Source organism: Trachurus japonicus, chromosome 8, assembly GCF_045865225.1.
Source record: "Trachurus japonicus isolate A0001 chromosome 8, Traja_1.0".
In the NCBI taxonomy this organism is placed as follows: domain Eukaryota; kingdom Metazoa; phylum Chordata; class Actinopteri; order Carangiformes; family Carangidae; genus Trachurus; species Trachurus japonicus.
Window position 1 is genome coordinate 10511474 of NC_140914.1, and position 140769 is coordinate 10652242.

Sequence of the window (140769 nt, forward strand, 5' to 3'; positions counted from 1 at the left end):
CTCTGCATTTACCTCTAAAACAACTCTGTCTGGTAACGTTCTGTTATTATCTCATAGCGTAGTGAATGTGCAGGTCACAACTTGTCCACCAGAGCATTTTGGAGTTGTTGGATTGTGTATTTGATGAGTTTGATGAGGGAAACCTAGAAATCCCATTAGCCTCCGTAGCGTAGCTCTGAGCAGCTCACGGCTCTGCTCCACCGTTCTAAAAATAGCTTGCACCGACAATTAAAGGTAACGAACCTACTGCTAAAACTATAGGGATTATGGCAATGGGCCAATTTGCCAAAATGTTGAACTGTCCCTTTAAAAGCTTTGTCACAATGGAGCATTTGGGATAAATACACTACTGAGGCTAGAAAGGCTGCAGAGTAGCTATAAAAGTGGACTCTGTCTCAATTAACAGGGTTTGAAGAGCATTTCAGTGCCTTCATCCTCAGCTTCATCGCAGCTGGCCTCCAGCAGGCAGGTAAAGGAGGATGCTGTTATAATGGAGCAGTCACGGCACAATGCTTTCTATCAGGACCACAGTTAAGGCATTATTAGACAGAGATGACATGTGCGTGTGTGTGTGTGAGAGGAGCAGCGATGACAGAATCAAATTGACAGGGGAAATTTTCCGCTTCAGGTGTCGCCTACTTGTTTATCAAAGTGTCTGTAATCAAGCTGCCGCTGTCTGTGACTCCTGATCACACTCTCACACTCTGTCTGTCTGCGCAGCCAATTTAGCTTCTGGAGAGTCTTTGCATTTTTTTGTCCTCCAGGTTTTTTCGGTGACAGAAACCTCCTCCTCCTCCTCGTCCTCCTCCTGCTGCTGAAAGACAGCCCATGACCTACTGTCACTGCGAGGCCCCCGTGGATCTCACCATAGGCGTCAAGGGCCGATCACATTGATGGGAAACATATATAACGCTCACTCTGCTAACATTTCCAGGTGTCTAGATGAAAAGACCTTCCTCTGCGCTTTTGGCCTCGTCTCGTCTCGTCGTCTGACATTTCTGCCGGGCGTCCTGTAAAAAGCCGTCTCCTCCTCACGACGTTGTGTTTTTCAGCATTTAAACAGCAGTCAGTCTGTCAGCTCCAGACATGAGGCTGAATAATTATTACTGCATGGAATATTTTCTGGACCAGCAGCTCATGAAGCAGATTAATTGGTCAGTGAGCATGACTCACATGTCGTAAACTAAGAGACAAGCAATTGAAAATCAAGGTGCTTAATCAATACTTTTAGGAGAATGTTTTCAGTTTGTCTTGTTGCAGCCTCAGGCATCTTTCAAAGTTTCTGTTTTAGCACCATATCAGAAATATCCTTTGCCTATTCTAGCATATCACATGAACATGAATTAAAGCAGAAGTAAGTGGTCCGGTCGTTTTCGCTAATGCTGCGTTCCAGGCAGGCTTTTGAAATCGTAAATTACAGCTTCAAGTCACAACTTACGACTTTGTAGCGTTTCAGGCAACCCACTCGTGTTTTTCCGACCTGTTTTACCGGTGAAAGTCACTATAACGGCCACTCGTAACTTCCGACCGGTGAACTCGTACCAGATCGAACTGGTACGACTTCACGGTCGGAAAAATACGAGTTTCCTTGAACGCACCATAACAGTCCTCGTCCCTACGTCGCCACATTCACGGCGTCCCTTGGCTGCACACACAGCCCTGCATGCCGTTCTCTCTCCTCATTGGATAAAAACTGTAGGATACGATAAATGTTTTCTCCTCGGCTCAGAGCAGAGCAGAGTGACTGACAGACCCGTGTTTCAGACCAAACACTCTATGTAAGTGATTGCTGTCGGAAGATATAACTATTTAAGACTTATATTAACACAAATATATCACTTACTTCTGCTTTAACGTGTTTCACCTTATGGTTTATGGCAGTTGCTCCATTAAAAGATCCTCGTCCTTACCCTTGCGTGCAGCATGTAACCACTAAAATACCGGCACCTTGGCTGTTGCTGTGCATTTTTCTACTTTTGAATTAACACAAATTAGCACTGAATAAATGAGATTGTGGTGTAAGATCATTCCTGAACAGCAGATTCATCTACGGTAGTTAACCCTTTGAATTCTGGGTTTACCCTCATCAGCAGTGTTGGGCAACTTAGTTACTCATTACTCAGTAACTATTGAGGCACTTTTTCATTAAATGCTCAGATACGTCAAATTACTTGGACCCTCCCCCACTGACATGTGGGCACAAGCTGTGTGTTACATACACATTTTTTCCATTTACCTCAACGAAAAAATAATAATGCTTGAACTCCCAGTTTGATAAAGCTATCCTTGAACTCGTTTAACTCACCGCCCTCGCTGTAACTCCTCCTGATACTGAGGTGTATTTCCTGCTGAGCTTGTGAGCTTGTGAACAAATACCCACGCTACTATGCCTCTGATTTGTTTATAATGAAACTTTACTTTACCTAAGCCAATCATCATATTTTCCATACTTCCCCCTCACTAACCAAGAAAAAAAAACGTAAGATCTCCCATCGCTGAGAGAGAGCCTGCTTGGGTGAAAGCCGCTAGTAGCCAAGTAATAGCACATTTATTGTCAGTAGCCTAACAGTAATAGCATTATAACGGGGTAACTTTTTTTGATTACTCCTGAAAAAAGTAGTGCCGTTAGTTACACTGTTTATTTATAACGCTGTTATCCCCATCACTGCTCATCTTGCTCGATTAAAACTAGCTACTAGTATCTGCGTTTGGTCTGATTGCCCCAGCTGGACGCAGACACCCTGGGGTTCATTTTAACTGAGGTGAGATTTTGCCAGAATCCACATGCCAGCTAATGCTTGAGCAAAACAGTTAAGGCCTGATAATTTGTGTTAAACCGGCCCTCATGCTGAAAGGAGACCCTCTGAGTCTATTACACGCTGGTCGTCCTGTCTCTGTTCCAGGGTTAGGAACATGCCAAGCCTCTCACTAAATGTTTCACAGATCTAACCTCCATGAACTTCCACTTTTCTTTTCTTTTTTTCTTTGCGCCATCCGGGAGGACGATGCTGCTCTGTGATGACCACTTACTGCAACATAACATCCATGATTAACAACAGTTTTGTTTTGTTTTTTCTGCTGCTGCTGCTGCTGCTGCTGCTGCATCTTCCATCCAGTGTCGCCATGATTCATCATCCCACCGCCACGCCTGACAGCGAGCCAGTTCGTTTACGAGTTCAAGATGAAAATTAGCAATTAGCTGGTGTGATCTGCCTCGACACCTTCTGCTGTTTGTGATTCACGTCCAAAAAAGTTGGCGGACCCTCCAAACAAATTAACAAGACACTTCCAGATTCCAGCTGTTTCCCCAGTTTTGTTTCCAGACAAAATCCCTCAGTTTTGCGTGTGTGGAGCTGCAGAGAGTTAACCAACACACACACACTCACACGCTCACAGAGAGAGAGAGAGAGTTGGCTGAGGAGCCCGGGGCATCTGGGACTTGGATTAGAAGCCATGCTAGGGAGATGGAGGAGGGATTACGCTGGCTGCCTTGTTTCAGCTTTTCCTGCCTCAGTTTGTTTGCATGAGCAAGAAAGAAAGAGGGGAAAAAGATTCAGAGTGACGGAGGGTGTTGGCCTGAACGTTTGCTCCATTATTGGAAAACAGCAAAAGAGACAAACCCTGATTGAAGCTGAGTTGACAGCGCAGTTCAAACAGTTTCAAACCAGACATTACTGAAGATGATGATGATCCATCAGAGAAACAACGCCATGCAACGCTCTCCAGATCCACTGACTGCTGATCAGCAGCGACGCCATGGAAACCACACAAAGGATTGTGGAAGAAGAGAGAGAAGCAAGAACTGAGAGCCAGAATCAGTTCTTTGTAAATGCTTTTCAAGTATTAATGGGTTCATTAGATAAAGCTACTCTTGTGACTGATTACTGTAGCTATGTGCGTAGGATAAAGCCACACAGAGATTGCAAACCTTAGAGTAGGCTACTCAACACTGACATTTTTTATTCCTGAGAGCTGTTATTCCTTTATGTTATCTTTTTTTTCACATATCTGAACATGGCAGAACTAGTGCTAACTCTGCAGCAATAGCAACATTTCCTTTAGCTAGTTTAATAATAAACAAATATTTAGATGCTAAAACTAAACTAAAACGATAGCCTATCCACTGAGCAGCTGCTGGCATGTTAGCATTGCCATTGAGCATGTTAGCAGCGTGATTGTAAATTCTGAGTCTAGATGATTTGAAAAAGAAATGTAAAATATGTTGACTAATTATTTTCTCATTGATCTCATGAATTGCTGATGATGAAATAGGCTAATTGATCAGAATGTAGCCTACATTTGTAATCAACCAAATTTGATTATTTGACAACAAAATGTTGACTATTAGCCTTACTTTGTCCGGCTTTGCTGACAGAACTTTGCATGTAAAAATACTGATATTGATATTTTTAGCCAATCACTAATTTAACTAGTGCTGAGCACATAATGCAATTTTCGTTATACATGATTGAAGTTAAACTAAATTATTATGGATCAGAAGTGTAGAAGTAGCCTAGTCATAAATCATCAATGTTAAGCTATAGTAGAAATCTGTTTGTTTGTTTTGTTTTTTGTTTTTTTGAAGAGTCTTTGTTATACAACTAAAATTAATTTCTTCCCTATTCTGTGAATAATGACAGCTAAAGCATTAAATTAGGCTGCGAGTCAACATTTAATTACTTCCAATATGGTGGATGAATATTTTTGCCAAGCTCGTTTTGTCTGCAGGGCATGAGCGGCTGAGGATTTGTGGGATTTTATCTTTCCTGATTAGAAGAGCCATTACCTTTTAATAACTATCCTCAGTGTCAGAGTCGTCATTATCGAGCAGCAACTTTAAGACGATGGAGAGATACCAAAACACTCTGGACCACGAGACTGACCAGGGTGTCCCCATGTCCTGATGGCACTGAACACAACAGACCTGCAGGATCAACGCATCTTTTTGATATATATTTTCAAAATGGCTGTCATTAATACATCCAAAACAAAAGATATGACACAAAATTCACTGATAACACAATGGGTTAAAACACAGAGTCCTTGATGCATTTACTGAAAGCCCCAAAGTTGCCAAAGGTTGTTCCTTTTTTAACCAAAAGTGAATGAATCAATTCTTCTTCTTTTTTTCCTCCTCCTGATACTGAGGTTTCTCATCAGTTGTTTTATGTTTTCAATGTGCATATTTTATTGCTCCTTTTGGTGAGCATCAGTATGCATGGAAGTGCAGGGAGATACTTTGAAAAATGCCTTCAGAAGCTCGTCTAAATCCCAGACTCCGTGAATTCAGACAATAAAGAGCCGCAGCTCTGCACCTGATGAATAATGAAATCAGAGCAGGATATTGATGTCCGTGCAGAGTCGACTGATTCTGCGGAGCCCCTCGCTAACTTCATGGAGTCGTGATCGATGGGGAGTCGGTTGAAACACGCGAGAAGTAGTGAGTGATTATTTATTAATGACTCTCATGTACAAAATGAAGTTGATTAGACATCTGAATTACAATGGAAAACCTGATGAAACATCTACAGGTAAATATTTAGGGCTATAATTTATTGCAGGCTGTTTGGATTTACCTCCTGTATGTAGGCTACTACAGCTGTGACACATTCAAACCACATCTGTAGATCTACAAAAGAGCGTTCATCACTATGGCTCCATTTAGCATTTTCTTTCATGCAGTGTTTCATATTTTCCGTGACCCGTCCTGTCCTCCAACAGCAACCTTCACTGTATCCTGTCATAATTTATTGCGATCTGAGCGTCACTGTCACAGGCGGTCTCCAAAGTTACAGTCCTCTGTAAGTTTCCTTGGCGCTGACACACATTCAATCAGGCTTTATAATCCTTGAATTATATTTACAACCCATTATTTGGCTCAGTTTTGACTGAATATGGTTCTTCTTCAGTTTATAGATCTGGCAAAATAGTCTGATTCTTTTTCTTCCATGTCCCCTTTCAGTTATGTTCGATATTTCTTTGTAAAGACAGTGCAAGGCCACATGTTATTCTCACATTAGTTTGTATTGGCTTTGCACTGTTGCAGCTACAGTGCCTACGTAGGACGAGACGCCTATTAAGTTGTGGGCTTTCACAATACAACTTTTTTGTCTTCGTAAAAACTTGCTCTCTGTTTGTTGCCATATTATTATCCGACATTGAATCTTGGGGATAGGTCAGGCCACGAAACCCAAGGAAAAGAGGGATATGTCTCTCAGCAGCATTTGAAGGAGGCTCCAAAATGGGGGCAGCCACGTCTCGCTGTACTGTGATGCAATCGGTCATCAAATGCAGCCTCCGCGGGAAACAGCCCCTGGGACGCACGCAGCTCCAGTGTCTTTGAGCTCACAGCACTACATCAGTGGCATCACAGAGGGATAAGCTTCAGTCTGGCTTCTCTTCACTTGGAAAGTTTGGAAGGTGGAATATATCGTTATCCAAAATTTATCATCTCAATATTGCATTGTATAACATGATATTAAAAGTGAGGAAAGAGGGACAGGGGGTAAAAGTTCAGGGAGGTGCAGGGTGTAATAAATAACCAGCTAAACCAGCTGTTTAGCAACATCCAGTTACAGTACATTTATGCAGGTTTTCAGTGCTGCAGATTACATCTTTTTTTTGACCATCACTTCAATTAAACTTTGTCTGAGTTCATGATTTAACTAAACATAAAGGTTGGGTTGGAGATCTTATTCTGGATCTTTTTTTTTTACTAATCTGCTAGATTGCAGTGTCTTCAGTGTCTTCACCCATGTCCACGGAAAGGTGAAGGCGTGGCTTAAGATAGAAGTCTGAGGAAAGAGGCTGGGACTTTTGACTTGTGTATTTTCAAAATGTGGCCTGATAGAACCGATTTTCCAGGATCTCCAACCCTACCTTTAATGTTTAAAGGCCTTACGATATGAAAGATGTATTTTCCCAGTTTTAATCCTGTTTCCTCGTGTAAATTCTTCATTCATCTTCTGTCTCTCTATGACATGTCAGAAAAATATTATAGGCGTATAGAGTATTTTTACATCAGTGTATTTTCTCTTCTCTCTAAAATGATTTCAAATGTTTAATGACTCTACTGCACTCGAGGCCATTCTTAATAATCCGTCTGATTAAAATTGTTTCTTACATTTTTTATGTCCTTTCACAAACTATAAATCGTGTCAGTCAGCGTCACAACCTCCGTGCTATACCTACAAACTAGTTTTTCACTGTGTGAGCCTTAAAGTTTGTGTGTGTTGGTAGATGAACTCAAGCTGACCCTGAGTTTGCTGCACTATAAGAGAACACTCAAGAGTCAAGACACAAGCATATTCAGGGGGAAAAAAGTAGAGGGAGTAAAAAAAAAAGGGATGAACCAGACTGGGATAGACTTGTTATTCATTGCTTTAAAGGGATACTTCACCCAAAATCAATAATTCGCCAATTTTCTACTCACCGTCATGCCAAGGAAGGGTTTGGAGAACTTTTGAAGTTATCAAAACACTTCTGGAGTTCCAGGGGGATACTGCTCATCCGTACTTACCCAAGTGTCAGAGTCAGTCAAAGTTCTCCGAACCCTTCCTTGGCATGATGGTGGGTAGAAATTTGGTGAATTATCGATTTTGGGTGAAGTATCCCTTTAAACAAGTCAGTGTCACTTCCATTGTTGGACCAGATTTCTGAATTTGCTTGTACAGTATCTTGTCTTTTTGCAGGTGTTTTGTTAAGGTGCCGTTCATTTAGCTCTCAGGGTCGTCGTCGTCGTCTTTGTTGCAGCTCTGATACTTTACAAGCTTCCTTTAAACCTTTCTCCCTCATCAGACCTCTCAGACATTTACCAGATGATTAATTCATTGACAGACTGAGATGTGTTTGACTGAACTGTGGCTTGTTCAGATGCAGGTCTTTTTTTATATATATAGCCTACTTTTCTTTAAAATCTTGAAATGTTCAGTTTGCCAAACAAAAAGAATAAGAAACAGTATCAGAGATAGTAGCATAGCCTTTATTGTCATTGCAAAACAACAAAATGCAACGAAATTTGCATTTGCTTCGTCTATTTCAGTGTTAAAAAAAAGGGACATCATCAAAGAACACAAAAGATAGTTTCCTAACCAGACTTCTTGCTCTCAGTTTGGCTCTAATCTGGCGGCACATCCCTGAGCGGAGACGTCACCCCCGAGAGGCTGTGGAGCAGCAGTCGCTCTGCAAACAGTTTGTAAAGTGTCTTCCAACTGCATGCAGATTAAGATCTGGAAATTAAGAGGGGGGAGGAGGGGAGCAGCTCGTCACATCCTCTCCTCAGGAGTGCTGCAGATTTACCCGCTTATTTTAATGGAGTTATAAAAAAAAAAAGCAGCATCCTCCTCAAACTGTCCAACTCTCTCCATCAGTTTGAAACCACCTCTCACTGTAGGGATTAAACAGGAGAGAGAATCGACAGGAAGTGAGTCAAGACGTCTACGCAGAAGAGACAGAAACAACACAGGACCAGGTGGCAGGTGCTTTTTTTTTTTTTTTACTCTCGCAGCTCTGACTTTAATTGATTTATGTAAGACGTTTCTCAAATTGAACCTTTCAGAAACCAAGTATATTAGGAAAAATGTGCCTGTATCAACTTTTACATCCCCCTGTACACTGAGGATTACATTTACAGCAGCTGACAAATCAACTTCGAGAGCAATGTTCCCCCCGCAAGAGTTTATGAAAGTTCACTCTCGTCTTTCACTTGGCGTGTTTTTTCTTTTTTTTCTCTCTTTCTGTCATGCCACAAGCTGTGAGGAAAAAGCTCACCATCAAGCTGTGGCTAATAACAATCTGTTTATTTTATCTGCTCTGTGAGGGTACATCACCGGGGAAAAATGATGCAATCAGCCTGGTTTCAGCCAGTCAGCTGAGCACAGGTATAAGACGCAGAGCACCAGAGTGTTTGCACCATGAGATGTATGAATATGTGAAGAGGAGAAACACATTTACATGTGATTTTATTCAACTTTGGGGAATACTATACCCAACATTTCAGAATCAAAGATGTTTTTGACCAAGAAACGTTGTGTGGATCTGAGTGTGTCGCTTTCAAATGACCCAAACTGTCCCTAGATTCATTGCACAGCAGTAATGAAAATAATATGACAGTAAACAACGCCAACAGAGACCCTAAAAATTACACTTCAGCTCTGTTCAACAAGTTAAAACCAACATCATAAAACCACAAGTCATACATGCACACACCATAGGCCAGACCACCTCACTTATGGGCCAGGCTTTGGTAGACTGTTGAATTATTGTGAATTATCTGCAAATCACATGTATAACATCCAAAACTTCTGAATGCCTAATGTGTTAAAGGTTAAGGTTAAACTTTATTCATTTGTTTGTCACAGCAGCATAAAAGAGAAAACAGGACATTTGACTACTAAATAGATATAAATATCATAACTTTAAAGCAGAAGTAAGTGGTCCGGTCGTTTTCGCTAATGCTGCGTTCCAGGCAGGCTTTTGAAATCGTAAATTACAGATCAAGTCACAACTTACGACTTTGTAGCGTTCCAGGCAACCCACTCGTGTTTTTCCGACCTGTTTTACCGGTGAAAGTCACTATAACGGCCACTCGTAACTTCCGACCCGTGAACTTGTACCAGATCGAACTGGTACGACTTCACGGTCGGAAAAATACGAGTTTCCTTGAACGCACCATAACCGTCCTCGTCCCTACGTCGCCACATTCACGGCGTCCCTTGGCTGCACACACAGCCCTGCATGCCGTTCTCTCTCCTCATTGGATAAAAACTGTAGGATACGATAAATGTTTTCTCCTCGGCTCAGAGCAGAGCAGAGGGACTGACAGACCCGTGTTTCAGACCAAACACTCTATGTAAGTGATTGCTGTCGGAAGATATAACTATTTAAGACTTATATTAACACAAATATATCACTTACTTCTGCTTTAATTAAAGAAGACTAAATGCCACTCAAGAAACATGAAATATCTAAAATCAACCGTCAACATGTGCGATGCTGTTTCTACAGATGTTTTCCTTTGTGACGACTGAACTGTCGACCCCGGCTCCGCTCAGTTCACTGACAAACCGACTGTACAGTGAATCAGCTGATGAATACAACATGAGCGCAGGTGGTGGGAAGAAAAACTCACACCCAGGACTCACTTTCACGCCATAATTCATCGTCACACTGAGTTATTGGTTTGCCTCACTTGACCAGTTCATGAGTGGATTCACTGGCTGCGGCGGCTCTTTTACCGTCGTCCTCCCCCCCCTCACATTTCTGCGTCACAGCGGCAGATCAATAACACATTTCATGCTTTCTGGTGTGAGTGCTGCACTGGTGCTGCTGCTACGACACAGGAACCACTGGAACCACTCCGCTTTAAGAAACTTTCACATCTGGTATCTTTGATCGTCGCTGCTGATAAAATCTGTTTATCTGACGGAAGCTGATTAAACTCAACTTCTTTCTGCTTTCACAGCCTCGTGTCCTTTTTGTCCCAAGTCTCTGTGATGATGCTGTTAACACACACTGACCTCCGACCCTTCATCTGCACGCCAGGCACGTCATGTCATCGTTTGTCACAGGTCTGCACCAATCAGAGGAGGTTATTGATTTCACAGCCCATCACTCAAGGCCTCTTGATCCAGAGGTCAAAGGAAGGTGTGACCTTCCTCTTCATCCAGCTCTCCACCTTACATGAACCACTGACCGGACAGTAAACTAGACTCTGAACAACAGTCTATCAATTTATATTATTTTCAAAATATATTACTCCTCCTTACCACTGCCAATAACCAAACTCACACAGAGATCAATATTTAAAAAGCAAGTTAAAAAAAAACATCTCGGAATTTCATACATGTGAGATTTCTAAAATTTCTCCAAAAAAAAATGGTAAAAATTCTCAAACAAAATCTTGAAAAAATGGTAACAATTTCTCTCTCAAAAAAAAGATAAACAACAAGTGGTTTCTCCAAGAAAAAAATGTTAAAAATTCCAGAAAAAATTGGTAAAATTTCTCAAAAAAAAAAAAGTGGTAAAATTTCTCAAAAAAGTGGTACCAGGACTTGGCATGGCATCAGATTTAACTTGTGGATAATGGCTTATTTTTAATATATATATATTTTTTTTAATTTACTAGAAATATTCCCTGCAAAAATTAGCCACTGTATAAATGTCTTGGAGATATCTTGATTTACAAAGTATTCAAAACACATGTAGTTAGTTACTGTCCACCACACTCTGTCATTTTAATCCTCAGGGAGTCATTTTGCCACAGTGTCATTAATGTCACATTAATTTAATGGTATTAGACTATTGTAACAGTCCATATCCTACGTTGCATATAATTTGCCTGTAAAGTCTTGTGGTGGGTGTGACTGTGACCTCGTCGTGTCACCCTGCTTCACCTCCTCCTCTTCCTCCTCTCTCAGATCTGTCCCTCATCCTGTCCTGCAGTGAGTCAGAATTGAGAGCAGTGACAGATTACACACAGTATGTTACAGTATATGGGATTACTGATGTTTCTCTCAGTGGCTCTGATGTAATACAAACTGGGTCAACGCTCAGAGACCCACATACACTCGAGTTTGGGTTGAGGAGTTTTTCCTTTTTTCTTTTTTTTTTTTTTCTTCTATTTTTTTTTGCCAACAGTTTTGAATCAAATTATGTTTCATGGTCACAGATCTGGAGCCTCAGCAGTTTATAGGCCACAATATCCACAGATTTAAAGCATTTTACTTTTTCTATGATATTTCCACCAGAGCCTGAACTCATATGTACTGTAGGACTTTGAGGCTTTGTGTGCAAAAAGACACAAAACAAGATCTTCTGTCTGAACCTAAACAGGATTATTCAGTGTTGACTGTCAATACAAAGGTGTAAAAAGTTTTTTCAGGTTGACAATATATATTATTGTTGGTGTATAATTATTTGGTAACACTTTATTTGATGCCTATCTCTATAACGCATTATAACCATACTTATAATGAGTTATAATGCAGTTATAGCACTGTATAACTATAGTTATAAACACTCATAAATGATCATAATGCTTTATAACAATAATCATAACACATTATAAAGCATTTTATCATGACTTATAAGGTCAGGTATTATAATACATTATAATTGTTAATAACTCACTGACAATGCCCACATCGATCGATGCATTATGAATATAATGTGTTTGGCTTATAAAGGTGTATAACCATCATTATACTCATAAATTATCATAAGGCTTTCTAACAATAAGGGTTAGGTTAACACATTATAGAGCGTTATAACTCTATTATACTCTATACTTGACCTTATAAGTCATTATAAAATGCTCTATGATGTGTAGAGTAACCCTAAACTCCAGACTGAATTTGTCACTTTCACTCTTCACCTTAAACTTTGGCTACAGTGATAGGTTAACACATCATGGTGCTTACCTTTTTTTTCTATTTTACTCATTTCTTTTTTGAGAGTTATTGTTTACAACATATGGAAGTCCTGTCATACTCTGGATCTTATCAACTGCACGGTTGTACAGCTGTTATTCTTTGACTTTTTTTACTCAGCACCTGCCCTTTCTAGGTGTGATGTGCGTGTCACGTGTCCACAAAGGTTTTTTCTTTAATACAAAAGTGTACTCATCACCACAACAACTTCACACTGTAGTGATCCAATCCAAGCAGCACATTGTTTCCAGTTTTATCAACCTTCAATGTGCTGATAAACACAGGAGGAAAGTTTATACACCATACATGTTCTTGACAATTATTCTTGCCTTTTTAGACATTTTTAATAAGTTAAAGGAAATGTTTGCATGTTTAATTGTTGGCATTTTTCATATACAGCAATAAAAATCTACCAAAATAAGGTGAATATTTAATTGTGTTCATGTTAAATCCGTCATGTGATTAACTTTGTGTTGTGACCATTACATTAAGTGTGTAGCTGCTGCCTCTACTGGTCAGCCCACTGCAGGTGCCTGAAATAGACTGAACATAATAAGTGGTCAATTAGAGAACAGAAGCGCTACAAACACGCTGCTGAGTGCTTTTTACCGTTTCTTTGATGTAAACATGGGACCACAGCGCTGTGAGCAGCTTCATACACCCTGACCTTGATGTTCAGACACACTGACGTTGTTCATCATCTTCCGCTCCTCTCGGTCCCGATCAATGTAAACTTGTTTTTGAAGCAACAACGACTGAAATGATGAATTGATGCCAAAGCTGATTTTATTTAGAACGTAGGAAAAGCAGCAGTAAACCATAACCCCAAACCAGCATGCAAAGGAAACTTTACATTTCCACACCTACTTTAACTAGAATAAAGTTCCCAAGGGTCACCAAAGAGATAATACTAGTAAGGAATCCCTCTTTATCAAACAACACTGTTCATTTACTGTCTATAATTTTCTTTGCACGTCCAAATTCTCAGTATTATCATTATAGAGCCCTGAAAATGCCATTTACTTTTCTCTCTAAACTATTATGTGTCTTTTATAAAGGGTAGGAGTGAATGAATAAAGGATGGTGTGCGTTTAGAGACTGCATGTAATTAATCAAAAGTTTGATTGAATTTAATTAATTAGAAAAGACTGTTAAATAATGTGCATGTTGTTTAGTAAACAGCACACACTGATTTTTCAGCCGTGCACATGAATTATTGACCTGTGTATGCAAATCTTCCTGCATGAGCTCATGTGTGAAGGAAAGATTAGTCCACATCTGCAAACTCATGTTGATGACTTATCACATTTTACGGCTAATTGAACGTTTCAGTCACGGTTCACAAATTCCTTTGTGCAGTTTGTCACTTGGTGGCGTGATTAATAATAACCAATAAGAAAAGGCCCCTGACAGGGTAGACTTACAAACTCAGAGGTGAAGAGCTCATGTAAGATGATAATAGTGAATAAAAGAGGATTAGCTTCAGACTGTCAGCACTGTCAGATGAGACAGAGACACGGGAGCGAGACATGAACAGAAGCTCGTAATTAGACGATTAGGCGGAGACGGTGGCCTTCTTCTTCAGCACCCTCCTCGTGCCCTGTCTGGGGACACCAGCGCCACCAGGAGTTTGAGCCGGGCCGGCGCTGGCGGCGTTGGCACGGCTGGCCTTGACCTCATCGATGAACGTTTCGATGGCGGTGAACTTCTCGGTCAGGTCGCCCAGGTGAGATTTGAGGGCGTTGAACTCTTTGTAGAGGTCGTCCAAAGCCTCGGACAGCGGCTGAATCCTAAACAGGGAGAGTCAGAGGAGATCTGGTGTTGATCATGATTGATTGATTGATTGATTGCTACTTTATCGATCCAATTGTTGGGAAATTCAGTTTGTAAGAAATACAGAATAACATACATCAGTGGTCGGTCTGCTCCCAGTTATGTAACCTCACTACTGGAACAAGGTGAAGGAAGTGAAATGTACAATGTGATGACACCTAAATGGTGCTGACTTTGGATTGGGAGGATTGGGGGTTTGAATATCTGCCTGGTTCAACAAGATTTGCATAAGAAGAGCTTGCTTTCTTATAATGAATAGATGTGAAAACTAAGTGTTTGCTGTAATCGGTAGCAGAACATTTCAGTTAATAAGTACACTGCAAAAACTCAAAATCTTACCAAGAATATTTGTCTTATTTCTAGTCAAAATGTCATTTCTAGTCAAAACAAATCTCATTACTTTTACTAAAAGACACTTTTTACTTCTTTCAAGCATATTTTCACTTGGAATAAGTAGAAAAATAGTGGATCAAGCTTTTCTTTCTTATTACAAGCACAAAAATCTTGCTTTCACTGGCAGATTTTTCTACTTATTTCAAGTGAAAATGTGTTTGAGACAAATGAAAATTATCTAAAAACAAGTTCATTTTTTAGGTGACGAATCCTATTTTAAGTGAAAAGAGTTTAGTTTGGACTAGAAATTAGACATTTTGACAAGAAATTAGACAAATATTCTTGGAAAGATTTTGAGTTTTTGCAGTGTATAATCAGGAGGCGTAATGTAAGATAATAGCGTTGTGGACCTGAGGGCTCAACACAACCAGCTGGATAGCTCAGTGGGTAATGTCACTTACTGTGACTTTGGACCGGGAGGCTTGAGGTTTAAATGTGTCTTACTGTTTCAGAAGAACAACTTGTTGTCTTATAGTGAATAGACATGAAAAGTATTTGCGGCAATCATAATGAATCGTGTTCTGTGTCATTATTAGTAAGTATTATGAGAAAGTGTGATGTAAGATAACAGATTGGTGGAGCTGAGGGTTTGACACATTGAGGTTTTTGGGCAATGGGCTTCAAATCCTGCTGCTGAAGAAGAAGCCTCCCTCCGAGAGCACTGAGTGTGGCCTTGGGCTGAATCAATACAGGACGCTCACTCCACTATAACACTACACTACATTTTCACATGCCTGGTATGACATTAGAAACAAGAAAAACAAAAATTTAATGAGACATAGTGGAGAAATATTAAATCAAAATGACAGTCAAGTCGTCTGTTACCGTTGCCCTGGTTGAAATACATTATAAAAACGATAAAACAGTCAATGAAAAAAGTGGCGATGAGAAGTCAGGGGGCCAAGAATTACTAGCAACGGCCCTGGATGTGGACAATATAGAAAGTAAACCAATCAGGTATGTGTAAAAGCAACTGCACAACAACATACACAAATCCTTTCAAGTTATCACCAGTGATGTAAGAATCTCCAGTAGCTAGATGTTTCAGCCCCAATGGAAGCAAGTGAAGGTCGTGTTTCTGAAAAGAGGCTCCATAGAAACTGTCTGAAGCTTGAAACACCAAAAAATTAGAAAAAGAAAACTATAAATAATTTAAAAACATAACATAACTTTGCAGGATATATCCAGATACAGAGAGGATCATGTTCCTGTAGCAACCTGGAAGAATCAATAAGTATGGTTCAACCACATGTACTTTATCCACCATTTCACACTTTCCCTGTGTTTAATCTTAATCGTTGAGCCACAAAAAAGTATATGATATATAATTTTTTTAAAAGACATTAATATCCACCCGCTTGTACGATGGGAGCCTTTTATTCTGTGTGACTGTAGGAGGCAGACTGTTGCTTCTCAAAGTTTTGGTTTTGGAAGTTTTCTGACTCTTCTGGTTAGAAGATCAGTTTCAGTTTATTTTGGCAGAGACGTTGCTGAAAAACAAACCTAAAACAGACGATGTTATGGATGTAAGAACAACTGAAACATTGATCAGTTCTACAGACAAATTAACCTGTCTGTTTAGTAACCACAGTACAATAATTATAAACTTCACATCAGTAAAATATACGATGTGGCTAAATTTTTCAATTTGATCAATCTTTTTTGTTTTGACTCAGACTAAATTGTGGAATAACAAATTAAAAATGTATCAGGGTGAAATCTGAAGACCAAACAGTGAAGAAGCACAGAAGAAGAGTTATGGTTGAAGGGATAAATAAATAAGAGAGCGATACATTAGACATGTCTACTTCTGTACTGTTTATTTAACTTCATGACTGTTAGGATGTCTGAACCTCTAAACTGTGGCGAGGAACAGGAAACACCAGATTTCCTTATGGAAAATTCTGCACAGCAGCTCATTTCTATTTTGGCTTTTAAATTGCAGTTTCAGCTGCAGGTTCTTCTGACGACAGCAGCCGCAGAGTGGACCCATCAGACTCCTGATTTTATTTTCAGCCCGAAGCGTAAACCAAATTCCTGTGGCGACGCTCTGCTTCCAGACTGTTTAATTTCATTCATGTGGAATATTCTGCTCATTCAAAACACACAGGAGCTGCAGAGACACTGCATGTCTACGCTGTGATTTGTGGACAGAGTTAAAGATCTTTGAGATGATTTACACTAAACTCAGCTACCTTCCTCGCCACAGTGAGCTTTACCTCACATTCCTCCATCCTACGGTCTTTATACTGTTCATCTTTCACCAGGGGAACGAAGAAAACCAGGAGAATATTAATAACTGAAAAATCCTTCAAATCAAAGACCAAATAATACTAGCTACTGAATAAGCAAAACTGAAATCCTTCATTTTGAAAAACCATCTGTCTGAAGTTTTACAAGATGATACATACTGTGACCAGATTTGAAGGATTTCTTCTTCAAAGATCACAAGGGCAGATATTGTACCTCCAGATATTTAAGATTCAGTTTAGTAAAAACTTTAACACCCTCTCTGACTCTGAATTTGTCCATTTGAATTTTAAATTTGAGAACTTGCAGCAAAAAGATAAAACTAGAAATCTCAACAAGGGGAAACTCAGACCACCACATATATTCTGATAGATTTGTTTTGGTTTTTAGTAAAAATATTAAGTGCAAAATTCAATACAAGAGCCTGCAAAACTGGCTTATGTGCTGGTTAATAGTCCAGTGAGTAACTCCCCAGTGGTTTTCACACTTTGGTTTTTATTAAAATAAATAAGCTGTTATTGCAGATTGTGTGACGGAGGCTGTTTCAAGTCTTAACGCTAAGCTAACAGATAAACTGCAGCTGCTTTATTCACTCCTCCAGAAATGTACAGTATGTTCCTTTAAAGACAACGTCCTGGTATTAAGTTGGATCAACATCTGTGTAAAAAGCATGACGGGACAGACGCCGATGGTGCCTCTGCTGTCTGAGATCGCTCTCTGGGGAGGTGTCACGGCAGATTGCTTGGTTCAGTGTAACTAGACAAGCAGAGGCAGCACGATGACGATGAGGGGATTTCTCAGCGGTAGTCTAATACCTGGCGTAGTCGGGCAGCAGAGACTGGTGGTCGTTCTGCAGGAGTCCTTTCATCTGGTTCAGGATGTCGAACCTCCAGTTGTCCAGGATCTGAGTCAGGTTGGCCACGCCGCGCATGTTCACCCTGTCAGCTGGGACGGAAAGACACAATTTTACATGTTTGTTATGGCACAAATCACATCACATCTTGGCAAAGGTGGATTTTTCTTTTTGCTCTTTCAATCCCCGCCCTGTTCCTAAATCCTAAATCCTAAATCCTAAAAGTTTAAGACAAAAACAAACGATGAATCATCACATGTACAGACAGGTTTGCTCTGAACGGCGAGGTTGCAGCGTGAACTTTCACCTCTAGCTTTGACATCATCACCATGATGTGCCCTGAACTTGACCTTTGAGCCAGAGTAAACAGAGAGTAATCTGGGAGCTCACAGCCATCCCTGAAGTTCCACTCATCGGTCGCCGTCGACGTCGACGTGGGGCGCCGCCTCTGGGCCAGCACCGTGGCGACGGCCAGCAGCAGCAGCAGCACGCTCAGTTTGGAGGTCATGATCACACCAGCACCTTTTTTAAACGACAAAAGAGAAACATATCACCAAGTTCTGCTCAGAGTGTTTTAGCCTCTTTCAGCTCGTTTTGGTTTTACATCCGTCAACAAAGTCACAACCAAAAGCTTAATTGGCTCAAATGTTGGGCAAGTTACTTTAAAAAAGTAATTAGTTATAGTTACTAGTTACTATCCTTAAAAAGTAACTGAATTAGTAACTGAATTACTACATTAGAAAAGTAATTAATTACCAGGAAAAGTAACTGTTGCGTTGCTCAAATATGTCAAATTACTTCGACTCGTAAAGTGTACGTTTTTTTCAGTCCATTAACTAGTCGGGAAAAAAGCGTTTATCTGGAACTAACCAATTCACTCAGTATTCTTGAAAATGTACACGTATATAACGTACACTTTAAAGGGTGCATTATTTTGTGACGGGACTTCTTGAGTCAAGTAACAGTGCATTTTTGGTAATGGCGTTATAACAGGGAAACCGTAACTTTTTTGATTGCTCATTACTGAAGAAAATAACGCTGTTCATTTATAACGCCGTTATTCCCGTCACTGATTGGCCCTAATTGACCAGTCTAATTTTCAGCAGCTGTTTTCATCAATTAAGTGCTGATAAACCCACTATTCACCACCTGCTCAGCACCAAACAGCAGACAGACTGTCAGAGAGCAGCTGGTAAACACAGTGAAGCATTTAGGAGCTAAAGAGCCAGATATTTCCCTCTGGAGCCGGTGGAGACCAAACACAGAGATAAAAGAGAAGGAATACTGGTCCAGGATTCATCACAGGGACACGCAAACAGTAGTTTTGTGTTTGATACTTGCTGCATTAGCCTCAAGTGTTCAAAAAATCAATATGGGTTTTAGGTTAGGTGAAATCAATATGTTAAAGATTTTTTTGGAACAGAAAAATAATATTACAAGTAGTGTTATGTAGAAAACGATCTTTTTAGAAAGAGCCACAGGATAACCTGTGGTTCACGGCTCCACACTCGGCCCATGAATCATCTGAACACTCCATATAAACCTTTATAATTATCCAGATACAATGATTCCTATAGTTAAAGTTCTTGTTTTTAAAGCCTAAAACTTTTACTGTTTTACACTGCATCTTAAACTATTCCCTCAAAACATCTCAGGTAGTGTAACTTAATATTCTGGATTTAGTTTTAACTTAAACTAACTTTGCAATGTGAAAATTATGGTTCGATGAAGACTGAGCCTAAACAAGGGACTGGACTGTATGAATTTGATCAAACTTGTAAACAAAGAGTTCAGCAGGTCCTTCATATACATCTTCATCAGACTCAAATGACTCTGTATGTTTGGTTATTTTCACATTGGTATCATAGTTAAGTGTTCATAAAGTCCAGGAGATTGTCTCCTGTCTCCTCCTCCCTTCCTGGGGTACACGATATCCTCTGAGTACCGAGTGCCAGTCTCTATTTTAGTCTTAAAATATGAGGGAACAAGCCACATAGATTACACTGTTCCTCAGCACTGTGTAAAACCTTGTATGGCTTTGCTCCCACTGTGGCTATCAATCCTAATAACACAGAGAAAAAAGGAAATCTAACTTTTTCTGAGCACAAACTTCTAATTCTTCCAGGCGTGTCAGGGAATGGAAAAGAGAAAGAAGCCCCGGGGCAAAAAACTCTGCTCCTGCAGTCAGCTCACATTAAGGAATGAGTCCAAGCTTTAGTCAGAGCTGATACACAAAAGTGAACCGACAGAGGCACTCGGAAAACTCGGAGGAGAGCTGCAGAGACATGCAGAGTGCAAACTACCTCAGCAACTTCATATTGTTTCAGTGATACACACACCTGCAATAATACACAGAGGCTGTGGTAGACTACACAGTTGGTCAGACATGTGTTGACCTGCTGGTCGGCTCGAACAGGGAAATTATTGTGATGAGATACAAGACATGTAAAGAAATTCAGTGGCTGTAAAAGTTTGACAATGACAAGGAGGCAAGAAACTTTTCAAACTTTTCTAAAACAAAAATTTATAGCAGCAGTCTATACTTTTCTCTCCATGCTCTATATATTTTAGAAGATCTTATCAGCAACTTTTCCATGGTGCAGTGCTGCAGTTTGCTGGTTTTAAGGAGTTTGTGTGAAACGACTGGACAGATGCTGCACTAATCTTTTGTTTCGTCAACAAAATGTCAGGTGTCAAGTGTCAGGTGTTGGGCTTCTCATCTGCCAGTTCAGTATTTGGTTTTAGGGCTGTCAACTTTTTTAGTCCACGCTCCCTCTCTCTCTCTCTGTCTCTCTCTTCTTGTTGTCATCACTTCCTGCCACCACAGTTGTTTTCTGATAAAGCCACGTACTGTCCACGACCTGCTCAGTGGTGGTTTGTGAGTCCATGACTAGAGCTACAATGTGGTTGCACCTTCATCTAGACATAAACATACCCACATCAACCACTACAATACACATGATGATCATAAATGACAGGTTGTATAATCAAAATTGCAAACTTTATATTACTTAATCATCAGTCTCTAGTTGTTATTATTAAAACAGCATATGCTGAAGGTTTGCATGAACATGTGGAAGATCCCTGGTGTCTATGAAATTATTTCTTAATGCAAAATTAACCATCTCCCAAGAAAATACACAGACACCAATGTGTCCTTTATGCACACACACACAACAACACACAAAGTACACACAGGCAACCACACTGAGCCCTCACACGTGTCCTTGCCCAGGTTTTCTCCAAAGGTAAAACTGTTTTTTTTAAGCGATCAAAATCTCATCACCTCTAACCACTCTCAATCTGGCAACCATGACACAAGTTTGGCCCCGTGGTGAAAGAAAATTTCCCCGAGTCATTCACATTTTAAACGGCAGATGCCTTATTCAAATTCATGCTCAACATTAATAAAAAGTCCCATTCAGTTTCATCTCAGGCACGTATTACACTTCAAGTGCTCATGCTTTTTATGCAGCATGAATGCAGGCACATTTTCTTTCAAAGCAGCAGCACCTTTCAGGAAAAAAATATTTTACACTGTAGTTACATGATCGTTTACTTCATGCAGATTTTTAAAAATGTTTTTGTTTTATTAGGTTGTATAAATCAAGGCAAGAAGTGAAGTAGCTCAATTTAGTCTTAATATCACAGGTACAGTAAGCAGACGCCCTTTTACTTTTGTTAGCTCTACTTTCGTTTTCTTAATGATTTAAATCTCAAAGAAAATGTTAGTAGTCCCAATACTTAATTATCAATAGTTAAATATAATCCTGCTCTCTGCACATACCTGTGTAACAGTGGTACACCTGATGTCCTGCAGCTCCTCTACAGCAAAAGTTCCCCGCAGTCCCAACAGAAGGCAGTGATATGCATGCAAAACTGCAGAGAGAGTGAGAGAGAAAGGGAGAGAGGAAACACACACACACACACCTAACAAAAGCATGCATGCACATGCATTTATATAAAAAAAAACTCACACTCTTAGTTTCGAACATTCACATGCAGAAACACATGCATAGCATCTACTCTTCCCCCCATCATTACAGAGGCCCTGTGGTCAGCACAGTGTGGTTTAGGTTTGAGGCAAAGCTCCAGCACCATGGTCGGTTTCATCTGTTTTGACCGCTATTTGTGTGAGTTCTTCTTTTCTGTGACCCTTGGATGAAGTCACATCCTGGATCCTTCAAATATGAAATCACTGGTCAGATTTTACCAGACTGTGCTTGTGCTCTGCACTCTGAAAGACTGTTTTCAGAGCAATTGCTTCTGACCTAATGGTACTTAAGGATATCTCAATGTTAAATGACAAAAAATTCAATCTTTCTGAATGGATTTCTTTGTTATCTGTCAGACTGGCTCCATAGACTTATACAGGGAACTAAGTACTATGATCCAAAAAGCACACTGTGACCATCACTTTCCAGTTGTTTTGACTTAACAATGTTCTTGTGATTTATATTACAATGTCTCAGCCCATTCAGAAGAAAATATAGTGTCTTGACTCACAGATGGGACTTTTATTTTTTTTTTATCATGATTCAACTCTGATATAATATAATGATAATATTTGATAAAATAAGAAAGAAAGAAAGAAAGAAAGAAAGAAAGAAAGAAAGAAAGAAAGAAAGAAAGAAAGAAAGAAAGAAAGAAAGAAAGAAAGAAAGAAAGAACCATTCATCATCGTTTTCTGTCCATGTTTAACTGTTAAATAAAGGTTGGGAAGAAAAAAAGTAAAGTTCCTGCTTTCTGATTGGCTCTTACGCACGTCTGTCAAATGTTCCACTTCCGGTGTGGTCCGTTGCTAAGTTACATCTACTCTCTGCTCGTATGCTAAACAGAAGCTAGACTGATGTTACATCTAATAAGTGTTTTGGGGAAAATACAACGTTTCCAATAATTTGTAGATGTTGAAACTGCTCCGGTGAAGCCATGGCAGCTATAAAAGACGGAGAATACACGGCTACCATCTACAAACTGGTGAGGAAACTGTTTTAGTCGAGTTTAGCTGCTTAGCTCAGTGTTAAAGTATCGTCGATAGATCCACTAAAAAATCATGAATTGTATTTTCTTGCGTATTGAAACATGTACACAGGATTAATAACACTTTGTCCGAAATGGTGATGGACCTTTGGTAAATTCAGCATCCATGTAACACATAAAGCAACCGCTAATTTAATCCATTAATAAAACAAAATGTAAGCAGATCCTGCAATCAGGGGAAACATGACACTGGTGCTGAGTTGAATTAATCGATGAAGGTAAATGTAGCTTAACATATAGCCTCATCTAAACTGCATGTTTACAATAGCTAAGATAAGATAAGATAAGATATGCCTTTATTTATCCCATAATGGGGCCAGCAGCAGTACACACATACACATACAATGTCATAAAAAAGTGCAGGTGTATGAAAGATATATAAAAATGTAAAATGTACAAGAAAAAAACGGTGCAAATATAAATATGAATAAATACAAATATGGAGAATAAAAAGAAATAGCTTTGAGTTTTCCATGTTAGTGCTGATAATTTGTGATCGAGGAAGAAATCCTGTATAGGTCCATCTCACTTCATTCTCATCTGTCTTTTAGATTAAAGACAGCCAGTATGTCGAGGCAATTCACATCCTAAACAGTCAGCTGCAAAAGCACACAAAGGTAAGTGTGGGATTTCTCTGTTCATTTATGAAATATCATGCATGGAGCATAATAGAAACAAACTGTCACCACTTAGAAAATAAGTCATGCCTACAGGTCTAGTGTTTTAATCACTTCTTTAACTGATTTATGCTTTGAAGACATAGATAGTAGTGTAATATTTTGTGCTGTTGTAACTGCAGACCTATCTGTTTATATTTCATAGTTGTTGTGTCTTTTATACTGAACTACTGTCAGTGTAACAGCCTCTTTCCCCGTGTCCCAGTCCAGGGCAGCACTGTCTCTGCTCGGTTACTGCTACTATCACATCCAGGACTTCACCAACGCTGCAGAGTGCTACGAGCAGCTCACACAGCTGCACCCAGAGGTGGAGGAGTACAAGTTGTACTATGCACAGTCCCTTTACAAATCTGGTGCTTATCCTGAGGCCACCAAGGCTTCCTTTGTCCTAGACAACCCCAGCAGTCACACCAAGGTACAGCGCACACACAAACACACAACACCCCCATTTTTCAGCAGCTTTCCTTGGTATTCATTTGTCTTATGTTTGTCCAGGTGTTCAATCACAGCTTCAGATTTGCAGGGTTAGAATAACTCCACCTTATTTACGCTCAGATCTTTCACTTTGTTCTCTCCATCTGCTGTATATTTTTCATCACACAGAGAGCATTTGTTCAACATAAGTGGTCTAACAAATGGATATTGACTAGAGAGACACACAACAAATAAATAAATAGTGCCACAACAGGAAGCAGATTTTTACTACCAGAAAGTCAAAATAACTTGATATTGAGTTTGAATAAACGTGTTACTATGATAAATGTTTTAGTTTCTTGTAGTAAAACAGGTTCCAGGCTGTGCGACAATTTGGATCACAGTCAGAAGTTGATGTTTGTGCTTAATTTTTTTTTGTCCCAAGTCAATCCAGCACTTGGCTCAACACATCACGTCCCTGTTTTACCTTTGCTTTCTCCCCCCCCCCCTCTCTCTCTGTGGTACAGATGGTCAAGCTGCAAGCCAGTATCAAATACTGTGAGGAAGATTACTCCGCTGCCAAGGTGACAAGCTCTCACATCTGTTTATACACACAATCCACCATTCCACATCAATACAGATGCAGTTTGGATGGTTATTATCTGCAGGCAATAAAAGTCTGTGCATGTGTGTGTGTCTGTGTGTGTGTTTGTGTTTGTGCAGTCTTTGTTGGAGCAGCTGCCCCAGGACGATTCAGACTACATCTACAACATGGGCTGTCTCCTCTACCAGGATGGAAAGTATGAGGAGGCCTGTAAAAAGTTCACGAATGCCATGCAAGTGCTGGGATACGTGCCAGGTAGTGTTTTTTCCTAAGACACACACATGAATACGTCATTTTATACAACAGTACAGCACACAGCACAGGAATTAAGAACACCCCGAAGGCATCGTTTTGGAGGAAGTCTTAAGAAGAAGTGTAAAAACAACACATACCATCATCTAGTACGTAAACCAATCAGAAGATGTCACATTGCATGATCTAATTCAGCTAAGATGACAACGATTGATGATGGATTGATGGATTTATTCTTTGATTTTGCTTTTGGGAAAAATTAAACCATCAGTTTCAGTTTTATTGAACATGTCAAGAATAAAACAAAAACTGAAATACATAAATAAAAGCATATAAACAATACTAAAATGTTAAAAACAAACAAATAAAGAAACAATAAACCAAAATCCTCTGTAGCAGCTCAGTCACTCATATTAATAGGAGGACGTGTGAGGACAAACTCTGCACGAGGCGAAGCTGATAACCAACAGCTGCACGTGTAATAGTCAGGAAAGTCTGACTGAGTTGAAGTTGGCTTGAAGTGCAGTTTTGATTGGGTGGACTCAGCTGGCTAACGACCATCACCTGACTAACCTGCATCAGTACAGCAGGTCTGGTTGGCATCACTGAGTCTGTTAATTCAAATGAGAGCAGCTCTGTCTGCTGCTCTAAAACATCCCATGAATCCACCATCTGTCACACACACACACACACACAGGGAGAACACGACCTGGCTTTATAAATGCGACTACACCAGCTGAAAACAAATGAACCGTGTTTACAGTTTCATGTAATATCCGCATATATAAAATGTTTTGATATTTGTATATTTGTACAGTGAAAAAGTTTAAGCATCTCGTAATGTTGTTGACGTCCGCTTCTGTCTTTCTGCTGTTCCTCTGTCTCAGCGTTGTCCTACAACATCGCCCTGTCTTACTACAGCCAGAAAAACTACGCTCAGGCCCTCAAATACATCGGAGAGATCATCGAACGAGGAATCAGGGAACATCCAGGTAAAAACAAATCCGAGCCAAACTGCCATCATCTCGCCTGCGTTGATTAGAATTAATATGAGCAATCTGTTGTGATTATTTGATTGTCTAATAACGATCTGTTGTCTGCCAGAGCTGAGCGTGGGGATGACGACCGAAGGCCTCGACGTCCACAGTGTGGGCAACACCCTGGTGTTGCAGCAGACAGCTCTGATTGAAGCCTTCAACCTTAAAGCCGCCATCGAATACCAGCTGAAGAACCGTAAGGCAGTGTCTCTGAAACATGGCATAATGGCACCTAGAACAAGCAGTATGAAGAGAGAGATGAGAAAGACACCTGTCAGGCAGAGAGCTTGACTTTCACAGAGTAAAACCACCAATTATTGAAGTAATACTTTCTCATAGAAATAACTGTTAGACCTCTCTCTCTCTCTTTCACCTCTAATACATCACAATATCTAGTAGGTCTTAAATCATTCTTAAAGGCTGTGTGTCCAGCAAGGTATCACAGCAGCATTGGTCATTAGTGTAGGATGTGTTAACCTTGGTTATTCTTATTCAACCACAGGTTGTATAATTCAACCTAAATCAGGTCACTTTTGCAGAACTGAAAAGCTTGTAAATGCAGCCGCAGACAGACACTTACACAGAGATGAAAATCACCTAGAGAAGAATCTGTAAAGCTTCCTTTTTATCTTCAAAAGCAGCGCTCTGCTCCCTCCTCTCCTCCACCCTCTGACACATTATCAGAACAAAGCTTCAACAACTGTGATCAGAGGATGATGAGCAGGAAGGAGGATGTCTGAAGCACCACATCAAACATCTCCTCTGTCAAAAGGAACAGGGCGCTACATCACTGGCTGTACGTCCTCTCTGAGACAAGACAAGGTGCTCAAGGCCAGAGCTGAACCCAGGCTGTGGGGACAAACTCATATTTTCATAATCATACTCAGAAGATAAAGAAATTCAAGATTGACTCGTCTTGGTAGCTGAGCAGTTCAGGGACAAAACCGCAACAACATCCCCTGTTCAATTACTCTCTGTGTTTCTGTCACTGTCTATTAAAGGCAAAGTCGTGCTGCAAGTTTCAGGCATTAAACAGTAAAAGATCTTTTTACACCCAGAGGCAGAGTAGCAAAGTTTTACCACATAATGTCCCCAAATTACCACATTAGTGGTAAAACTAGAAAGTAAAAAAAGTTCATAGATAACTCCTTTCTCAAAGTAAAATGTAACTCTGCCAGTTTGTTTCAAAATGAATTAGTGAATTTATTTTCCTTACATCTGAAAAAGTGTCAAAGCTATTTGCAAATTTCATGATTTTATATTGGAAAATTTCCATTCTTATTATCATTAAATCAATAAATGTCGCATGAGGAATAAAATCCACTCAATACTCACAGTGAGAAACAGCAGATAAAAACTTTTTATTTGTTTACAAGGCTTCTGTACAGTAAGTGCTGATTATTCACTAACTTACTGTTTAATTTGAATCTGGTTGGTAAAGTTCATTCTGCAGAGAAGCTGTGATACCGACTCAAACCAACTGTTTTCTATTATGTTTGACTTTCATGTGGATTCCTGAAGTGAAAGGAGCTCAGGAGGCTTTGACAGACATGCCCCCCAGATCAGAAGAGGTAAGAGGAAGTGCATGTGTGTGTGTGTGTTTGTGTGTACTCTCCACACTCCTCGGATGTGTGTGATGAAAGCTGCCCAGACCTGTCCCGCCAGCAGCCTGGAGTGAAGAGAGATTAATAGGAAATCAGAACAGAGACGTAGGTGTGAAGGCTTACATGACGGTAATGATGACCGTGTTATTGTCCTGAAAATACCTCATTAAGATGAATGTACAGATGGGACGCCGTCCTTGGTCCAGTGTGTCACTGCCACTGTGTCAGGACCGTTGTTTTTAACTTGGGAGAAGTTTGGGACAAGTAGTGCACAGCTAGTGCCCCCTAGTGGAATTAAGTGTTACATGTTGGTGTCAATGTAGAAACACAAATACCATTGAAGGGGGGCACTACTGAATAGGGTAAAAGTTTTAACTTAAGCTATTGCCATGAAACTTCTAAGTTTATCACTAACATTAAGACAAATGTTTTTTTGTATTACAAGTTTTGTCAAATGTTATGTTTAAATATGTAAATGAAGCAATATCTAATGAAATATGCGCTAATTTGCATACATTTCCAGAACTGAAATCTGAACAAAATAAAATTCTTGTTTTATTTAGTTGACATATTAGAGTCAGAAGTTTTTTACATGGAGGATTTTGGGCATCTCTTTTTATCACTCTGTAAATGAGAAAATATAGTCACCAGCCCTAAAAAAAAATTTAATTTCACCATGTTTTTAGGAATAAAATGTTGTATAAATCAGGCTTTGAATTATGTATCAACAATCCCCTCGGTAAAAACCTTCAGAATACAGACAGGAATAAAACTGGAAGGTGGTGGATGTAAGTGCTGCTGAAGTGGAGATTTCGGACTCAGAGTCTGAGGAAAAACACAATTTGAGAAAACAGCCTTTAAAGACTAAAATTCCATAGATTGTTAATGTAAATCATACTGTTACGATTGGTTGCGGATACGGAGGAAATTACCATTTTTGGAGCCTACATTATTGTTCAGGAGAGAGAGAGAGCTTTACAATGATACCTGACATGACATGGGTCAGACAACAGGCACAGCACAGTATGTCAGTATGTCAGTAGCATGCTAACTTTTGGTGAATTTAGGAGAAATCTACTGACGAAAGAGACAAAATGAAGTAAAATATCCACCTTTATGTGGATTTTCTACCATTTATTTCCGCTTGTCTGAAAGAATACATGTTAAGGAAGAAAAATAGCCCAAAATATAATGATGTGTGTTTGTGTTTTGTCAGGAACTGGACCCAGTGACACTCCACAACCAGGCTCTGGTGAACATGGACACGAAGCCGTCGGAAGGTTTTGAGAAGCTGGCCTTCCTGCTGCAGCAGCCGTCCTTCCCTCCCGTCACCTTTGGAAACCTGCTGCTGCTCTACTGCAAACATGAGGTACGCAGCAGAGATCGATCACCAGCAGGAGCCGCAATGACACAATGACTTCACCCAACCCCTCATGATAGATGAACCTGAGACTGTGTTTTCTCTTTGCTCCCTGTGCTTATGTAGCTTTTAACTGAGCTTTAACTGCCTTGTATTTCTGTTAACTGGCACCGTTAACTGAGTTAAGTCACTGCTGATGCAAACTGAATTTTCTTGCTGCTGCAGCTTCTTTTTCAACGTGTTACAGTGGCAAACAAGCAAGAGGCTTTTATTGTGAAAAAGCAATAGAAACTGCAGTTAACAAGTTAGTGATACTTTGTGCTGTATACTCTGCCATTTCTGCTCAGTGGAAAACCACAGAGCAGTGCCAGTACAACTTAGAAAGTCACAGTATGCCCAGTTTCACTGGGTTTTTGCCTAGTTTGGTTTTTTACACTGTGTTTCCACAGTGATGATGTACGTTTGGCCCTTTTTGAGGTTGAGCTCTTACACGGCTCACTGAACACAAGACAACCATTTTACAGTCACGCTCAGCTGCCGTTTGATCAAGAGCTCAGAAGACGTAGTTAGAAGATGTTGTGGAAATTTCCTTTAATTTGTGAGAGAGAAAAACATAAGTCCAGCAAAAAGAGGTTTCACTCAAAGTACTTTATTCATTTATTCATTAGGATTAATGAAAGAGTAAGTAAGAACAGGTGCGATTCCCCTTGTGGTTTCGGGCACGGAGACGACCACTTTTCTTAAGCGTGACTATAACAAGAGTGCAAAGGTGGAACTTGCCCTTTTTCCCCGAAGTTCATCTAAACATCGTAAACCTAAGATCTTCGAAGTTCATCCAAAGGTCGACAGGCAGATTTTCTGCTGACCTCCTTGTTCACAGGACCAGAATCACAAAACATCAATATACAGCAAAACATACCTCAGTGCAAGTTTTACCTGATTCAACACAATTAGTTGTCACCATGTTTCTCTGTGCGTAATGATGCACAAACAGTTTTACATATTGTTTTTCCTCTGTTTTTAAACTTTCATCTCCCTAAGTAGTTAACCATCAGCTCCTCATAATAACCTTGTTTGTACCTTGTTTACTACGAGAGATGAGATCGTACAGGTCTTCATCACAGCTTAGTTCCTGTGGAGTCATTTGCTTCACAAGGGACAGTGTCAGCATTTTCCACCACACTTTTACACCAGTGAGGGTCTCTGCAGGGAGCAGCAAATGTTTTTAGGAGGATTTGGATTCATGGTGTGAGTCTTAGTGGAAAGAGCTGAAAGCGCTGAGAGCCGTGGGGGTTTTCATTAAAACGGTATTAATGTCTCTGCTGGATTCAACCTCTCTCTCACTCAGTACTTCGACCTGGCGGCGGACGTCCTGGCAGAAAACGCCCACCTCACCTACAAGTTCCTCTCCCCGGTGAGTTACACTCTGCGTTCTGCATTATTTTTAGCGTTGTTATTGTTTTGAACACCATGAAATGTCTTCCATCGTTAAATCCACGTCACAGCTAACATGTTTGTTTTCTCCTTTTCCAGTACATGTATGAGTTTCTCGATGCCTTGTTGACCTGCCAGACAGCACCAGAGGAGGTACAGAGCAGATAACACATTTTTTTTCAGTGTTTTCAACATTGTACGTAAGAAATGTCACTTCAGAGTCATGCAAACGTCTTTCTTAGCTGCAGCTTTTAAACTCAAGAGTTCAGTGTTGTATGTTAACTTAAATCAAGTTGTGTTCATGGATTTACGCTTTTGTGTGTTTAATTTGTCTGTTTCTCTCACAGGCCTTTAGGAAGTTTGATGAGATGAACGGCAAACTGACTGAGCAGCTACGAAAACTGGCCAAGCAGGTTGGTTGTTCACCTCTCCTCCTCTTCCTCCTCTCCTGCTCTGCATCTTCATAGAACTTACACTACGTGCTACGTACATTCAGAATCACAGTAACTGCAGGAACCTGACACAGCCATAGATAAAAACATACAAGTGGTGATCTCAGGAACAGAAAAAATGAAATACCATAATAAAAAAATTGGATGTCAAGATGTAATTGGCTGAATTTGTTGTTTTGTCTTTCTTCTCTAAGGTGCAGGAAGCCAGGATGGCTCGAGATGATGAAGCACAGAAGAAAGCTCTGCAGGACTACGACCTGATGCAGGAGAAGTGAGACGGACACACACACACATACACACAGATACTGTATGAAAATAGGAAAATTAGTTAAATTTCAAAACTCTAGTCAGCTGTTTTTTTTTCTTTTAATTCCTCTGCTTTAATGGGATATTTCAACATTTTGGCAAATTGGCCCATTACCATAATCCTTATAGTCATAGGTTCGTTACATTTAATTGTCGGTGTAAGCTATTTTTAGAACGGCAGAGCAGAGAAGTGAGCTGTTCATGGGATTTCTCGGTTTCCCTCATCAAACTCATCAAATACACAATCCAACAACTCCAAAACGCTCTGGTGGACAAGTTGTGACCTGCACATTCACCATGCTATGAGATAATAATGAAACGTTACGAGACCGAGTCCAAGAAAGGGACCAAGAAATCCCATGAGCCTCCGTAGCGTAGCTCTGAGTACTTCTATAGGGATTATGACTGTGACTATAGGGATTATGGCAATGGGCCAATTTGCCAAAATGTTGAAATATCCCTTTAAGATGACACACTGAAAATCGAATTCACAGAGGCAAAAACATACATTCAACTCGCACAAATCCTGGGATTTTATTTCCCTCTCCATCCTGCCTGGTTCTCCGTCTCACCACAGGTACATCGTGGTGTTGATGGCTCAGGCGAAGATCTACTGGAACCGGGAGAACTTCCAGATGGTGGAGAAGATTTTCCGCAAATCGGTGGAGGTTTGTAACGAGGACGACACCTGGAAGCTGAACGTCGCCCACGTGCTCTTCATGCAGAACAAGTACAAGGAGGCCATCGGCTTCTACGAGCCCATCGTCAAAAAGCACTACGATAACGTGAGTAGTTTCATGGCGGCTGCCGGTCGGTCTCGTTCATGAAGATGAAGATGTGTGGAGAGAGAACTCAGAGTATCGTTCCCCTCTCAGCACCACTGACAGTCTGCAGTCAGGATTAAACACTGACAGTTTCACTTCTTGTCCAGGTGGAGCAGTGTAACATTCAGGAGTGTCCCTGCAAGTGCAAACCTTCGGTAAAGATAGAGGCCAGACAGCTGTTTTTATCTCCTCTGCAGTGTCCTCACATCTGTGCATGACATCTGTTTGAATGACTTTCTGATATTGCAGTGTTTGTGTGGGATTTTGTTATTTGTTTGTTTGTTTGCAGTCGTGTTTCTCCAACATCTCTGCCAATTGAAAATATGGACATTTAAATCACCATAAATTTGAGCCAAAAGTCCTGACGTTTTTTTTTGTTTTTGGAACAAGAAATGAGGAATGACTAATTTTATCAGAGCAGCTTTGTGTTACAGCGTTTTTTCACATCATGAAATAATTTAAATGCTTTAAGTTATGTTACAGGATTGTAGCAATTTATGTTACTAATCTGGTATCAAGTATCATCTAAAATATCCACAGCTGCTTTGATTGCATTGACAAAAACGTTATGTCTATGAATATTACCAAAAGAGAACCATACCGTTCAAGTCTAAAATTACTTTTTCCAATCTTGCTCACATCTAAACTGGAAAATCGTCCGTGAAATAAACCATTAAAAGACTCTGAGGAGCAGCTCAGATTCAGAAGTTATAAATAAATAAATAATATTTTAGGTGATGATGAAGAACTGTGTGTGTGTGTGTGTGTGTGTGTGTGTGTCTGTTGTAGATCCTGAACGTCAGCGCTGTGGTCCTGGCCAACCTGTGTGTGTCCTACATCATGACCAGCCAGAATGAGGAGGTAATGTACAGAGGTTAATGATGCTGTGTTTGTTTTATCCGTAAATGTTGTCTCTGTGTGTGGCTCTGTATTAATTCACATTCTTTAAACAGTCTTTGTAAACAGACTCCTTTCTCCTCTGCTTCCTCTTCATGTCACTGTGGCTCAACAGGCCGAGGAGTTGATGCGGAAAATCGAGAAAGAGGAGGAGCAGATTTCCTATGACGACCCCGACAAAAAGGTCTTTCACCTCTGTATCGTCAACCTGGTGATCGGGTGAGTTCCTCCTGTTGCTGTTGCTGCTGCCTTTTGTATTTCTATGTTTCTTGTTTTGTTTTTTTGTCTCCACAAGAGTTAAGAATTTCAAAATAAGAGAATTCAAGTCAGTCAACACTCAGTCACTCTGTGTATCCATCACATTATTCAATTCAATTCAGTCCTGTCATAAAGTTGTGTTTATCTTCCAGGACGTTGTACTGTGCCAAGGGGAACTACGACTTTGGTATCTCTCGTGTCATCAAGAGCCTGGAGCCATACAACAAGAAGGTTAGCCATTTTATGGGCTGTTGTTTTTTTTGTAGCAATCAGATACAGAAAATGACACCCACACCCCACAGCAGTGACTTTTATATCACAGAATATCTCGTTCTTTAACCGGGAGCAGTTTTTTCTAGAGCAACGGGAAGTATTTACTTTGATTTAAAGGAGACATATTATGTCCCCTTTCCACTAATTAAAATAGTTCCCAGGTGTCTTAAAGACATGTCTGTGACATGCTGTGGTCAAAATACCCCAAGGATCAAACATCACAGCTCTTTTCATCCTCTCAAAACAGCCCTGTTCAGAACGGCTGGTTTCAGTGCCTGTCCCTTGCCCCGCCCCTTCTACCGGTCCCAGGTAGGGGTGGTATCATGCAAATTCGAATCCTAGTTACATCACTGTAACAGACAACTGAGGGAACAGCTCGTAAAACCACATTGGATTTCAACCTAGGCAGCCTGCACATTACAGATTTTTTTTGTTAATTCTCACATTTTGGGGGCCAGAAGGCAAGACAAACACCCAAATATATGTTAAAGAGCCTTCAAAAAGTGATATTTCTATAATATGTCCCCTTTAAAGGCTGAGTGATGGACATAAGATCAAAACTATAAAAATCTGGTATTTTTGAGACAAATATCAGTCAGCGTTGAGTCCTGCAGGACTATCTGGCCGAGTGTCTTCTCTGAGGCTGAGCTGCTTTTTGCGACCTTTGATCCGGTCCAGTCACAACACCAGACTCTGGCCGCAGCTGAGTCCACTAAACTCCAGCTGAGAACACAAGCCGTCATCCTGAGTGTCTCCCCTCTCGTCCTCACAACAATCACCACCTCAGAGTCACATTCACAGGGGAAGCAGAGAGGAGCTCAGGAATGTGAAGCCACAGTCACGCCAACGTTTCACAACCATCATCACCAATTCTGTTTTTTTTTGTTTTTTTTTCACTCACTGTCATGCAACATCACATGGTGTTAAACCAGGACTGTAAGGATTTGAGGAAAACATACACCAGCAGGACTTATTGCGATCAAAATTGTGACAAATGCATGTCAATAACAAGGTATTGTTTCTGTGTTTGTGTGTATTTTGTGTGTGTGTAGCTGGGGACGGACACGTGGTTCTACGCCAAGCGCTGTTTCCTCTCTCTGCTGGAGAACATGTCCAAACACATGGTCATGCTGAGGGACACTGTGGTACAGGAGTGTATTCAGTTCCTGGAGCACTGTGAGGGTGAGCAGCGGTCACACACACACACACACACACACACACACACACACACACACACTTTGAAAAATGTTGGACCACTACACCGTCAGTGTGACGACAGGATAAACTCCAAAAAAGCATTTTCATATCCTGTGTCTTACTGGACAGATTGAGGATCTCATGAGTCCTGAATCCTGATGATGATGAACTCAGTGATCCCCGGAGCTTCTTGGATCAAAATGTCCCCTTGACGATCAACATCTTGTCCAAACTAAAGTGTGTCAAATTTCCGTCAGTAGAATTTCATGATATATTTGACATAGAAGAATACATAGTATTTCATTGAAAACAATTATATATGGAAGAAACTCCAACAGCTCCTGTTTTTAATTAGACTTCTCTGTTTTCAATTCATCTTTGTCATTTTTACTTTCTGGTATTTCGGACATGCTTATGTATGTTTCAAATGTTTTGTGTCGGCTATATTGTAAATTAAGTTAAGTTAAGTTAAGTTTATTTAGGATAGCCCCTTGAGATGCAGCATCTCGTTTTCGAGGGGGTCCCTATACAGAAACAATGCAAACAATACACAAACAAGACATACTATTACAATGATACAAAACACACAGAGACACAAAGCACAGCACACTGCTCACCCACTTCACCAAATGAGTTTGATCCTCAATATACAGTATTTCCGAGTTTAAATAAAGTTTCTAATAATAATAATCTAGTAATAATAATCAAATGAATTGACTAAACTTATGTATCGTGTAATGGGTACAGTGACAGTGTGGGAATAAAGGCTGAATTTAATTTATACAAACGGTCACAACATTACTTTTTATCATACTGACGTAAATTTGCTTGGACATACTTTAGTTTAATTTGACATCCTCCCTTGAACCCTTTATATTCTTATTACACCATGACCTTCCCCTTCCCACCACCTTTGAGTCGTCCATCCAACACATTAAAATGAGACTATGTAAATCCTGTCGCTTTTCCTCTGTTTTGCTAACCCTCCTCCTGGCCATGTGCATTTGTTTACAATGAAGCTGGCGAGAAATCAATCAATAGAGTGGTACATATACGCTGTTACCATCTGTATACAGTATTTGTGGAGTCTTATGTCATAACCAAGAGATGACGGATTACGGGGTGCATTTGTGTCGTTGTGGCGCAGAGACGAGAGCTGGGACACCGGGGCGATCTTGCAAAGTTGTTTTTCAGCCAAGAGATGATACGTGGAAGGCAGAGAGCCTCCATTGTCCCTCGTAACAAGTTATATGGCATTTATTAAACCATCACAATTAAAAAGCAAAGCTGTTTAATCAAGGTGAAAAGGTAGCATAGTTAAGCTAAAATTCCTGTATAGTTCCTCTTATGACAATAATGAACGCTGCAGCTTCGAGGAGACAGTCGTGAGTCTTTACGCATCCTGTCTCGTTCTGGTCGAGTCTGGTCTCTCATAATATTTCTTCTGTCTTGTTTGTAGTTTATGGCAAAGAGGTTCCAGCGATCATCGAGCAGCCTCTGGAGGAGGTCCGCATTCACATCGGCAAGAACACCGTCACCTACGAGGCTCGGCTGCTCAAGGCGCTGTTCTACGAGGTCATTGGCTGGAACAAGTGACATCATCATCACAGACTACAACCCGACGGCATTAAGTGAACGTCTCCAACTCAAAGTATAATTGATATCAACCCAGAGACACTCAGTGCACAAACACAAACACAACACCCCAGGGGGAGTTTTTATTTTGAGTTTGAGTTGAGCTGGGAGACTTTCGGCAGGAGGGTAAAATCCCAGAGCTCCAACAGATGTTACATAATCAGTTTGTGTGTTTTTTCTCTTGTTGTAACTGTTGGAGGAGCAGCAGGAGGCCTGTTCTCCATGTTATAAAGTCTTACAGCCAGTTACATGGAGAGAGAGACGATCTGCATTTATAATCAGTGCTACTCGGTGTGTAAAGCAACAAAAAAGTTTGTAGACGCAGAGACGATTTTCAGGCTTTGTTTTATTAGCTGTGTTTATTCTACTAACATATAATACACGATGACTGTTTATATGCCCATCTACATACATTCATGATTCATGCTCATATTTTCTTTGGTGAGTGCTGGTTTTACAGCCGAATTCACATTCCAGACATATTCTGTGTTTTATATTCAGAAGATAAAATGTATGTGAAAAGCTATAACATAATTTAAAGACAATAAAGATTATTATTTTTGGAGAGAAATAAGTGCCCTGTAAAGTAATAATGTGTTTTAATTTACAGCTACAGTAAATATTTCTTGGCCTTTGAAACTGGGATGATCTAATCAGGCTTTTAATAGCTGATATTGATAACCGATTGTTTTCCGCTCTTAAAGGGATAGTTAAACATTTTGACAAATTGGCCCATTGCCATAATCCCTATAGTCTTTGCTCCGCCGTTCTAAAAGTAGCTTGCACCGACAATTAAAGGTAACAAACCTACTGCTGAGCCACGAGCTGCTCAGAGCTACGCTACGGAGGCTCATGGGAGGCTCATGGGATTTCTTGGTTTCCCTCATCAAACTCCTCAAATACACAATCCAACAACTCCAAAACGCTCTTGTGGACAAGTTGTGACCTGCACATTCACCACGCTATAAGTTAATAGCGGAACGTTACGAGTTGTTTTCGAGGTAAATTCATGCAAAACCGCTGATGCACGTTCCCGTTAGGGGCAGTTTTTCAGCAGGCAGTCTATGTATTTACCTCTAAAATCCGATTCGCCTCCGTAGTGTCGCTCTGAGCAGCTCACGGCTCTGCTCCGCCGTTCTAAAAATAGCTTGCACCAACAATTAAAGGTAACGAACCTACTGCTACGACTATAGTGATTATGGCAATGGGCCAATTTGCCAAAATGTTGAACTATCCCTTTAAGCATTTTTGCAGAAACTCAGAATCACCATATTGTCTGATGAGTCTCAGTATTCAGCACCTGAGACTTCAAACCCATGGACCTCCAGACCCCCACAGCTTTTCACCGCATCCTTCCATCCAACTTTCTGAAAACCAAGTGTTTGATACGCACCCACGTTCTGCTCTGCCTGGTCGCCTTTGAGAAGGCAGGAAAATAGGTGAACCTCTTTCTTTATTCATACTTCACACAAGTATAGTTGCTTTTATTTCCCTTGAACAACTCTGACAGCTGTCATCTCTTTCTTCAAACTCTTTCTCTGGATGATCACAGAGCATCCTGAAATGTTAAACAGGAGACGAGAGCGCTCTTCCTGTCATCGTTGTTGTCTCTAGCTGTGTCCTGACTCAGGGGCCACGTCATCAAACAGAGGATGGAGGTTTTTCTAAAAGGACTTTCTCATCAGGAAATGTTCCCAGTATGTGAACGGGAGAACAAAAGGCCAAACCATAATGAGTCGGTCTGGTATCCGGAGGATTTTTTTTGCCTTGCGTCACCAGCTGTGTGCCCGTCCATACCGCGGCTCCTGTCACGTAGCAACCATGAAAACACATAACTTCTTTTTAAAAAAAGAACTTGGACATTTCGAGGCCATTGGTTTTAACAGCAGTACCGTTAACTGAAAGGTGCTGAAAAACCCACTACCTACATTTTACAAGTGTGATCCACTGGCTCTCATTTGCGCTATGTTTGCTTCCATTAAAGGAGACATATTATGCCCCTTTTCCACAAATTAAAACAGTTCCCAGGTCTCTTAAAGACATATCTGTGACATGCTGTGGTCAAAGGATCAAAGGATCAAATATTTCAGCTATTTTCATACTCTCAAAACAGCCCTGTTCAGAACGGCTGGAAGGCAAGACAAACACCCAAATATACGTTAAAGAGTCTTCAAAAAGTGATATCTCCATAATATGTCTCCTTTAAGAAAAATCCCACATTCGTAAGCGGTATTTGCCTTGTCGGCCTAGTCGCGCTGCTGTGACATAATCAGTCTTCAAATGCAGCCTTCGGAGGATGAAGCCTTTGACAGCTATTACATACATATCCCTTTTACTTTAAATCACAAAAATGATAAAGTATCTTTGTAGCAAGAAGCAAAATCTGATTTGGTTTTGCTGTACCCAGCAATCAGCAGACAGCAGCCTGAAGACGCTGCCCGTCCAGGAGCTGCCTCAGACACTGTTTGATGAAGATCAGACATCCATGATGAGCACTTTTCAATCACTCAGGCTATTTGTAATCAGTATGGGCCAAATCATCATCAGCACTTTCTAAAGGCTTCTTGTTTAAGGTTAATCACATATTTAGGAAGGAGACAGTGAATAGGAACTAAACATCTTCCTCATTATAATCACAGAATACAGTGTGAAAAAAAAAACATATTTCACCAAGTGTTTCATCATCTTACCGCTGCGCGTTCATAAAGCAACATATTGTGTCGGAGCTCAGTCTCTACCTGATGATCTACGATGTGAACACACACACACACACATACACACAACCCCATGTACGGCTGTAGGGATGCGTTCAGGAGAGCGGCCTCTTCGTTATGTCCTGTTCTGTCAGGTAATAGTTCAGGTATCCTCCCAGAGCACCGACAGCCACCGCGGTCATGTGACTGGAGCAGCCGTCTGTGAAATAAAACACACAGAGAAGAGGATGAGGTCTCAACCTGTGGTGAGAAACCATATGATCCAGATGTTTCACAAGGATAAGCTGATGTGTTGCCATCTTAATGCATCAACGACAACCCCTTAAACTGACCTGGAAGTATCTTCTCCCTCCTCTTCACTCTCCTGTGAGGCTGCAGCTGCTCCAACAGTTCGTCTCCAATGATCTGGGAGATGATGCTCCCTAAGGAGAGAGTCAGCAGAGAAAATCAATCTATCCATCCATGCATCCCTCTCTTGCATGTAGCAGCTCAAGTAAGTTCTTGCTCTTACGTAATTTACTCCTCCTATAAAATATTATATTTTTGGTACTACTGATAAAAACAAATCTCATATTGTTGATGTGTCATGTAACTCATTTGTGTTAAACACATGTAAACAGAATTAGAGCTAAACAGACAGAAAATACTTTAATCCACTGGCTTGAACTTCAGACCTGTGCATCAGAGTAAACACAGTCTGAGTGAAGAGGCAGAGCAAGTCCATTACAAGTAATTAACATTTAAGTCAGATCTTGGTATAAATGTTCAACATTTTGAGGAGAAATACAAAGATATAGCTTTGAAATTAAAGGGGAACTAACCCTGCTAACCCTCCCCCAGCCATGTGCGTTCATTTTCAAGGAAGCCGCAGAGAAAGCAGTCAATAGAGTGGTAGCAAACATACGACGTTGTGTCGTCTTATCCATCATAGACAAGAGATTACGTGTCACGGTGCTGCTGAGAAGAGAGCTGGGACACCGGATCGGCGGCACTGATCTTGCAAGGTTGGTTTTCGGCCAAGAGACGCTACGTGGAAGGCAGAGAGTCTCCATTCTCCCCGTAACAAGTTACAAGTCATTTATTGTAACCATCACAATTACTCTGAAGCTGGTTAATTAAGATAAAAATCCTGCATAGTTCCTCTTTAAATTTGAAATGATGAGATTCACTCACTGTCCCTCCCGAAGCAGCCGAGCTCTTCGTCCTGCAGCCTGAGGATGTGCTGCAGCCACTCGGCTTTGTAGAAGTCAGAGAAACCAGCCAGTCCACAGATCAGGACTGTGAACAAAGAGAACAAATCAATTTCTTTTAACCTGGTTCATGGTTCTGCTGAATCTCAAAAGCGGAAGTGGTTTGAAATGATACTTTTCCAGAGACGACACTCACTGTTCTCGATGAAGATGTCGACCGTCTGCTCGGTCAGGCCGTCTCTGATGATGTCCTGGTTGGTCTTCATCATGTTGGAGCAGAAGATCCTCTCGTAGTGTCGTTCGGTCATGTTGGCTCTGGACGCTCGCGTGTCACCCTTCAGCAGGTTGGTGCAGCCTTTCTGAGGGGGAAACACAGCCGGTCAGAGTCTCACCTGGAGTCCAGGTAATAAACACGATGATGAGTGAATTATGGGTAATTCTCTAATTTTATCTTCACATACGCATGTTCTTTTCTGTCTGGTTTCATATTAAGAGATTATGTGTGTCAGGTAATAACAGACAGAAGGAAACATATTAGGAACTTTTTCCAGCAGCAAATTAATCCCCATTTACCACACAGGTGATTAGATGCTTACTGAAACAGGACCAGGTGTGTATGGGATATTAGCAGTATATTTGGTAACCCTTTAATTTACAGGCCGTAAATTACATGATAATGTCAAGAAATAGCCAAGAAATAACAAGTAATTGCATAGCAACGTCAAGAAAAAGCTTACAATTTCATAGTAATGTCATGTTTTTCAAAAGATTACACATGCTTTTCAAGTTTTTAATTTTTTGGGAAAGGCCAAACCTTTTCTCCACCAAGTCCTCACAATTGACCGTTATTTCCAGACATTATGACGCAATTATAATTAACGGCCTGTAAATTAAAGGGTTACTGTATATTTATCAAAAAAAGTGCTCAAATGAACTTAGAGGCTCATATGTACTGGGAATGCAATGATGTGAGGCTTTTTTGGGGTGAGGTCTGTACTATTTTATCTACTGTACTGGATGTCACTGTACCATGTTCTCCCACTGTGCTACTCTTGCATGATACCACCCCACTAAAGATGACAAAAAACATACACTCTTAACAGGCATCACTGCTGCCAAAAAGATGCTGGCTTTACGCTGGAAACCTCCATATACAATTACTAAACCCCAATGGATTAACACATACATTGACATAACAAATATGGAGCTGTCAGTGCCAAGAGCGCACGGTGCTGGAGCTGATATTATTCTAGCATATTGGCAAACAAAGGCAGATAAGATTAAGGCGTTGCTGTAATCACTACTTCTATTTGCAATTTTTGTTAAAACGTGATCTCTCATGTCTTGTAGGACTTTTATAAAGATCCAGGGTTGAAGGGGTGAGGGGTCACCACTAGGTCTTTCTCTCTCTTTTCTTTTCTTTTTATTTATTTCTGATTGCAATGTTCATGTAATGTTGTCTGACTTGTTTACATTTAGAAATAATAAAAAAGTTGTTTACCAAAAAATAAATAAATAATTTAAAGGATAGTTCAACATTTTGGCAAATTGGCCCATTGCCATAATCCCTATTATAGTCATAGCAGTAGGTTCGTTACCTTTAATTGTCGGTGCAAGCTATTTTTAGAGCGGCGGAGCAGAGCCACGAGCTGCTCAGAGCTACGCTACGGAGGCTAATGGGATTTCTTGGTTTCCCTCATCAAACTCATCAAATACACAATCCAACAACTCCAAAACGCTCTGGTGGACAAGTTGTGACCTGCACATTCACCACGCTATGATAACAATAACAGAACGTTATGAGACAGAGTTGTTTTAGAGGTAAATTCATGCAAAACCGCTGATGCGCGTTCCCGTCGAGGACAGTTTTTCAGCAAGCAGTCTCTGCATTTGCCTCTAAAACAACTCTGTCTGGTAACGTTCTGTTATTATCTCATAGCGTGGTGAATGTGCAGGTCACAACTTGTCCACCAGAGCATTTTGGAGTTTTTGGATTGTGTATTTGATGAGGGGAAACCAAGAAATCTCATGAGCCTCCGTAGCGTAGCTCTGAGCAGCTCACGGCTCTGCTCGGCCGTTCTAAAAAAATAGCTTGCACCGACAAATAAAGGTAACGAACCTACTGCTAAGACTAATAGGGATTATGGCAATGGGCCAATTTGCCAAAATGTTGAACTATCCCTTTAACGGTGCTTGTATATTTCAGATCATTTCTCACCATTTTTCCGATCATGAAATAAAGCAGCTGGTGGGATAGAGAGTAGTGTGGGCAACCAAACTGAGTCATGGTGTCCCGACACGGTTTGGTGACAATACAGGGCGTCCCGTTCATCTTCCTGAAAAACAGAAAAACAGAAAAGCAGCAGCAGCAACTCTTAACTTCTGAGGATCTGAAACCAGCGCATATTTGACCTTTTAATGAAATATATACAGACTCTGGTGGTTAGAGATCCCTCATGCATACTGTGGTGTTGTTGTTGCTGTTGTTGCTGTTGTTGATGTTGTTGTTGTTGTAGTTTCAGCTGGTGTTTGTTCATACCAGGTTCCCAGCAGCAGGGTCAGACACTTGTCGCTGAGCTGCTCGTCGTAGCACTCGGTGGTCATGGTGGACGAGTAGACCAGGCTGGGGTCCGTGGTGCTCCAGCCCAGAGGAACCGACCAGAAGCTCCACGTCAGCAGCGGCTCAAACTCTGCACGACACACACACACACACACACACACACACACACACACACACACACACACGACAGGAGAGAGAGGATGAAAGAAGGTCTGGATTGGATCAAGTGAAGCTCTTCTCTTATTTGTGTACTTTTTTTCCCCCACCACCCACCCACAGCTGACATCACACCACAGGAGGATTTCTGGGAAGGACGAAGGGAAAGAAGGAAGGACGAAGGGAAAGAAGGAAGGAAGGAAGGACCAAGGGAAAGAAGGAAGGAAGGAAGGAAGGATGAAGGGAAAGAAGAAAGGAAGGAAGGCAGGAAGAACGAAGGAAGGAAGGAAGGAAGGAAGGAAGGAAGGAAGGGAAAAGGATTGTGGAAAGAAGGAAGGGAAAAGGGATGGAGGGAGGCAACAGATTGGGCCAATTAGATCAAAGGAGGAAGGAAGGACCAAGGGAAAGAAGGAAGGAAGGAAGGATGAAGGGAAAGAAGGAAGGAAGGCAGAAAGGACGAAGGGAAAGAAGAAAGGAAGGAAGGCAGGAAGAAGGAAGGAAGGAAGGAAGGAAGGAAGGAAGGAAGGAAGGAAGGACCAAGGGAAAGAAGGAAGGAAGGAAGGAAGGATGAAGGGAAAGAAGGAAGGAAGGCAGAAAGGACGAAGGGAAAGAAGAAAGGAAGGAAGGCAGGAAGAAGGAAGGAAGGAAGGAAGGAAGGAAGGAAGGAAGGAAGGAAGGAAGGAAGGAAGGGAAAAAGGATTGTGGAAAGAAGGAAGGGAAAAGGGATGGAGGGAGGCAACAGATTGGGCCAATTAGATCAAAGGAGGAAGGAAGAAGTAAGGACGAAGGGAACGAAGGAAGGAAGGAAGGGAAAAAGGAAGGAAAGAAACATGGAGGGAAGGAACAGGAAGGAAGGAAGGAAGGAAAGCACGAAGGAAGGAAGGAAGGAAAGAAACATGGAGGGAAGGAACAGGAAGGAAGGAAGGACCAAGGGAAAAAAGGAAGGAAGGAAGGACCAAGGGAAAAAAGGAAGGAAGGCAGGAAGCACGAAGGAAGGAAGGAAGGAAGGAAGGAAGGAAAGAAACATGGAGGGAAGGAACAGGAAGGAAGGAAGGACCAAGGGAAAAAAGGAAGGAAGGCAGGAAGCACGAAGGAAGGAAGGAAGGAAGGAAAAAAGGATTGTGGAAAGAAGGAAGGGAAAAGGGATGGAGGGAGGCAACAGATTGGGCCAATTAGATCAAAGGAGGAAGGAAGAAGTACGGACGAAGGAAGGAAGGAAGGAAGGGAAAAAGGAAGGAAAGAAACATGGAGGGAGGGAACAGATTAGGTCAAGGAAGGAAGGACGAAGGGAAGGAAGGAAGGAAGGAAGGGAAAAGGGATGGAGGGAGGCAACAGACACACAGACACACGACAGGAGAGAGAGGATGAAAGAAGGTCTGGATTGGATCAAGTGAAGCTCTTCTCTTATTTGTGTACTTTTTTTTCCCCCACCACCCACAGCTGACATCACACCACAGGAGGATTTCTGGGAAGGACGAAGGGAAAGAAGGAAGGACGAAGGGAAAAAAGGAAAGGAGGAAGGATGGATGAAGGGAAAGAAGGAAGGAAGGCAGAAAGGACGAAGGGAAAGAAGAAAGGAAGGAAGGCAGGAAGAAGGAAGGAAGGATTGTGGAAAGAAGGAAGGGAAAAGGGATGGAGGGAGGCAACAGATTGGGCCAATTAGATCAAAGGAGGAAGGAAGGAAGGAAGGACCAAGGGAAAGAAGGAAGGAAGGGAAAAAGGAAGGAAAGAAACATGGAGGGAAGGAACAGGAAGGAAGGAAGGACCAAGGGAAAAAAAGGAAGGAAGGCAGGAAGCACGAAGGAAGGAAGGGAGGGAAAAAGGATTGTGGAAAGAAGGAAGGGAAAAGGGATGGAGGGAGGCAACAGATTGGGCCAATTAGATCAAAGGAGGAAGGAAGAAGTAAGGACGAAGGAAGGAAGGAAGGGAAAAAGGAAGGAAAGAAACATGGAGGGAAGGAACAGATTAGTTCAAGGAAGGAAGGACGAAGGGAAGGAAGGAAGGAAGGAAGGAAGGAAGGAGGCAACAGATTGGGTCAGTTTGCCCCAGAAGGACGACAGCAGGGTTGAAAGTGCTGCTGCAGCTGTGAGTGAGCCTCACCTCTGTAGTATTTGGGGTCGTTCTGCTGCAGGGCGGCGATGGCTTTGTCGAAGCTCTGGTCCAGACGTCTGACCAGCGCCACGGCCGAGGTTCTCTGAGCCCAGCTGACCGGGTCGGTGTGAGGCCACGTCCGCACCGCTTCCTTCAGTTCAGCTGGGACACAGTTCAGAAAGCACAGAAGGAGAATCAGGAGCACATATTGTCATGATGAAAATGGCAGTTGCTTAACATTTGGCAGTGGCACACATGAACAATCGTCATCAAAACGTTTTATTGAGCAACAATGTTTTTTCTTCAGATTGAGCAACAATGTCACATATTTTGTTTCTAAATTCTCATGTTTGAGAATTTGTAGCTTTTCTGTGTCAAACACAACAGTAAACTCAGTTTCTAAACTGTCAGGCTCATGGCTTGTTGGAAATGAATGGACACTTATTATAATTTACTGGCATTTTATTGATAAAACGTGTAAAAAATAAATAAATAAATAAATAAATAACCGTTAATAATGGCTGCAGTTCTAATTCATTATGTTTTTAACGAGTTTAACTTTGGCTAAAGGCTCATTACAAACTGAAAAACATAATTCAATCAAGGCTTATTCACATTTTTAACTGCAGACTTTATTGGAGGTTGGGGGGGTCCAAACAATGGAATTTAAAAAAGTGTCCTGCCAGAGGGGGATTTTCCGTAACTTGGCAACCCAACTGCTGTCGTTATTAGGGGCCTGTAACTAATCTGTTCATCATTAGTAAGATTTAATAATGTCATTAATTATAGTTTACAGACGTTTTAGAGATGGTATCATATCCCAATGTGTGCTAATATGGAGAGAAACTAAATTAAACCATGGTCCCACTCCAGCTGAAGCCCGCGGACAAACAAACTGCAGATACTTTCCAGCTGTTTCATGCAGCTGTGACCCCTCGTCCTAGTCCTAGTCCTGTCAGAGTTGCCTCAACGTCCTTCGGTTGCAGCAGAGTTAATGTTTATTATACCTTAACCTTACCCTGCAGCACGAGGAACCCGACCACGCCGTCCAGGTTGATGTGCTCGTGTTGCCGCTCCAGGAAGGATGCGCCCCTGGAGAGGCTGCTCAGCACGTCATCGATCATCTCCGCCCGAGTCCCGGACACTGCGGCAAACAGAGCCAGCGCCGCGGCCAGCTGGAGCCTCGCTGCGGCCCGCATCATCCCACTCACCCACTCGGATAGATCCAGTCTGAATGAAGGGCTGCGGGACAGTGTTCTCCGTCAGGAAACAGAGAGGAGAGGAGGAGGAGGAGTGGGGAGGACAGACTGTTTCTCCTCTAAAACTGTGGGGAGGAAAAGTGAGGAGGCAGGGGGGGGGGGGGGGGGGGACAAGATGTGACGTCAGAGGGGCTCTAATTACGACATCCAAACTTGAGTATGAAGTTCAAGGCTGTAGCCTATTGATCAACGCACATGATGCCAGAAATGCCACAGAATATAAACTGAATAGGCACACATAACACAACCCCAAAAATAATAGATAATTCCCCAAAACATCAAAATATATTATAGGCCTAATATATGATTAATAATTTATATTAAAAAAAAAAAAAATCTTTAGGCCTATTTAAAGCAGAAGTAAGTGGTCCGGTCGTTTTCGCTAATGCTGCGTTCCAGGCAGGCTTTTGAAATCGTAAATTACAGCTTCAAGTCACAACTTACGACTTTGTAGCGTTTCAGGCAACCCACTCGTGTTTTTCCGACCTGTTTTACCGATGAAAGTCACTATAACGGCCACTCGTAACTTCCGACCGGTGAACTCGTACCAGATCGACCTGGTACCACTTCACGGTCGGAAAAATACGAGTTTCCTTGAACGCACCATAACAGTCCTCGTCCCTACGTCACCACATTCACGGCGTCCCTTGGCTGCACACACAGCCCTGCATGCCGTTCTCTCTCCTCATTGGATAAAAACTGTAGGATACGATAAATGTTTTCTCTTCGTCTCAGAGCAGAGCAGAGGGACGGACAGACCCGTGTTTCAGACCAAACACTCTATGTAAGTGATTGCTGTCGGAAGATATAACTATTTAAGACTTATATTAACACAAATATATCACTTACTTCTGCTTTAAGACTCAGGGTCCATAGGCAGGACGAACAATAGCCTACAAACATTTCTAGAAAGAGACCACTGTCTCCAGTGTCTCCAGTAGCCTACCTGATGGGCAAACTATTGATTATATGATTTTCTGAGGCATAAATGCCGACACATAAATCTATAAATTAGGTTAATATTAAAAAATGATGGCGGCAGTTTTTACTTTGATGAATAGGCTACTCCTTGACCAGGGGAGAAAACAACTTGCACACTTCAAAACATTACTAGGCTACATAGCATAAGTGCACTTCCTGAGGACAAAAAAAAAAAAAGATATGAAATTTCTTCATTTTGTAAATTGACGCTGAGGAAAGTAGAGAATATTCGCATTTTAGAAGCTGGAAAAGGTACATTTGGGGTGTTTTTTGTCTAATATAGGCTACTGATCAAACGGATCAATTGTCATTTCGGCTCGAGAGTGCCGATAAAATAGTGGTGCGATAATGTTCAATAGGGGTCAGTATGGGCTGTAGGAAACGATACTTTTCCATCTGCTCGGTCCTGAACGCATCGTGAAGTCTGCGGGCCTGTCCCTTTAAATCTGAAGCCCCGCCCCCCTCCGCTGCGCCACGTCATCAGGAAGTACAAACAAACATGGCGTCGCACGGCCGCGGCGCCGCTTTCCTGGCGTTTATCTTCGCATTAATTGCGCTTTTAGCTGCGTTTTGTGTTGTCAACACGTCCAAGTCGTCGTGGTCGCTGGTGTGTCTGGCTGTCGTGGCCGTGCTGGCGTCGCTGTGGCTGTGGGGGCTCCGGCGGTGGGACGCGGGGACCGAGCGGCGGGTGTGTGTGCTGGTGCTGGGGGACATCGGTCGCAGTCCTCGGATGCAGTATCACGCCTTGTCCCTCAGCAAACACGGGTTTAATGTCACTTTTGTCGGGTTTTTAGGTGAGAAAGACTGTTTCAAACCATGTCAACCATTCATAAAACTGTGTTTCTTTTTTTATTATTGTTGTCATTTACAGTTGACAGACAGGTGGAAGCTAAGTAGCCTATGTGTATGTACAAGGAGGTGAGGGGATTACAGCTCAAAGTAGAGTGATGCCAGGAGATTGAACAGGTTACATATTCATAATATGCAGGAGAAGAAAACAAAATATATTTAAAGTAGGCCAACACGAAAAACATGGCAACAAAGAGTCCTTGTGGCTGTCTTGTTTTCAGATTGACTTGTTTGATTTCCTTTTCGAAACGGCAAAAACATGATGTTTGATTAGTGAATTTGGGGTTATGAGTAAGTTAATTATATATTATTGATGTAATTGGGGGGATGGGACTGAAAAGAAACCAAACGATACATTTTGGTGATCTAGATTCATTCATTCATTCATTCATTCATTCATTCATAAAACTAAACTGTAGACTAGTGTTGTGTGTTAACACACAGGTGACTAGTGTGTTTTTTTGTATTTTTTTTAAAAACACAAATGTCTCACTGTTACTCACTCACTTTGATTTATGCAGGCTAATGTGAATTGATGACTTTACGATCATTAAAACTGTTCTACCATCATTTATTGTGTGACCATCTGGAAAACTTGGTTGCACCAGTTTCAAAGGTGCAAAATACTTTATCAGGTTCTGTGCTGCTGTGTTATTCTGTTCAATCCAAACTTTGTTTCAATTATATGGTATAGATTTTGTATTAAATTATCTTTTCCTTTTAGCTGAGGAATAATGTAGGCTAAATATCAAGCAACATGATTATTATGAGTACTGGTACTGAATCCAGTAATGGTCTTGAAAATGGTCTCACATTGGTTTGGTCTCTGTCTTGGACTCAGTCTTGCCCCCCCTTGGCCCTTGGTCTTGTCTTGGTCTTGCTAGGCTCAGGTCTTGGTCTTGACTCAGTCTCGGGTTAGGTGGTCTTGACTACAACAACAAACAGCTGACATCGTTGTCGTTTCAGACACCAAACCTCACCAGGACGTGCTGAGACAGGAGAACATCAGTATCGTCCCCATCGAGGAGGTGAAAGGCGTTCGAGGTCAGTACCGTCACGTTGTCCGTGGTTCAGACTCTCAGTGTGTGGATTTAACCTACAGTTTTCACAGAGCGTTGTTTTCCCACAGTGGGCCCTAAACTCCTCACCTATGTGACCAAGGTGATCATCCAGTGTCTGCAGCTGCTGTTTGTGCTGCTCAGGATGGAGCTACAGTCTCATCTGCTAATGCAGGTGTGTTACAGGATGAACATCTGGATTAAATGTTGTGACTGCTTTTATTTTTATAGTAAAATAACTAGCTAAACTTATAGGATATTATACGTTGATATGGATATTTATGTATATGTTTTTATTTGTATAGATGTAGTATATATGGATATTTATGTAGTAGATAGATAGATAGATAGATAGATAGATAGATAGATAGATAGATAGATAGATAGATAGATAGATAAATATACTGTATATAAATCATGACAAGTAGAAAGGAGTGGGAATTTAAAAAAGTGCATACTTCATCCAACTCCTTTTTCGAATTTGTGCATATTATGTTTTGATTTGATTCTTGTATTTGTATTTTATTTATTTATTTATTTTCATTTTAGAGACGTTCGTTCGAAATAAAATGCATTCATTCATTCATTCATTCATTCATTCATATAGTGTACTTTAACTCATGTTCATTGTCTTGTGTTCATATCCCAGAATCCTCCTGGTCTGCCCACTATCGCAATGGCCTGGTTTGTGTGCGTCCTCCGTGGCAGCAGATTGGTCATCGACTGGCACAACTACGGCTACACCATCATGGCCCTGAGTCACGGCGAGAGACACCCGGTGGTCCGACTGGCCAAGTGGTCAGTGCTGAGTGGCTGGTGGTGCTTCACTGTCTGACCACACACAAGTCAACCTTGTCTAATGCTCAGGCTTTGATGTTTATATGTTTTTTCTGATTCCTGTATTTGTAATGTGTTTATAAATTTGGCCTATTCCAGGTATGAGCACTTCTTCGGCCCCCTGGCGACTCACAACCTCTGCGTCACTAATGCGATGAAGGACGACTTACAGAAAGACTGGGGCATCAAGTATGATTTGTTTTATACTAACCACATGTGTAAAAGTGCAGTTACATAGTTTTTTTGGCACAGCTACACTGATAATGAAGCCAAAAATGTCAAATTTTGCCGTCATTGATGAAATCATTGATTTACATCTTGTGGAGACCATAAATAAATACTGCTAATGTCTTTATTGCATAATGTCCCTGCAAAAAATAAAATAAAATCCACTTTTTTCTCCAAATACTACATAATAAACAAGGTGTGGACACACTGCTGACCTTCTGACCTTTGCAGGGCGACGACTCTGTACGACAGACCACCCTCCATCTTCAGAGAGACTCCACTGAAGCTGCAGCACGAGCTCTTCATGAGACTGGCCGACACTTACCCTCAGTTCCAGCACAGACGGTGAGAGGCTGAAGGAAAGATATTGAACAGCACAAAACCACCGTGCAGGGTTTTTGTCACGGGAGAACTGTTCAGATACAAGCTGCTCTTTTAAAAAGCAACATTTAAAGCTTTATTTACAATATTTGTCCAGAACAAAAAGTTCCCAGAGACTGATGATGACTGTGATTTTATCGACACACAGTGAGAGGAAACATCTTGTCGTCTTGTTTCTTTAAGTTAATTCACTCTGTCTTTGAGCTGTAGTTCCAGGTTTGTTTGCCCTGCAGTAAAAGTGCTGCCTTTGACTGAGTTGTTTTGTGTCTTCAGGTCTGGGAAAGAAGAGACCGAGGTGGCGAGGACGAGCTTCACAGTTCGTGACCCCATTGATGACTCTGTGACCTTGGTGACGGGGCGACCAGCGCTGCTGATCAGCAGCACCAGCTGGACAGGTCAGAGGAAGAACTGAATCGGTCTGAACATGTATTTTCTATAAATCATTCAGAGTTTTAGATTTTTTGAAATCTAAGATGATACCTAAATGTATATTGTGATAACTTATTCTATAACTTATTCTATAACGTATGGTTTATCTTTTGGTAACTAAACAATATAACTGTAGATTCATTTTACTTTGATTATAAACCATCCATGTTTAAGATTATTACATGTTAAAAAGTATTCAGATAGAGTATGTTTAACTCCCTGACTTTAAACGGATCCATAAACTGTATTTAGTTGTTTATAATCAGAAACGTTTACTTTGTTTCCACAGAGGATGAAGATTTCTCCATCCTCCTGGAGGCTCTCAAAGAGTACGAAGGTTTTGTTAAAGGTGGAGCTTCGTTACCACATCTGGTCTGTGCCATCACAGGTAAAACTGCTGCACCGCCTCACTCTCTGTTCAGGTGTGTGATGTAGAATAGTTTTCAGGTTTTTATTTTCATGTGTGTGTGTGTGTGTGTGTGTGCAGGTAAAGGACCTCAGAAAGAATACTACAAGAAGCTGATTGACTCTCTGAAGCTGGAGCATGTGGAGATCTGTACTCCGTGGCTGGAGGCAGAAGATTATCCTGTTTTACTGGGTAAGAGGCGACTGATACCAACAAACAAACGACACACGATACATCCTGTGTTTGTGTTCAATCCTCGTCACAACATCTACAGTCAACTAGTGTGTTAACCTAAGACAGTTGTCTTGCTGCTGTCCTGTCCTCCAGGTTCAGCAGACCTGGGTGTGTGTCTCCACAAGTCCTCCAGTGGTCTGGATCTGCCCATGAAGGTGGTGGACATGTTCGGCTGCTGTCTGCCCGTCTGTGCCATCCACTTTAACTGGTGAGCGCCACACAGTGAGGGGTCAACGGTAGGGGTGGGGCTATGCAAATTGAGTCCTAGTTACATCACTGGAAGACAACTGAGTAGGGGTGTAACGGTACACAAAAGTCACGGTTCGGTACATACCTCGGTTCAGGGGTCACGGTTCGGTACGGTTTCGGTACAACAGACACTAATTGAATGTAAAACTAAAATCTGTCTTGTGTTATAAAAGTTAAAAGAAAAAAGAATACAAAATAAAACAAGTGCATTAGGAGTGTTATAATGCCATTCATTAATTCTAGAGGAAAAAAAACGTGCACTTGACAACTGGCAACTATTATTCGAATTATTAAATTATTATTATTAAAAACATATTATTAAAAAAACAAAACAATAAACTGACATCAATGTTGGTTTACACAGTTAAATTAGACTAGCAGTTACTTTGGTGATGTTTCTGGTCCTGCCTGTGTTCATAAAACATATTAGGCAGCTACACGCACATCCCAAAAAAAACTGAAGACTAGGTGCTGGACCACCAAGAAAGACACAGGTAAGGAAAAAAGGAGACCGCACACTAGTTAAAAGCTCCCGTGACAGTTTAATGTCACTCACACGTTTCGGGCGTCAGCCCTTCATCAGACAAAATGTGTCTGATTATATATAGTGTGCGGTCTCCTTTTCTCCTCACCTGTCTGTGTTCATGTCAAGAGGCTTAAAAGCTGCGGGATCATCGGGATAAGTTGTTGCACACAACTTGTCTTTTTACTTGCACCAGTGATTGACATATCGGGTTGAACATGTGCTACGTGTTTGATGCGTTTCTAGCGACACACCGCGCATCCGTGAAACATCGCCGACGGACTTTGAACTATCCTACGTAGATTATCCCAGACACATTGGTTTGGTTTGGTTTCTCTTCCTGGCTTGTTTGATAAATGTACAGGAAAAAATTAATCAGTCAATGAATTTATTAGGTTTGAGAGAAATCAGTTCATTTCCTCCAGAAAACAAAGGGACTTGTATCCTGTCAGATTATTAATATCAAAGCGTTGAAATGTTTTTAAGGTCTCAAATTATGTTACACCTGAATTGTTAAATTTGTTTCTCTGCACTACTGAGGCCAAATAACAACTCCATCACACAACTGCTGTCATGCACTTAGAAAAGAAGAAGAGAAAGAATCAAGGATTTTATTGTTGACATCTTTATTCTTAGTATATTATGAATTTATGGAGTCAAGAAGTCGACAATGAACCAAAAGCATCAGACAAACAGTTAGACTCTGTCTCTGCTCAGAGACGGATCAATGTTGCTGCAGGCTAAATATTTTCAGGTCAGATTCTCACATAAATCCTCGCTGACTCACTGAATAAACTGGGAACCAGAGTAAAAACTTGAATGTCTGATGAAGCATCTGACTCGTTAGTTTACAGGAGCTGGTGAAGCCCGAGGAGAACGGTCTGATCTTCAGGGACTCCAAGGAGCTCGCTGAGCAGCTCAAGGTGATTTGAGCATTTTATTCTATTTTATTAAATTTTTATTGGTTTTTATATTTTATTGTGTTTTTATCTTTTACTATTGCTATATTTTATTGTTGTTTTTAAGTGCATTAGTCTCCACATCATTCTTCTTGTTTCACTTCTTATATACTGTATATACTTTTTTAGTCAAAATGTAAAGCATTTTGAACGGCATTTATTGCTTTGAAAGGTGCTATATAAATAAAATTTGATTGATTGAGAAGTCGTCATCTCAGTGAACTATGATTTTAATAAAGTGTATCTGACAGTGAAAATGTGACGTTAAAGATTCAGCTCCCACCTCAACCTTAGTATTTAATTCCTCTGATGATTAAATTCATCCTCTTCATGAATTTATCTAATTGATACACATTTGTTTTGGTCTTTGTGTGTTTCCAGTCTCTCCTGTCAGAGTTCCCCGGTTCAGAGGGCAGACTGGGTTTGTTCAGGACGAACCTCCGCACCAGCAGAGGGCAGCGCTGGGACGACAACTGGGACCAGAACGTCCTGCCGCTCATCACCGCTCCAAGATAAATTTTTAAAAAAAAGGTCACATTTTTATAAGAACCCAAGAAAAAATGAATTCCATTCTACTTCAGAGAACTTGAATGTAAAATAGACTTTGATACGATGTACATTTGTAAATAAAAACTTTATTGTGCTACAGTGGAGTCGTGTACAGTTTGATCATCTCTATGGACGAGAGTCGGTTGTAAGGAAACACTTGGCTGACGGGTCCTGAGATCACGTGATGGCTGATTCCTGCGTTTCCTGCCACAACAAACACAATCATTATGTTTAGTTTAATTCTTTTAAAAGGCTTTTCAGTCTGTTTAGCTGATTTGTTCATAAAAAAAATTACATTTTAGATATTGTAGACTTCTGACAGATGTTTGTGCAGCTGGACCCTGAAAGAACAAACCCTCTCTCACCGAGCTGCTGCTTGAAGCCGCTGTAAGTCTCTGGGTTTCTTATGGTGGAGCAGATGAGGACCTCGGGGGCAGAGGAACACCTCAGGACCTTCGACAGCAGCTTCACCAGACTTCCCACAACGTCAGGGTCATACACCACATCTGGAATACAGATTTAACATCTGGAATTAGCTTGTTTTGGATGTGCATGATTCATATTAGGGCTGGGACGGTATGCTTTTCTCCCAATTCGATTCTTCTACGATTTTTTGGATGCCGATTCGATTTAAATTGCGATTCTACGATATCGCCGATTCTCGATTTTTAGTCTGCATTTTTAACACCAGTGAAACAGTTGAATGATTATGATTGTCTACAGACTATTCCAGGAACCATATTTCCCCAAAAGATTTATTCAGCAGCAATATACTATATGTTAACTCTCTTTTCAAAAGCCTGGACTGCATAAAAGAGGCAAAAATAAAAGAGTATAGAAAAAACAGGCTTCTGAAACCTTTCTGACAAAATGGGACATAGACTGAGGTAAACTGCTACATTTTAACATTTATCTGCACACAAATACTGTAGGAAAAAACCTGGACTCTCTGTATATAAAAAAGGCGAACAAATGCACATTACACAATATAAATTTAAAAAAAAAAGATTTTTGAAAAAACTAATCGATTTAAAAATCGTCAAAAAAAATATTGCGATACTTATGTGAATTGATTTTTTTCTCCCACCCCTAATTCATATAATAATAATAATAGTTATTTTATTTGTACAGCACATTTCATACAATTAGTGCAGCTCAAAGTGCTTCACAATAAAAGAAGGAACATTAAAAGAACATTTAAAAAGAAACGTGACAAAAAAAGAAGAGATAAAACAACAATAAAAGAAAGAAAATATTGTCTTGCCCTAGCATTGATATGGTAGTATGTATCACACAGACCAGTGCTGCTGCTTCATCTCTTCACACAACTCTGACCTGCAGCGATGACGGTGTCGGCCCCGATCTGTTTTATCTGCTCCTCCGTCACCTGTGTCCAGTCCAGCTCCTCCACTCTGACCGCGGGAGACGTCTGCTCGCTCAGCCCGTTCAGCTGGACGTTGGCTCGCAGTTTCTGTAAAACGCTGGGGTGACAGTCGCTGAAGAAGAACCTGTCCGGGCTGCAGGAGCGACAGATGGTGATACCGGTCAAGCCCACGCCGCTGCCCAGCTCCAGAACCGTCCTGCAGAAAGGGAGAGCGTGAATGTGTGGAAGAGGAATTTGGATCTGGTGCATTTTCTATTCAAAACTGAAGCCTAGAATACAACATGACTTTGTTTTTGTGCTTGTTTTCTAAATGTATACATGTGTTTGTGTGGTGATACCTGCCGGTGAAGGCCTGCTGATGGTCCAGCGCCCACTCCGCCAGGTGGAGAGCGGCCTCCCAGGTCACCAGACCGGTCGTTCCCTCTGAGATCAGAGCCACATTTTCCAGCAGGCTGACGGCATCACCACCGGGCTGCAGGACACAAAGCCAGATGTTGTGGTAACTATGATGTTGATTCTTTATATATAGGGCTGGGTTTAAAAAATCATTTTTTTTACAATTCATATCGATCTTCATTTGAAAGATCCAATGTCAGTTCATAATATCCTCCAAATCTTCCTGTTTGTTGGAGATCTGTGTGAATGTGTGCATTTCCATTCACTTCTTAATTGTACACATTGATTGATTACTTGGATTATCACCTAAGACTGTACTGAAGAGTTGCACTGTTCACTGTGGGGGTCATGTGCGTTAATGTAACTGTTTTTGAGTAAATTTCTAATGTTAACATTAATATTTTCAATAATTCACCAGGTTAGAGAGTTTCATCTGGAGCAGTAGTTTGGTGAAAATGTCTTTCATAATAAAAACTGGTGTTAAAACTGAAATATCTCTAAATGAATCAATATTGAATCAAATCGTAAAAATCGAATTGAATCCTTGTGAATCAGACTTGATTCAGTAAATCAGTAGTGACACCCAGCCCTACCTATATATAAATCGTTTTAAAAACATTAGAGAGTGACAGGACAGAGTGTGTTTGGTACCAGTAAGTAGCTCTTGTAGCACTCTGTCGTGTCTTCAGCTCCCACCACCTCGGCCAGGGCGTCATACAGCTCGTCCAGAGGCTCACAGCCTGCAGCCTCCTGCTGTGGAGCGACCACACACATCACTCAGGAGGAGAATCTAATTTCTCTTTTGAATGCTTGGGAAATCAACTGTGATATAAAGTTAAATTGTAAACTTTATATGCAGCGATAAGAGTGACCAACCCGTTTGATGAGCTCAGAGAGGAACAACCTCCTGTATCTGACTGACGGAGGAAACTTTTGGCACAGAGAGTGAAGACACGTCTGGAAAACACATGAAGAGATGCCACTGTTGGTTTCACCGATAACTGGGAATTGTTTTACAGAGGTTGAGTGCAGGCAGCTCACCTGTTTCAGGATATCTGATATCAATTCTGATGATTTATTGCTTTTAAGGTCTTCTTCTAGAAACTGAGACAGAGGAAACGATCGGTCATGAATAACAAGGTGGTTGCGAGTCTTCTTAATATGTCTGTTATGTTAAACTGTATTACATAGGCTACTCAGTTCACTCAATATGCAAGACACACAATACAAAAACAGACAACACAATACATATAATATGAGATGATGAAAGCTAAAGGTTCATATTTAATAAGATTCATAAAATATAAATTACTAAAAGGATAGAAAAAAAGGCATCTGGACCTATTCTTAGGGCACCATTTAATACAATCAGGTGTCTAATTTATTCGACCCGCAGGCCATTAAAATAATATATTTTATGGTTTCATGTACAAGACCGTGCATTAGCCTACGTGTAAGAGTAAAGTAATCTTCATTGCATGTATTTTTCATCCTTGCATTAAATTTAGGACAGGTTATTAAATATAGGCTACCACCACGCATTATAGGAAGCACATATCAATACGTTAATAATGTAACAGATTATTGGGAAAAACCTGTGCCAAATGCACATGCCCCTTAATTTTAAAGCCTGGGCCTGGATTTGTTCACTGATTTGTAAAATGATGTCGATCATATTCAGTCAGTGATCAAACCGGCCAAACAGCGACACATTAAACCGCGTTTGCATCGTCGTACTCACGGTCCAGGGAAATGAAGGCAGTCTGCTCATGGAGAAAAAATACGACTGGAAATCTTTTAAAATTTCTGTCTTTTTGACTCTAATCTCGTCTGAGGTTTCCTCTGAGTGCCCCATCTTCAACGTGGGTCTGTTTACTTCCTGTTTACCCAGAATCCACCGCGAAAAATCTCACTAAAGCTACTGGGTAGTGAAGTCTTTGTTCCTTCAACGGTTGTTTGTTTGTTACACCAATAAAATACATGGCAAAACATTATAAACAAGTCAATATAATAACAAATAAGGCACTATAAAGCATTTTATGAGATAAAACTATTCATCTATAAACAAAGATTATAGCTACATAGTTTTGCTGAAAACACCTATACTATGTGAATTTACCACCTTGTGTGTTATGTTATCATGGGATTATTTTTGAAATAGTAGGCTGAAAATCATAGGAATGTAAAGTTATGTGTGGACAAATGTAAAGTTATGATTTTCTTTTCTAACTTTAGTCAGTATCTGATCCCTGCTAAAATCTTCCTTCTTGTTATGATGGTGATTTTCTTTTTGTACTTGCAGCCTGAAAATCACAGACACATAATAAAGATAACTATAACATTTAAATCCCCAAATTCTAACAGCACGATACACAAGCAAGAGACGGTGTCATTTTAAAAAATGTCCATAAGTAGCCCATCTGTTTGTGTTTTGGATGACTAGATAGTCATAATATTTTTTCTATTTTCGGTCTGTTGGTTTTTCATCCCGCTCTTTTCTTGCTGTGTCACTGCATGAAGAGATAAACCTCTTAACAGTTGGGCCAACTCCTCATTCACCCACAACTCACTGCGCCAGCATTACTGGTGAGTAACAAGAAGGTTATTATGATGTGTGTCTTTATATTCTTCTTTTTTTGTCTTTGTTAATCGGCTATGATAATTAGAGCAAAAGTATCTTTCATTTGAAAATGAAACAAACAAGTGATGGATCAGATAACTGTTGCCTAACTAACTCAAATACTAAACCAAAGGCCAGAAAGTTTGGTCCACAAAAACTTGAATACAGTACAATATCACCACTAATAATTACATTATTTAAAATTAGTAGAGTTACATCAGATCATGTCCTTTAACCATAACTGAACACATGGTTTGGAAAGGTTTAGTGTGTTTTTTTTGTTGGTCTTCATATTGCTGTGTGTTGTTATGCAGCAACAGGCTATATGAATGAATAGAGAGTAAAATATGAAATGTGAACTTTTGTGTTATTTCTCTATTGACCCTACACTGCCCTGTAGAAAAACTGAAATATTTGTATCAATAGGCACCAACGGTCAAAAATAAATAAAATATTATAAGGAATATATTTACGTTTTTTTTCCCCTAATTGGTCTTATCAGAGCTTGAATCGTGTATATTTAAATTACAAATCAACGGAGCGGACGTTTTGATAGAAGGAACTTAATAAGGGATCGTTTGTTTCTTACCGGAGCTTTTAACGCTCTGGACTGTCAACAAACAAAATGGCGGCGGTTTGCTCAGAGCTCAACTGAACTCGACGGAGCCGATGGGAGGTGAAAACTTATAACGAAGGTAAATTATATCCGTTTTAACCCGATGTCTTACATCAATGTCGCCTTTATATATAGTCTGCTGTCTGTTACATCCTTAGTGAGATAATTAGATTACATTTTTAACGTTTTTCGTTAGAGGAGTCTGGTGAACTTGAAGCAGGATTTTCCTCCACATTTTTTTGTTTTTTCGACGGCTGCTGACTCTGCTGTTAACCTACTTTCTTGTTCTGGCCTAGTTAATCAACACTGATGCTGCTGCTTGTCAGTGAAATCGATGCTAATCCTGCCCGGGGCTTTGTACGTTGCCAGGACAACAGGCTTCAAACTCAATATTTGAAGGGCGATAAAAGGACGAAGCTCTGTCACATCCTCACTGTTCCCCCTGAAGTGCCTTCAAAAAACTGTAAATTTAGTACGGTATTTTAATCTGTCGTTGCGCTTCTCTGTAAACACACTTTATAAATAGGATTATTAAGTATGATTCCAGATTTCACTTTATTGTCATTTTTATGTAAACTGTGCTTAAAAACGAGATACTGTGCAGCGATCAAAAACAAAACAGAGAAATAGTGCAACAATAAAAATCTCAAATTGTCAAAAAGATCAAATAAGTGAGTGCAGCATTAAGGAAGTGAATCAATATTAAATACTAAATAGTTAATAATAAATACAAAATGCTCAAATAAATATGCTAAAAATGGTAGGGGGATAGACAGCCAGGGCTTATTGTGTGTTCAGTATTTGGAGCATAAACTCACTCACAGCTCATCAATTTATTTATTTTATGTCTTTGTAGGATTCATTTTATATAGTATATCTCTACAGTTTAGCTTCTCATATGGGGCAGTTCCTCTAAGTAATTTCTAACTGAAACAGTTATGCAAAGCAAGTAAACTCGTTTCATGTTACTAATCCTGAGTTCTGACACATATATTTCCATTAAAAGGGAAATAAAAGGGAATTTTTATATCTTAGTACATTATCATTCACTATTGGCATGGAGTAGCAGCTGTTTATTAATCTGTTGTTATGTCTTCGATTTCAGCTGACAGCTGGCTCCTCTGTCATTTACTCTGTTTTGCACCTTAAATTGATTTCATTTGCTGATAAGAAATTAAAATGTCATGTGAACTGTCTTCTATTTCAACTGGGATCATAAAGTTTTAAGCTGTATCCACCCAAAATTGAACTGAGGTGGAGAACAAGGATTTATATCCTTCCCCTCTTTCTTGTTGTGTTTTTTTATCTTTATGAGAGGATTTAATTAAAGCAAATCCTGATACATTTCTGATCTCTCCCAGGTCGTCAGAGCTGCTGGAGGCTGGACACTGAGCAGCGGTGAAATCATGGTGCTGAAGATCTTCTTTCCACAGTGCTGTAACCGGGCGGACAGCGGGCTGCTGGTGGGCCGCTGGATCAAAGGCCATGACTCGGCCGTGGTGCTGGCGGTCATTCACTACCCGTTCATCCCCGGGCAGGTCAAACAGTACGTCCAACAGGTCAGTACAGCTCTGGACCGCCCATTGTGTTGTATCGGGTGAAACTCACTGATTTATATCCACATTTTAACACATGCACTTTTATTAGTAAATCCAACAAAGATGATAATTAACACATGAATCAAAATTTAAAATGCTACAAAAATTAAATATACTACTCCACCCATTTTCTCCCAGATGCAGGCTCAGAGCGGGGTGGAGCTGTCGGTGCTCGGCTCCTGGAGTTTACCCAAAGAGGGTCAGGAGGGCATGGAGAGCTTCCTCCGAGACCTCAGCACCATCTTCCCCCAGAAGCGCTGGCTCCAGGTCAGCCGTGAGATCGGCAAGATGGGCTTCACCTGCGATGTTCTCAACCGGGATCAGAGTAAGACCGTCATCATCGATGTTCGTTGGGTTTCTGAAGTAGTTTAGGACAGAAAGGAATATCAAGGCTTTTAAATGCTCCAGTCCAGTGGTTCTCAAACTTTTTTATATTAAGGACCCCTAAACTGACACAAATTAGACCACAGACCCTCTCATTGGACAACATTTTAAAACAAACACCAGAAATTCACAAATATCTGTTCTGAGACTGAATAACGTTGCTTTTTTTAGTCAATGTACGTTCAAATTACTGTCAATGGCATGAATCTTTTGGAAAAAAATCTAGAATTTTCTGGACCAAAATGTGGTAAAATTTTGAGAAAAGGTTGGGGGGACCCCCTTGAACCCGCCCAAGGACCCCTGGGAGTCCCCGGACCCCACTTTGAGAACCACTGCTCTAGTCTATATAGTTAAAGGTTAAGTCCAAGATGTTTTAATAATTTGCTGTGTTTTGAGTACTTTCTAACATGAAAACTGTCCAAACTTTAATATCCATCAAGCGTATTTATTTCAAAGGCACTAAGAATGCTGTTTTTAAAGGGACAACGAGGAGTTTCTCCATTGGCAGAACGAAAAATTCTGTTACAATAAAAAAAAGTCTCATATTAATGTGGATGAATCTACGTTACCCACACTTGTTAATGGGCCCATTTTCGATAAATATATCGTTTTGTCTTTATCGTTATTTTGTTATTATTAGTGGTGGCGGAAATGCTGGGTGAGCCGACCAGCGTTTCCTTACTTTCGGTTTCGTGGCGAGTCATGAGAATAACGCCGCCGAATCATCGTTTATGGTCGGAACTACGACGGTATCTGATCGTCTTTGAACCTCTGACTTTAATTCTTGATGAATGAAAACATGAGTCCATCTTGCGCCGGTCAAAGAATTTCACGGTGCCCGCGGAGGCTCAAAAATGTAGTGTGAAAACGCTTTGCTTTTCCAAAATTCCTCGTTGTCCCTTTAATTTACAAAAAAATATTTGTTAAAAATGAGTTGATCTTTGTGGTGGCCAGGTGGAGGAGCTGCCCCGCTGAAGGTAAAAAAGAAGAAGGATGAGGAGGAGAAGAAGAGTGATGGTGAGAGCAGAGTTAAAGCAGAAGAGGGGGAAGAGGAGGAGAAGGAGAAGGAGGAGGGGGAGGAGGAGGAGGAGAAGGTGATCTTCGTCCACTACGAGCAGAGGAAGGTGATGCTGTCACAGCTTCACCCCATCGAGAATGGAGTTCCTGACCCCAAAACTGAGCCGCCGTCCGAGCTGCGACAGGTACGAGACAGAGACAAAGTAGTCGTCTAATTCCTTCCCAGTTGATTGTTGCGTCTCGTGTTTAACTTTCTCTGCTCGGCTGAGAAAACCCAAGGTCACGTCCCCACAGTATGTAGAGAGTAAAGTGTGACTGTGGCTCAGGGAGCAGGTTGATTAAAGCTCCTCCTCCTCTGCTCCAGATGTTCCACACGGTGGCCAACAACCAGCCTCTGTTCTTCATGGACAAATACGACGACGGGCCGCTGAAGTCGACGCACTGGCAGTCTGAAGGTCGCGAGGCGAGCATCATCGTGGAGCTGCTCAAACAGGCGTCCGTCCCGCTCTGTCTGCTCCTCAGCTGGCTGCTGTCCATATGGACATGGATCTGTAACATGCGGTACGAGGAGGGAAACCAGATTAGTAGATGAAAAGAAAAACAATAAGCAACCATTTTTTATAGTTGATGACAGTCATTGTTTTGTCCCGAGATCCTGAGTTTACAAATTGAATACCTGTCTGTGGTGACGATTTTCACAATTTTTAACAAACAGTTGATAACTCTTCAAGGAAATGTCACACTTTCTGAATCTTAAAGGGATAGTTCAACATTTTGGCAAATTGGCCCATTGCCATAATCCCTATAGTCATAGCAGTAGGTTCGTTACCTTTAATTGCCGGTGTAAGCTATTTTTAGAACAGCGAAGCAGAGCCGCGAGCTGCTCAGAGCTACGCTACGGTGGCTCATGGGATTTCTTGGTTTCCCTCATCAAACTCATCAAATACACAATCCAACAACTCCAAAACGCTCTGGTGGACAAGTTGTGACCTGCACATTCACCACGCTATGAGATAATAACGGAACATTATGAGACAGAGTTGTTTTCGAGGTAAATGCAGCGGCTGCTTGCCGAAAAACTGCCCCCGAAAGGAACCCGCATCAGCGGTTTTGCATGAATTTGCCTCGAAAACAACTCTGTCTCGTAATATTCCGTTATTATCTCATAGCGTGGTGAATGTGCAGGTCACAACTTATCCATGAGAGCGTTTTGGAGTTGTTGGATTGTGTATTTAATAAGTTTGATGAGGGAAACCAAGAAATCCCATGAGCCTCCGTAGCGTAGCTCTGAGCAGCTAGCGGCTCTGCTCCGCCGTTCTAAAAATAGCTTGCACCGACAATTAAAGGTAACAAACCCTTTAAGTCTCAAGATGAAAGATGCGAGTGAGAAGAGAAGATGAGATGAGAGTATCTCTGACGCTGTAACACTTCACACTTTCGCGGTCATTATCATCACTGTTATATTTCACCTGCAGGATTTTCAGTCTGTTCCCGCTCCGGTTCCTGTCCAGTAAACTGTCCACCTGCGTTCAGCTGAGCTACAGAACCGAACACATGAGGACGCTCAGTTCACCCAAACCTGCTGCTGGTCACACACAGTTCATGAGGTGAGTTTCTGCTATTTGTCTGTGTGCACTTTTCGCCTGATGGTGCAGTTATATGAAAGGTCATAAGGTCACAAATTTGACCAGGCGCCTCTCCTCCTCTCTCCGTCTGTAGAAAAGCCAACATCCTGGTGTCGTTCCTGGTCGACGTGGCTCTCGGCATGTTGCTCATCACGTGGCTCTACAGAGACAACCACATCACCATGTTGGCAAATACACTGGTGCCTGCAGCAGATGTAAGTGTCTGACTACAATGTATTTTGGTGTTTTGAGGCGGTCACTGTGTCAGGTTAAATGACCACTGGCCCCTAAGATGATGAACCTACTGTTTTCAAGAAAATGGTGACTCTCAAAATCTAAATTAGTGCCAAAAAAACACACTCATTTATTATGTAAAAGAACAAGATTTGTGTCACCGATGTGTAGTAGTAGTAGTAGTAGTAGTTGTAGTAGTTTGTTTATTCGATCTTGTGCAAAAATTGTTTACAGTCGAGCATCAATCACAATCAGTTAACCTTCCATAATACCGTCCTTAGTTCAACTAGTTCATAAATAGATTGTGTAGGCTGAAACTACCCTTTAATTCATTATTTCAGTAAAACCATTAAAGCTCTTCATGGTTTCAGAAAGAAGCAAGTATCTAATAATTAACAAATGAAGCCAAAAAATTAAATAAATAAATAAGTAAACAGCATTACAGCTGCAATCAAAACTCAATTGATCAATCCTTTTTATAGCTTTCTATCATACTATGTTTTAACCGTGAACCGTCCAGACACAGTTGAAGACTAATACTCTTCCTTTGCTCTTCCTTTACACCTCTGTGTGTGTTTTTTCTAGCATGTGGCTAAAGAGCTGGACCAGCTGCTGCAGTGGCTGATGGGAGCTCCTGCTGGGCTGAAGATGAACCGGGCCCTGGACCAGGTTCTGGGACGCTTCTTCCTCTACCACATCCACCTGTGGATCAGTGAGTCACACCAGGAAAAAAACACACACACACACACACACACACACACACAAAGCCAAGCTCCCACTCAGGGTTTATTTGTTTCTCTATTAGTTTATTTGTACATGTATCCCCATTAATCGTCACCTTCATGAGGTCTGAAGACCAACAACTTCAAATCAAAAGACACTCAAAATAGTCAAACAATTAAGTCAAACTACAAAAATATACATTATCAACAACAATCCATTATAATTAGTACAACAAATAGGATAAAAGCCTTTAAAATTGCCTAATATGTTCCTCAAAATATGTTTTCTTAATGTATGACACTTTTCTTGAGTGTCTTTTTGAATTTTGATTTATTATCAGTACCAATAAGATAAAGAAGGAGTCTGTTCCAATATGATATAGTATATGTACATAATTGACATTCACACTGACATAAAACAGGAAACTGGACTAAACACCTTGCCAACACCAACTCAAGGCCTCACAGCTTCACCTTCGTATGTATCTGTCCGTCCAGGCTACATCCACCTGATGTCTCCCTTCATCGAGGGGATCCTCTGGTACGGAGGCCTGTCCGCCTGCCTGGGCCTGACCTTCGCCCTCTCGCTGCTCTCCGACATGGTGGCGCTGCTCACCTTCCACATCTACTGCTTCTATGTCTACGGGGCCAGGTGAGACCACAACACATGTTTCATGTTTAGTTCTTTTACTGCTATGAAACAAAAGAGCAAGGGGTTGTACTGAAAACACGAGGAACACGTGAGGCTTTATTTTGAGACTTGTATGTTTTTAGTTTATGGTCCATGTGGATTTAAAAGTAAAATAAAGTCAATCTTTAATGTCCTGAAACGGGCAGATAGTGTTATAGCATGTTGCTTGACATTTAAAGACACAACAGACACTAAGGTAAGAGAGAGGAAGAGACAAAGAGACAAAACAGCACTGATGTACAATGGTGACACAGGCAGAACAACAAATCATAAGAAAAAGGAAAGTCCGCACACCAACAACAATAATTTATTATCACCGAAACAAGGGAGTAACGTTTCGGGTCAGAAACCCTTCCTCAAACTTAAGACAGGTGAGAATGCAAGCCTCTAATTATACCCTAATGGGTTACCTGATTGATCATGTGACAAAATGTCTATGTAGGTGTACAATATTATTATTATATATTTCTATTTTTTCATGACTTAGGCAGAACAACAAAGCCACAATCTATACAAAAGACTCTAGAGGAAGACTCTTGTGGCAACAGTTTTTTTTCCATCTCCACAGATGAGAAAGAATCAAATTTATAAATACATGAACATAGTGAAGGAATAAATAAATAAATACATGAAACCTGAAGTTGAACCATCCTTCGTGTAGCTGCTGCTAATTCTTAATCAAGGCAAAGAGCTGAGATGTTTAATCACTTCAAGCTTTTTAAAAGTGTGTCACTTCGTATGCACCGGAGAGTTATTAAACAGCCAGGTTCAGTCTGTGTCTACCTGACGAGCTAGAAGTAAATCTGCTCAGCAGCTCTGGAACAAATGATTTGCACAAAAAAAAAAAACCACCATATCACAGGTGGAGGCAGCATCTAATAAACAACACAGTCGAAAAGAGCTCAACAACAATGTGTGCTATTGAACAGCAACACATCTCTTGATTTCAGTGAGATATTGATGTTGTTTCACCAGTAGGGGGCAGTTTTCACAAAGTTTTGCCTATATCAGAGCTTCTTATTGACCCCTTTCTAAATGTGAATATTTCAATGACCTCCATCTGTGCCTGGAGCGTGAATGTGCTAAATAGAAAATGATCTGTCTGCTTTAAGAGTCAGGTCTTTTTTCTTTTTTTTTTCTGTACACACATTAAAGGGATAGTTCACCCTAGAATGATATTTCGCTCATTATCTACTCACCCTCATGTTGACTAAGGGCTGGAAGAAGTTTCAGAGTCCACCGTCCCTTCTCTGAGTTACAGGGGGTCTTGGCGTAGCAGTGCATGTCCATATAACGGCTGCAAAGGGACACCAGAGCTCTTCGTAAAAAAACACACACAAAAAAACATCCAAATACCTCCATGATGCTCGTATGTAATGTCCGTCTTGTGCTGAAGCCCCAAATTGCGTAATTGTCCCGAAAAAAATTTAAAAAAGTCTATATTTTAAGCTTGTTTGTAGCGGAAGCTTCTCGAAGCTCCTCTTCCTGGTCCGTCCAAATCTCGCGTGATTTGCGCCGGCGTCAGTGCGGTTACTGCGAATCACGCGAGATTTGGACGGACCAGGAAGAGGAGCTTCGAGAAGCTTCCGCTACAAACAAGCTTAAAATATAGACTTTTTTAATTTTTTTCGGGACAATTACGCAATTTGGGGCTTCAGCACAAGACGGACATTACATACGAGCATCATGGAGGTATTTGGATGTTTTTTTATGTGTGTTTTTTTACGAAGAGCTCTGGTGTCCCTTTGCAACCGTTATATGGACATGCACTGCTACGCCAAGACCCCCTGTAACTCAGAGAAGGGACGGTGGACTCTGAGACTTCTTCCAGCCCTTAGTCAACATGAGGGTGAGTAGATAATGAGCGAAATATCATTCTAGGGTGAACTATCCCTTTAATATTTTTCAGCTGATTTTGCTGTTTGACAAAAAGCTCAGGAGGTCATCAGACACAGTTGGAGCCATCTTCTTCTAGTGATAATGACAAATAATTAGAGATAATTATCCATCGTGAATTTCACAGCAACTTGAAATATGGTTTTTCAGGTTCCTAATCACAGACGAACGTCCTGATTTTACCAGCTTCCTGCTTCTAACAGAGAGTATTAATCATTTCATAAATTATTACAACAGCATGTGAGTTTATTTAGATTTTTGCAGTCTGAAAACAGATTGTTGTAGCTTCAGACCTGCTCAGGTTAAGAAACTTTGTCTCCGCGTGAACAACAAAACACAGATGTGAGTTTAGATGAAGTACTGCATCCACACGGACTCAAACACACATGGAGTCGTGCATACCGGTACTTGAAAGTACCTGCGTTGTTTATGAACAGAGTCGGTACAGAAAAGCTTTTGTTATGATCCCCTTAATTCAAACCGGTGCTACAACATATAAATCACCTGGATCCGACTGTGAGAACAGGATGTTTTGTCAGACGTCAGTGTTACATAACACAGATGTTTGCAAAAAAAAATGATTTAGTTGTCTCTTCCTTCGTTGTGCCTCAGCTGGTCGACACACGGCTGCTCTTTAGGAGAGGAAGATCAGGTTGATATCAGAGGTTTGGGGTGAAATATCTCAGCAACTGTTGGATGTATTGTCACGAGACTTTGTTCCCCGTCAGGAAATGTTGTAATAATGTTTGATCCTCCTTTAACTTCTCACTCATCACCACCAAGTCTAAATGTTTATGTCTTTGTGACCAAACACCTGCAGAGCTAACGACATTCTCATAAGCTTCAGTTTTCAGTAAAGCGGCTTTTGCTTCGTGAAAGAATTTAAAATTCAGAAATATTCGGGTGCATCAGAGGACTGAGAAAAACCTAAGAATAGCCGCCGGATCGTTAAGTTGTCGGCTTAATGGTTTAAAATAATATTATATGTTAATCTTCTGTCATTTGCTGACATGTGGGGATGCACGAAGCCAAAGTCCCAACATGTCATCTCAGGAAAAAAGTCCTGTTTGGTGGGATTAAAGGATAACGGAGCCGAATGGCTTTTTTTAATTTATTAAATTATTTATCACGAGCCTGGCGATTTTCTTAAATCTTAAAATGTTTCAAACGTGGATGTTAAGTCGTCGTTCAGGTGCACTCATCGTCGTTTGATTTTCCACTCGGCTCAGTTTGAACCTGGCCTCGTCCCGGCTGTGTATCTGTGTGGTGTGATGGAAGTCTTGAGCGCTGTGATAATAGTCCTGCATGCTGGAGGAGAGAGGAGCGACTAAATTATGCATTTGCTCTAAAGATAGGTCGGCTGCCTCGCCCATGGTGCATAATGAAATATTACCCACTTTCCTTGTTACATATTTATGCTCCAACAGCTCTTTGGTTGTGGGCGAGTGTGTGTGTTAGATTCAGTCAGAGACCCTTTGTCAGAGTCACTTATTAAATCTGTATGCCTGCACCTAAAAATATCTCCTACTGTGATCCCAATGCAACGGTCAACAATGGAGAAACTCGACTGAAGCTTTCTCTGATAATAATGGGAGTGTGATTAACAGATGGTTCTGAAATCTGATGCAGACATTTGTTTTCAGGCCACAGCGGATGGATCCGCCAATTTTAGGTTGTATTTATTTATTTGTCCACAGTTTCTAGCACCAGCACCTAAAAAGTAAAGCGACTCCACAGACAAGACATTACATCAAACACAGTTATGCAACTAATTCACATTGCAAATTATCAGTCAGCTCTGTGCACATAGAGTAGTTCTGTGTGTTTTTTTCATTTCCTCTTTTTATTCGCACTGTTGTGGTTTAGCGAGATAACTTCCTGTTTTATGCGCGATTGCGATACTGTGTCTTAAATGTATTGATGGGGATTTTATTGACTTTTATTTTATTGACTGAGTCCTGCATCAGATATGAGTCCTTTATCGGATCTCACTGGGTTCTGCCACGCTGCAACACTTCAAGTATATAGCTGAAGGCTAAAATAACTACAAAAAGACATCTGATCAACTTTGATTCGCTGAGAATCAGAGATACTGCCACGCTACTTTTTAATCTTCACTGCCTGAAAATGCACCGAGTAGCTGGAGATATGAAATGTTGATTAAAGGTATCTGACATCTGTAGCCGGATGCACTTAACCAGTCACTTACTGACAACTGACAACGCCTGATTGACGGCTATTAGGTGGATCAGAAAACAACGATCTGATCGGAATAGCAGCTGTGTGTTGAGTGCACACTTAAACACAAAGACACTTCAGACCGTTAACATGAATGAGCTGCAGCTGATGCCGTCTGCTGACATCATCATTTTAGCCAGTGTCAGTAACGATCGATGCAAACGACAGAGGTTTGAGAAATCCAGCTCTTCCGATGACAAGGATCTGGATCCAGTTTATCAGAATATATTTAAAGGGATAGTTCAACATTTTGGCAAATTGGCCCATTGCCATGATCCCTATAGTCATAGCAGTAGGTTCGTTACCTTTAATTGTCCGTGCAAGCTGTTTTTAGAACGGTGGAGCAGAGCCGTGAGCTGCTCAGAGCTACGCTACGGAGGCTAATGGGATTTCTTGGTTTCCCTCATCAAACTCATCAAATACACAATCCAACAACTCCAAAACGCTCTGGTGGACAAGTTGTGACCTGCACATTCACCACGCTATGAGATAATAACGGGACGTTATGAGACAGAGCTGTTTTAGAGGTAAATTCATGCAAAACCACTGATGCGCGTTCCTGTCGGAGACAGTTTTTCGGCAAGCAGTCTGTGCAAAATGGCTAAAGTGGGAAGAGCTGACTGGTCCAGTTCTCCCAGTAGATACTTAGACTCTGTTATTCAAATACACCACAACCCATCTCTGTCAGTCTCTCACCTCTGAGTCCTGTCTCCATTTGGTCCATTCGGACCCGGAGGAGCAGGGTAACTGGTATTTAACGTGTGTGTTGTTTTTCCATGAGGATATCATTAGCTGTGTGTGTGTGTGTGTGTCTGTCTGTGTGTGTCCCTGTCAGGCTTTACTGTATGAAGATCTACGGCCTCTCGTCTCTCTGGAGGCTCTTCAGAGGGAAGAAGTGGAACGTCCTGCGCCAGAGAGTTGACTCCTGCTCCTACGATCTGGACCAGGTAACACACACACACACACACACACACACACACACACACACACACACACACACACACACACAAACACACACAAACAAACCAAGTATTATAATCATCATTTTCTCAGAGATTTAGATGTTTACTCTGAGTGTTCCTGTGTTTGTGATGCTCCAGCTTTTCATCGGGACTCTTCTGTTCACCATCCTGCTGTTCCTGTTCCCCACCACAGCTCTCTACTACCTGGTCTTCACTCTGGTAAGATCACTCCACAAGTGAAGAAACTAGTTATTTCACAGCTTTCATTTGAGATATTTGAATTGCTGATCCTTATTTGTGGTTGTAAGAACCATAAACCATCTCAGTGTAGTTTTTACATCTCCTCTCTCAGCTTGATTGGTGTCGGCAAATCACAAGAGAGGAGGCTCTGAGTCTCTCTTTTTTGATTGGCTGACTGTTTGCTGAATGATTGACTAAACATAGAGCAGATTTCAGGTAAATACTCAGGGGAAACTAAATCCTGCAGAGTTAGATGGTGGGCGGGGCTTTGTAACTGATCTGTTGTGACATCACAAAGTTATAGAAGTCCTAATGGCTCTTTTTATGGCTCATTTCCTGACTACATGTTGTGTGCCTTTCTCTGTGAATTGAAGCTTTGATACTTTCACAGTATATAAATATAGAGACTAGAACTGCTTTATAATCAAACTACACATGGGCTTCTACCTTTATACAACATGGGGCCTTTAAAACTTCTTATTAAACTCCTTCCTCCTACGTGTGGGTCTGTACAGGCTGGATGTAAACTCAATGCTTTGCAGAGGCATTTAAGTGCAAGGTGGCGGCTCTAGTTGATAATAAAGATAATTGTTAGTTGCCACTCTAGATTCAGGGCAGCACAAGTGGCATGTGCAGTAATGCCCAACCACAAACCTGCCAAGCACAGACAGAGACTGTGCCAGGCAGGTTTTTGGAGTGCGTCTGCTGACGGCTTGTTTTTCAGACTGGAAGAAACACGGTGTCAGTCAGAGCTCAGTCGACGGGATCGGTCTGCCGCTGCAGAGCCAGAAAAACTGACAGAAAAATAACCAAAAAATTCTCTTTCCTCTCTCATGTCTTCGGATATCTTTTTACCCACTGTTCACCTTGACAACGTGTCACTATTGGAATCACAGCCCTCATCACAACAACATAAATCCAAGCTGACAACAGCTGCTGTCTCCTGCCACTCACAAACTCCACGGCCTTTTTTTTAAAATATACACACCGGGTGTGTTGTTTGAAAGTTATAAATAGATCCATGGGGGAGTTTCACATCACATCATGAAATAAATGTTTGATGTTTACTTGATGTAATTGGCCCCGCGCTCTGAGGTGTCACCTGGGGATAAATGCAAATAGCAGATTTCAGCATTGTTTTAAATCCACAAGTCTAACTAAGTAGTCCAGAGCCAGTTTTTATCCAAACATCTCACATACAACAACCCCGACCATTTTCAGGGGGATATGTTCGTTTTTTGTTTTGTTTTTTTACCCGTGTGTGTCCCTTTTGTCGTGCAGTTGCGGCTGGTGGTGGTGCTTTTCCAAGGTGTCCTGCACCTCAGTGTGGATTTCATCAACTCCTTCCCTCTGTTCGCCATGAGCCTCCGCATCTGTCGGCCCTACAGACTGGCAGGTACTTGAAGCTTATCAGCAATTCAGTTTGTTTGTGTGACACTGCATCAAACTTCAATACAATTATATATATTATTTGTGTATACAGTACGTGGATGGACAAGTGGTGCTTTTCAAGTACACAGTGTAATAATTGTTGTTGTGTGTTACAGAGGGGGTTAAGTTCAGGGTGCTGTGCGAGGAACCGGGGACGGCCCTTCACCTGCTGATGGAGGTAAGACGTTTAAAGCGTCCACATGTTCAAATCAAAGTTTGTTGGTGTCGTTGAACTGTTTTCCTCCAGCTGAGGACAGTTTGAAAGCGAGTTCCTCCTTTCATCCCAATCATCTGGAGAAAATTACCCTTTCATTTCCCGACCCTGTGGCCATTACAAACCTTTCACTAGTTAGTATTGATCAGTTTTCAGTGGCCTGTCCAATCCACCAAGTGAAGTGAAGTAAAGCGAAGCAAGACACTTAAGCTCATGTAACTTATGTTAGAGTGTGTGCCTTGTGCATTAACAGTAAAAGGGACATTGCAATTATGATTTCCTGTATTTATTTTCTTACTCTCAGCAGTTTCGGTGAAAGTTTGAGGAAGTACCTCTACAAGATTCAATTGTACAGTTTCGTCCAAATAACATCATGTATGATGCCGTTGCAATATTATGAAAAATATCACACACAGCAGGAAAGGTCATCAAACTGTTATTTTTCTCTATTAATCAATTTATGGTTTAGTCTATGGTATGGTCTATCTACAGTATTATTGTATAGTCTATTTACACCATTGTTTTGTCTGAACCAACTAACCAAGGTTCAAAAATATTTAGTTTACTGACAGAGAAGAACGTCTGCACATTGATAACGTTTGTTTTTTTGCATCTTTCCTTTAAAAAAGTTATCTGATCCTTTCAGCTGTGAGACGGTTTGCAAAACATTGATTATTTTTTCCTCCAGATCCACTTCAAGTGCATCATGGAGCACTTCTCCAATTGTGTTTTTATTTAAGTAACGCTATCAAGTACTTGAGCATTTTGTCTTTATCAGGCCGTTGTGTGTCTTTCTCCTCAGATCAACCCTCTGAAGTGCAGCACAGTGGTTCAGAACTACCGCACTCCCACTTACAGCTGCTACCCTAAAGACTCGTGGGCGGCGCTGGTCAAGAAACTGTTTGTCGGGGAGCTGATTTATCCCTGGAGACACAAAACCACCAAGGCTGACTGAGAAACACCAGCCAGAAAAGTGACAGAGAGTGAGGTAAAGAGAGCGAGTCGAGAGAGGAGGAGGAGGAGGGATGAAGGGAAGGAGGAAAGGGAAGAGACTGAATAAATAATGAGATTGAAACAGACAGATGGAGGCACAGAGAGGAAATGGGAAGCATGGGTGAAACTGGTACAAAGACCTCCGAGTTGAGCCGCTTTTATGTTTGATGGGAAGAACGTCAGGAAGAGCGAAGCGAAGCTGCCAAGTCGACAACACACTCACAACAGCCACAAACTAAAAAAACAAGCAAACAAGTCATGTGATGCTGTGATCGTAAAATAACCCTCAGTGCATGGTCAAGATACTTTATTATTTATAAAAACATTCCCAGGTTTTTTTTTAGTTTTTGTCCACATGTGAAATCCTGCTCCATAATTAGATACGAGCAGCTTTAAGCCGAAGTGAGCAGCACTTTTCTGTCCCTTAGGACATGGGTGTATAGTGCCAAACACCAAGGGACCAAAACAACTCCGTAATATTTTTTGAATATGAGATGATTAATGATAAAAACGAGCTGAACTTCAACTTGTGCAGATAAAATGTGAACGTATCTTTTACACTGTAAACGATTGTTGACCCTATTTCTCCTGTTAATGTCAGAGTAAACTCAACCAGCAAACAAACAACACTCCACAGACGCTTTGTGTTTTGGTATGTGTATCGTCGTCGTCTCCGGAGGTTAATCCCCGCTGTATTTGTGGACCCCGTGTTCTTTTCTGTCGTGTCACCATGTGGTCAAGCTATTCTGGGTGGTCTGTCACTGTTGGTTCATGTTATGCTGCTGTCATCCCCCCCTGGCTTATGGCATTTGTAAACCATGTGTCATGAGCTGGTGCAGATTATAATATGCAGATGCTACGTGTGTGTGTATATGTGTGTGTGTGTGTGTGTGTGTGTGTGTGACTACAGCGTTGCTCATCACGCCTGGCAGATATCACTGTTGCTTTACTGTCACATGCAGATTCTAGGTGATACGACACTGATGTCACTGCTGGTCATCTGACATATGGCTCCTTTTGTTCCACTGGTTGAACCCGTTCTTGTGTGAGCAACACCACACGCTGGTGACATCTCTAAATAACCAGTGGTGTATAATAGACATGTGCCATGAGATGAGCAGTGATGCACTAAGGTTTTAAAGGGATAGTGCAACATTTTGGCAAATTGGCCCATTGCCATAATCCCTATAGTCATAGCAGTAGATTCGTTGCCTTTCACTGTCGGTGCAAGCTATTTTTAGAGCGGCGGAGCAGAGCTGCGAGCTGCTCAGAGCTACGCTACGGAGGCTAGTGGGATTTCTTGGTTTCCTTCATCAAACTCATCTAATACACAATCCAACAACTCCAAGACGCTCTGGTGGACAAGTTGTGACCTGCACATTCACCACGCTGAGATAAAAACAGAACAATATGAGATGGAGTTGTTTTCGAGGTAAATTCATGCAAAACCACTGATGTGTGTTCCCGTCGGGGGCAGTTTTTCGGTAAGCAGTCTCTGCATTTGCCTCGAAAACAACTACATCTCATAACGTTCTGTTATTATCTCATAGCATGGTGAATGTGCAGGTCACAACTTGTCCACCACAGCATCTTAGAGTATTTGGATTATGTATTAGATGAGTTTGATGAGGGAAACCAAGAAATCCCATTAGCCTCCGTAACGTAGCTCTGAGCAGCTCGCAGCTCTGCTCCGCCGTTCTCAAAATAGCTTGCACTGAGAATTAAAGATAATGAACCTACTGCTAAGACTATAGGGATTATGGCTTGGGCCAATTTGCCAAAATGTTGAACTATCCCTTTAAGGTCCTGGGAAAAAAATGCTGTTACATGAGGATGATTTCAGGAATAATTACTATCATATAAAGTGCAGAAAACAAAGAACACAAATCAGATCGTGGTTTAAACCAGCGCTGGTCCTGCTTTATAAAGTTCACCTGCTCTTCAAGTACTTTGGTTGTTCCAGCATCTTGGAGAACCTGCCACATGTTCCTCTGTTTCTTTATGGAGGAAAAACTTTTGCACACCGGTTGACAGAAATGTGCGTCGGAGGAGGAGAACAACGTGGGCTTGGTGAAGAAACTCCTGCAGACTTTTTTCTTACTTGCAATATTATTCATTGTTAAAAGGTCGACGTTTCACAACCGAAAGGTTAAACAACTGAAAACGTTGGCCTTTTAACAATAAATAATATTGCAAGTAAGAAGAAAGAAAGTGTGCAGGAGTCTCTTCGCCAAGTCCCCTCTGTTTCTTTATGAATTTAAAGGCCGACTCCATGATGCTGAGATCAGGGCTCTGTGGAGGATGAGGGTCGAAGCGCCAGAAGCCTTTAAAACGGCAGCAGCAGCGTAGTGAAAACCAGCAGTGGCGTGCTACAAAGGTTCAGCACCAGAACAACGAAGATTGACACTCCCCCTTTTTAAACACTCCTATAACACACTCCTTTAGGACAAAATGACAACTTTTGAACAAAGACATTTTGTCATCTAAAAAGTACAAAGGCATTCATGTTTTATTACTAGAGCCTGTTTTATTTTAAAGACGCAGTGACCTTCCCTTCTGCACCACCCACACTTCACACTCTTCGCTCCTCTATACCTGAATATGCTAAATGCTAAAGCAGCAACTTGATGATTCAAAGTGTTGTCCGTTAAACATCTTAAAGTATCCCAACAGAAGCTACTGGTTGTACCACACTGAGCACTGTAGCAGAAAAAAAACAAAACAAAACTGTGTGTTTATTGAGGGTGGTTTTTACTATTCATGTCTGTTACTTTTTTTCTTTTTTAACAATTTGTTAAAGAAAATATGTCTTATGTCCTCTTCCAAAAGTTTCATAGTCTTGCTTTAAACTTTAATCAGTCTGACCTCATTCGCTATAACAGAGTTGAGAGGGAACTGCGAGTTGTTAAACAGTTGCAGCGCTTGAAACAAACGTTAGTAGATGAGACAGTATTTTCATGTATGGATGAATTGTTCCCATGAAGCCTCTAACAAATGGACAGAATCCCACTTAGAAAGTATTTATGTATTAACGGCACTGACTGTGTAGGTAGTTAAATCCTTTAGATTTTATATGATTAAATGTTAAAATTGAGCCTAATTCAAATGATAATAACTGGATAAGCTGTTTTCTTTTTTTTCAATACAATTTTTTAATCTTTATGAGTATAAATTAAATGATTTATGATTTATGTTTATTTGTTGCCATATTTCCTTCCACTGGAACTATTTTACTCAGGCAGGTGTGCCACAGAGTGAGTTACTGATAGAGATGACTAATATTGATGGGGTTTTTTTCTATTTATGTGCCTAATCATGTGTTTTTTGTTTATCTGTTGCCCTTGAATTCTTTAGAACAATCAACCTGAACCAGCTCTCATTAAGAAAAACAATCCTCTTCTTGTCTGTCTGTAGCATAAAAGAGCTTTGGAGCTGGTGGGAGGTTATTTAGACTAATCATGTAACACATCCCCAGACCTATCTCCAGTTACGCAGAGATGAAACTGATACTAATCTTCTTATCAGACTCTGGAGTAGGTTTCATTATTTTTCTTTCAATGGGAATTATTGCTGTTTAATTTAGCGTCCTTAACACCCAATGCATCATTTGTAACAGTTGATTATTATTTTTTTTGTTCTTTCTTTCTTTTAAATCGAATCCTCTGTTGGTCTGCTCTAAATTGTCTTACTGTTGTGTAATAAAATGTATTCGTATTTAATATTCTGACATCCATTCTTTTCTATGTGAGGCTTCTCGGTTCATAAACAGCTAATGAATGACGCAGAGTAGAAAACATGACAGTCTTCCGTGATTAATCTCATCTGCAGTGTCAATAAGACACAAAACACAGAGCTGCTCCATCAATGATTAATCCGAAGCAGAATTAATGCCTACTTAGAATTAATTGGATTTATTTTAGCAGCATAAAGTGTGCAATCGCTGTACTGCAGCAATGAACGTGTATCAGTCTTCTGTGGTGCTGTTGTTGGTCTTTTATATTCACTGTAGTATTATAAACCTAAACAGATCTGCCCTCGACCCCGGTGGATTAGACCATGATGATAAAAAGACTGTATTGTAATTTTTTAAATGGATCTGTATGTGATTTTGTCTGTGAGGTTATATCTTTAGACCTGGGTTAATGCCTGTGTGCATGCAGATAAAAGTTTAAGGTTTTAAGCTTTTTAGGGTCCAGATGTCCCAGCATGCCTCTGGAGACTGGCTCCATGTGGCCCACTGCCATTAAGACTCCTCCTCATTAATGAGCAGGGAAGCAATTAAGGGGAAAAACACTATCCTTTAAGAAGCTTGTCAGAATATAAAAGCAGTCAGCTTGAAGGGAAAAAAGGAAGGCACAGAAACACTGGAGTATCTATCTATCTATCTATCTATCTATCTATCTATCTATCTATCTATCTATCTATCTATCTATCTATCTATCTATCTATCTATCTATCTATCTATCTATCTATCTATCTATCTATCTATCTATCTATCTATCTATCTATCTATCTATCTATCTATCTATCTGTCTATCTATCTATCTATCTATCTATCTATCTATCTATCTGTCTATCTATCTATCTATCTGTCTATCTATCTGTCTATCTATCTGTCTATCTATCTGTCTATCTACTGTATCTATCCAGGATTTTGGATTTGGAACAAGATCTGTGGAAGAAGAGCATGTTTTCTTATAATGAATAGACATGAAAAGTATCTGTAATCACAAGGAATTATTAGTGAGTGTTAGTAAAGTGTGATGTAAGATAACAGAAATGTGGAGGTGAGGTGAAAACATCCAGCTCGATGTGCAGATCCCATATGGTCTGTGAGAGAGGCAAAGGGCAGTTTTCTTCTTGCGACCATCCGGCAATAAGAAACAATAATGTATGGAGCTCCGAATGCATTAAACGATAAAATAGAAATTATATTTCAAAACTGTTAGCACTCTAAAGGCACTTTACTCGTTATATGACTCCATTCAAGCTGTTATCTGTACACTTATTCAGTGTGTGTGTGTGTGTGTATGTGCGTGTGTGGGTGTTCATCCTCAGCTGACAGCAGAGGTGAGTCATGATGTTACAAAAACCCATCTGACACAGATAAAAACACACACATTCCTTCATACTGTAAAACACATTTCATAATATTATTCAGAATGATTTTATATCAATTCAAATGATTGCACAGCTTTTCCTGTTTTTATTTAACTTTTACTTAATGTGACTGAACTCATGCTTGTTGCCCAAACCTTTTATCTTTTAGCGCTGAGACACTTTCAGTTTCGACTGTATTTTTTTTTTTTTTACAGTTGACAATCATACATGTTTTATTTCCTTGCCTTGTGTAAAGCACTTTGCAATGTGGGTGTAGAAAGGTGCTCTTGAAATAAGCATTTCCATTATCACAGGGCAGTTACGCAATATTCAACCTGCAATGTTATGTTATGTCATTATATTCTGACAATGTGTTAACAAAGAAAACTGAACCCAGTCTGTTTTTTCTAAGTGTTTCCTCTTACCTTAAACTGAACTTAAACTTCACCCTTTCTCATACAGTATAGTCAAGTCTTATGATGCCCACAACAACAGCCTTTACTGTAACCAGTTATCTCTGATCACTCACACAAAGCTTAGGAATCCAGTTGTTTACCAAAATCCGTCCGTACCAGTTCAGCTTCACTGAGATATAAATCACTTTTGTTATCCACTTTTTTCCCCATGGATGTATTTCTTTTTGTTTTTTCCTGCTTTATGGACAACAACACAGGAGCACAGGAGTATACACACACGAATGAATACAAACAAGGATAAGTGTATACAACATTAATACACAAACATACAATCATAAACACGCAGGGGGTTAAGGGTGACAGCAAGACAAAGAGAGAAAACAAACCCGAAACTTATTCAATTAATATTTTGTAAAGCTTACAAAGATCATATGTTTAAACTGCTTTTTTATTTCCATAATCACATACAGAAGAGATAAATTGTTTAACATACCAGAAAATATGGCTTCTTTCCTGAAAATTTGGTTTCTTATCAAATTCAGTGTAGCCAAACAGTATGAAAAAGTAAAATAATAAAGCAAAAACAAATAAATAGATGCAAGATTACATATTTAATGTCATATTACATATTTAATTTAATGTCTTTAATTAAAGACATTAAACACAGTACATGTTGGTAGTTTTAACAGCTTTTTTGTTTTGTAGACAGGAGAGAGTTGAGATTATACTGTTCAAACTCTGACTTAAACACCAAGAAATGTGTGTTTTTACATTGTGTATGTGGGATTTGGCATGAAGTTAAATTACATTTATTAGAAAATATGCATTATTGTCCTTATTTTGGTGTTCATAAAAGCCAATTATGACATCCCTGTAGAGTAAAGTAAAATCTGAGAAAATATTTTCTTATCTGATACATAACATAACAAAACCATGGATGTTGTTTCTCTTCACTCACCATCTGCGTGTTGTTGACAGCAACTTTGACGGACGTGTCGCTCGACCAATCAGAGCCACGTTGTTCGTCGCCGGCGTCCAATCGCTAGAGAGGAAGGGGGCGGGGCCTGGAGTAGAGTGGGCGGAGACAAATCAACGGCAGAGTTGTGCCGATCTGTCAGCAGCAGCAGCGCAGCAGCGGAGCAGCTTCAGTCAGTGTTGTTGTGTTGTGTCGCGGTTACAGGACAGATTCAACCCGTTGAATATGATTCAATATAATGGAGAAAGATGGAAAAACCACCACGGACCGAGGGTTGTGAGTACACCTACAGAGATTTGGACTGGACGTAACGTCGCCACAGCCTTTTAACGCCACTCAACTGCGAAGAAGAGGGCGGAATTTTCTGGATATTTAACGCAGTGAGGTGAAGTTACAGAAATCTTTGTCCCGGACTGAAGAAAGGACGAGCGGGGCCTGAAATCACACAGACGTCGGGGCAGAAGAAGTTGAGCTACGCTGGCTAAGTTAGCATTTAGCTTGCAGTTAAAATACCGAGTGTTTTTTTTGTTGTTTTTATCCGTCTGGGAAGCAGTAATATAAAGTGGTGTCACGGTCACAGCACCGTGCGCAGTGTCTTTGAACGGATAGCAGTTTATTTATAACGTCTCTTTGGTAACGCTAGCAGCAGCAGTGATACGAGCTAAGCTAAGCTAACTGGCTAGCTCTCCCTCTCTCTCTGGCAGACAGGCAGCTTCACTTGAATAGGAACAAAAAGATCAACACAATCCAGTTTTTGTTGTTGTTGTTGCTGTTTTTTATTTTGCAGACTAAAAAATAATCATAACATCATAATTTTTTTTACATTACAAACACCTGGTATGGTGACAATAAGCATGTTCTTCTTCTTTCCCGCAAGAGTCCTCCCGTCCGGATAGTGCTGCTTGAGTTACTTTGATTATCTATGCTTTTATCACTTACTCATAGGATTACCTTTGGTTTTTCTTGGCTTGAGTTGTGATTATAAAATTTTTTTGAGCTGGCATAAGAACAGAAGTGGTTGTTTTTATTAGGTAAAGTTTTTTTTTTTGTTCTTCCCCACCACACTGAGTGAGCACCACCTTTGTCCTGAACTGATTTTTTAAAAACTTTGGCAATAAAGATGCACTGGTTTTCAGAACCACACTTTTGGCAGTCACCTTGTTTTTCAGGCAGGACATTCCTCCTGTGAGACTGTGGTGTGGTTTTTTTTTAGTTTTTTTTTTTAGTCTGAAGCTCAACTACTTGCACACAGACCTCCAAGACTTCCAAGTACAACCAGTAAACGCAGGGACTTCACACTGGTTGGACCCTTTATTTAGTGAGTTCATGGTATAACAAACATCCTTTTTGTTTTTGGATCAAGTCAGAGCGATAAAAACACACGGGGTCAAGCGGGGAAAAGTCTACAGTTGACTCACTCACTCATCTTCAGCCTCCGTTGGGACCAGGCTCAGATGTGAGGCGTCATGGGCAGTCAGGGAAGCCCGGTGAAAAGCTATGACTACCTGCTCAAGTTCCTCTTGGTCGGAGACAGCGACGTGGGCAAAGGAGAGATCCTGGACAGCCTGCAAGATGGATCAGCTGAGTCTCCATATGCTTACAGTAGCGGTGAGTCACTCACTCCAAGTCTCTGCTGATTGGGACCTGCTGGCTCAGTTTTACCCACTTGTGATGATGACCAGCCTCTCTTCTCAGATTGTGTCATGCTTGTTCAGCAAACAAAAAAAACAAAAAAAGCCCTGAACGTACTAGCTGTATTTCTCTGTCTGGACTGAGGAGCAGGCACAATGACCTCTCTTCACTGTCTTTAAAAACACATTCACATACACTAACACTGATAACACAGTGCATTCTCATGGAGGTGAGTCACACAGCCGTGAATGTATGTGCATTGTTGTTGACTTGGTTTATCAGTCTCTTACTGAACAATGCTTTTCATGACCTCATTGTCAACAACAACAAGAACAATAGTCTTTAGACCTACATATGATATGAGTTTCTGCTGGTATTACATAGTGTACGATACATAAACATCCTCTTCAGCAGGATGATGGTTCCTTTTTTCTTCAGTTGTGCCCAGTTGTAAAAAACAAAACAAAAAAACAAGCAAAGCTGTTCACCCAACTACAGAAATATGCCTTGGTACTTGTATGTAAATACATTTCAGCTGTTTGGAGGCTGCTTAGCTATCTCTGCAAACATGCTTCATCCAGACCCTAAAGAAAGATTTTAAATTTGAATATTTATTCTGAGGCAAACACTGAATTGGATCGTAGTTTTTCTTCGTCAGCTGTGTTTGTGACTTGAGAGAGTAGGTGTGTTCAGGAACACACCGGCGCTCTTATCTCTGGGAAGGGACAGGCTGATGGAGCTGTGCCCAGTCAGATGATCCCTCCCTGGGTGGAGGAGCTCAGATCACCTGGCTCTCTTCGCTGCTATTGCTCCAGGGCCGACTGCCACTATCTGATCACAGCCTGCTGCTGCTGCAGTAAGCTGCTGGTGTATGGCTGCTGTACACACATACTCACACACTCACACACTCTTATCAAAGGGAAGTCCTAGAAGAAGAGCAGGAAGAACAAAAGGGACAAATAATGAAGGCTTTTAAAGACCATATCTGTGTCTTTACATCCATTTGGTACAAATCATACACACATTACTGTCAACCAAGATTTCTTTAATGCATTTCTTGCATGTGTTCATTGGTATTTCACCAGTGAAGCTTGCATCCACTGTTATACTCATGGGAGTCACTTTTCCCATTAATACGTTTTCTTATAAACAGCCATCATCTGTTTCTTTGCTTTGTAATTACTTGGCCATTTAAAAAAAAAGTGCTTGAGTGCTTTGTCATAACCATACTATTTTCCTTTGTTTCTTCACATAATTGGAAGAATGCAGTTAAAGCTGCCAAAAAAAAAGGAAGGAACCATAAATGTCAACCAGAAAAATTCTACATATGGGAAACGCTTAATCGCAATGGACGTGGTGCCTGCTGTTGTCCAAATTACATTACTGTTGTGTGGTTATGTTGTGCAAATCACAACAAAGGGCTATTACAGTCTTAATTCTGATGGATTACCTCAACTTTGGGCAACTTTCAACTGTTATTTCTGATGAATGTACTGGAATAAGATGTAACCAATGGAAACTAAAAGACAAGAATACACTACAGTGATCCAGCTGTAATGTAAACACTATGGAAGATTGGTAAATAGACTTGTATGCAAACACAGGGCTACTCCCTCTGTGCTCACAGATGTAGTCAATGATTCCTGCATCACAGAAATCAAGCAGATGAGGCTGTGCAGCAGGAAAGAAAGAAACCGAGTCCTTCCATTCATCACACGCACACACACGGCCTAAGTAGAGCCTCTTCTCTACTTTAAACTAGGGATCAACCGATAAGGTTTTTCCAGGGCCAACACCGACACCAATTATTAGTAATCGAGGAAATTGTTAACCGATATTTAGAACCGATATTCATGGGTAAATCCGAAAGACATCCTTCTTAAAAATGAAACAGTTTAACACTAAAAGTTGCTCTTTTTTCCAAAATAAACTTGCGGTCAAAACTACTTAAAACACTTTCTAACACTGAATCGAAAGGTAAAATGTCTGCCGCCATGTTGGATTGACAAGCTATCAACAAAGACGCTTTGGTGCATCATCATTGTCTTGCTTCCCCCTCCCCTGTTCTGTGATTGGCTCCTCGTTGAGGGTAAATTGGGTCTATGGTTTCCAGGCTGACTTGCAGAGCAAATAGAATCGCACTCAAATCAGCATGCGTATACCCAGGTTAATATCCGATATTATCGGACATGTTGAAAATCGGTCTATCCCTCCTTTAAACTACTGATATCACAAAAAGAGATGATTCCTATATGAGGGTGTGTGTCAGCTTCATCTGTTTGGACCCACTCCATTAAACAGTCGTCCTCAGCAGAGATGCAGCTGTGGATGATCCCCCCTTTTAGCGTCCATTTAAGTTTTCAGATGATGAAGATTATCATCTCACGCCTTCAGCATCGACAGCAACCGTTCATGAAAAATACATCAGTCAGCAGCAGAGTGACCCTTTTTTTTTTTAAATCAGCGCTTTAGCTAATGAAATCTGCCCAAAAGGGTGATGCTGCCTGTTGGCATTTGGCAGCAGTGTGAGGACCCTCCGTCAGTCTCCCGTGTGTGTTCGCACTCGCAGACTGACATCCCCACTCGCCGGAGGCCAGACTGTTTGATTGCAGCAGTTGAATATTATGTAGAGAGGGAGTTCATCATCATTGCAAATACTTAATGACCAGAGCTAAAGAGCTGACAGGACTCTGAAGTATTGGTCTGTCCTGATTGTGTGTGGCTGTGATTGCACTTTTAGAGTGCACACTGATGTGAAGCTACAAGGATTCATACATACACAATTATCATGTTCTTAAAATTAGAGCTGAGTAAATTAACTAGTCCATCCACAGGAAATAAATGGCAGCTGTTTTAATAACCTATGAATCATTTTTCAAGCAAACAAGCCAGGCTTTTTCTACTCGCAGCTACTCAAACATGAGGATCAGAGGTTTTTATGTTATTATGAATGCAGCAGCTTTGTGTTTTGGGGCGGCTGGTTGGACATATTAGCTGTACACCTGCAGGCATTTCTTACTGTAGATTTGCACTCAAGTTATCTGGGAGCTACAACGAGAAGTTGATCAATTGGTCAATGAAAAAACAAAACAAATCAATAACTCTTTTGATAACTTAATAATCATGAAGTACTGTTTGGTATTTTCAAGCAAAAATATCAACTATTACCTGGTTGTAGCTTCAGTTGTGAGAATCTGCTGCAGTTCTTTGTCTGGTGTGATAATAAATTAATCATATTTTTTGGAGAGTTAGAGACAAAGAAACCAGGTTTTGAAAGCTAGGGATGGGCTTTTAAAAAACAAATTATTAATCAATTAATTGCAAAAATAACCTGCCGATTAATTGACGACTGCTGTCCATCCGTTGCTGCCCTTAGATGGAAGAGTGTTTTTGAAATTGATCGGGCATTAGTGGTGGAGGCCAGCTTCTGAAGAGTCGCTGAAAGAGGAAGCCGTCCTAATTGATGCGAGCGAGATCAAAGCCTTCAAACGGCTTCATTAAACACGGGAGGGCCGAGCTGAACGTATAGCCGAGCGCGTTCCAGCTGGGATGTTAGTGCATAAAGAAGCTCTGCTATTGATTTCCATCCTTCTGGCAAACAGAGGTCAGTGTGGAGAGATGATGGCGAATTTGCTTGTTGTGAGGATACTGAATATTTCAGGAGGAGAGAGAACCAGGACAGGAGAACAGATTTTGATTCGATGACGTTGTCCTCGGGCGATGATTGAGCTCCCTGTCTAAATTGGGATGGACCGGTCTGTCGCATTTCCTCCCCCGGCGATCAGCGTTTGTGTGTTTATCGATCAGAAATCTGTGATGATGATGACAAATGCCTCGTACATTCTGCCAGTAAAAGATGTTTGTGTTGACTGAAGCTTAAACAAACTCCTAATTTATTGATTTTTTTTTGGTTGCTAAACTGAAATCCAACCAACAAGCATCAATCACAGGAGACAGCAACCACTGAACAAAGAAACTCCTCCAAATAGGCCTGTCACAATTATTACATAATCGCATGATTGCTGTTATTTGAGCTGACCGCAATTATATTGCATCATCATTAAAATGGTTTCCATTCATCGGTATAAAAACGGCTGGATGAAACTAACAGATTTGTAACATTTTCTGTTGTTAAATAGCACATGAGTGGAGCACCACAATCTGTTTATTGCGGGGTGCTTAATAATATTCAATGATTTGGATCGCATTTCGATGAGCATCTATTGACATTGACATCATGGATTTAGTTGCAAAGCCTAAAGACAAACAGAAATGTAATTTTTATTTATATGTCACAATGTTAATGCCAAAGAATGGAAAATTGAAGAGTCAATCACAGTTATTTGTACGGCAACTAATGGTCAACTAAAATTTCATGATTCTTACAGCCCTAACTTCAAAGTTACTAAAATGATTCATTGATTATCATCAGAGCTGCAGTTGTGGCCTGAGCTGCAGAACTGCTGGTGAAGTTCGCATTTAGAAAAGTCTTTTGTTAAATCCAAGGGATTAAGTACCTGACAAATTAAGCTACTTCATCTCAGTCCTCCAAATCCCATATTACCATAAAGCAGTCCTGTGCATTACTTTCTTACATTGCCTGCAGTGGCCTTTATATGTCTCCATATTGAAGGGATGCTTATTTCTCTGCTGTATTATTTTTAACCAGCGAGCCCCCCGTGTTTGTACTTGTACTTCATAATAAATTCATTGTTTTTTCTTTCACCGCAGTCAGAATAACCAACATTGAGGGATTCCTCGGCGGGCTAATAAATGATTTCTTAGGCGATTTCATGATTTCACACCAACGGGAACGGTTTTGCATTTCACAGTTGGTTTGATGCTAGCCATCAGATAAACTCCAATCCTGGAGGAGTGAAGCCAATTAAAATGCAAAACCTGGTTGTGGGGGGAAAAAAAGGACAATTTTTTTTCCATGCAGCTGGCAGACAAGTGAGACTCTTAAATCTTTTTTTTTTTTCATTCAGCCACACACTAACAATGGAATATTCCCCAGGGGTCGACCAGGCACGGCAGCCCATTGTTTGTCTATGGCAGCGGACTGTGGCTGTTTTGACAGAGGCATATCCATAGACAACAGTTATCGCTGGATGCAGGCCAGCTCAGAGATAACCCCCCATCACACTGGCCACACTGCTGGAGGAGAGGGGATTTTACAGAGTGTGTTTATGTGTGTGTGTGTGTGTGTGTGTGTGTGTGTGTGTGTGTGTGTGTGTAAGAGAGTGAGTTTGTAGGTAAATGAAAAGCTGAACCTGGTCTAATCCTCTTGAAAGATGCACAGGCCAACACACAGACTGTTCAATATTACCACAGAGCTTAGCTGGAAATGCAGTCTCACTGCTGTCAAATCAGATTTTCTGCACTTGCTTCACTTTTTCTTTCCTTCTTTTCTTTCCCCTTTTTTGCTTTTCTTCCGTCTTTATACTACATTTTGTTATTTGCACCCTGGGGGACGTGATGTATTTCACATTCAGTCGTATACAACGGTGACAACATGTTCACACAAATCATTTCTGTTTTATATACAGTATGTTCCTATATGATGCTGCTGCTGCTGCTGCTGCTACACAGTTTGCCCTGTAAGACTTAGCCAGTCTAATAGACCAGCTGCGTATTAGACCAGATTGACCACTGCTTTATTAAGCTCTGTTAAAAGCAGTTAAAAGACTGCTGATCTTTCTCTGCCAGGATTTCTTGCTTGTGTTTTTATAATGCTCTTAGTTCGAGCCTCCGATTGCTGTTCACCTTTTTTTACATGCTGCAAAATATACACTGTATTTTTGAAGCAGACAGTGATATTTTTTTACATTGAAACACAAGATATATGATGAGTATGACATTTTCCAGTTGACAGATAAATGGCTTTCCGGTGCAAAACAATGTCAAGTAGAAGAAACTGTTTAGAATATATCTTTACCAAGTCTGGACTGAAATATCTTTTTACTCATCAGTTGTCCTTAGTCTTGGCTGTTATATTTGGATAACATATTCTGTATAAAGACAGATACATGGCATTTAAGAAGAAATACAGTATGATGCCTAAAACCTGCTTACATTTTCTTTTGAGTAAATCAAAGATATGATGCTATAAATAGATTCTCTTCTCTGCTTTGTGCACTTGTTATTGCAATAATGTCTCATCTTCAGTGCCTTTAAAACTAGTTATCGTCTTACTCTACTTAAGCTAAATATGTTCACATAGAGGAAATCTTTCTCTTACAGCTGACCTAATGTTGAACTATGTGATTATATATTATAACAGGCAGCAATATACAGTCAAAAGTAGCTTTCTGGCTGTATTGCACCTCAGTGACAGGGTTTCATTCGCTAAATTTACTAAACGCACACACAACTGTCAGGTCAGTGTTTATATGGACTATTTTGTAACGTATTTACTAGAAAATGTACTAATAAGAGGTAATTATCTGCACCGTTGGTGTGGATTTTAGCTCCGTCGCCCACTCCCTGTCTCGCTGTGGCGCTTTGTGCTGTGACAATAACATCGTCGCTAATATTACCACTGAGCTAAATCAACGCCTCTCTGTCACACTCTCAACAAAAGCTTAAAACATTAGAAGCTTCTCACAGCTTTGAGCACGTCCAGAGAACAAAGACAAGTCAGCCGCCTCCCAGAATAGAAGCAGCAGTTTTCAGCTCAGACATCAGAGCAGCTATTGATTATCTGGGAAGTCTAAGTGAGCCCTGGCAACGAGAGGGAAGGAAGCACTTGGTACGAAGCCCTTGCGCTCGCTCCAATTCAATTAGACTAGCCTGAGCTCAGCACTTTAGCTCGGCAGCAGTTATATGTTGCCAGGAAAATTGGAAGATATTGCTAATGTTGTTAGCCAGCAGCTGCTACCTGCCAAAGGCTGATGCAGTCATGTGTGAGAGAGTCTGGGAACTGGGAAAAGGTTGATCTCTGCTCTTTTTCTGCTGCGCTGTTGTTCAAATATGACGGCTGCTGCTGCTGCTGCTGCTACATCTGTTTTTTTTGTCCCAGGAGGAGTCTTCAGTGTTCGTTTGGAGGCTTCTTCTTGACAGATTTCAGTTAATTTACGTCCCACAGATCGTTGGTGGTGGACGGTTTGTTGAGTGAAGCCAATTTTAAGCCAGTAAGGCTGAAACGATAATTATCAGTTTTGGCGGCGGATAATCAATCGATGACATGTTTGCAGTGTGCTGCAGATGTGACCTGTGCTTCACAGTTAGATTTGAGGACATTTTGATGGTCCAATTTTTTTTCTGCGTACGTTTAAAGACTGCAATTATGAGTTATCGATAAGTATTTCTCTATTTAAAGCAGAAGTAAGTGATATATTTGTGTTAATATAAGTCTTAAATAGTTATATCTTCCGACAGCAATCACTTACATAGAGTGTTTGGTCTGAAACACGGGTCTGTCAGTCACTCTGCTCTGCTCTGAGCCGAGGAGAAAACATTTATCGTATCCTACAGTTTTTATCCAATGAGGAGAGAGAACGGCATGCAGGGCTGTGTGTGCAGCCAAGGGACGCCGTGAATGTGGTGACGTAGGGACGAGGACTGTTATGGTGCGTTCAAGGAAACTCGTATTTTTCCGACCGTGAAGTCGTACCAGTTCGATCTGGTACGAGTTCACCGGTCGGAAGTTACGAGTGGCCGTTATAGTGACTTTCACCGGTAAAACAGGTCGGAAAAACACGAGTGGGTTGCCTGGAACGCTACAAAGTCGTAAGTTGTGACTTGAAGCTGTAATTTACGATTTCAAAAGCCTGCCTGGAACGCAGCATTAGCGAAAACGACCGGACCACTTACTTCTGCTTTAAGCATTAGCATAAGCATTAAATACTGAATTCATCATTTATAACACATGAATACTCATTAGTATGTAGTTTATAAACACAGTTAAGATGTTTTACTGAGAAGCACTAACTGTCTTTATAAACTACATACTAATGAGTATTCATGCGTTATAAATGAATAATTGACTATTTATTAATGCTTAGTGTGTACTTATTATAAAGTGTTACCGTCTTTTGTGCTAAAAACAATATTAGAACAAAAACAGAAAAAACTACATGTAACATGCACTACGTATTAATAAAAGAAAAGTTAATTCTGGTGCTGATGGAGAGAGTTCAGTGTCCAAAATGATTTTTTAATTTCTTGCGGTTGAATTATTTTGTTGAGTTACTAATCAAACAATGAACCGTCAGCTCATTTTGGGTGACAGGTGACATGATCATTAAATTATTAATTTCAGATCCATAAACATCATTAAACTCCCACTAATCTACAGTAAAGCAGGGTGAGGCACATTTCGCAACATGTTCCACACAATCGCTCATAAAACTGTTGAGTAACAAGATAAACATCTCATCAGTGGTGGGAAGCGCTGATTTTTTTTTTTCTACAGTGGTTCACCTGTTTGGCCTCAGGTGGCACCACAGCAGCGACCTGTTGAGCAGAGTGAGAGTGAGCGTGTTGGGACACGGAGCAGCGGCAGAGCGACAGGTGTAGCGTGCGGTCGGACAGGTTTGTCAGAGATGAGCCAGTACAGAGCGATCTGTTACCTGCCCGAGGCGGCACGCTGGCTGTTAAACAGCGAGCAGGGGCTGCGTAACACTCATGAGAAAGTTTTATTACAGTGCACTTAAGTTCATCACAGCTGTTTCCTTCCTGGTCCTGCATTTGTGGCAGATACACAAATACTGATCTTATGCCATTACATTACAATCACCAGCTGTTTGCTGCTAATCCTGCTATTGTTGTGTGGCATCGCTCAGGTTAAACCCTTTATAAAACATGAACAGATACATGAATGACGCATAATCTTTCTTTTATGATCTAAATAAATACACACTTCCTGTGCTAGTTGTCCTAACGCTAATACTACCCTTTCAAATTAAAACGTTTCCATTGGCATTTTGCTATTTACTGCAGGCCACAGTAGCTTAGTTTCTGCTGCTGCACAGTGCAGCTTCCTGTGTGTGAGGCTACTGTTTTGGCGCAGTGAAGAAGAATTGATTTCCAGGAAACCTGCTGCTGGCCAAGTGTGAAACGATAAAGTTTATTAATAGATTATGTGGTATTGGATTGGTGCATAATAACCTTGCATACTCACAGATACCCAAATCTATATTTTAGGCAGCACTGGAGGAATTTCCAATGCTAATATTGGTATTGGAGCAGCTGGATGGTACAGAGTAGACGGGGGCTGTGTTCACGGTACAGCAACGGTCTGACTGAAGCCTATAATTGTTGCTCTCAGTGAAAACAAATTGAGTAAAGAAAATAATCTCTATAAATACACTGCTGTCACTTTTTTTAAAAGCTGGTCCCACTCCTCTGGTTTTGCTGTGGGTAAATCTACACTTTGCTGATGATGAGTCATCCTGTCGAGCACCGGCTTGTCTCTGACTGCTGCATTATAAACTTGATTGATGTTGACCTTCCTGATGCATCCAATTGTCTAATGCCTACCTCCCCCCTCTCTCTCTCTCTCTCCCCCCTGCCTCTCTCCAGGTATCGACTATAAAACCACCACCATTCTTCTGGACGGGAGGAGAGTGAAGCTGGAGCTTTGGTGAGCACACGTCCCCCTGCATGAATGAATTACCTGTCATGTCTGTGCAAAAAGTGAGAATGACTGCTGCTCTTTTCCTGGCGCCCGGTCATAAATCCCCTCGGTGCAGAGTGCAGACCTCCCATTCTCACATCTGGAGGTGTTAAACTGTGAAGAGGTTTCGTTTTTATCCACCCACTATTTTTAACATACAACCCTGAGGTGACTCTTTCTCAAACTTGACACAACGAGGATAGGACTGAACAATAATACTGTGATTAATTGTTCAGCCTTAAATGGAGGATTTAGTTTAATTTGTAGTGCTCACAGCATTGACAAATGATTTTTGAGCAATAGACTATTTACTCATGTCGTGTCCTGTTGCGCAGGCGTCACTGACAACTGTCCTCTGAGTCGTTCCAAAGAAAAACAATCACAGTCGGTGGATTATGGGCAGTGACCAGGAAGTTTACTAAATGTCACGGTTTTCGCAATTCACACTTTTCTCACACTCACAAACCTGTTTATGACGCAAACTGGACCTTCTTAGTGTGACAAACCATAACTGGAACCGTCAATTCCTTTTGTTGTTGTTGGTCTCTCTACCTTTAAAGGAACTATGCAGGATTTGCTACATTTTTACCTTAATTAAACAGCTTTGGAGTAATTGTGATGGTTAAATAAAAGACTTGTAACTTGTTACAGGGAGAATGGAGGCTTTCTGTCTTCCAGCTAGCGTCTCTTGCAAGATCAGAGCCGCTGCCCTGGTGTCCCAGCTCTTGTCTTTGCAGCACCGTGAACCAAACGCGCCCTGTAATCTCTTGTTTATGATGGATAAGACTACAAAAATATACACGTAGTAACATTGTATATGATATATAACCTTATCTACTGCTCTATTTATTGATTTCTCGCCGGCTTCGTTGTAAACAAATGCACATGGCCAAGAGGAGGGTTAGCAAAGCAGAGGAAACTGACTGGACTTGCATAGTTCCCCTTTAAAATGTAGGTTCATTTAAAAACTCCAGTATCAGCAGGAAATTTTTGCTCATATTTTCATTTTCAGCTTTGACCGACACGTCTTCACCTCAGCTCACACTGCTTCTTTTCTTGTCTTCCTGTCTTTGTATATATGGTCTCGCCACATCTGCACTTTGCCTCATGTTCCTTCTGAACACATCTTTTGAAAATGAGCGCTGGACCATCTCATGCTGCATAACCGAACCGAAAGTTTCCAAGGATACGAGATATGTCAGGCTTCTGGGGGGAAATGTGTATAAAACGATGCATAATACATCTGCAGCATCTTGGATCTACATATGTGACTCAGAGTGAACATCATAGAGCTTCAGTAAAGAGCTGGAGCGACATGATACAGAATATATGTGATTCTGTCAGACAGTGTGAACGAGGGAGTAAAAAGGAGAATACTATATGTCATGGGTTTATTATTAATACTCATCGCATTAAAGGAAAGAGGCAAAACAGACACATGCATAGAGAAAAATATAAAAATACAGCACAAGGAAGGTTTATATAGAGAATACATACTTTAACAAAACAACAACATATTTGCAGAAAGACACAGATGAAGAAGATGCTCTGCAAAACTATAGAATAATTGTAAATAATCAAATCATTCACTTTCCAGTGGTGTAGAGAAGATTCCTCAGACACATCAGACAAAATCACACCCAGTTGCAAGATGCACATACTTCCCCTGACAGGTTTTTACATTTACATGCCTTGCAAATAGTCGTGCATCGGTGGAGATGCAGCAGATGTGTGTGTAATTGTCAGTTAAGACACACTGCAGCGCTGCTAAGGCGAGGCCCGCCTGTTTGGTGGAAGTAGGCCAAGGAATTCAGCTCCTCGGGGGAGAACCAACGCCTCATCCTCCCCGCGGAGAGGAGAGTTTAAAGGCAGCCCTGTGATGCAGAACTGTCTTTATTTTTGCTGCCTCAGTCTTTTCTTCCTCTCCTCCTCACCCCGATCTACATCTCATCTTTTCCTCTCGCTCTCACACTCCTTTTTTCCCCTTCTCTTCGACTCGTCCCATCTCATGACTCAGACTCCGCTCGGTCTCCGTCTGAGGAGACAAAAGCGTCAAAACTGAAGTGTCCACTAGCAAGAAATGTCTCAGTCAGCCTAAGTATCTAAAACCTGACGTCTCTTTATTCCTCTGATCCTCAGAGCCCCACTGTGTGTGTGTGTGTGTGTATGTGTGTGTGACAGTGAGTCACACACTACACGTGTCCCTTCATCACCACGAACACACACACTTGTAGTTTATTTTGACTCAGTCCCACTCACACTGTCCTCCCGTCTCAAATACTCTACTAAAACAACATACATGGATTCATCCGCTGCTGAAAATAGTACCCAACAAAAACACTGTTTCCTTCTGTTTGACTTACAAGAACAGGACAAGTAGAGGCTGGAAGTGAAACTGGAATATGGACGTTCAATGGTTGTTTTGATGGCAAGATAAAGCAGTGAAAATATTCAAAATAAAGCCCACACACACACACAAGTGGCTCGAACATGTTTTTTTCCGGCGCCGTCCACAGCAGAGCATCACTCAGCTTCTGTGCAGGCACTCCTGGCTGCTTCTCTAAACTGAAAGAGCGTTGACCTGAATCTACTGCAGCTAATAGACTCAGCGTGGATAAACTACCTCACACAGCCGCACGTCCAATAACCCAGACCAACACTTAAAACCCTGAGACCACCAGCGCTGTGTTGCTTTTCATTTCTTCAGCACACAGGGGACCAGGGACCAAAAAAAAACAAACAAAAAAAAACATATATGCGGCACTGAGCTGCTGCTTATCTTTAAAGGGGTAGTTCAACATTTTTGGCAAATTGGCCCATTGCCATAATCGCTACAGTCATAGCAGTAGGTTCATTACCTTTAATTGTGGGTGCAAGCTATTTTTAGAACGGTGGAGCAGAGCCGTGCTCATGGGATTTCTTGGTTTCCCTCATCAAACTCATCAAATACACAATCCAACAACTCCAAAAGGCTCTGGTGGACAAGTTGTGACATGCACATTCACCACGCTATGAGATAATAAAGGAACGTTACGAGACAGAGTTGTTTTGAGGTAAATTCATGCAAAACCGCTGATGCGCGTTGCCTTCAGGGACAGTTTTTCAGCAAGCAGTCTCTGCATTTACCTCTAAAACAACTCTGTCTGGTAACGTTCTGTTACTATCTCATAGCGTGGTGAATGTGCAGGTCACAACTTGTCCACCAGAGCGTTTTGAAGTTGTTGGATTGTGTATTTGATGAGTTTGATGAGGGAAACCAAGAAATCCCATTAGCCTCCGTAGCGTAGCTCTGAGCAGCTCACGGCTCTGCTCTGCCATTCTAAAAATAGCTTGCACCGACAAATAAAGGTAACGAACCTACTGCTATGACTATAGGGATTATGGCAATGGGCCAATTTGCCAAAATGTTCAACTATCCCTTTAAGGTTTTAGTTTTGACCTTGTGATGAGTTTAATCAGCAGCTTCCCATGTTTCATTCAGCTCCGATTGTTTGTTGGATTCTCAGAAACATGTGAGACCCTCCTCACATCATCCATAAAGTCCAGCCGCTGCCTGGGGGCTTCTTCACACCATGTCCTTGTGATTGCCTTCGCAGTCGCAACAAACAACTTAAACAAGTTATTAGTCCTCGTGCTGTGTGTTTTTCCATGTTGTGTAACCTTTATATAGATCAGCACATCGTGGGTCTTTGTTTGTGAGCAGGTGATGGGAAGGAAATTAAACTATACATTCATCAAGCTGTCATCAGACTTAGACTTGTTGGTTTGCTGATTTCACCTCTTAATTAAACCGCAGATATTCACCTGTCAGCTTTATACAACGTCAATAAGACCAGTGAATTCTTTAATAACCATTTGTAAAGGCAGCGCTTCACCTGCCCGAAGAAGCGTAAACATTTCATTAGCAGGAGGACGTCATGTCTGACAACATGAACCGCTCCCACGTGGGACTGGATGAACACACCCTGTACTGGGCTGTCACCAGTGTTTTTTTCTTTATTTTCACATTGGAAAAACATGTCATATATTTCCTCTAAAAACCACCAAAAATAGTTTTGACATGAAGCGTCAGTGAGGCAAAAACAGGCGGTGAAGCTGTGCAGGCTTTTTGTATTCCTAACATCTATTTTAAAACAGCTGTTCACAAGGGTTCGGGAGCTTTGAGAGGTCACATCATTATTTAAACGCTCTCCTTTGATCGCTGATTTGTCAGACTCAATTAAACCGCAGTTATTCTCTTTGTGAACACTGAAATCACAAGAAGAAGTCTTAACAAAGTCGAGGATGTGTGTTAGCATGACTGATTAATAGAATTCATAAAACAGGATTTTATACATAAGAAACATTAAAAACAGTTTAGGACAGTACATCTACTTTTCATTTATTTACTGTTACAGTTTTAAGATGTTTCAATATTCAGAATCCAGAGTTTTGGAAGTTTTTTTTAACAGCAGCACTGTTGGCTATATTATTAGCTTAAAGGGATACTTCACCCAAAATCAATAATTCACCAATTTTCTACTCACCGTCATGCCAAGGAAGGCTTTGGAGAACTTTCTGAGTCATCAAAACGCTTTAGGAGTTCCAGGGGGGTCCGGCTGGCAACGGATTTTCATATAATGGTGGCGGATAGAGCTCACTTTTGAATCATCCAAAACACACACTATGAAACATCCAGATACCTCCATACTGCTCGTCTGTACTGACCCAAGTGTCCTGAAGCCGCCACATGAAAAAGTTGTTCGGGAAAAAATAATTTGATCTCTGTTTTTAGCCTTGTTGTAGCAGTAGCTCCCAGTGGCTGCGCAAGATGTGTGAGATTTGCTGCAAGATGTTCTTCCGTGTTTACATCATAAATCCAATGGTTGACAACGACAACAAACATCTCGCAGCAAATCTCGGAGCTACTGCTACTACAACAAGGCAAAAAACAGAGATCAAATTAATTTTTTCCGAACAACTATTTCATGTGGTGGCTTCAGGACACTTGGGTCAGTACGGACGAGCAGTATGGAGGTATCTGGATGTTTCATAGTGTGTGTTTTGGATGATTCAAAAGTGAACTCTATCCGCCACCATTATATGAAAATCTGTTGCCAGCCAGACCCCCGCTGGAACTCCTAAAGCGTTTTGATAACTCAGAAAGTTCTCCTAACCCTTCCTTGGCATGACGGTGAGTAGACAATTGGTGAATTATCCCTTTAACTGAGCTGAAACCCAATACCTACATTTATCCTCTGGCTCTCTGTTAGTGCGGTTTGCTGCTATATTATTTTTATTACCAGCACACAGTGATTTCTATTAGCCCATCATCCACCTGTCGGATCCTTAGTCACTCGTCTAAAGGATCCTCGTCCCGCCGCTGTGACATAGTTGGTCTTCGAATATAGAAGACTCCAGAGGATTGAGAGAGACGCAGCTTTTGTTTGTCCAGACACAGACATCTACGCCTCCATATTTTCGTCTCTAAAAACTTCCCCACAGGAATGCTACTACAAGAATACTGTCACGAGTGTGAATTACATGTTTTCACATCATCACCGCTGGAACCTGCGGTGCTCAGCTTGGAGAGCCGTCGACGCCTCTGAGCCAACGCATAAAACTCTGAGCTTCTGAAACTGAATATGTGACTTTTGGATGAATGTCAGGCCCTGTGTTTTGTGCTGGAGGCTGAAACCTGATTCTCTTTTTAGCTGTCGAGTCCAAAGAAAGTTTAATTTCCTGCTTACTGTTGCAAATTTGAAACGAATATTAATCCGTCTTTGTTCTCTTTCTAATCCTCTGCAGGGACACCTCGGGACAGGGGAGGTTCTGCACCATCTTTCGCTCTTATTCCCGCGGGGCTCAGGTGAGAAAACAGATGAATGAATAGGAAAGAAAATGTTGGAAGTTCACGACTGGGGACGACGTGTGTGTGTTGTTGACTGTAATCGTCAAAAAGCAAATTTTACAGCGCAGAAAAACACGAGGAAACAGCTGTTCCACCTCGACACAGACGCTCACCGTTCTGGCTTCGCTTGTCCCTCTTTCTCTCTCTTTAGGGGATCCTGCTGGTGTATGACATCACCAACCGGTGGTCGTTTGACGGCATCGACAGGTGGATCAGGGAGATTGATGAGGTGAGTCTAAGAGAAGCTGTGCCGAGGTTTTATGAATATTGGCTGGGACGATTTTTTGATCGCCTAAAAAAAAAAAAAAAGGCGACACGGACACAGAGCAGTAGAGGAGGTGATGGAGACGGGTGACGCTGTCAGAGGAGGAAAAGGAGTTTATAACTGAGCAATGACTAAGAAGAACGCAACTTTTACTTTGTCTGATAGTGACGTTGAACAAAGACTTTTTTTTTCTTCTTAGTATTATTTTTCTTAATGTTATCATCACAGATTACATTACACAGCTGACATCAATCTCTTGGTTCACAGTTATTATCAAGAAAAAAACATATCATAGTATACCAAAACATAGCTTTTACAGTACTGTAAACGTGTAATGTTAAAGAAAGTGCTGAAAACAAAAGCTGAGACAATGCAATTCCCAAACTGCAGTTGCTGTGAGTCAGTGCAGTGTGCAAAAACATATATTTGTATACAGTATTTGTAAGAAAGAAACAAAACTAACAAAAGAAACAAAAAGTGGGACAACAGAATGAAAGAGGGATGTTACAGCAGGTGCATTCACTTGTAGGGAGACCATCAAATATATTGTCTAAGTTTTGAATATGTTAGTTCAGACTGAGACCAGGCAATCCTTTTCAAACTATCAGAGAGATGAACAAAAAAGGTCAGTGGGAAAACATTATAAGTAAAAACAAGTGATTCATGTGTGGAGTGACTGAACGACCACTACGACACAGTGAAGCGAAGAAAGGGCGTCGGTAATAATATTGAGTTTATATCAAAATAAAACATGTAAATGAGAAATAGGATGAAGCAGTGAAAGACAAGCACCTGACTGAAGCTGATGGTTTAATCCCAGCCCAAAGCTGCTCTGTGCAGTCATCAGAGGGCTGGATTATATCTTGCAGGATTTTGTTGTTTAACTTCTGGGTCGTTGAATTCCTTCATGTCTGTCGTCATTAGTTTCTTTTTTTCCTACTTTCTACTTAATTTTCTCTGAATTTGTTCCGACTCTAGTAGAGCACAGCCACAGTTCAGATGGAGTTTTTTAATCATCCCACAGAGATCAGTGAAACATAATTATGTCTTAATTTTTTTTTCTCTCTCAAACTGAAGCAAATTGTCTCCACGATGGGACAAAGGGTCAATAGAAGTGAAGTGAATCACTTAAGACAACCTGATTGTGTGTGTCTGTGTGTGTGCAGGCTACTCACAACATGTTCTTCCTGCTGACTTAGAAACAGGGAGGATGTCCGCTGTGTGTGTCTGTGTGTGTGTGTGTGTGTCTGTGTGAGTGTGTGTGTGATATTTTTGTCCTGTGGAATGTATGTTTCAGTTTGGTCTTTCCTGCTCCACCTCCACAGACGTGCTGTTGTTGGCCACTTCTTTAAGGACACACACATGTGAGGTGGAGATGGTCGAGGAGGGAGGAAACGTCTCTGGATGATAAAAGCTAAATGATGCGTAGAGAAGATAAAAATAAAGAAAAAAAAGAAGGGTCGGACCATGTGCAGATGTTTACTGTTTACTCAGTGACCAGTGATTCAGAGTGAGGCTGCAAATGAGGACGATTTAAAGAGGAACTATGCTACATTTTTTATCTTAAACAGCTTCAGAGTGATTGTGGTGGTTAAATAAATTGATTGTAACTTGTTACAGGGAGAATGGAGGCCTATAGTCATAGCAGTAGGTTTGTTACCTTTAATTGTCGGTGCAAGCTATTTGCGAGCAGAGCCGTGAGCTGCTCAGAGCTACACTACGGAGGCTAATGGGATTTCTTGGTTTCCCTCATCAAACTCATCAAATACACAATCCATCAACTCCAAAACACTCTGGTGGACGAGTTGTGACCTGCACATTCACCACGCTATGAGATAACAGAACGTTACGAGACAGAGTTGTTTTAGAGGTAAATGCAAAGACTGCTTGCCGAAAAACCGCCCACGACATGAATGCGCATCAGCGGTTTTGCATGAATTTACCTCGAAAACAACTCTGTCTCGTATCGATCCGTTATTATCTCATAGCGTGGTGAATGTGCAGGTCACAACTTGTCCACCAGAGCGTTTTGGAGTTGTTGGATTGTGTATTTGATGAGTTTGATGAGGGAAACCAAGAAATCCCATTAGCCTCCATAGCTTGCGGCTCTGCTCCGCCATTCTAAAAATAGCTTGCACCGACAATTAAAGGTAACGAACCTACTCCTAAAATTATAGGGATTATGGCAATGGGCCAATTTGCCAAAATGTTCAACTATCCCTTTAATGCACTTGAGGTGGAAATGAAATCAGGATGTTAAGGGTTAATATTGGGGGAGAAAAGGCAACACAGATTTTCCAGAATGTGCCAACTAATTCACCCTGGCATCGTCCCCGGGTCTTGAGCCGTGCTGTGGTGCTCCTCAACCCACTTAGACTGAGGGTGAGCATCGCACGGCCCGACCCTCTCCTCTCCGCTGAGCTCTGAGGGTTCGGGAATGTGGAGAGTTGGAGCCAACACCAGGGGCTCCGTGCTTTAATGATAGTTTAATGATGAATCACAGATGTAAATGGTTCAACATTTTGGTGTTTTTTTATTTTGTATTTAAAAAACGTGAGAGGTTCTTCTGGGAGAACGGGAGCCTCGCAAAGCGCAAACACAGTAAAACGCAGCTGGCGTTCATGTTTTCATCACTCATTGTGTTATGTGATGTGTGATTGTTCATTTTCATATGAAGCCAAATTCAACCACAACTTCGCCATCTGTGTGTGACCACTTTCCCCAGTTTCCCATCAGGGTTGTTTTCTTTTATAAAAACCCCAACTTTACTGTGGGAAGCCGGGCCCCTCGTCCGCAGTAATCTGCAAGCTCAGATTTTCCGGACAGAGCGTTGAGAAGTCTCTCTAACATGACGGAGCCTCTGTGGTGAATGTTAGACGCATCAGGCAGTTTTAACTTGCTGCTGCTGCTGCTGCTGTTTCCATCACCGTCACCACCGCCGCTGCTGCAGCTGCTGCTCCCTCTCTCTCTCTCTCTGCCTGTTGCTGAGCATGAAGAGGCAACGGGGAGGAAACTCTGAGTGGTGACAGTCAGGAGGAGGAGGAGGAGGAGGAGGAGGGGAGGAGGTCGGCCCCTCGCTGCCGTCATGACTCATTCAGTTTGTCAGAACAGATGTGGATGAATTAGAGAGACCTGAGCCAGATTGGCAGGAGCAGAGACGTGCCGCTGCCACAAGGGTGTTGAATTAATAACAAGCTCTCGCTGTTCACTTTGTATGAATGCAGCGTCTCTCAGTCACTCTGTCTGTCGCTTTTAAAGCTCCATATTTTAGACTTTTCCTGTGTTTTTGTGTGTGTTTTTTTTCCACTTTTGGAAGTGTTGATAGTTGGTACAGCCGTGACTGACTCCGTCCTGTGGTGTGTCTTTTCCCCCAGCATGCGCCAGGCGTGCCGCGGATCCTCGTCGGCAACCGGCTGCATCTGGCCTTCAAGCGGCAAGTTCCCACCGAGCAGGCGAGGGCGTACGCGGAGAAGAACGGCATGACGTTCTTCGAGGTCAGCCCGCTGTGCAACTTCAATGTCATCGAGTCCTTCACGGAGCTGTCGCGCATCGTCCTGATGAGACACGGCATGGAGAAGTTCTGGAGGCCCAACAGAGGTGAGTGGACCCGGGGGGGAGGAGGGGGGGACAAGGCCAGAACAGCTCCTGGAACAATATGTGGAGCAGCTGCTGCGATTATAGAAGTGAGCATAAACAAATGAAGGCCAGATTAAAGAAAAAAAACAACACAGAAAAACAGCTCAGATGTCCTTTTCCACAGCGCTACTGTCACTCTGCGCTCTGCTCTTCTCCTTTTCACAGAAAAGCTGTTTTGTTTTTTTTGTTTTTTATAATTCATTGCAGTTTGCCATCTTCCCTTTTTGGCAGCGAGCTACAGCTAATGAAGCTCAGCATGTGAAGCACTTTTTACAATAAAGGTTACTCATACAGGAAACACTGCGAGACATGAAAACTCTGCAGGGACTATTGAGAGTCATTAATGGAAGCGTAATAACAAGAATAAAGGCCAAGTAAGTGCAAAAGGCAAAACAGTCTGCGTGAGACCGGATCTGTCCTTGGTCTAAGGACGGAGGGCAACTCCACATCCGAGTGTAGTAACAACGTGAGGGAAGTGTGGCGCGTTCATGATGAACCAGGGCACAGGGGCAATTATTTAAGTGAGTGCAGGCCCCAATTTGTGGTCGTCTGTTAAAGCAACTGCACACGGCGCTGTTTATAATATAATTTAGTGCGCTGATTAAATTAGAGTTTAATTGGATTAACTCTACTCCTCTGGATTTCCAGTCATCCTGCGGGCACCGGAATAAGTCTGTGCAGGAATTAAAACGTACTGAGGGTTTTACGGAGGAAAGCAGGTGGAGGTGAAGTCCTGTGCACATCCGCAGATAATTAAGTGTCAACACAGACTCGGGTTTACTGTGTCTTAGTCACTTCACTGGTGCTGGTGACCGTGGAGACTGTGGAGGGATCAGGTCGAGGTCTGACTAATGAACTGAGTCTGTGGCTGATTCCAACTGAAAACACATCAGATATTCTCTGTAGTTTCATTTTTTTCCTAATGATTGTTAGGTCGACAGCCACGTGAAAAAATTAGGACACTCCATTTGCTTTTTACGCCAAACACGTCCTCTGTTCTGGTGTCCAAATAGTTTAGTTTTAGACTCATCTCTCTTTATCTACGTTTTCTCTGACAAACTTCAGTCTGGCCTTCATGTTTCTCTTACGGCGCTCTTAAAGTGAAATTCCGGCGTAAGTGTAAACCATGGTCAAACACACCATAACACCGAGTTAGACCCCCCCTCGAGAGATCAATTTGCCCGACCGCTACATTCACGAGATCCACCAACTTCAGCAAATACCGCAATATCGCCACACACGGCGCTGTCCGGATCCACTGTCTGACCGCAACCAAAACGCCACCATTTGCCCAAAATAATGCTCAGAACTGCACCAAATGTCATCAATAGTACACACAGGGTCCCAGCACGTAGTACGAGTTGTCAAACATCTGCTAGCTTTGCCTGTTTTCTTTAGCAAGGAGATGCAACTCAACTCACCTACTTCTCCTCCGGGAGCCGCTCGTTGGTGAGGAAGCCCTGACGAGTCGATCACCGAGTGCACCGGAGTTCCGCAGCTCAATCAACAATTACCTCATGGAAATACAATCAGAGTTTTTTTTTTTTTATCTTGCATATCACTTTATAACTATTATTATCGAGTGCTGGCCACGATATAGGCGCAAATGAGCATTTTTAAGAGCTGCGGAACTCCGGTGCACTCGGTGATCGACTCGTCAGGGCTTCCTCACCAACAAGCGGCTCCCGGAGGAGAAGTAGGTGAGTTGAGTTGCATCTCCTTGCTAAAGAAAACAGGCAAAGCTAGCAGATGTTTGACAACTCGTACTACGTGCTGGGACCCTGTGTATACTATTGATGACATTTGGTGCAGTTCTGAGCATTATTTTGGGCAAATGGTGGCGTTTTGGTTGCGGTCAGACAGTGGATCCGGAGAGCGCCGTGTGTGGCGATAATGCGGTATTTGCTGAAGTTGGTGGATCTCGTGAATGTAGCGGTCGGGCAAATTGATCTCTCGAGGGGGGGTCTAACTCGGTGTTACGGTGTGTTTGACCATGGTTTACACTTACGCCGGAATTTCACTTTAAGGCGGGATCAGACTACACTACAAATTTCCAGCATCAGGCCCGATTATGAGCGTCGGGAACCAGTGATAATTTTGTCAACTAAAACTTTCACGAAAACCTTTCATTGACAACCCTTTATTCCGTGATTAATTTGAGAATGTAAATTTAATAAGTACTGACAACAAAAACTAAAACGAAATCTCTGTTCATTTTGAACTGACAAGTAAAAAACATGACGAAAAAGCAGACGCTGGCCGGCCGCACAATCTGGATTACAACCATCCTCAATGACTTGAGGATGGTGATGACTTGAGTTTTCCTTTTTAACCAATTAATTATCTTAAATCAAATTCAAACTCTCAGTCAGGTCTCTGCTCTCCCCCACTGAGAAACACTGGCGCATCGTGCTGCACCGAGACACAGGCAGTACACTGTTGTGGGACGATTAATCAGTGTATTTTTGCCGCCTACGAGAAGTCCTGTCTCAAAATAATACACCAGTTCAAGAGTATTATATGGTCGAAAGTAAAAATTTACAATGCATCAGCTGCTCGGAAAAAAAGTTTTTCTTATCTGGAACTTGTGTGCAGGTCACAACTTGTCCACCAGAGCGTTTTGGAGTTGTTGGATTGTGTATTTGATGAGTTTGATGAGGGAAACCAAGAAATCCCATGAGCCTCCGTAGCGTAGCTCTGAGCAGCTCACAGCTCTGCTCCGCCGTTCTAAAAATAGCATGCACCGACAATTAAAGGTAACGAACCTACTGCTAAAACTATAGGGATTATGGCAATGGGCCAATTTGCCAAAATGTTAAGTTATATTACTTGAATCCCCCAGTGCTGTTAAAATTGATACTAAATATCCAAATGTGTCTGTCCTCAGTCTTCAGCCTGCAGGACCTCTGCTGCAGAGCCATCGTGTCGTGCACGCCGGTCCACCTCATCGACAAGCTGCCGCTGCCGGTCGCCATCAAGTCGCACCTCAAGTCCTTCTCCATGGCCAACGGCATGAACGCCGTCATGATGCACGGACGCTCCTACTCGCTGGCCAACCCGGCCGGCGGCTCCAAAGGCAACAGCCTGAAGCGCTCCAAGTCCATCCGTCCGCCGCAGAGCCCTCCACAGAACTGCACCCGCAACAACTGTAAGATCTCCTAATGGCCAGCGGCCGCCAGGAGGGGCCGGCGGCGACAGACGACGACGGACGGCTGGGATCGGGGGAGAAGGCGTGTACAGGATGTTGTTAGTCGGACGGGGGAAGAAGAAGAGAGCACATCCCTGAACCTGAAGAGCTGAAGAGCAGAGATGACGGATAAAGGGATGAACGAGCGCTACCTCCGCACCTTCACGAGACCACGGCAAAAAAAGGTGCGAAGAACTTTTCCGGCTGGCGAAGCTCGAATGAAGCCTCAGGATGTCAGAGGAGAACGACTACAGACTTTCTGGTCTCTGCCGACCCGATTCTCACTATATCCAACTGCTAATGCGTGAGGAGAGACTCCAGCTTCACTTCTGTTTGCCAGAGTGTCAACTACATGTACAGAAATCCCTCACCAACTCGTATTTAGTTACTCTACAACTTGATGCACGCCACTCGTCTGTGTCTGTGCATCACAGACATCACCTCAAGGTTTATTCTTCACTCTTATGTTGCACATTTATTTCTTCTTGCTTCTGTCAGTTTCTGTCCACACACCTCTTGTTTTATTTGCTATTTTATTGACCAATAAGCTAATGATCAAGAAACACTAGTAACCAGTCAGTCCTTTAATCAGACCTTTTATTGATCATTGTTTACCTGCAGCTGGACGTTAACAGCTGCGTTTGAACACTTTTTTTGTGCTTTTTGGAAGTGAAAAATGTTTTATTTGCTCTATGACACTTGCTGAAGTGAAATCTTGGCGACAAGATGAGTTGAAGGTTCCCATCCGGTCTTCAGACACACGACCTGAACCAGGTCTCAGGTCTCAGGTCTCAGATCCAGACTCGTTGTGTCTCTTCAGTCTAAAGTCAAGTCGAGCTTTTCCTGCCGCAGGTTTTTGAGTCCGTATAAACAAAAGAGCCAGAAAGAGTCCAACAAGAGACCAGGTTTAGATTTTATTAGTGTGGTTGACGGAGCAGCCTGCTCTGACAGGGATGCTTGTTGCTATGGATACCATTCACTGCATTTTTATTTTTTTTTAAAGTGGCCTATTTATCGTCTTTACATCTTTTATGAACTTAATTTTTAACTCGATGCCAGTTGAAGTTTTTTTTTTTCTTCTTTTTTTCTCAACAAAGTAAAACTAGAACTTGAACAAAATGAACCCAGTTAGACAAACAAACAGTGCGTCAGTCAGTCAGTCAGACTCTCCTCGCTCCCTCTGAAGATCTTTAAAAACATCGCACAAATGTAAATAATAGACACGACCATCTAGGTTTGGGTCACAACTTTTCCGCACAGTGTCATTGTCCATGTTTGGAAACTGTCAATCTTTTCTTTTTGACCCAAATAGCTTCTGGGGGTTACAGTCTGGAGATGAGATGTCTCTCTTCTTCCTCTTCTTCCTCCTCTTTCTTCCTCCTCTTTCCTCCCTGTCGAGTGTTTACAGACTCCTGCTGCTCATGTTTTCAGATTTCACGCCACACCTGTCGTGTCACGCCTGTTATTTGCAGAAACAACACGTCTCTGCTTCTCTTGTGTTTGTCACCAAACACATGTACACAACACGTGCAGCTGAGAGACAGAGAGACGGTTTTCACATCAGTAGGAACTGATTGTTGTGTTCGTATCATAAAATCAAACCAGGAGACGAGAGACAAATATCGTTGTGAGGAAAAAGTCATTTTTCTTTTTACACCTCGCTCCGAGCATCCGTCCATCTCTCCATCCCCGTCTCGGGAACATCTGAAGGGGATTTCATCACATCTGATCAAGGGTCACTAATTATTTATGACACAAATTTAGCACAAATGTCAAACAGAACAACATGAAACGGTGATGACATTTTACATTTAGAAAGTCAAATGTCAACAGTGTCATCTTAATGTTTTGCAAAAACACCTCTGGCCATTACTCAGGAAGTAAGACAGTGTTGACTGGTTGGTGGAAGACAGTATTTTAGTTTTTATTTATTTTATTTAAGAGGAAACAGGGGAGAGAGGCTCTAACGTGTTTTTGATTTTCAGGAAAGAAAAAGTTAGAGTCGAGAGATATTCTTTATTTTATTTTATTTTTAACAAATGATCAAAACCAAAATCAGCAGTGTTAGTGCAGGTTTCAGTTCTTTGAGAGCCCCGATGTGTAGTTTCATAAAGTCTCAGCTGCTCGGCTCGCTGTGGTTTCTATCAAACAAACAGGAAGAAATATAAACAGCAGTTGTTTGGGACTATTTTCAGCAGCGGATTAATCTATATTTGGTGCTGTAGTGAGTGTCTGGGACAGCTGAACAGTGTGCGAGTGTCTAAATAAACTACACAATATTTTATACTTTCGATAAATGCTCAATATAGAGACAGCCATTGTTTTTTTTTTAGGATATCACAAGACATATTCTTTAAGTAACATAATTTGGTGTTCACGAGACGACTATAAAAAGGCCTAGAAACGATGAGACAGCAGCAGGTTCTTGTAAATATAGCTCAGCAGCGTGGAAACACACACACACACACACCTGGTGGTGTTTCTCTGACCGGCTGCTTCGCCCAGCGGACCGGTGATCAGACCGAACCAACCGGTCGCGTCGTGTCGACATCAGCTCCAGCACGTGAACTCTTCCGAGTCACTGGCTTTTTAACCAGCGCGCCGCTCCGTCTGGATCTCCCACGGGATTGAATGCAGCATGCCCCCCACCTCCCTTCTCCTCTCCTCTCCTCTCCTCTCCTCTCCTCTCCTCTCCTCTCCTCTCCTCTCTTCTCTTCTCCTCTCCTCTCCCCTCCTTCTGATCTGCTCCACCGCCTCCGCATGCTGTCCCATGATTCATAGCTGCTGAATAATACATGCTCTTTTCATAGATCTCTGGAGGGCTTCATCAGTACGCTACGGCTCTGTCTCTCCTCGCTGCTCTTTCATCGGCCCGTAGGAACCTGTTTTCTCCTCAGCATCTGTTTTCTGTCCCGTTTTTTCCTCCTGGACGACACCGCGGCTCCGATAAGCTGTAGGTTTTGTTTTGCTTTTTTTTTTTTTTTGCCTAAACCGGTTTTTGCACCACGTTTTGCTTTTTTTTTTTTTTTTCTCCCTCCCTTCAGGTGTTCAGTGGCGCAGCCCCCTCCTGCTGCACTCAGCTCAGTGTTTGTGTTTGTCTCGGTGTGTTGGTGTCCTCTCCAGTCTGTCCTCATCCCCTCTGTCCCACCTCAGGGAGTCGTCTCTGCATCCAGACTTTGACTCTCAGTGAATCCTCCTCGCTTTAGGGAAGATTTCCCCTGATCCGCAGTCAGATTTCTGCAGCGTTAAAGAACAAAATCCAAGTTTTTAAACTTGCTTAACCTCTTTTTTTGATAGTGGCCCTTCAGATCAAAGTCGTGTCTGCCAGCGCCACCGTCAGGACAAATTTAATTCTTACACGTTCAGCTCCATCATCGCTGACTGGGCTCCAACAACAGCTAAAACATTACTGTGTTGTTTGTTCCAGTCAGCAGCCATTTTGTTTTTGTGCAGCTGAATGTGTTTTTTCCTTCCTCTCTTCCAGTCACCCACCACACGTTTCCATTCATTCATTCATTCATTCATTCATTCATTCATTCATGTGTAGAGACTTGAGACTCCCTGAAGTTATGGTTTGTCTATTGAACTGAAAATGTGTCTGGGTGGATTTGTGTTTAAAAGCAGCGTAGACTGGAAGTCGGTCTGAACTGAAAACTACGCAGAAATAACACACAAACACACAATGACAGCTTGGTGGTTGGTGGGTGGGTGATTTAAACCTGTGGTTCCCAATATTTTTGGCTTGTGACGGCTTAAATTGAAGCCTGACATGCTTCATTTTCCAGTATTTCACAAGGAGAAAGAAAAAAAACAACCCAAATCCCAGAAAAGTTGTTGTGTATTTTTTCCTCACTCATCCCTTTAATCATCTTTTTGACCCCTGGGAACCAAACCAGGGCGCCAATCCCCCGTTTAGGAGCCCCCTAAACTAAAGAAATCTGATGCCTGTTAAAATAAACAGAAACCAGAAACACATCATACACATGTTAGCTCCACATGGTTCGGAGAAAAAATTATTTTAATCCCATAATGACGCCGGTTTTGGTTCTGAAAATGAAACTGACCAGACCACTTTAGTTGCGGCTTCAGTTCCTGTGTGTCCCCCCAAGTTATAGGATAAGAAGGAGATTTAGAAACACACACATACATACGCATACAGGATGGTTGTGTGTGTTTGTTTCCTCAGCATCAGTGTTTCAGGAAAAGAAGGAGCGACTCTGGAAAGTGAGCGGTAAAGGAATTTAACTCAAGCTTGTTGCCAAGATTTTTTAGAAGAGGTTTCCCGCTCTGTGATGGCAAATTCATTTATAGCATATTAAGCCTCACTGGGTGTGACGGTATTGTTTTGTGTTGTGTTTGTACATCCAGCCCCGTTGTGTTACGTGACAACACAACCGTTTTTCCTCAAGGTTTTGGTTCTGCGTCTTCCTCTGTTTTGTTTTTTTTATGTTTTTTTTTTTTTTTCTGTCAGTGTTTGTTGATTGTGTTTCAATTTCTTGGATTTCCACTGACTTTTTATTTTATTTTAATAATGGAATAAAATGTTTGTAGAGGATGATGGGAGATTGATTCAGGACCCTGTGGGGATTCTGCTTAATGTGGGTGTGTTTGTGTAGAGGGGCAGACATGGAGGGAAAAAACAAAACAAAACAAAAAAAAAAAACACCTGTAAAACACTATTCTTGTTTTTGGCTAAAGCTGCTGATTGATCTGCGAGTGTGTGTGTGTGTGTGTGTGTGTGTGAGGGTGAGAGAGAGAGAGAGAAACAGTTTCTTCAAACACCGAGCTGAACATTTTTCTTTTTTTAAATTATTGATTGTACAGTTTCAAGGCGAGGGGATGAAGAGAAAGACTTTTTCACAATAAAACTATTGAATGTTGGAGTCAAGACGTCTCTGTGGTTATTTTTACTGTTGATTTGCTGATACGTAGTTTTTTTATTTTGTAAACATGCATGATATACACAGATAGATACATTAATGAAGACTATCCTAACCACAACTGCCACAACAAGTACACCACAAACCATTAAAACATCAACTAATTACCAAACTCAACCTCATTGTGGCAATAACTGCTGGGTTATTTTACCAACATGAAATATAAATGAACCACTGTTTTTAAGTTTCTGACAGGTACAGTTGCTGTGTCTGGGGCCTTTGGTGTAGTTTATTTAGAGAAGGCTGCCATCTACTGGAATTAAACCTCACACACACCCACACACACTCTCATTGGGAAACTGTAATCCTTTTAACAGGGTCAGAGATATGTTGTGAACAGTAAAAATTAACACAAGTTGCATCAAAAAGTGATGCTCACAAATAATACCAAAGTTTGATGTTGTATATTAAAGGGATAGTTCAACATTTTGGCAAATTGGCCCATTGCCATAATCGCTATAGTAATAGCAGTAGGTTCGTTACCTTTAATTGTCGGTGTAAGCTATTTTTAGAACGGAGGAGCGGAGCGGCAGGCTGCTCAGGGCTATGCTATGGAGGCTAAGGGAATTTCTTGGTTTTCCTCATCAAACTCATCAAATACACAACCTAACAACTCCAAAAGGCTGTCGTGGACAAGTTGTGAGCTGCACAATCACCACGCTATGAGATAACAACGGAACGTTATGAGACGGAGCTGTTTTACAGGTAAATTCATGCAAAACCGCTGATGCGCGTTGCGTTCAGGGACAGTTTTTCAGCAAGCAGACTCTGTATTTACCCTGTATTTACCTCGAAAACGGCTCCGTTTCGTAATGTTCCATTATTATCTCATAGTGTGGTGAATGTGCAGGTCACAACTTGTCCACGAAAGCGTTTTGGAGTTTTGGGATTTTGTATTTGATGAGTTTGATGAGGGAAACCAAGAAATTCCATTAGCCTCCGTAGCGTAGCTCTGAGCAGCTCGCCGCTCCGCTCCTCCGTTCTAAAAATAGCTTACACCGACAAATAAAGGTAACGAACCTACTGCTATGACTATAGCGATTATGGCAATGGGCCAATTTGCCAAAATGTTGAACTATCCCTTTAAGATTTGTAAACTAAAAGAATGCATGAGAATTTAAAGTTTCAGCTTATTAAAACATTGTATAAAGTTGTGCTTAGGTTGAAGAAATTTGTATTTAAAAATAAATAAAAATGAAAAAACGGCAGCAAAACATGAGCAGATGATCCTGTGAATATTCTCATTTGTCCATGTCATCGTTATCCCCAAAGAAATTTAAGTCAAAAGCAACTGGACTTGGTTATTTGGGTCAGATGCGTACATGAACTGATGAAGCCTCTTGGATGAGAGGTGAAACGTCTTCCTAGACAAATAACCAAGTCCAGTTGCTTTTGACTTAAATTTCTTTGGGGATGAGCAGATGATCAGTGTTGATGTGATACAAAGACATTGTATCGGAAGATTATTGAATAGTTGAATAGTTTTTTCAACACATACAGATCATTGTGTGTACACAGACATCCACCAAGAGATTATATGATATTGTGACTTTGTTTAACTAAATGTTTAGCCTCCGAAAGGTGCTAGAGATTGAACAAACACTCTTCTGGGAAGTGGACAACCCATCCTACCTCTCGTGCCACTGTACAGAAGAACAATAATTTACACTTTTTTGTAGTGTTTATTCATTTTATAGTAGTAAAATGTTATCTAATCTATTATTATTATTATTATTATTATTATTATTATTATTATTATTATTATCAAAATCCAAAGACACTACCAGTTTTTTTGTTGTTTTTTTTAGGACTTTTTTTTTCTTCAATGAAGGGTTGTACATAAGAACAAACGTACACAAACACAAACTTCTAAAGTTGGGTGGAGTTTTGGAGTATTTGCATTTGTGTATGTGAAATTTGCCATACAAAATGTATAGGTTTGTAATAAAGGTGATGTCAAGTACATTATCACACTTCTACAGTCAATGTTTGTCTTGATTTTACACACTATATATTGTTCAAGTTGAGTCCAGAAATTGATAGATTTGGCACAGTGATAGAATAAATGAGTTAAGGTTTCTGGTTCCATATTGCAAAACATATTGTATTTATTTTCAATATCTAAAAATTTAGAAAAATATAAATTTGTTGGATCCAAAGACACTACCTTTTTTTTTATTTTTTTTTATTAAACATTTATATATACAAACATACAAATGTTCAGACATTAAACATACAATGAATAGACAAACAAAAAATATATACATATATACACTGAAAGGGGTACCAACACTATATCATTAGGCTATATATTAAAATATATATATATATATATATATATATATATATATACTATATATATATATCATATATCACACATACTACATTACTACATAACGTAATATCGCGTAATATATATAATACAATACATATATCATAGGTATTATTAAATAGTTGTTTGCAATAATTTATAATATTCTAAGGTTTTTATAGCTTTTCTGTCTTTCATATTTTGTAATAACTGCATGTAATATCTTGTTTCTATTTTAAACTCATAAAAATATGTTTTTTTGGATGACCATTTACATTTATGGATATAATATTTTTCCAAAGACACTACCTGTGAAAGGCCTATAAACACACGGTGACGCGTGGAGCAGATGCTGCGCTCTCATTGGTCAGAAGAAAGTGGGCGGTTCCCGGAAAAATCGCTAACCGGAAGGGAAGGCCGGAGCCTAAAGAAGAAGAAGGAGAAGAAGGAGAAGAACGGAGCCGCCGCCGCCGCCACCACCACCGATGAGACCAGCAAAAGAGGAAAAAGTATAGTAAGTGAGACAAGTTGAGATTATAAAAGGTCTGAAGAGGTGAAGCGGAGACTTTGAACGCGTGTCGGTCAGTTTGTCGACGCGGAGCTGCCGTTAGCCGCCGCTGCCGCCGCCGCCGTCCGCAACCAACGGTTCATCTGACTGACTGGACCGACACCGAGCCGCCGCTGTCGCCGCCGCCGCTGCTGCTGCTGCTGCTGCTGCTGCTGCTGCCTCTGAGACCGGAATAACGTCAAATACCCCCAGAGAAACAGAAAGAAACCCCCTTTTTGGATGAATATTACCGAGGGGGGCAGATAGAGCCGCTCATTGCCGCCAGTTAGTTTGTCATAATGTCACAACAGCTGACGATGTGGAGCCGAGAAAAGGAAAGGAAAGTTGTCCAGTGACGTGATCGACTTGTTCTGGGCTGTAGCCCGGCTAACTAACGCTTTCTTTAATTTAATGAAGTTTTAACCTTTTGTATTAGTTATTTATTTTGTTGTTGTTGTCAGATTTACGCTAGAATAAAGCTAGTGCTAATGCTAGGTAGGTAAACGATACGGCCAGCTGTGTAACTCGTTGATAATTTATTTTATCAGCCAACTACTCCTAAGTGAATGGCATTTTATCTAAGTTAATTTACTATTATAGACTATTATCACGGTCACTAGCTGCTAACTATACCGCACCTCCCTCTCCAATAGCTTATATTGCAGTGGATGTCAAACTCATTTTAGTTCAGGGGCCACACACAGTGCAATTTGATCTCAAGGGGGCCGGACTAATGAAATAATAGCATAATAACCTATTATAAATAACGAGACGATACATTTCCCCCCTTTGTTTTAGTGCAAAGATGTTTTATTCACAGCTTATGAACTATCCTTTTACAAAGCATTATTAACTACCTGAAATTTCTTGAGGAAATGTGCCATTTTTAAACAATATTATGCCTTTTTCTGTCTACTATGTCATTTTTATACTTGGAAAATTCATCCAGTGGCCCAGATTGGACCCGCTGGTGGGCCAGTTTTGGCCCACAGGCCGTATGTTTGACACCCCTGCTGTATTGTTAGCTACAGTGTGGTTAGCCAGGTCAGTCATTGTGTTAAAAGTTATATTATTACGGGCTCTGTCTAAGATAGTTGACACGAGGCAGGGAGCAAGTTTGTATTTAATCAGGTTATTAGGTTGTAGTTTGACAGCTTCTATATGTGATTCCCCCTCAAGTGGCAAGATTTACTGTTTGCCTTTTTAAAATGGCAGCTTATTATTTCTCTTCGGTCATGTCATGTCAGGTGCATTTATAGTAGGCTATAGCAGAGATCAGCTTTCAAGTGTTAAAGGCCTTGAAGCTCTTTGGCCACAGGCTCGACTCATGTGAAACAGTTAATATGTGTAACAGTTTGACAGGCCAGTAAATGTCAGCACACTTGTAAGTTTTCAAAGGTGTCATCACAACCAAGTGTCATAAACCGCTCTCAGCATTTGTGATGTAATTCAGCCAGTTTACATTGTTTTTAGCTCATGTACCTGCACATGTTTCTTCTTTTTTTTTTTTTTAGATTTAACAGCAAACACAGACACACGTATCCTCCTGTTTATGGCTTTATTAAGGACAGCACAGCTCAGACCTTTGAGACGGAGAGGGGAATTTACGGTCGCATGCCTGGGCTCCTGTCAGGTTTATGGCGCGTGGACCTTGTCCTCCGAAAAGTGGTGACACATCTCGCTCAACAGGCCTGAAAGAAGAACTGTGAATTTGCTCCCGACACACACACTTCCTATACAACACACAGTGTGCTATTTGAGTGTGTGTGCATCAAGGACGTCCCTCTCTTTTCTTTCCTGGGCTGTTTCAGCACTGTCTTTTTTTTTTCTAAAGGTCAGTACTATTGAACGGACCACTTGGCCAAGTAGTTTATTGTGCTCTACATCAACACTCTGACTTACTTCCTTCTAATCCTCTGTCTGGTTGTGCAGACGGATGCTGATGTTGGAGCTTTAAACTACTGTCCAAAAGATATAAAGGACAACAGGTGTTTTTTTCTGTGGTTTGATGAGTTGTGAGGTGCAGAGAGGACTTTATTGGTGATCAAGATCTTCATGCAAATAGATTTAAAATTCGGTTAGAATGAATTTGCCTCTTCTATTGCCAGGTTTTGACATAGAAAGCAGAGTTAGACTATCAGACCATGAGTAGTTGTGTAACATGGCTGCTGTTGTGCATTTTTCTGTCTTCATTTGTGCAATGTTTTTTAAACTAATTGCTGAGTTGATTATAATTTCCTGGAGGGGGGGGCGGCTGCAGATTTAGTTTGGGCCTGTGGACGACCACGAATCTTGGCTTTGGTCACCGTCGACCTTTCCACACAGAAGTCACAAGAAAAGGAAGTGCCTGTGATTACCTACTGGCCCAGGCCAGCAGCTAGTGATGAGTATATCCTGTTTGCTTTTCCTGAGTCATGTCTCGTCCAAAAAACTGTCGCTTTCCTTTCTTTATTAGAGACTCAGACTTTTAGACGGACTTACCTCGGATCAAGATCTCCTCCTGTTTCATTTCAGGATTGCTCTGTTTTTGTATCTCGTCATCTCGGGGCAGATTCAAAAAAGCTCTTTGCCGCTATTATCTCGGTTTTTGAGTGCATGGTTTCGGTGCATATGGAAATTTCCACTTTGCACTTTGCAGACAGGAGTGTGGCCATTTGGCAGAGCAGACAAAAGGAGGACGGTGATGCAGCCCCCTCATATCATATCAGACACCACCAGTTCTTCCAGGACCCCACCCTTTTTATTGACGTGAACAAGCACAAGTTCACGCTTGTTCTGTTGCATCTAGTCGGTACAGTCGCCATAACAGTCGTCGGACTAAACTACTCTAAGTGGAACGTGTGACTGAATTCAGATTTTTGCACAGTCATTACACGGCCATGCACTCACTCCCAATTACACAGCGTGGGTCCAAAAGCCCGAGAGCATTTGGAGAATTGTGATTCCTGCTGAGGAAATGATCTTGTAATACGTGAAACGAATCAGACAGGTACTTCTTTTCTTCTCTATGTCATTTTATTGCCACAAATGTGGCGTCTAAAGCTGCAGCTGCTTCTGAACTTCCATATTTTGTTGAGTTTGAAGAGAAGAATCCAAACTCTAATCTATATGAGCCAAAAGGCTGATGCGTACAGCTTGAAGGACATTTTTCCTGGGAAGCTGATTAAAAAAATCAAACACTTTGACCAAAATCAAAATCTGAAACCTGAACATTTCACTGCCATCCATTTTTGCACATGAACTTTGTCTTTGTTATTGAGACGTACTTACATTAATTACGCTGTCGTGAATGAGTTAAACCACAGTCACTAAGTATCTTTTTCCAATTTGCTCTCTTGTCTTTTTATGGAGCTATACATTTGACGGCACAGCGCAGAGGAAAGGAAGGGGATCATTAATTGACTGTGGGAGACCAAAGCCGTTGCTGTCACTGAGTGAGCAGCAGCTATTCATAGAAGTCTTACTGTATCTGTGTCTTTTTTTTTTTCTTTTTCTTTTTTTTACAACATTTTAAAGCCAGTTTCGAGTCGAGTGAATAACAAAAGAACAGTCTGTTCATATACAGGTGTTTTAATTTGTGCACACATGCTCATATGTAGGTGTTTAGTGCAGTGTGATCCCTGCTAAGTGTCTGGATGTCACACTGGCAGCAGAGCAGAGCATACAGGAGGCCACGATGAATATTTCACAGGCTCTCCCTCTAGTCTGCTCCTTCTTCCTGCCTTTTCTCCTCCCCCTTTCTCTGACCAATGTCCCACTGTCTCTCTCTCTCTCTCTCTCTCTGACCCACTTCCCCTGTGGAGGCTTCAGAGCCCATTAGAGATGCCATCAAAGCGTCCGTCACAGGCTGCTAAAGACGTGTGAAGGTCTGTCTCAGTGTAAAGAAAGCAGCCAGCCACTTCTACCTTTTGCACCTTCTGTACAGGTGTTGGTTCGCCGGTGCTGAACTGTTAACAGCCTCCTTAATCAGTAGGTAGCAGGCCGGGTGCGTAAAATTGGATGCAGTAATCGATTTTGTTCCGCTTAATAGTTCGTATTCAGCAGTATGAAAAACACATTTTCAGCCCTCGGACAGACAATCTGTTTTTCTGCTCCTCACATTTCTGAAACCGTCTTTCACAGTTTTCATTTGTAGCATAATGTTTGGTCCAAAACACAAAGTTACTTTTTCTGAATGTGAAATCTATTCCCAAGATATTTTTGTCTATAATCTCCATGAAAGAGATACTTCTCTGAACCAGCAGAAATTACAATTTGCAATTCACAGTCATCGCTGCTTGTTTAAAAAGTCGACTTTTCACACTCGCATTTGTAATTAGTTTCAGCTAATTCCAGATAATTGTTACCAAAATGTAATTCTTGTTCATATCTTTAGTTTAAGAGGCTTTGAAAACCAATTAGGCCTCGGTTTTGGCGCCACTCGGCGTGTTTCGTTGGCCGTCATCCACACACTCAGTTCTCAGTCTCTTCTCGCCGCTTCCCTTGGTGAGGAGGAATGTGAACAGGTGAGAGCTCGACTCTGCCGCTTGCAATCAAATGAGTGTGGAGCGACTGTCTGACCCAGTGAACAGAGAGTCTTTATTCCTCCTCTGACTCTGTGAAGGGTTCCCTCTGCTCTTTCAGGGCCTGTGTGAAGTCTGTCTGTGAGCTAGAGAGCCCAGTGAGACCTCAGTTCACTGTGGGCGACTTTACTGTCGCTGGATACAGGTGTGTGTGTGTGTACATGCACTTTTTAAAGACTTAAATCAAAAGTAAGCAGGTTTGGTTGTAGGTAGTGCAGCTGCAATGAAGCTAATTTAATTTTATCTTTTGAGTAAAAAGTTTTTGTTGCTCTGCGACAGTGAAAGCTAAAATCAAACTTGTGCTGTAAAGTTTAAACACATAATGATAGACACAGGGCTGCTCAGCAGAATTGAGTTAATGCATGTTGCATGGTTGGTGCACACAGCACTATCAAATGAAACATGCCAGTTCTAAATATTTCATGGACAGAGCCATGATCTGCTGTCACATGCTGGAGATTAAGTCCAGCTCAGCAGCGAGCTGCAGGAAAGGACCAGCACAACCAGCCTCTGTAGACGATTAGCAGTGACATCTCTGCCTCTGCTTCTCCTCTGAAGGAGAGAGGTCTAACCTCCGGCTCGGCTTCAGCACGTTTTGTTTTTTGTTTTTTTTACAGAGATGAGGCTATCCCAGGTTTTAATGCACTCAGCACTAAAATGTCTTCTGCAATCTTCACTTCCTGCTTCGAGCCGAGTTGTGTTTCCTGTCCTGCGACCAAGCAGAAGCTGGCTGACCTCATGTGTATCAACCAACTGAAAAAAAAGATTAGGCAAGGTTTCATACTCGCGGCAGGCCCGAAGAAAAGAGAACAAACAGCTGTTGAGCAGCGCTGTTATCTCTTAAAGCCGTACAGTTTATTTTCAGCAATTTATGATTCGGTTAGATGGTGAAAAACCAAAAAAAAAAAAAAAAAACTTTTGATTGTCAGAGTCAAACTGAGTTACAGGTTCCTCTTTGTGCTGTCAGAACAGTTTACTACCCCAGTCTGCTGGCCTTTTGCAAAACAAACTTTCGTTTCGTGAAGGTGAAGCGTCAAAGATGTTTAGTTATTTTTGACTCACTGATTAATTTTGAGTTGGCTCTGTGTGTTGCTGAATAGAAATAGCCACAGAGATCTTAACACTGTATGGTTACAGCTTCAAACTGTGGCCAGACACGTTAAGAGATGAGTCACAGGAACAAGTGTGTCGACTTGATGCTTGGTTACTGTTTGGCTTCATGCTAATACCTATCTCTTATTCTTCTCTTTACATTTTGAAGCTTTACCTTACTCCTATCTGTTCACATGGGCGCCATCGACTCTCCACCTCCACTTCACTTTATCTCTTTATCTTATGTAGATTTTTTTTAGAAGTTAAGCACAAAAAAAAGTGAAGCGAAAGTAATAATTGCCCCTCATGGTAATAAACTAATCACACACTACCAGAGCGACCTGTGGGAGCAAGACGACGGTACACACAGTTTCACATAAGTGTAATCATCCGGTACTTGTTTATAGTAAATAATCAACTCTTTATCTGGAGACCCAGCCCCACGCTGAAGCAGGTTTCTGTGTCAACACATTAGACTTTAAATTATCTGATGATGATTTTTTGCCTGGGAAAAAAAAGAAAGAAAGAAAAGTGCATTATTTTGTTTTATATTATGAACTCTTCTCATTAACAGCTGTCAGCAGGAACAAGGAATTAATTTGTTTTTGTTTTTTTTGTTCTCATTAAACACTCCAGTGGGTTTGACTGATTATAATATTCATAGCGTGTTTGCTTTAATGAAAATGTTAATTTCATTATGGAGCGGATCTTAATACACCGTCTTGTCCTTTTGTTTTCCAGCTCCCACCGGTGAGGTCTCTTCTTCCTCCGACTCGTCTACCTGCCCGACCTGAACCCGTCTTCCTCTCTGCACCGGGCCCGGGTCCACCACACTTCCTCCCCACCCCTTCTTCTCCCAGCTGCTTCTTTTTTCTCCCTGTGTTTTTTTTTTTTTTTTTTTTATAAAACACTGCAACCATGGCAGGGCGAGGCGGACCGGCGCGGACCAACGGCACTGCCGCGAGCAACAAGATCTGCCAGTTTAAGCTAGTGCTGTTGGGGGAGTCGGCCGTGGGGAAGTCCAGCTTGGTGCTGCGCTTCGTCAAAGGCCAGTTCCACGAGTACCAGGAGAGCACCATCGGAGGTGAGCAGAGCTGCAACAGTTCATCGATTAATCGAACAATAATCATTTATTGAATTAACCGTCAACTATTTTGATAATCGAATAATTGGTTTGAGTAGTTTTCCTAAGAAAATATTTCTGGTTTCTTTGTTTCCTTGATTCTTACATGCAAGAAACAGAGCAAACTTTTTCTCCCTATTCTCCCTCCCTTTCCCGCGTCCCATCGCTATAAGTAAAACATAAACTAACTAACTAATAATAAATAGATAATAAAAAAATAGACAAATTCTGATAACAGTTATATGATGGATTTCAAGGGCGTTTCTCGGGACATTATCTTTGTTCCTTTATGACAATAAACTGAGTATCTCTTTGGTTTGTGGACAAAACAAAACATTTGAGGATGTCACCTTGTGGTTTGAGAAACACTGATTGACATTTTTCAACATTTATTTACATTTTATTGACCAAACAACTAATCGATTCATTGTTTAAATAATCAACAGATGAATTGATAATGAGTAATCCTTAGTTGCCGCCCTAGAGGTGAGGTTTCATTCTCCGATACTGATAATAGTTTCTGCTCTGAGTCATCCTGTAATGGCATCAGAGCTGCGTATCTGTAGGAAAATCTCCTACACTGAAGGGTAGAGGCCGTTCAGTCTCCACCTGTGCAGTCAGACTGTGTGGGTGGGTGTGTACTGTTTGGGTTGCACGTCGCAAATAATGTCTGTAATTACTCCATAGATGATATCTTTTCACACATTTAACTTTAACTTCTGGAAATTACCCACAGGTGTCACACTTTTATTTTTATCTATTGAAGCAACTATCCTGTCAGTGTTCATGATGAGACAGCCCGAACGCTGCAGCAGCAGAAGGAAACATGTCCTTGCCGGTAGAGCGAAGCTTCTTGCTCGAGGGTTTAATCTCCTGTGTTGTCGGAGCCCAGGAGAGGGAGCGGCAGAACCAGTTCTGTGCAGCAGCAGCAGCAGCAGCCGATCACCTGACTCCCATGAGCCATCGAGCTCCTCGCACTGGCAGACGTGTGCATTGATTTCCGTGAAGACAAATTACATTTTGTTAAGAGTTTCTGACGAGTAATGAGATGAGAATTCTTCAGAATAGCTCCTCGTTGGCTGCAGAGGAGTGCGAGGTTATGTGAAACAGGAAGGAATTGAGACAACAATGGGGATTTCCTGGACCTCCTGTAGATGAGTGAGGCTGATCAGTTTGAAAATAAGAAACACAAACATATGAATATGGAAATCTGTCTGCAAATTTAAAAAGTGGCTGTCCTCCTTGTTGTCGTTGTCTCTTCAGCCCGAGGGCGACAGGACTCGACAGGAGTCGACTCCCCTCAGTCCAGCAGGAAAAACAACAGTGACAGGTTTTCCTCTTCTGTCAGACATGTTGAATTTACACAGGGCCGGTTGGTCGATACACAAATGTTGCGTCTGTAATGATGAGTGAATCATTAATCGCTGCTAAAACCAAACTAAAACCTAAAATGAGCAAAAGTAGTTGCAACATATTTGTGGTTGTGTTTGTTGCTTCCCTTGCAGCCACAAGCTGAACTGTGGACACACTGCAGCCTTTTATAACATCTACCACTACTCTGCTGCCTGCATTATTTAAAAGTTATTATAAAATTCAGCTGTCATATGTGTATCTAAGGATTTACAGGGAGAGGACTGACTGAAGTTTGACCCCGTACATAAGCTTGTATATCGTGTAGTGAAACTTTTTTAAAGTTTGTTTTCAGGAGATCAGAGCGGCCTGTTTTATTTTCACTCAATATAATAAAGTCATTACTCATTTTTGATACATGGCCTATCATTAAGGGAATATAATTCTGGTATAACATTAAGTTTAATGCTATAAAGTAAAATTGACTCTTCTTTTAGTTTTCTTTTTCATATTTTTCTGTTGAAACAACTTTTTCTTTTTCCACTAGCTTGCATATGAGTAACATGGCTCATGGATGTAGACAGGATGCTAAGTGCTTACGCTGACCAAAGACTCATAACGAGTCAGCACTTTTTCCTTTCCCCCTCTCTCTCTCTTTTTTTTTTTTTTTTATTTCTGGTGAACTTGTGCTCAGCTGAATGCCTGGTCAAAGATTACAAAGCTTTAAAGTATGTGCTTTGCCAGTGAGTGCTCGGTTTCCTCTGTCATGTGACAGTCGGCTGAGTAAGCGAGTTGTGTTAAGCTGCACCTCCTCCTGTCATTCATACTCTTTACATTATACACAGCCTTTTTGTGTGTGTGTGTTTTTTTTTTTGCCTTACTGTTTAATCCTTTATTTTCCTTTTGTTAGCTGCTTTGTCAGCACTATAGCACATAATGTATCTTATTATTTAGTCGTAACCTTAATCTTAAACCCAGCAGATAACAGCCCTGTAATTTCCTGCTTTAATGACTTAATATCTTTTTTTTTTTCTTCCCAGCTGCCTTCCTCACACAGACGGTATGTTTGGATGATACAACAGTCAAGTTTGAGATCTGGGACACTGCAGGACAGGAGCGGTATCACAGTTTGGCACCGATGTACTACAGGGGAGCCCAGGCGGCCATCGTGGTCTACGACATCACCAACACAGTGAGTTTCCCCGTCCGACTGCGAGACGGGACAGAAGTATTACCGTATATTATGTCATTTGTTTGCTGACCCTTGTCTTCCAGCCTGGGTTGATGATTGCTTAATTCAGCAGACGGCTACAGACCTTTGCTCTTTTCACTGCCGCAGTCAAATGTAACATCAAAAAAGATGAGTGATTTAAAACATGTTGTGCCTTTTTTTTTTCTCTTTTTTTTTAAAAGGACACATTCACACGTGCAAAGAACTGGGTGAAGGAGCTCCAGCGACAAGCCAGCCCAAATATTGTTATTGCACTGGCAGGGAACAAAGCAGACTTGGCCAACAAGAGAGCTGTAGATTTCCAGGTAAATATCTGACTTTTTATTTTAGTATTTTACATCTTTAATTGAATATTTGCAATAATGGATATAAGCTGTCAAATTATATCTGTGTTGTATTTATGTGTTGCAGGAAGCACAAGCGTACGCAGATGACAACAGTTTGCTCTTCATGGAGACTTCAGCCAAGACTGCTATGAATGTCAATGAGATTTTTATGGCTATAGGTGAGTGACTCCCAGTGCAGGTGCAGTTTAAAAAAAAAACAACAACATAAAAACAGCCTGTTATTGTCTTAAAGGGATACTTAACCCAAAATCGATAATTCACCAATTTTCTATTCATGCCAAGGAAGGGTTTGGAGAACCTTTGGAGTCATCAAAACGCTTTAGGAGTTCCAGGGGGCGTCCGGCTGGCAACGGATTTCCATATAACGGCGGTGGATAGAGTTCACTTTTGAATCGTCCAAAACACACACTATGAAACATCCAGATACCTCTATAGTACTGCTCGTCTGTACTGACCCAAGTGTCCTGAAGCCGCCACATGAAATAGTTGTTTGGAAAAAATTTATTTGATCTCTGTTTTTAGCCTTTTGCTGTGAGATGTTCGTTCGTCGTTATAAACCACTGGATGTGTGATGTAAACACGGAAGAACATCTCGCAGCAAATCTCGCGCAGCCACTAGGAGCTACTGCTACAACAAGGCTAAAAACAGAGATCAAATAATTTTTTTCCGAACAACTTTTTCATGTGGCGGCTTCAGGACACTTGGGTCAGTACGGACGAGCAGTATGGAGGTATTTGGATGTTTCATAGTGTGTGTTTTGGACGATTCAAAAGTGAACTCTATCCACCGCCATTATATGAAAATCTGTTGCCAGCCTGGAACTCCTAAAGCGTTTTGATGACTCAGAAAGTTCTCTAAACCCTTCCTTCGCATGACGGTGAGTAGATGATTGGTGAATTATCAATTTTGGGTGAAGTAACCCTTTAATAGATACAATAAAAGGTTTAAAAAGAGATAATCAGAGACAATAAAGGAAGGAACAACAGACATAAGATTAAAAGACAAACACATGGAAAACACAGACATTATGAACAATATGATAACAAGGATTTAGTCTTCTACTATTGTTTTATTGATATTTATGAAATAAATAGAAATGAATTAAAGGATTTGTGATTAAGTGCATGTTTGTTTCACATGTGGAGGCGAGTGCAATCAAAGAAAAGCGTTGTCATAATCCCCAGTGGTGTGCATAGTGAGAGGAGTTAATCATAAAATAATAATAAAAAATACATGGCTCAATGTGGCCGCTTCAAATCTTTATTTGCAAAACACATTATGTATGACAAGGGGAAAACAGCAAATCCTCACATTTTAAAATCATTAATAATTGAATCAATAATTAAATAAATCAAATATACACTGTAAAAGTTTTAAATATTTTATGGTTTTCCGGGTTCTTCCATCACAGTTAAGTGAATATCACACAAAACAAAACACCTGCCGACATCACCCGAGGCTCTAGAAAATGTTTTATAGACAAAATGATCAACAAAGATAGTAAAAGCAGAATGGATTTTGAAATACCTTGTGCTCCTTCTGCTCCACAGCCAAGAAGCTTCCTAAGAGCGAGCCTCAGGGCGGAGCGGGCACCAGCGGGCGGGCCAGAGGCGGCGTGGACCTGCAGGAGGCCGCACCACAAGGCAGAAGTGGTCAGTGCTGCGGGGGCGGGAACTAACCGACCGACAGCGACCGTCACCAACGACCAATCAGCTGATCCGACCTACAATCTACAGCTTCGATCAACCAGACCACACACACATTGAACCAGCCAGCTGTCAAAACTCAATGTCCCATCATCGGGCAAATCAAACCAAACCAAACCAAACCACGGTCCGACCGACGACGACGACGACCCCATCAGCACCGATTAACTGTTTGGCAACAAAAAAAAAAAGTCAACTGGCCAGTAAACTGCCAGACCTCCCCCTCCCTCCCTCCCTCCCTCCCTTCCTCCCTCCCTCACCCACCTTTATTCCTCCCTCCTTCCTCTCTCCCTCGTCATGGTTACGGCTGATGAACCAACCAAGAAATCAAACGAATCTCGTCTGAAACCCCAGGACCTGCCAACCCATGACGTCTCTATTGATGATGGACACTTGACGGCACATTCGGGGGGAAAAGAAGAAGAAAAAAGAAAAAACACGTCCCACTCTCGGAAGAAGAAGGAAAAATAATGAAAATAATAAATAAATAAATAAAAAAAAGAGATCAGTCATCACCAATGGCACTTGATATAGGGCCATCTTGCTCTCCTTTGTTTCTGTATTTGTGTCGAGGAAGAAAAGAGAAAAGAAAAAAAACCAAGATTAACGCAACAGGAAGGAATAGAAACAGGCTCATCATGCCCTGTCCCTTCTCTTCTTTCTGCCCCCTCGCTTTCCTCCCTCCTCCTCCTCCCCCCTGCCCATGCACCGTACATTTCTAAAGTATTTCCAACATGGTCTCTCATGATGACACTGTTAAAACTCAAATCCAGGTGCATGCAGCAGCAGTCAGTCCTTCGCTTCTCCGTCTTGTTCCTGGTCGGCTTCCTGGGAAAGATGAAGAGAGAAGGTCCGTGACAGGAGAACAGGAATGGACAGATGTTTCCTCCTTGATAGAGCTGTGTAGATTGAGTTATTACATTGTTATTGTTATCTCTATTATTATTATTATTATTATTATTATTATAACTTCAACCTGTTTTGGCTGTTCAAGTATGATTTTAAAGCCTGCACTCAAAAAGGTTTTACAATCATCCGACTATGTTATCAACCATTATACAGTCAATAGTACTTTATTAACACTGTCACCCATAAGTAATTTTAGCATTAATGTAATGTTTTTGAATAATCAGTGTAAAAAAAAAAAAAAAAAAAGGCAAATACATGAAGCAGGATTTGTTTTCTCGACCAAAATCACAACAAACAGTGTATTGAAAACATTTTGCTGTATTTGTATCAAGACTTTTCAGAAGTTTATAATCAATCAGTAGTTCTTGTCAAAACGATATCTTCCCGATCTCGACATGATTTTCTGTCAACCTTAATTATTTTGTGGATTTTTTTTTTTTTTTTTTTTTTTTTTTTATGTCTTAATTTTTTTTTCTTCTGAAGATTTATGGTATTAAATGCACTGGTTCTGTCTCATCATCTTTGTGAATTGAGATGTTATCCACCTCCTCATTCTCCTCCTCCTCTTCCTTCCCTGTTTCTATTCTCTCTTTGTTTTTACTCTTCATATCAGGGAGGGATTGCTTTCAACAGTGTTGTCGTCCTGTTGTGGCATCAACAACAACTAGCACAACAACAACTGCCCAGCAGCCGATGCTGAAGTCGGGGTATAACGGGGCAGAGTGGGGTCACGGGTAGAGAAGGAAGACAAAAGTGTGATTTTTACAAATAAACAAGGGGAAGGTATCTTTTTTTTGTATGCCTCTTCTAATTATTTCATCTAAATTTTAACAATGACATGGGATTTGTCCCTTTAAGATGTTGACCAGACCAACCAAGCGGCAGAGACTGACCATCCCCCTCTTTGTGTTTCTTTCTTTCCCATCAGAGGTTCAATTTTCCTTTGAAATGAGACTTAAAACTTAACTGCTTTCATTTTCTCTTCAACAACACTAACTAAATTCAGTTAACTGGACAATTGTATTTCATTTCTCTAATACTTAAAAATACATGTAATAGCAATTTGGTTGTTAAATATTGATGCATATTTTAATATATTACTGTATGACATCAGGAAATCTGTTCAATTGACATATTTTAACATGTGTAAATGAAGAAAAAAAATCTATAATGCTACTCAGAAAATCATTATTTTCCAATCCCAGCTCTGGAAAGCCTAAGATATAACCAGTTTATATGAAACAAGTTCTGATATAGAACTGTTTTTGTTAATTTGTAGTGATATACCAACCTCTGCAATCTGTCCAAAAACTCCATTACCCATAATTATAACCACAAACAACAAGGTGTTGCCTTCAAGTGCATCTGTTTTGTTGTGGGGTGCAACCACAGCACCAGTGTAGCAGGTTGGGTCACGTAACAAAGACTCTTCTGTGCTGAATCATCATGACTTCACTGTTACAAGTTAGACATGTTGACACTTAGTCCCTCAACATATTTAGATAATAAATAAAAACTCCATTAGTAATATAATAGTTTTAATTACAGAGCTGTCAAATTAATTAGTTTAGTCTGTAAAGGTGACCACCACACCCTTTTTGTTATAACGTGAAACATTCCTGTTAATTTAGGATAGCTCTAGTTTTAATGTGAAATTTTAAAAGCGCCTCAAATTAGATGATAAAAACCCCAGTTTTGCAATATAATATGTTTCAGTTTTTCACTTTTATCACTAGAGGGCGCTCCAGCGGACACAGTGAACTACAACTCCACACACTCCACTGGTATTAAAATAAACACACAAAATACTGTAATGTTTGAGATTATGGGAAATAAAACAGCACACTGTGTACAAACATAATTCAATCATTCACACATAAAACACGCTGCAATGACAACAACAACCGTGATGCGTTTCATGGGTGTCGTTACTCGCTAGAGCGCACAATGCACTCATAACCATTATTACCTTTAGATATGGTCTAACAGTAGCTGTTGTAGTAAATATATTAAAGTAAAAATAGTTCATTTAGATAAAAATGTAAAATCTGTGATGAGCTTTCGGGGACGTTGATGAAACGAGGCCGTTTTCTAAGTAGGATGTAAATTTTAAGGTAGGTAATCAATACATTTTTCGTTTGTTTTAGCTCTGTATCGAGTCAAATAATTTTCTTGAAGGCTAAATTCACACAATCTGCTTTAGAGGTGGAAAAACAAATCTGAAAAAGCCATTTCCATTTGACATTTATTTTCTCCCCGGTTACATCGCTGTTGTTGTTGTGTGTTGTGTGTGTGTTTTTTCTCAGGTGTCAGATTTTCCCGACAGCCCGTGAACGCATCTTTACGGCTGCATCGTTAGCGGACGAGGCAGCAGCCAGGCAGCGAGCAGCGCCGCCGAGCAGCGTCGAGCAGCAGCGTGCAGGAGGATATGTCCGATCCGGCGGCGCAGGCCTTGCAACCCCGGCCTCTCCTACCCCAGTCCACGGGGGGGTCTGCCGGGTCCAGTGGAGCCGCGACCACGGGCTCCGGGCCGGGAAACAGCGACCCGGCCCGACCGGGGCTGAGCCAGCAGCAGCGGGCCAGCCAGAAAAAAGCCCAAGTCCGAGCTTTTCCCCGGGCGAAGAAGCTGGAGAAACTTGGCGTCTTCTCCGCATGCAAGGTAGTTAGCAGCAGCAGCGGTAGTTAGCTTTAGCTTAGCATAATAAGTTGACCCACAACAAAGCACTTTCCGGGCTCTGTTAGCAGCAGCACCTGTGTGGCTTGGGGTGGGGTGCGGGAAGCAAATGTTATTAACACAACACAAAGAAAAACATGAACATAAAAGTCTTAACTGAGTGTTAACTTTGTGGCTAAGCTAAAGAGAGCCGGCTAGTCCCATTAAATCTCTGAGGAAGGATGCATCTGTTATCAGCTTAGCTCAACGGGTTTAGTCATTCATTGATGTGCTAAACGTTGCAGCTGCTGGGTGGTGGTGGTTCATGAAGTTGCTTATTCATTTAGCATATTTTTTATTATTTCTTTTTATCACCAGGCTAGTGATACATGCAAGTGCAATGGATGGAAAAATCCCAATCCACCTTCAGCCACTCGGATGGACCTGCAGCAGCAAGCGGCCAGCCTCAGTGAGCCGTGCCGCAGCTGTGGACATGCTCTGGGTACCAACAACCTCCTCCTCCTCCTCAATTCATACCAATATCTCACATTTTTTTCCTCTTTTAATTGTCATGCATGTCATGTTTTTAATGTACTGGCTCTGTCTCTGCAGCTGATCATGTCTCCCACCTGGAGAATGTGTCCGAGGATGAGATTAACCGGCTGCTGGGGATGGTTGTGGACGTGGAGAACCTGTTCATGTCCGTGCACAAGGAGGAGGACACTGATACCAAGCAGGTCTACTTTTACCTCTTCAAGGTGAGCAAACCTGGCACATATCAGTATTATAAACATTGTAATCACACCTGCTATCCTTTGTTTTGTTTTTTTATATTTTAAACCATGACAACTAATCATGTGTTATCTTTTCCTTCAGCTGCTGAGGAAATGCATCCTGCAGATGAGCCAGCCTGTCGTGGAGGGGTCCCTCGGGAGTCCGCCCTTTGAAAAGCCCAACATTGAGCAGGTGCACACGACAAATAAAAAACACTTTGAATGCTGAAGGAGAAATATGACGATACTCTACTTATTTCTACTTTGCTGTGGTGCAGCATCATCACATTTCAGATTTGTCTAACCCTTATTTTTTTCCTTTCTATTTTTGTGTTTTCTCTACATTCTTTTTAAGGGGGTTTTGAATTTCGTTCAGTACAAGTTCAGCCACCTGGCACCAAAGGAAAGGCAGACCATGTTTGAACTGTCGAAGATGTTCCTGTTGTGCCTAAATTACTGGAAGCTGGAGACACCTACGCAGTATCGGCAGCGCACGCAGAAAGACGATGGCACAGCGTACAAAGTCGACTACACCAGGTGTGTTGACTCATTGGTTAACAGGCTTGTACGACGTGCAGGTGCCGCGCTGGATGGATGGATGGATGGATGGATGGATGCTGTTGTCGGTTTTGTGCAATAGCTCAATAGTGTTTCTGCTCCTGACCCCCAGGTGGCTGTGCTACTGCCACGTTCCTCAGAGCAACGACAGCCTCCCGCGCTACGAAACCACTCAGGTGTTCGGCCGCAGTCTGCTCAAGTCCATCTTCACCGTGACCAGACGCCAACTCCTGGAGAAGTTCAGAGTGGAGAAGGATAAGCTGCTGCCGGAGAAACGCACACTCATCCTCACACACTTCCCCAAGTAAGGGCAGACTCTTGGAAAAAAAAAAGACAAAGAAAGAAAATGCTGTCTGTTGGAGACTTGTTCATGGTCGGTATATCTGTGTGTGTGTGTCATCAGGTTTCTGTCCATGTTGGAGGAGGAGATCTACGGGGAGAACTCACCCATCTGGGAGGCCGACTTCACCATGCCTGCATCCGATGGCACACAGCTGGGACATCAGACAGGTACGGAGGGTTTTACAGAGACCAAACAAACTAAAACCACATCGTCGTGTATATATCTTGTGATTCAGATTTTGGTTCTCTCTAATAATCTGTCATCGTTCTAAAAAAGACAAAAAATCCTGGTAACTCTTAAATTTTCAGACCGTTAATTACATGATAATGTCAAGAAATAACAATTAATTGTGTCATAATGTCTACAAATAGCCTTGAAACGGTGAATTTCATAGTAATGTCGAAAAATATAGCCAAGAAATAACGATTGACTGCATAGAAATAGCCCAGAAATAACAATCAATTAAAAAAGGACTTGGTGGAGAAATATTTTGGCCTTTCCCTAAAAATTCACAGCATGTGTAATCTTTTGTCTTTATGAAAAACATGACATTACTATGAAATTGACTGTTATTTCTAGGCTATTTCTTGACATAACTAAGCCTAAGCAATTAATTGTTATTTCTTGGCTATTCCATGACATTACCATGTAATTTAATGGCCTGTAAATTAAAGCGTTACCAGAAACTTCTGTTCGGTAGCTTTGTTCTTTGTTTTTGCAACAACCACAAAGTGAGAAGCTGTTAAATGCCATTTAAAATCAATCTTATTCTATAGTCTATCAATACAGGAACTATGCAAGTCCGGTCACTTTTTTTCACTCTTTTGCTAATCCTTCTGCAGCCCGTGTGCAAAATATAGCCAAGAAATAATGATTGACTGCATAGAAATAGCCCAGAAATAACAATCAATTGAAAAGGACTTGGTGGAGAAATATTTTGGCCTTTCCCAAAAAATTCACAGCATGTGTAATCTTTTGTCTTTATGAAAAACATGACATTTCTATGGAATTGGCTGTTATTTCAAGGCTATTTCTTAACATTACTATGCAATTAATTGTTATTTCTTGACATTATCATGTAATTAACGGCCTGTATATCAAAGGGGTACCAAAATCCCAGATGTTGAGGAATTTAAGAGACAGTTCAGATTATTTGAAGTGGGCGAATGTGTCGGGTAGAAGTTGCAGAGTCATCGTGTCACCTGCAGTAGATTCAGATCAGAGCGCTGTCAGCAGGGAACACAGTGCACAAGCAGAGTGATGTGCTGCTGTGCACAGGGCTCGAGGAAAAATGTGTTTTAGACACTTTTATAAATGGTCCAATATCAGTTTAAATGTTCACTTCATGCAGACCATCATTAATAATTGCTACTACACAAGAGTAGTAGTAGAGTATTAGTGAATCATTTGGAGAGAGCTTAAAAGAAGTTCATATTTAAACAGATAGTGGAAATTTTTGGTGGGCATCTTTTAAAAGTATCTAAAACATGATTTTTTTTCTGCTGGTTTCATGCACATAATCATTGAGCTCTGCCTGTATGACTACCTCAACCTCAAATAATCAGAATTATCTCTTAATGAAAGCTGTAACATTGAGCATGGACCAAAAAAAATGATTTAGTTTTGTGGTGAAGAGAATAGACTTTGATACCTAGAGGTCGAATTCAAGCGTTACAGCACGGATAAAAACAGACCCTAGAGGAGCAGAAATTAGTTTAGTAGAGAGACGGAAACTCTCACTTTGGTTGTAATGAGACATGCATTACATTTACGTAATTTACATGTAATATAAACGTGTTAATGTTGCAGTTGCTATATGAATGTATGGAATTAGCTGTTGCCCCCAGCCCCTGGTTTTGTTTTTTTGTTTTTTTAACAGTCTATAATCAATTACCTGTGTCCTGTTGTCTCTCTCTGTTGCAGTGATCAGTCCTGCTGCAGTGTCTGGTTCTCCTGCTCTGTCTAAAGGTCTGAGCAGCATCTCCTCTCTGGGCAGCATGGACGCAGGAGGTGCAGAGCCAATCACAGGTCTGACGGCTCAGCTCGACTTGTTTTTTTGTTTTTTTTATTTCCCTTCCACCAGATTCTCAGTAGCTATAGTTGGAGTCAGAAATTACTCATGAAGTTACATAAATATTACAGAAAATTAGAGAGTTCACTGTGTCTTTTCATGGCTTTGACCTGAGAAATCTCCGTATGTGCTCAGGAGAAAAGCGTAAACTTCCGGAGGCGTTGACCCTCGAGGACGCCAAGCGGATCCGTGTGATGGGCGACATCCCTATGGAGCTGGTCAATGAAGTTATGATGACAATCACTGACCCTGCTGCGATGCTCGGGCCGGAGGTAAGTGTGAACGCAACGCATACAGTGTCTTGTTTAGTCTGAAATGTAGACTGCAGCGCTGATCGGTTGTTGACGTTTTACATCTCCAGACTAATCTGCTGACGCCCAACGCCGCCCGTGACGAGACTGCCAGGCTGGAGGAGCGGCGGGGCATCATCGAGTTCCACGTCATCGGAAACTCGCTTTCCCAGAAGTCCAACAAGAAGATCCTGATGTGGCTGGTCGGCCTGCAGAACGTCTTCTCCCATCAGTTACCTCGCATGCCCAAAGAGTACATCACACGCCTGGTGTTTGACCCGTAAGTCTCTCGTGCTCTCGTACCACATGTCGGACACCGCCGGATGTCTCTGCACCGCCCTGACGTGTCTCACTTTACAGGAAGCACAAGACCTTAGCCCTCATCAAAGATGGCCGAGTCATCGGAGGCATCTGTTTTAGGATGTTTCCCACTCAGGGCTTCACAGAGATCGTCTTCTGTGCCGTCACATCCAACGAACAAGTCAAGGTATGTTACCATTTGCTCTTACTCAGATGCATCGCTTTAAAGAGGAACTATAGTGTATATAGTGTATATATAGTATATCGTTATCCATCGCTCCATGGATTGCTTTCTCGCCGGCTTTGTTGAAAACAAATGCACATGGGCTGCAGAAGGGTTAGCAAAAGAGTGGAAAAAAAGTGACCAGACTTGCATAGTTCCCCTTTAAATAGACTATAGAATAAGATTGAATTTAAATGGCATTTAGCAGCTTCTCATGTGGTTGTTGCAAAAACAAAGAATAAAGCTACCCAACAGAAGTTTCCAGTAACCCTTTAATTTACAGGCCATTAATTACATGATAATGTCATGGAATTGCCAAGAAATACCAATTAATTGCTTAGTTATGTCAAGAAATAGCCTAGAAATAACGGCACAATTTCATAGTAATGTCATGTTTTTCATAAAGGCAAAATATTACACATGTTTTCCATGCTTTTAATTTTTTGGGAAAGGCCAGAATTTTTCTCCACCAAGTCCTTTGCAATTGACTGTAATTTCTGGGCTATTTCTACGCAATCAATCGTTATTACTTGGCTATATTTCTCGACATTATGAAATTGACCGTTATTTCTAGGCTATTTCCAGACATTAATTTAATTTCCAGGCATTAACGGCCTGTAAATTAAAGGGTTACCATGTGTCCCTTACCTGTTAAACATAACAAGCGCTGCCATATTCTGCCCACTGTAGATATTGCAATACAACCCTGCTGTAAATAACATATATATTTATCCAGTATTTGTTATTTATCTCATTGCACTACTACCTCATTGTTTATTTGCACTACCAACTGACCACCTTAATCCACCTGCCACTTTACTTATCTATGTTTGTACTTGTATGTGCTCTCTGTTGTATTATGTTATTGCTCAGTTGTTGCTGTCTTCATTCTGTATATCTTTTTTATATGTGTGTGTTTGCATAAACCGGAGTCAAATTCCTTGTATGTCTCCACATACTTGGCAGATTAATTCTAATCTTCTGTCTGGTCTGATTGAAGGGCTATGGTACCCACCTGATGAACCACCTGAAGGAGTACCACATCAAACACAACATCCTCTATTTTCTCACGTATGCTGACGAGTACGCCATCGGCTACTTCAAGAAGCAGGTACCGGCAGCCGCAAACCTCGATTCTCTCCAGTCTCTCTCGTCTCGTCCTCTCCTCCGTCTTCAGTTGATTTGTTTGTTCCCTCCTCTCAGGGCTTTTCCAAAGACATCAAAGTGCCGAAGAGTCGATACCTGGGATACATCAAAGACTACGAAGGAGCGACCCTCATGGAGTGCGAGCTGAACCCCAGAATCCCCTACACCGAGCTCTCTCATATCATTAAAAGGCAGAAAGAGGTGGGGAGGCTGTTTGATGCCTCGAATCGCAGCAAACACTGTTTCTTTCATCTGCCGCTGATTTATAGTTTTAATGTCACATACATTTGAAAAAATAAATAAATAAAAATGTCTCCTGACAGATCATTAAGAAGCTGATTGAGAGGAAGCAGAGCCAGATCAGAAAAGTTTACCCCGGTCTCACCTGCTTCAAAGAGGGAGTACGACAGATCCCCGTGGAGAGCATCCCAGGCATAAGTGAGTGTTTGGTTTGTTTACCATGAAGAAAAAGCAATTCAAAAACTCTCTGTCATATTACGTACAAATCTTTTTTTCTTTTTTCTTTTTTTCAGGAGAGACTGGCTGGAAACCAAGCAGCAAGGACAAAGGGTAAATTTACTTTTTAATGAGTGTTTAGATGTTTGTGTCCTGGCTGTATTTTGGATTAGTGCCACAATGGGAACAATTGTCTAAAAAAGTTCATGTCACCCCTACTGACCTCAAGACTTAAGTTTAATTTAATTATATGGCACCTTAAGAGCAAAGAGCATTTGCACCAAAGTGCTTCACGGGCAACATGTCACATATAGACCAACATCAATACAAACCAACATCAATTTTTAAAAAAAAGAAATAAAAATTATTAAAACCCAGGGTGATCAGATGAATGTAGTGTTGGAGCATGGAGGGATTTGTAATAAACAATCAAAATAATTTTAAAGTGTATCCTGATGTGAACAGGGAGCCAGTGTAATGATGCAAGAATGGGAGGGATTCCTTCCTTATCAATAACAAAAAAAATGTTAGGACAGAATGACCAATGTGTTGTGAAGGCATCATGCTGAATTACTGCAGTGAAACAAATGGGATTCATCTGAAAACTTGAATCAATAAGTCGAGTAAACGTTATGTTTTTCATTATAGGAGTGAAGTCTAGTATTAATCTGTTGTTAACTATTGTTTGTTTCTACTCTTCATGTCTAGTGTTGTCAGCATTTTACTCATGTATTTCATCATGTCCTGTAGGAAAGAGGTGAAGGACCCTGACGTGTTGTACAACATGCTGAAGAACCTCCTGGCCCAGATAAAGGTAAGAGTCACCTGTTGACACACACACACACACACACACACACACACACACATACACAGAAGTAACAACACAGCAGGTTAACGAGGGCTTTATCTCCTGGACAGACTCACCCTGACGCCTGGCCCTTCATGGAGCCGGTGAAGAAATCAGAGGCTCCAGATTACTACGAAATCATCCGCTTCCCCATCGGTGAGTGAGCGTCATCTTCCTTTTTTTTTCTTTATTTAACTTCATCCGCCTGTTTTCTCACACTTTCTCTTTTTTTTTGATCCCTTTTTTTAGACCTGAAGACCATGACAGAGAGACTGAAGAACAGATACTACGTGACCAAGAAGCTCTTTATCGCCGACCTGCAGCGGATCATCACCAACTGTCGCGAGTACAACCCTCCGGACAGCGAGTACTGCAAGTGTGCCAACACCTTGGAGAAGTTCTTCTACTTCAAATTAAAAGACGGAGGCCTGATCGAGAAGTGAACTCGGCCACAGGATCATCGAGAGGGACGAGGAGCCGACCGTCAACAGCTGCCGCACACACACACACCAGGAAACTGTCGCTAGTTATTGTCATATCTGAGTGAATAGAGGGCATGTGCACGACTGACAGATTTTTTTATTATAAGGGAACTGGTGGATGTGAACGAACATGAGCTTTGTGTGGAAATATCAGGGCCAGTTGAGCATCACACAGTGTCAAAAATGGCATTACCTTTCCCCTTAAAGTTTTTTTTTTTTTTCCTCTTCAGCTCTCACAGCGAGTTAGTAATCGTAACGTACCAAAGTTATAGGTCCATGTTATAAACAAACGCCACTATATCCACCGTTATTTATAGTATTACTCCACCTGGTTGTGTCACGTTTAACGACATTTGTTCATTCCAGTTTGCTTATAACTCGTAGTGTAGAGATGTTTCACAGAAAACTGGACCTCGGGACCTAAAGCCACGTTGCCTTCTGTTACTGACAGACACTTGAACATCCTGGTCATTCTCATGGGTATAAAGATAAAGCATTATTTCAGAGGTGAAGCCCTTTTTAAAATAATGATGAAAGCTGGGCACTACTTTGACCGGTTAATCAAAGTAAAAAGAATTTAATTTAATTAAGTCGATTGATGAGAGATTAATCGATTACAATTGAAGTTGTTCATAAAAAGCAAATACTGAACATTTGCTTTGTTGTAGCGCCTCAGAGGGAGGGTGCGTTGTTTTCTCTTTTCATTCCAGTGTGTGTATAATAATCTAGATATTTTTTGACTGTCGGTCAGAAAAAGAAAAAGAAAAAAAGCAACTATTTATCATTTGGGCCCTAGAATTGTTAATATCAATATCTTTCCCAATTAGAAACATGAGTGATAATGAAAAAAAAATCATCGCAGAATAATAAAAAACAACCACTGGCTGCAGCTGTCATACCGACTGCCAGCTATAAACTAATTTCCTCAGTTGTTGCCTTCAAGAAAACACAGATTTCATGTTGACGACAACAACATATGGTATTTATTCATACAGGAAACACAAAATGTACTGTGTATACACATTTGTTTTGTTTTTTCCACTGGCAGGGTTTTTATTCCAAGCTGTTTAGGATGGAGGTCGTACATTAGTATAGCTTTTACCACGCTCGGAGAAGAGTACTGTAGCTGTCGGCGTTGATTTCTTCTGTAGTACACTCACTTCCACACATATGCTAACTAGTCTATTTCATGTACAGCCACAGGTTTGTTGTGGTGTCACAGGTTTACTGGGTAGTTGATGTTTGTTAAGTCCCAAACATGGAGGTGGGAGGAGCTGAGCAGTAAGCAGCTGTCCCCCCATAGGGCTTTTAAGAAAGAAGGAAACTCTGGTTTATTTATCACAGCATACACAGGCTGTAGTAGGTGTTGATGCATGGCAGACAGTTTACAACTCACATTCATATAAAAAAAACAGACAAACAACACAATATCCAACTTTTACCATTTGTTGTTAAAGGTTTTTTTTGGTTTTTTTGGTTTTTTTTACAGTGTTACAGACATTGTAATGCAAAGTTACAACCTGCCTCTGTTCACAGTCGGTGTGCTTCCTGACACGCATCCACTTCTTTTACGGGAAGTAACTGTCCAATGCTGGTTGAGCCTGCTCGTTGAATTATTTTCATTGACTTGTGTATGTTTGTGTGCGTGTGCGTGTGCGTGTGAGAGAGAGAGCGTGAGTGTGTGTGTGTTTATTTTGTACTTGAATCATGACTAGCTTTGAATTACTGAAGTGATGTCAGTGTTGCATTATTCAGGGTTGTTAATTGCATATGTGTGAGTGTGTGTGTGTGTGTTCTTCCTCAGTCTACCTATGCTGCATTTCAGATTTTCTTAACAGGTAAGTCTGAGTGAACTTTTCACCAGTTTGAGGATGGCTACTGTCTCTAGTTATGGTATAAACGCTGTTTACTGTAACTTACAATACTGTTCATGACAATAAAGTTTTTTTATAAATGATTTTTTGTTTTGTAATGAGCATGTGATTTGTCAGCTACGATATGTCTATATTTAGTCTTGTGATGGTGATTACAGCAAAATTACATACAGCATATTAGTGCATCTATCCTGGCTTTTGATTACAAGTGCACAATGCAGGACATTCGTACAAATTGCTCTTTTTGTAACTCACATCCGCAAGTTGTTTATCACTTGACATTTTCTCATACTAAAAAATTATGGGCAGACCTCAGCAGGTTCATAATTGATTACTATTTTACTCTGGGAAAATATTGTTTTTGGTTTTTCCTAATTATTCTAGGAGAGATTGAAAATGTTTTTTATCCATAAAAGCAAATTTAATGAGAAAAGCCCTTCTTTTGTTGTGTTAATGAAAAAAGGCAATAATTTAAGTTGCTTACTTATTCAAGAAATCAAAAGGCTATTAAAACATTAAATTTCTTTCCCATTTACATCCTTTTCGTTTAAAGGGATAGTTCAACATTTTGGCAAATTGGCCCATTGCCATAATCCCTATAGGTTGTATGCACAGCTCCACAACTTCCTAAACTTAAACAAGCTCCTTCCTGTTTTACCTTACTGGACAAACTGATTAATCCAAGTGTGTCTGGGGTTGCATCTGGATTAATCCGTGGTGTCAAACCGTGATGCGTTCAATGCACTGCTACCGTAAAACACCAAAGACCAACGTACTACATCCGGTGAGCTAGTAGGAACCGACCTTCTGCTACACACGTGATAACCACGGACACGTTAGAGAGGGACACGCTGGTTGAACCATGTGCAGAAAGAAGTGAGGCGGGTTGACGAGTCTGTGTGCGCGTGTCGTTGCAGTTACACGTTTATCGATTATCGACACCATGGACTTTAGTTTACGTTGCGTTGTAAATTAAACACTGTAGTAACGTTCAGTGTTCCATCTGTTAACGTTCTCTACACGCGCCTCGAACCATGGGGAAAGCAAAGGTACGTAACATTCGAAGCTAACAGCTTAGCATTAGCTTGTAGCACTCGAGAGGTTTATTACTCGTGAAAACGTAGCTTTCGTTAAAAAATAGCGTGTTTTTTCGCTTTATTTGATGGTGAATTTGTGACAATGCTTGTAAACTGGTTGGGATTTTTATTTATAAAGTATTTTTACTAACGAAGTTAACCGAATGAGTGTAGAAGTTGTTCTTTTTATCGGATAAATTAAACTCACTCAGGTTTTGGCCCAGTGTCACTATGACAACCTGAAAGTCCAATCACCATTCTCTGATATGTATGTAAATTGTGGTGTTTTTTTGTTTTTTTTTTAGACCAAGAACCAGAAGAAGGCCCGAGCAACAGCCAACCATGTGGCCGAGCAGACCTACGGAGCTGTCCCCCACTCCTTCGTCTTCCACCGGGGGCAGGTCGGGAAAAACGTGGGGCAGCTCATCCTGGACGTGCGGAGGGTGATGGAGCCGTTCACCGCAGAGGCCCTGAAGGTATTCACCCCGCTGTCACAGCCGAGTTCAAGGAGAAATTTAATCTGTGAGCTTCATTTGAGCAAATAGACGCATTTTTCCTCAGGTCTGAACTGTCTGTGCCTTTTTTTTTGTCCAGGTCAGGAAGAAGAATGTGCTCAAAGACTTTGTGTCCATCGCGGGACCACTGGGAGTGACTCACTTCATGATCTTCAGCAAAACACCCACCAGTGTCAACATGGTGAGATAATTTCACAGCACAGATCAGCAGTTGTTGGATCTGTTAAAGAGGAACCATGCAACATTTTTACCTTCGTTAAACAGCTTTGGAGAAATTGTGATGGTTAAATAAATGACTTGTAACACGTTACGAGGGAGAATGGAGGCTCTCTGCCTTCCACACAGCGTCTCTTGGCCGAAAAACAACCTGTAATCTCTGGTTTATGACGGATAAAACTACTCAAATAATGCATTTATGATGTAAAACATTATTCACCGCTCCATGGATTAATTTCTCGCAAGCTTAGTTGAAAACAAATGCACATGTCCAGGAGGAAGGTTAGCAGAACAGCAGAAACTTGTACCTCTAACAACATTTCTTGTTCTTTCAGAGACTTGCTCGACTTCCCAAAGGCCCCACGCTTCATTTCAGAGTGCTGAAGGTAAATGCTGTGTGTGAACACTCAATTAACACAATAGACAGATGGGCTCAGATGATGACACTTAACATAACTGACTGTACAGTGATGTTTTTCAAAGTAAACGCACTGATGCGCCCAAACTGTCAGTTGTTTTTCACGTTCACCTTCTTTTTTGCCTTTGTAAGTAACTCGTAACTTTTTCTTTCCTCAGTACTCCCTCGTCAAAGATGTGGTTTCATCTCTGAAGAAGCACAGGATGCATGATCAGCAGTTCACGCACCACCCTCTACTCATCCTCAATAACTTTGGCTCTGATGGGATGCACATAAAACTCATGGCCACCATGTTCCAAAACATGTTTCCTTCCATTAACGTGCAGAAGGTTTGCGTTTGTTTTTACACTGTTCATGCATCATTGTAGTTTTGAGAGATCAGATGTTTAAATCCTTGATGACATGATGAAAGTATAGTCTTCTGACTTCCCCTGACGATGTGTCAAAAGTAAACGCTTTCTGACTTTTTAAGGATCAAACGATGCAGAAACCTTTTTTTTATAGTCGAGTGTGAATTCAGGTGATAAGTGTGGATTTTTATTTCCTCAGGTGAGTCTCAACAACATCAAGAGGTGTGTGCTGCTCAATTACAAGCCAGAGTCTGAGGAGATCGAGTTTCGACATTAGTAAGTAAACCTTCATCTGTGAATGTATAAGCAAATACTTATATGGTCGTTGTTTTCTCAGTGTTTGCAGGTGTTAGGTTTTAGAGGAAAAATAAAACTATTAAAGTGGTAAACTGGCTGCGAGATTGAGGAAGTAGTTGTTATATTCAGGTCAAATCAGGGGAAAACGATCTTTTAATGGCTCAGATGATGACAAATCATGGCGTGACTGTTCAGTGATCTACGTCCAAAGTAAACGCACTGACGAGCCTCCACACAGTGACCAGAGATCTGAGATGTTATTGATAAGATGTCAAAGTGACCCAACGATGTTGTTCTCCCCCCACCGTGCAGCTCCCTGAAGGTCGTCCCTGTCGGCATGAGCAAAGGAGTCAAGAAGCTGATGCAGGAGAAGTTCCCCAACATGAGCAAGTTAGAGGACATCAGTGAGCTGCTGATGAAGTAAGGCTCCGGTGACGGTGTAATTGTTGTCCCCGTCCTGTGGAGGTCGTATCTGAAACCCTTCTGTCCTCTTCTTGTACCTGCTCTCAGGGGGGCGAACCTCTCCGAAAGTGAAGCGGAGCAAGACGGAGAGCACAACATCACAGAGCTGCCTCAGATCTACTCCGGAAGAGGCAACATGGCGTCTCAACAGAGCGCTGTTCGTTTGACAGAGGTGAGCATTAACAGACAAAGGGTCCAGTCTTTTTAAAAATACGATTCATCATCATGGATGGAAGCTGACGTTTTTTGCATCTGGTTCTCCTCAGATTGGTCCTCGTCTGACTCTGCAGCTGACCAAGATCCAGGAAGGCATGGGAGAAGGAAACATCCTTTATCATTCGCTCAGTGAGTCGTTTAACCTCCAGTTATCTGTCACCTTGCTGCTCAGATGTACATGATGACAACTTGAGTATGATTTCCATGATTTATCTCTCAAAAGTAAACGCTTACTGATACATCTAGAGCTCGCTTGGTTTTAACTCCACCTGCCACAAACTGCTCTTTCATGGGGAATTTGTTGTGTGCTACATTTCACAGTCACCAAGTCAGAGGAGGAAATACAAGAGATCCTGAACAGGAAGGAGGCCCAGCTGAAAGAGAAGGAGGGTCGAAAGAAAAAGCAGGCGCAGAACGTCGCTGTGAAACAAGAGAAACGAGAGGAGAACAAGTAAGCCGACCTAAGATACCTGACGCCTCCTGTCATGTCTAGTTTTCACTTGGTTGCAGAAAAAAAAACGGTTTATTTCCTCTGCTAACAGGAAAAAGAGTTTGGAGGGCATCAAGAGGAAACGCGCTGAAGATGAAGAGGAGGACAGCGAGGTGGAGGATCCCGGCGCCCAAGACGACCGGGACGCCGCTGTCGTCGAGTCTGACGACGAGGTGGAGTACTACAGACAGGCTGTAGGACAGGAGCCAGACGAAGGTGAGGAAAACTAATACACCATAAAACATCCAACACCCAGCTCTTGTTGTGTGTGTATTTATTGACTTAAACTTCTTTTATTCTTCTTTTCAGACATGTTTCCTGCTGCCAAGAAGAGGCGGAGCTCAGAAAAGCCTCACGGGCCTCCCAACAAGAGGAAGATGTCCCCTGGTAAACCACAGTGGAGGGACAGGGACGGTAAATCGCCGAAGAGGAGCGGTCCAGGAGGACAGCACAGAGACAGACCGGGTAAAGGCTGGAACAAACCAGGACAGGACAGAGAGAAAACGTTTGGAAGGAAAATGAAGCCCGGAGGAAAAACATTCAAGAAACCAGGAGATAGAGAAAATAAATTTGGGGGGAGGAAGAAATTTGAAGGGAACAAAACATTTGGAAAGAGTAATAATAATAAGGACAAACACTTCAAATCTAAAGGTCCGAAAGGTAAACCAGGCTTCAAGAAGAAAGGTGGAGGAGCGAAGCAGGGATTCAAACAGAGGAAGGGGAAAGGCTGAACTTGCCCCCCCTTTCCTCTCTGGACTCGGACACTGAATTAATTGAGTGAGTGACTGTGCTGAAGCACCAGGAGGCAGCAAACCTCCATTCACCATCAGCCTGAAGCCTGTGGAGGCCTCGGCAACAGTGCTGGTCGTTATGAGACTGTTTATTGCTGAAAATCAGCAGAGAGACAGAAATACAGAAAAAGAAAAGTGCTTTATTTT

At 41.3% G+C, this 140769-nt stretch overlaps 10 protein-coding genes across 14 annotated transcripts in view; 7 read left to right on the forward strand and 3 right to left on the reverse strand.

The window, feature by feature from the left end:
* Positions 1-13544: 13544 nt before the first annotated feature.
* Positions 13545-21709, reverse strand: LOC146982640 (uncharacterized). Its single transcript, XM_085783697.1, has 4 exons — positions 21545-21709; positions 18148-18279; positions 17720-17849; positions 13545-14218 (listed from the first exon to the last, which is right to left on the reverse strand). The coding sequence occupies exons 1-4, from the start codon at positions 21702-21704 to the stop codon at positions 13984-13986; spliced, it is 657 nt and encodes a 218-aa protein (XP_085639823.1). The 5' UTR covers positions 21705-21709; the 3' UTR covers positions 13545-13983.
* Positions 21710-22521: 812 nt separating this feature from the next.
* ift70 (intraflagellar transport 70) lies at positions 22522-36586 on the forward strand. Of its 2 annotated transcripts, XM_085783702.1 has the most exons (20): positions 22522-22734; positions 23349-23414; positions 23680-23889; positions 24416-24472; positions 24612-24747; positions 25632-25736; positions 25849-25977; positions 27303-27352; positions 28602-28754; positions 30094-30159; positions 30279-30332; positions 30527-30592; positions 30826-30902; positions 31515-31722; positions 31869-31916; positions 32551-32622; positions 32774-32877; positions 33069-33147; positions 34242-34371; positions 35846-36586. In XM_085783702.1, exons 1-20 carry the CDS (start codon positions 22687-22689, stop codon positions 35980-35982), a joined length of 1995 nt encoding a protein of 664 aa, XP_085639828.1. In that variant the 5' UTR covers positions 22522-22686; the 3' UTR covers positions 35983-36586. The 2 variants fall into 2 exon arrangements, with proteins under 2 accessions (XP_085639828.1, XP_085639829.1); XM_085783703.1 differs by lacking the exon at positions 31869-31916.
* A 1987-nt stretch (positions 36587-38573) lies between these two features.
* Positions 38574-46007, reverse strand: c8h16orf89 (chromosome 8 C16orf89 homolog). Of its 2 annotated transcripts, none has more exons than XM_085783705.1 (8): positions 45751-46007; positions 44742-44894; positions 42390-42615; positions 42144-42261; positions 40122-40284; positions 39909-40013; positions 39068-39157; positions 38574-38934 (listed from the first exon to the last, which is right to left on the reverse strand). In XM_085783705.1, exons 1-8 carry the CDS (start codon positions 45932-45934, stop codon positions 38831-38833), a joined length of 1143 nt encoding a protein of 380 aa, XP_085639831.1. In that variant the 5' UTR covers positions 45935-46007; the 3' UTR covers positions 38574-38830. The 2 variants fall into 2 exon arrangements, with proteins under 2 accessions (XP_085639831.1, XP_085639832.1); XM_085783706.1 differs by having other exon boundaries at positions 42465-42615; positions 45751-45996.
* Positions 46008-47449: 1442 nt separating this feature from the next.
* Positions 47450-53642, forward strand: alg1 (ALG1 chitobiosyldiphosphodolichol beta-mannosyltransferase). The gene is made up of 12 exons (XM_085783709.1): positions 47450-47766; positions 48788-48865; positions 48951-49054; positions 49529-49677; positions 49816-49905; positions 50176-50289; positions 50599-50720; positions 51044-51142; positions 51242-51352; positions 51488-51602; positions 53014-53089; positions 53507-53642. Exons 1-12 carry the CDS (start codon positions 47472-47474, stop codon positions 53639-53641), a joined length of 1488 nt encoding a protein of 495 aa, XP_085639835.1. The 5' UTR covers positions 47450-47471; the 3' UTR covers position 53642.
* A 98-nt stretch (positions 53643-53740) lies between these two features.
* On the reverse strand, positions 53741-57341 carry eef2kmt (eukaryotic elongation factor 2 lysine methyltransferase). 2 transcript variants are annotated; one of them, XM_085783711.1, is made up of 8 exons: positions 57196-57341; positions 56496-56558; positions 56331-56411; positions 56106-56204; positions 55397-55530; positions 55010-55254; positions 54040-54180; positions 53741-53878 (listed from the first exon to the last, which is right to left on the reverse strand). In XM_085783711.1, the coding sequence occupies exons 1-8, from the start codon at positions 57307-57309 to the stop codon at positions 53769-53771; spliced, it is 987 nt and encodes a 328-aa protein (XP_085639837.1). In that variant the 5' UTR covers positions 57310-57341; the 3' UTR covers positions 53741-53768. The 2 variants fall into 2 exon arrangements, with proteins under 2 accessions (XP_085639837.1, XP_085639836.1); XM_085783710.1 differs by having other exon boundaries at positions 56106-56207.
* Positions 57342-58681: 1340 nt separating this feature from the next.
* Positions 58682-74080, forward strand: pigq (phosphatidylinositol glycan anchor biosynthesis, class Q). 2 transcript variants are annotated; one of them, XM_085783712.1, is made up of 16 exons: positions 58682-58769; positions 60052-60249; positions 60427-60613; positions 61627-61700; positions 61731-61874; positions 62054-62250; positions 63165-63296; positions 63409-63529; positions 64134-64260; positions 64769-64922; positions 69931-70042; positions 70196-70276; positions 71579-71693; positions 71845-71906; positions 72745-72925; positions 72957-74080. In XM_085783712.1, exons 2-15 carry the CDS (start codon positions 60097-60099, stop codon positions 72895-72897), a joined length of 1812 nt encoding a protein of 603 aa, XP_085639838.1. In that variant the 5' UTR covers positions 58682-58769; positions 60052-60096; the 3' UTR covers positions 72898-72925; positions 72957-74080. The 2 variants fall into 2 exon arrangements, with proteins under 2 accessions (XP_085639838.1, XP_085639839.1); XM_085783713.1 differs by having other exon boundaries at positions 61740-61874; positions 72745-74080.
* Positions 74081-80496: 6416 nt separating this feature from the next.
* LOC146982646 (ras-related protein Rab-40C) lies at positions 80497-105802 on the forward strand. The gene is made up of 6 exons (XM_085783714.1): positions 80497-81035; positions 90585-90645; positions 96466-96526; positions 96720-96797; positions 100208-100430; positions 103357-105802. Exons 1-6 carry the CDS (start codon positions 80894-80896, stop codon positions 103629-103631), a joined length of 840 nt encoding a protein of 279 aa, XP_085639840.1. The 5' UTR covers positions 80497-80893; the 3' UTR covers positions 103632-105802.
* A 5509-nt stretch (positions 105803-111311) lies between these two features.
* rab5c (RAB5C, member RAS oncogene family) lies at positions 111312-123040 on the forward strand. The gene is made up of 6 exons (XM_085783715.1): positions 111312-111421; positions 117850-118192; positions 120622-120773; positions 120995-121117; positions 121224-121317; positions 122711-123040. Exons 2-6 carry the CDS (start codon positions 118027-118029, stop codon positions 122836-122838), a joined length of 663 nt encoding a protein of 220 aa, XP_085639841.1. The 5' UTR covers positions 111312-111421; positions 117850-118026; the 3' UTR covers positions 122839-123040.
* Positions 123041-126199: 3159 nt separating this feature from the next.
* On the forward strand, positions 126200-135865 carry kat2a (K(lysine) acetyltransferase 2A). Its single transcript, XM_085783717.1, has 18 exons — positions 126200-126434; positions 126807-126930; positions 127041-127186; positions 127305-127394; positions 127557-127738; positions 127872-128063; positions 128163-128269; positions 130026-130130; positions 130309-130445; positions 130535-130743; positions 130824-130950; positions 131987-132097; positions 132190-132333; positions 132456-132570; positions 132666-132702; positions 133339-133402; positions 133507-133591; positions 133685-135865. The coding sequence occupies exons 1-18, from the start codon at positions 126204-126206 to the stop codon at positions 133876-133878; spliced, it is 2400 nt and encodes a 799-aa protein (XP_085639843.1). The 5' UTR covers positions 126200-126203; the 3' UTR covers positions 133879-135865.
* Positions 135866-136624: 759 nt separating this feature from the next.
* ppan (peter pan homolog) overlaps positions 136625-140769 on the forward strand; it is a 4202-nt gene continuing 57 nt past the window's right edge. Inside the window, exons 1-12 of the mRNA XM_085783718.1 lie at positions 136625-136840; positions 137173-137343; positions 137462-137563; positions 137934-137984; positions 138175-138345; positions 138566-138642; positions 138976-139083; positions 139174-139297; positions 139392-139470; positions 139663-139792; positions 139884-140047; positions 140141-140769. The exon at positions 140141-140769 is cut by the window's right edge and continues 57 nt beyond it. Of these exons, the coding sequence (XP_085639844.1) occupies positions 136826-136840; positions 137173-137343; positions 137462-137563; positions 137934-137984; positions 138175-138345; positions 138566-138642; positions 138976-139083; positions 139174-139297; positions 139392-139470; positions 139663-139792; positions 139884-140047; positions 140141-140562 (1614 nt within the window). The 5' untranslated portion in view covers positions 136625-136825 and the 3' untranslated portion in view covers positions 140563-140769. The remainder of the gene's footprint in view (positions 136841-137172; positions 137344-137461; positions 137564-137933; positions 137985-138174; positions 138346-138565; positions 138643-138975; positions 139084-139173; positions 139298-139391; positions 139471-139662; positions 139793-139883; positions 140048-140140) is intronic.

What these genes read in the sequence shown, in the direction of transcription:
- LOC146982646 (XM_085783714.1), top strand. Translation starts at nt 80,894, where the DNA reads ATGGGCAGTCAGGGAAGCCCGGTGAAAAGCTATGACTACCTGCTCAAG. An exon ending in TCCATATGCTTACAGTAGCG is followed by an intron (nt 81,036 to 90,584) that starts GTGAGTCACTCA and finishes GCCTCTCTCCAG; the next exon opens with GTATCGACTATAAAACCACC. An exon ending in AGAGTGAAGCTGGAGCTTTG is followed by an intron (nt 90,646 to 96,465) that starts GTGAGCACACGT and finishes AATCCTCTGCAG; the next exon opens with GGACACCTCGGGACAGGGGA.
- kat2a (XM_085783717.1), top strand. Translation starts at nt 126,204, where the DNA reads ATGTCCGATCCGGCGGCGCAGGCCTTGCAACCCCGGCCTCTCCTACCC. An exon ending in ACACGCCTGGTGTTTGACCC is followed by an intron (nt 130,744 to 130,823) that starts GTAAGTCTCTCG and finishes CTCACTTTACAG; the next exon opens with GAAGCACAAGACCTTAGCCC. An exon ending in CCAAGCAGCAAGGACAAAGG is followed by an intron (nt 132,703 to 133,338) that starts GTAAATTTACTT and finishes CATGTCCTGTAG; the next exon opens with GAAAGAGGTGAAGGACCCTG.
- alg1 (XM_085783709.1), top strand. Translation starts at nt 47,472, where the DNA reads ATGGCGTCGCACGGCCGCGGCGCCGCTTTCCTGGCGTTTATCTTCGCA. An exon ending in CACTTTTGTCGGGTTTTTAG is followed by an intron (nt 47,767 to 48,787) that starts GTGAGAAAGACT and finishes TTGTCGTTTCAG; the next exon opens with ACACCAAACCTCACCAGGAC. An exon ending in GTGGTCCGACTGGCCAAGTG is followed by an intron (nt 49,678 to 49,815) that starts GTCAGTGCTGAG and finishes GGCCTATTCCAG; the next exon opens with GTATGAGCACTTCTTCGGCC.
- eef2kmt (XM_085783710.1), bottom strand. Translation starts at nt 57,309, where the DNA reads ATGGGGCACTCAGAGGAAACCTCAGACGAGATTAGAGTCAAAAAGACA. An exon ending in GCTACAAGAGCTACTTACTG is followed by an intron (nt 55,531 to 56,105) that starts GTACCAAACACA and finishes TGTGTCCTGCAG; the next exon opens with CCCGGTGGTGATGCCGTCAG. An exon ending in CAGCAGGCCTTCACCGGCAG is followed by an intron (nt 55,255 to 55,396) that starts GTATCACCACAC and finishes CCCTTTCTGCAG; the next exon opens with GACGGTTCTGGAGCTGGGCA.
- rab5c (XM_085783715.1), top strand. Translation starts at nt 118,027, where the DNA reads ATGGCAGGGCGAGGCGGACCGGCGCGGACCAACGGCACTGCCGCGAGC. An exon ending in TCTACGACATCACCAACACA is followed by an intron (nt 120,774 to 120,994) that starts GTGAGTTTCCCC and finishes TTTTTTTAAAAG; the next exon opens with GACACATTCACACGTGCAAA. An exon ending in AGAGAGCTGTAGATTTCCAG is followed by an intron (nt 121,118 to 121,223) that starts GTAAATATCTGA and finishes TATGTGTTGCAG; the next exon opens with GAAGCACAAGCGTACGCAGA.
- c8h16orf89 (XM_085783705.1), bottom strand. Translation starts at nt 45,934, where the DNA reads ATGATGCGGGCCGCAGCGAGGCTCCAGCTGGCCGCGGCGCTGGCTCTG. An exon ending in CGGGTTCCTCGTGCTGCAGG is followed by an intron (nt 44,895 to 45,750) that starts GTAAGGTTAAGG and finishes ACTGTGTCCCAG; the next exon opens with CTGAACTGAAGGAAGCGGTG. An exon ending in GAGGGAGAAGATACTTCCAG is followed by an intron (nt 38,935 to 39,067) that starts GTCAGTTTAAGG and finishes TTTATTTCACAG; the next exon opens with ACGGCTGCTCCAGTCACATG.
- ift70 (XM_085783702.1), top strand. Translation starts at nt 22,687, where the DNA reads ATGGCAGCTATAAAAGACGGAGAATACACGGCTACCATCTACAAACTG. An exon ending in CCTGCAAGTGCAAACCTTCG is followed by an intron (nt 31,917 to 32,550) that starts GTAAAGATAGAG and finishes TGTCTGTTGTAG; the next exon opens with ATCCTGAACGTCAGCGCTGT. An exon ending in TGACCAGCCAGAATGAGGAG is followed by an intron (nt 32,623 to 32,773) that starts GTAATGTACAGA and finishes GTGGCTCAACAG; the next exon opens with GCCGAGGAGTTGATGCGGAA.
- pigq (XM_085783712.1), top strand. Translation starts at nt 60,097, where the DNA reads ATGGTGCTGAAGATCTTCTTTCCACAGTGCTGTAACCGGGCGGACAGC. An exon ending in TGTTCTCAACCGGGATCAGA is followed by an intron (nt 60,614 to 61,626) that starts GTAAGACCGTCA and finishes TGTGGTGGCCAG; the next exon opens with GTGGAGGAGCTGCCCCGCTG. An exon ending in ACTACCTGGTCTTCACTCTG is followed by an intron (nt 70,277 to 71,578) that starts GTAAGATCACTC and finishes TTTGTCGTGCAG; the next exon opens with TTGCGGCTGGTGGTGGTGCT.
- LOC146982640 (XM_085783697.1), bottom strand. Translation starts at nt 21,704, where the DNA reads ATGCATGCTTTTGTTAGGTGTGTGTGTGTGTGTTTCCTCTCTCCCTTT. An exon ending in GTGGAACTTCAGGGATGGCT is followed by an intron (nt 17,850 to 18,147) that starts GTGAGCTCCCAG and finishes TTTCCGTCCCAG; the next exon opens with CTGACAGGGTGAACATGCGC. An exon ending in CTGCTGCCCGACTACGCCAG is followed by an intron (nt 14,219 to 17,719) that starts GTATTAGACTAC and finishes CTCCCTGTTTAG; the next exon opens with GATTCAGCCGCTGTCCGAGG.